Genomic DNA, 144,179 nt, shown 5'->3' with positions numbered 1-144,179 from the left:
AATGCCGGAGCAGTTTCCAAGCCAGACCGAGGCTCTACTGAGGCCTTTCCACGGAGCTAGCTCTGTGGTCAAGTGGGTCGGATGCTCATTAATTATACAGAATTTTAGGCTTTTAATACACTTAAACAGAAGAGTGAGAAAAAAATTCACCCCCCTCAGAGTTGTCATGAGTGTAAACTAGATAATTTAAACAAAAAACATGTTCTGGTACCAGGCTGTAAACATGTTTATTTCTGCTGTGAAATTGGTATTTTTAACATGGGAGTCAATGAGGATTTGCTCGCTTCTGACACCAGCCCCCAGCGGATGAGGGTGGAACTGCAATTTGTGGTACTTCCGGGTTTGACTCAATTTTAGAGCTCCGTTGAGGGGGCTTGGTGCGTACTTGCGCTTTTATATGTAAGGTTTCTCTATAGGAGTGTCCAATAGTGACAAGAATCACATTGTTTTCAACTGATCCCACAAGTACATTGGACAATCCCTGAACCAGTTTCTTCTGTCTGGTCTAACACTTGGAGCTTCTTTTTTGGGAATCTTGGTGAGATTCCGAGAGCATCCAATAGCTGTGAGTGGAGACATTAAGGGAACGTTTCATCAGGTCCTTCTCCTACCTAATGATCATCCCTTACTGAGATTCTTGTGGCGAGATCTGAAAGTAGATGAGCCTCCAAAGACCTCAAGTGGCAAGTCCTACCCTTTGGGACAACCTCTAGCCCAGTGGTCCTCAGTAGGCAGCCTTGCACTCGCCACAAATAGCAGCATTTATGACTCACATCAGCAGTTTTGCGTAGTTGCATTCACTCATTTGTGTTTGTGGTAAGGAGGAAAGTGACAAAACCATATGTCTATAGGAAGATAAATGTTACTACAAGTGTTTGAAAGGGTTATTCTCCTGATGTGCTGGACTAAGTGGAGCAAAATTACTGAAGCAGGAATTCCATATTTTGTAATTTACAGTAACAAATTTGTGTACCTGTAATGATGAATGTGTGAAGTGTGACAGTAATTTTGTTTTTGTGAGTAACAGTGAAAAAGGCACAAGTTATTTTTTTCATACAATTGGGGCAAAACTGCCACTGTACGATTTTTTTATGTCTGACTCAAATAAAATTTGTGTACTTGGAATAAAGACTTTGAATAGGTGAAGCTGTTGTTTTAAACCTGTGAAAGATTGATTTTTTTCTGGATTTTTCACTGTGAATTCAAGCTCCGTCGAGTCACGACACAAATGTTTTTGCACCAGATATTTTGGATCAACTGGGCAGAACTGTAAGATTTTTTTTATGTGTGACTCAAAGAATGCATTTTGTATACTCATAACCAAGATTTTGAATAGGTGTAGCTGTTGTTTTGTACATGTATAAAAATAGGATTTTTCTGAAATTTTCTCCATGATGACTTCAAGTTCCCAGGGTCAAAAATACAAATGTTATTGCACCAAATGTACCTCCATACCCCTTCATCTTTTCTGCTAACTTGAGGCATACAGACTCAACAGCATTAAACACGTCCTCCTGAGACCCCAAATGTGCTGGCTCGGTGTAACACCGATGCTCGACCCTATCACCAACACCTGCCCAGGGTCAGAACGCTGCTTTTACCGGAACCACATTACCTTCCTATAATAAATCTAGTTTTTTTTTGTTTTGTTTTTTTAATTTAGGATATTGGTTCGTTAACAATACATTCAATATACACAAATGACTCAGTATCCACTATGAATTACATGGAAACAGTATAAACATAACAAAAACATACCAACAGATTCAACGCCAGGGGTTACTGCATACAAATTATGAAACATATGAGAATGATGATCGAAACAGGAAACAATGCGAGACATGCAACAGAGTATGAATTATGGAAAGATTTGAAATTTCGAGCAGAGACTTAGTGTCTTAATGGCTTTGTTATTGTTCGAGGTAGAGATTGTTTTCAAATAAAGCTTAAGCTCTTTTTTCAAGACACAAAAGGAAGGTCTTATTTTTAACACTTTACATTTATGGATGTAAAACTTGGTCAGCAATATGATAAGATTAGATATGAACAGTTCATTTTCCAAATCCCTCTATAATAAATCTAGTTTTTAATGCATTGTCGTGCGCCCTGACGTCATCAGCTCGCGCCGCTGACAACACCGGAGCGAGCTCGGATTGGTAAATTAGCGGTTTTTTGTTTGTTTACCGGAAGAACGTTCAGGTTCTTCTATGATTTTAAATGAGCTGTCAGCAAACTTTACTCCAAACAAACTGGTCCGGTCCGACCGGTTCTACCGAAGGTCTAGTACTGGAGACAACGTGAACACTGAGGTCAGACAGAACGCCGCAGCCGGAGAAACATCCCGATCGGAACTTTACCTGCTCAGGTAGGAAACCTTTGTGGACCAACTGAAGCTGGGCTGTGTCTGAAAGTTCACCTGGTTGAACTAGAACCCTCCAGATATCATTCATTACGTCATCTTTAGTTTGGTTCTCTCCGTCCTCGCGCCAAAATTATGAGAGGGACAGAATGTGTCACCTGTTCCTTCTGAAGAGACCAGAACGGGTTTGACAGACCCGGAACCCCCTGGATTCTAGATCAGGTTTTTGTTGTACCTGGTTCCGGTTCTGAAGAAAACACAACTTTCTGTTTTGGTTCTCTCCGTCCTCGCGCCAAAGTTATGAGAGGGACAGAATGTGTCACCTGTTCCTTCTGAAGAGACCAGAACGGGTCTGACAGACCCGGAACCCCCTGGATTCTGGATCAGGTCTTTGTTGTACCTGGTTCTGGTTCTGAAGAAAACACAACTTTCTGTTTTGGTTCTGGAGAGTCAGACCTCTGGAACTTCTGGAGAACTTCCTACCAGGTCAGGCGTTCTGAACCAGGTCAGGCGTTCTGGACTGGGTCAGGAATTCTGGACCGGGTCAGGCATCCTGGACCGGGTCAGGCGTTCTGGACCTGATCACGTGTTCTTAACCAGGTCAGGCATCCTGGACCGGGTCAGGCGTTCTGGACCGGATCAGAAGTTCTGTTGTAGCTGATCTCTGAGGTCTTTCCTCCTGCAGCTCCACACAGAATGAGCAGTGATGAGGAGGTGCAGGCTGGCCGGACTCTTCCTCCTGGGGGGCTGCGTGATGGTCTACCTCGTGTTTGTGAAGCATCACTACTCCACCCACAGTCCCCACTCACACAGACCCCCTCCCCACCCTCAGCCCCGGGCACACAGAACCAAACCGGATGGGTCCAGCTCTGCTGACGGAGACAGCTTTCAGTACGGCGTCATGTTTGACGCGGGGAGCACCGGGACCCGCGTCCACGTCTTCAGGTTTCAGCTGGGTAACAAAGGTATGGAGGACATCTTCAGACACTTTCAAATGTAAACAACATCTGATGATGTCAGACTAAAACAAACATTCAGAAATAAACAGAAGTGAATGGATCCTGTCACTTTTATGTGTACGTCAGATTAGAAGCCTCAGATGTTGATGTGAAACGTTAATTACTGTGTGTGTGCGTGCGTGCGTGTGTGTGTGAGCAGCTTTCAGCCCATAAGTCCTACTGCTGGTGGTTTAGATGGACAGATTCATTAGAACCATTCAGAGCTTTTTGGTTTATTGGGCTTAGAGAAGTTTCCTGCCGAGCTCGGCCAAATGCCTTCATTATGGTATTTAGGCTCTAATCGGACTGCTGGGCTGAGTGCTGTTTTGGCGTCTTTGGCTAATGGGCTGATGGCAGCACCTGTTAGACCCACGAGGAGGAATAGGTCCAGGGTCACAGCACGGCAGAGTCCACTCGGGTTTTCCCACACCATGGTCTCTGGCTCATTAAAGGTGTGGAACACTGAAAACCCATTTCATATTTCTGATTCTAATGGGTCACTCTGAGTGTTTCATGCAGGCTGAACATGAAAATAGTCTCCTACACCTATCTTCTGCATTAGCTCATTAGAAGTCAAGTCACTTTATTTAATGCACTTTCACACACCCGACAGACACTGTTAGATCCCCTTCTGGAGTCTAGGAGGTTCTGAGAGGGATGTCCAATATTTAGACTTTTTCTGAAGATGTTAGATGACTAGGACCCTGCTAACTGTTGTGCTTACTGGTTTTACATGGCAAGCTGATGGTATAAGTAGTATTTATTGTGTCACCGGGATAACTATACCGCAACCAAATATTTACACAATGTCCATTCTGGACTTATCTTTCTTCTAAATAACTTAAACTAGATAAATTGCATTTCTTGCAGAAATGCTGTTTGAATGCTGGATAGCTTAAACTGTTAGCTGAATCAGCTTAAAAGCTGAACTGAAGCTGAAAGTATGCAAAACTGTCAAAAAGAGCTGAATGTGTTGAAAGATGTAGAAGCAAAAATCACTAACAAGCAAATAAAGCACAAAAAGTAAGTGAAGAATGGAGAAAAATAATCCTAAAAAGCAAAAAAATGAAATCTGTGAACATTGTAAAAAATCTGGACAGCTAAAGTTTCTAAACACCTGTTATTTCAGTTGGACAAGTGTAACAGTTTAATCTTTACATTTGGCTGAACTCTGAACTTAGCAGCTCATGCTAAATTTGTTAACTAATTGCTGAAGTTGTTGAATAGCTGAAGTGAAGCTGAAACTAAGCTAAACTGGCAAATGAGCTGAGTGAAAGCAAAAAGCACGAACAAGCAAATAAAGCACACAAAGTAAGTGAAGAATCAAGAATACTAATCCTAAACAGCATAAAACTGAAATCTGTGAACATTGTTTAAAAAGCTGGACAGCTAAATTCTCTAAACACCTGTTATTTCAGTAGAACTAGTTTAACAGTTTAATTTTTACGTTTAGCTGAACTGTGAAATTAGCAGCATATGCTGAATTCAGAAACTGATGATTCCTGAAGAGATGAAGTGAAGCTGAAACTAAGCTAAGCTGCCAAAATGAGCTTAATGTATTTAAAGATTTAGAATAAAAAATCACCAACAAGTGTAATAAAGCACAGAATATAGGTGAAGAATGGACAAAAAATGCTAAACAGCAGAAAACTTTAATCTTTGAACATTGATTAAAAGCTCGAAATTTGAAATGTTAAACAGCTGGCATTTGAATGAGAATAGTTTAATGGGTACATTTTTACAATGGCTGAACTGTGAATTTAGAAACATTTGCTGATATCTGAAACTGATAGACTAACATGTGTTCAGACTTAATTTGGGATGGATGAATGGCTTGATGAATGAAATGACGGATGGATTGTTGGATGGATGTTAGATGGTTTGATGATGAATGGATGGATGGATGGATGGATAGAAGATGTATGGATTTATATGTGGTTGGATGGATTCCTTTGGCTAAGCCGATCAATTTGATGTATCACATGTGTGGGTGTGTAAGTCCTTTTAGCCAGAAGATGATTGACCTCTCTCAACCAATCAGGAAGCTGGGAGGGAGCGGGGCACTTTCCCACCTTCTGACGGTCAATCAAATTTAACTTGTTTCTAGTTTTAAGTACAGATAGTTCAAAAAGATCAAAAACAGGTTATTGCCTTAATATTCAGCTTTTTATATTCATTCCTGTGAGACTTGGTTAAGAAGAAGAAGAAAATATCATTTCTATAGCACCTCTCACGATAAAAATCACGAGGCACTTTAGCGCTTAAAGTGATTTGTAGTTCCTTGTGTTGCCATGGTAACAGATGACAGAAGTCTGCTTTAATAAAGCCATGTACAATGTCACATGACTCTTTTAAACTTTGAATAACATTTCTATATTAAAGTATGTTGATACAGTTGTGTCTAAAATGTTGTTAAATGTTGTTGCTAAGCACATTGCCATGGTAACGCAGAACACAATATCAAGTTAATACAAGACTCCTGGGACCAAGCAGGTTGAATTGATGTATCATATGAGTGGGTGCATATTTCCTTTTAGGTAGAAGACAATTGAAAACTCTCAGCCAATGAGAGAGCAGCGAAGGAGAAGGGGGAGGTTCCTGCCTTCTGACTAATGTTAAAATGTCAGTTATGCTGCTAGTTTTAAGTGTATAGAGCTCAGAAAGATAAGAAACAGCAGTATGTTATAGGCTCAATATTAGGCTTTTCACATTCATTTCAGTGAGACTTGTTTGGGGATATTCTTATGCACTTGTGTTACCATGGTAACCGATAACGCAATTCAAATTGAATACAAGATTCCTGAGACCAAGCTGGTCGATTTGATGTATCATATGTGTGGGTGCTCTAGCCTGCTTGGACAGAAAATGGTTGAACACTCTCAACCAATCAGAGAGCAGCACTGTTTTCCCGCCTTTTCCCTAGGCTGTAGGAGGCCTGCAGCTGTACTCCAGTTAATGAGAGAAGCCTTTAAATCTGTCCTTCAGAAGTGAAATTGGACCTGTCAAACTTCTCATCACCATTCGAAAAGTACTGCACCGATTTGAAAAATTCAAAATGTGTGAGCAGCAGAAGGCTTTGATGGTCATCTTTGTGAAGTGTAGAGAAAGAACCGTAACACTTAAGGACAAAATGAAACCCATTCTGAAAAGCTGACAAAAATTCCTACTTTTTGAGGTATAATTTGTTTCCAGAAAATGTGAAGGTCAAAAGTTAGAGTGTGGAATTTTCAGTTTAGAGTGGTGAGAGACATTTTTTTAAATTTAAATATTCTCAAAGAAATGAACCGTACGACCACAATGTTTGGAGGACATTCATTATTTATAGCTCAAAACGAAGGTATCCGTTATCTGCAAGCCAGCATGCGTCTTATTTCAATGTGACTTACGGTTTTCTCAGGACATTGCCAGAAATGGAGCAAAGGAGGGTCATTGCTCCTATCTCTGCCCATTATAATTTTTGTGATTTTTTTCTGAAAATCTCAAGCCGTACCTCAACTTCTACCTGTGATTTTAGAAAAACTGTAATAGATATCAAAAAGATTTTTTTTAACCAGTAATAGCTGAAAGTCTTGTGAGTTTGGTGAAACTTGATTCCCATTCATTTCAATAGGACCAAAAATCGCTGAAAAAGCTGAATATCTCAAAAAGTATAAAATATTTTAATACCAAAAGTCATTGCCGGCATAAGCTGAACGAGCTGAACGTTTTGATACCAAAATTGTGTAAATAGTTGAAGAATTGTGGAAGTAGTTGAATGCCAAAAACGTACGGAAGCAGAATAATAAACCGACTATAATAAAGATAAACAGGATCACTATAGTTTGAATGTTTTACAGCAGAGCCCAGGGACCCAGACCCCACCAGGCAGCCACCGGGATTGGTCAGGCAGACGCCAAAAATCTTAAACTCTCTGACCCGGGAGCCACGACCCAGGCAGACCAAAGCACCGCACTCCACACCAGGTGTGGCAGGGAGAGGGGAGACGAAGATCTATATCATCAAAAGAAGTCCCAGGAGAAGGGAGGAGTCAAAGGCCCCACCTGACATGTACAGTCATACACAAACACAGTCACACACTCCCTCCCTCATGCTCACACATACACATAAAACCAAAGACTTACAAAAATGCACGCCGAACACCCACTCATGCTCCCCATACACGCCCTATTAAGTCTGATCCCAGTACTGCTGCACATGGCAGCCGCAGCGCCACTACCCGCATATAAACCGTGTCGCGGACACCCCCATGTTGAAATGACGCTATGCGTTACGGGGCTCCCAGGGGCAGATAAGAGTTGGTCTGTCTCCGAGAATAATTATGAATTTAACAATGATTACTGCCTGATGACATTTTCCCATATCTGCAAAGCTCACTGGAAGGACACAAACCGAGGACAATATTTTCCTGATATAGGGTTTATTACTCAAGTAAGGGTAGTCTAATGAGCTTTGAAAGAAAAGCGTCTGGACTTCTTTGAGTTGCTTCAAGCAACTCAAAGAAGTCCAGACGCTTTTCTTTCAAAGCTCATTAGACTACAATGACCTGGATGACTGAGAACCTTCACAGACATCAAGTAAGGGTAAAAAAAAGTATCTGATTAGAAGGCTACTTGAGTACTGAGTTTCATCTGATCTAATATTGTTAAAATGATGACATCAAACAGACAAAACATAAGGAGTTATGGCAAATATTGGTATTTTAAAGACTAAACGGGAAAAATGTAAACAAATAAAGTCTGTGAAGGTTCTCAGTAAACAAATAAACAACATAATTACAAAATAACACATTTTAGGCAAATTTTAGACACAGAGGACTAGGGACGAGCCGCATACTCGTCTTATACTGCATGCTCTGCACTGGAACTGCTCACCCTTTAGCTTTCTTTATAATCAAAATATAATCTGTGTATTTTAATTGTGCTGTCACGTTTCCTTTAATGTCCTCGCTATTCTTATATATACAATACTTTATTTGAGAGGCCGGTTTTCTAATGCACATATGAACTAGGATAAAGCCTCCCAGCTTATTTCAATATGATCGACCTGGATCAATTCAGATGTTGGTCAGTCTACATGCAACCTCAGAGTGTTTCTTAATTCATGGACTCATCCATCTTGACTCAAGATAGGGAAGGCTGTTGTTGGTTTAGCGTCCAGCAAACAGCAGAGAATGTCTAAGCTAGTAGAAGCTAACTGTTAGCATTAGCAACTCCACCACACAGCAGAACTCCTCCAGGCTTGTGTTATTTGTGGAGATAAATCATCAACCTTGCAGAGCAAACAGTGGTAGAGTCATGTTGCTGTTAGCCAACCAGAGGAGAGATGTCCAGATATCAGGAAGATACTTTCTCCTCCAGCGGAATTCTCCATGCTGAAACTGAAGCTTCTGCCCCCCACCCATGACTTACAAGACATTTAATTTTTTTCTAGACACCACTGTAAACAAAGTGATTAAATTAGTGTTCCACACCTTTTGTGATGATATTGATCACCTTTATCATACTGAGACTTTTTTCCCACAGAACCTCCTAAACTGGACCACGAGACATTCAGAGCCATCAAACCTGGACTGTCGGCATATGCTGACGACCCACAAAAGGTAATGAGTGGCGTGCAACAACTACTATTTTTATTGTTATAAAAAGGAGCTTTTAAACTGAAATTTGGAGAGACACCCTTTGAAGAGGCTGTCAAGAAACAGGGCATCTTATGATGTCCTGGATGTAATCTGATATACAATTTTCATCCTGACGCCGGGGACACACCGGCCGCGGAAGCGCCGCGAAGCGCCGCGAAAATGGGGCCGCCTTCATTCGGCGCCCTTGTTGAGCTATTCTATAGACCACATGGGCCGCCGAAGCGCCGCGAATCGCCTCGCGCCGGCGCCCCAGCCCGCGCCGTGCAGCGATCATTTCGGCGTCGGCTCTATTTTTTTCGCGAGCCGCGGGTGAATTGCGTCAATTCTGGCAGGAAGTCAAACCTAGACATAAGAGGCAGGCCGGTAAAGTTAACAAAATAAAGCATTTCAAAATAAAATTCCGCAATAGTCAAATGTGTTCGTAATCAGACACTGCAGAAAAACCACACGAACACACACACACACATCGAACTTGTGTGCGTGTGTGACCACGTGAAGGGGGGTGTGGTTTTGGGTGTCTTTTCACGGAGCAAACATGACAGAGAGGCAGAAAGTCTGAGGCAAGCAGTTAAGATGGATGACTTTAAATTAATTATGGAAGTTGAGAAACACAAGGAGCTGTACGACCCTCGAAAAACATGTTTATTTACGTACCCATTTCGGAAGAAACTGCTAGGATACAGCTGCAGAATTGGAGCGGGTTCCAAGAGATTCAACTGGCAGAAACAACTCATACCATAGGTTCACACACACACACAGACACACACACACACACACGCGCGCGCGCACACACGTAGAGGAAAATAGCTGAGAAAAGGCAGAGAGGAAATTGAGGACACCAAGTGTTTTAAAAGAAAAACTACAGCTGAGCCGAGGCGCGCCTCGACTGGGGCGCGTCTGATCTGAACTGAGGAGCGGCGAGCAGCGGCCGAATTTCGTGAGCGATTCGCTTCTCGGCGCTTCGCGGCGCTTCCGCGGCCGGTGTGTCCCCGGCCTGATGCTTTTGTTGGCATTTCTGGGCCTTCAGAACCAACATTTACGGGAAGAAACTGAAAAAAATCACAGCAATAGTTTCAAAGGTCCACAGAAACAGAGACATGTTGTCTCTACATGTTTGTTTGTCTCCAGTGTTCTGCAGGACTCGTGGAGCTCCTGGATATGGCTAAGTCAAGTGTTCCACCCTCCATGTGGATAAAAACTCCTGTCATTCTGAAAGCCACGGCTGGCCTGAGGCTGCTGCCTGGACAGAAGGCCGACCAGCTGCTGGACAGAGTGAGACACACACACCTGTCCACCTGCAGCTTTCCTTTTTGTTCTAATAAATACAGCTTTAACAGTGATCGGAAAGCACCCCTCCACCCCCACTACAGCTCTAACAGCGATTGGAGGACACCCTCCACCCCAAACCACTGTAACAGCGATCAGAGGACGCCCATCCCTCACACCGCTCTAATAGCGATCGGAGGACCCCAACTCCCAATAGCGCTCCAACAGCGATTGGAGTACACCCCCCACCCCCAATACCACTCTTAACAGTGGTCGAAGGACCCTCGGAGGACCCCCACCCCCAATACCGCTCTAACAGCGATTGGAGTACATCCCCCACCTCCAATATCGCTCTAACAGCGATCGGAAGACCCCCACCCCCAATACCGCTCTAACAGCGATTGGAGTACATCCCCCACCCCCAAAACCACTCTTAACAGCGATCGGAGGACCCCCACCCCCAATACCGCTCTTAACAGTGACTGGAGAACCACACACACACACACACACACACACACACCGCTCTAACAGCGATCAGAGGACCATCGGTCCTAAAATTGTACCTGGTTGTTTTTGTTGTTGTTTGCATTTTTATTTTTTATTTTAATTTTTATTTTTTTGTTTGTGTTGAATTTGATGTGGATGTTGTCCAGGTGAGGACGCTGTTCCACAAGTCTCCATTCTTGTCCAGAGATGACAGCGTCTCCATCATGGACGGAACAGATGAAGGTATTGTCCAGTGATTCATTCAGTATCACTGATGGAGCGTGTTAGCCTAGAAATCTAGACAGATAGGAGCCAAAGCAAAATGATTTAGTTCTGCAGGTTGGTCTAGCCCAGGTGTGCCCAACCAGTCGATCGCGATCGACCATTCGATCTCAGGATGGTTTTAGGTAGATCACAGATGCAGCTTCAGGAATAGGCTGCCAGGAGGCTGAGATGGGCCGTTCCACTTGTTTGACCAGCAGATAAAAATATCAACTAAGATCCAAATTATTAATAACTTTATTTATGACTAAGAAAAACGAACTCAACAAAACATGTGAAATTTTTGACCCAAAGATAAACACATATAATAATCACAAGCATTAATGCGTCTCCATATGCAGCCGCGGCGCTTTGCGTGTTTTTGGTTGGTCAACAAAAAACTCTTATACACCCACACACCCTGTCTGACAAATCATCAGGATATATATATAACTGATCTACCACGGCTTGTTCACGCACATTTCATCAAATATTTCATTCGTAAAATAAACATCAATAGGGGATTTTAATAAGTAACAGATTAAATGTTGCGTGTAGAGTTTTTCAGTTTTGGTCATGTTAATTGTGTTGATGTCCCTGATGAACTTCAATATAACCTCTCCTCTGTCGGATTGTGGAGCTATCGGTCAGTCGGTTGCTCCCACAACGTGTGTGTGTGTGTGTGTGTGGGGGGGGGGTAGAGCCGAGTGAGTTAGTGTTGATTGGCGTTATTTTACCTTTGTCGTGTCGTGCGGTTTCTCCTGACAGTTTATGAAGAACAAAAATGGGACGAATAGTATTTTTTTCATGAGCCAAACGTCACGATATTCACAACTAAGGTCAAAATGGACAACATATAATGATAGATCCTACAGTGGTAATAATGTTTTAATATAAAAATATAACCAATATAATCCAATATAAAAAAACAACTTTACATGATGCCCTTGAACTCATCAGCTAGTCTATCACATTTTTGTTGTCCATCACGGTCCGTGCACTGGGGCGTGTCTAATTTAAGTGTCGTAGGTGATTTATTAGGAGTGAGTGAAGAGAGCGGTAACATGGTGGCAGCGAAAAAACGAAAACATATCATTTTCATTCGGAGTGAGAGAATGTTTTTTTTTTGTTTATTCAAATGAAAAGCCAGTATGTTTGATCTGCATACCAAAGAAAGGTAATTAGGAGTGACACTTCAAGACTCTGCACAAACGGTACGAGTTACGAGCATCTAACCAGCAGTGAGTTCTGAAAGGTTCTCATATCCTGGCCAGAACCACCATTACAGACAAACTGGGTTCTAATGTTATGGCCCCTATAATCTATACAGGGTCTCAAACTGCTATCTCTATTCCATAAAGAAAAAACCTGCTTCAGCAGGAGAGATGGTCTTGCAAATTACACCTGCTTGGAGAGGTGGTCTTGCCAAATGGGCAAGCTAACTTGATTTTTTTAATGCACCTATTACTAAGTGCACATTTATGAGTGACTGCAGGTCATGTGTTAAAAGTATTAAAAGCTTAGCTAAAAAAGAAAATTGGATTTCCGCGTCTGGATTTGTAAGGAAATCTGGCAAAAAGTATGAAAGTTTTGTCTGAGCTTCATACTGGGAAGTCCCGTCCAAAAGCTACTGTAAGCAATCCATAGCTCTGGGTTTTCTGCGTTAGCATTACGGAAGACAATAATGCTTCTGAAACCTCTGCTGGCCTGGTCAGATTTTTTTTTCTCTGGATTACAAAGAGGAGAACAAATATATATCCCCCCCCACCCCCCTCTACCGTCCACTCCTTTGTTCCCTCCTCTCCATGGTTGATGTCAAGTTGTTGATATTGTAGCCTCAAGGGCAACATGCCGATTATCACTTGTAAGTCGCTTTGGACAAAGCGTCTGCTAAATAATAATAATAATAATAATAATAATACATTTTATTTCAAAGCGCCTTTCAGGACACCCAAGGTCACTTTACACAAAACACGTAATAAAATACAATAAAACAATAATAAAACCCAAAGAAGAAAAAACAGAGAGAAACATTTCAATAAAATCAGAGGTTGTAGGCAGATTTAAACATATGTGTTTTGAGTTTTGATTGGAAAAGGGTAAAACTGTCGATGTTCCTGATGTCTGGGGGAAGTGAGTTCCAGAGTCGAGGAGCAGAGCGGCTGAAAGCTCTGCTCCCCATGGTAGCGAGACGGGCAGAAGGAACCGCAAGATGGATGGAAGAAGAAGATCTGAGTGAACGGGACGGGGTGTGAATACTTATAAGGTCTGAGATATATGGAGGAGAGAGGTTGTGGATTGCTTTGAAGGTATGGAGGAGAATTTTGAAGATGGGCCTGAATTTAACTGGGAGCCAGTGGAGCTGCTGGAGAACCGGCGTGATGTGGTGAAAGGAAGGGGTTCTGGTGATAATACGGGCTGCTGAATTCTGGACCAGTTGCAGTTTATGAAGGAGTTTGTTGGGGAGACCATAAAGAAGTGAATTGCAATAGTCGAGACGGGAGGTGACGAGGCTGTGGACGAGAATGGCGGCAGTGTGAGGGGTCAGTGAGGGACGAAGACGGTTTATGGAACGTAGATGGAAGTATGCTGACCGAATTAAGTTATTAATGTGAGCCTGAAAAGAAAGGGAGCTGTCGAGAATGACACCCAGACTCTTGACATGAGGTGAGGGGGAGACTGTGGCACTGTCAATAGTTAAAGAAAAGCTGTCAGATGTTGAGAGGGTGGAGTTAGTGCCAACTAGAAGAAGTTCAGTTTTATTGCCGTTGAGTTTGAGGAAATTAGAGGTGAACCATGATTTGATTTCAGAGAGGCAGAGTGTAAGGGAGGATGGTGGGAGAGTTGAGTTGGGCTTACTGGAAATGTAGAGCTGGGTGTCATCTGCAAAGCAGTGAAACTGGATATTGAATTTGCGGAAGATTTTGCCGATAGGGAGGAGATATACTATGAAGAGGAGGGGCCCCAGGACAGAGCCCTGGGGCACACCTGACTTGACTGGGGAGGGTTCTGAGGTAAAGGATTTTAACTGGATGAACTGAGTGCGGCCAGTAAGGTAAGATTGAAACCAGCGGAGGGGGGTGTGAGTGATGCCTAAGGAATAGAGTCTATTAAGGAGGATGGGATGAGAAATGGTGTCAAAGGCCGCACTCAGATCGAGGAGAATAAGAATAGAGATTAAACCAGAATCAGCAGCAATGAGTAGGTCGTTAGTGATCTTGATGAGAGCTGTTTCTGTGCTGTGGTGGGGACGGAAGCCAGACTGAAACTGTTCATAAAGGTTATTGCGGGTGAGATGTGAATGGAGCTGAGATGCAACAGTTTTCTCAAGGACTTTGGAAATGAAGGGAAGATGGGAAATGGGACGGAGGTTATTGAAATCATTGGGATCTAAACCAGGTTTTTTTAGAATAGGGCTGACTGAAGCGGATTTGAATAGGGATGGGACCGTACCAGAGGATAGTGAGGAATGAATAATGGCTGTTATAAAAGGGAGCAGAGAAGAAAGGCAGGATTTAACTAAAACAGTTGGAATAGGGTCCAGTTGACAGGTGGAAGGTTTGGATTTGGTGATGTAATCTAATATTTCTGAGGGATGGGGAAGTTCAAAGGAGGAGAACGGAATGGTGGGTTCAAATAAATCAGGAGAGGGAGGGGAGGAATGAGGTAAAGAGAGATGGATTCTATTGACCTTCTCATTAAAAAACTGAAGGAGAGAGTTACAGGTTTCTGAAGAGTAAAGATGGATGGGTAAGGAGTCGGGAGGCTGAAAAATGCTGTTCATGATGGAAAATAATGTTTTAGTGTTGCTGGAGTTGGACGAGATGAGACCGGAGTAATACTGAGATTTGGCATGGGAGATGGAGTCCTTGTAGAGAGAAATCTGAGCAGAATATGTCTTTATGGATGGTGAGACCGGTTTTCTTGTAGAGTCTTTCAAGCCTCCGGTTGGTAGCTTTCAAGGAGCGAAGGGCAGGGGTGAACCATGGAGCAGACCGAGTAAAATATACAGAGCGGGATTTGATGGGAGCAAATGAATTAAGGATAGAAACCAGACCGTTATTGTACTGAATGACAAGATCATCGGGAGTAGAGGACAAATTAGGGGTCAAGGTGGCAAAACTGGAGGACAGGGAGGCTAGATCAATGTCCTTAATATTACGAAAAGAAATGATACGTGGTGACTTGATGATGGAGAGACGGAGGGGAACAGAAAAGGAGATGAGGAAGTGGTCCGTGAAAGGGAGCGGGTCAGCTGTACAGTTGGAGGGGGTCAGGCCGGAGCAGCAGATTAAATCCAGGGTGTGACCTTTAATGTGAGTGGGAAAATTGGCATATTGATGAAAACTGAGGCTGTCCAAAGATGAGGAGAAGTCTTTGCTGAGGGGGAGGGCCATATTGTCCATATGAATATTAAAATCACCAAGTAAAATTACATTTGGGGAAAGGGCGGACAGATGGGATAAAAGAGCAGAGAGTTCATTTAAAAACTCAGGGCTGAACTTGGGGGGACGATAAACAGTGACAATTATTGTGGGGGTCGGGCCGGAGAGTTGACAGGCGAGGCATTCCAGAGTGGTGAGAGGAGGAAGGTTTACGGGAAGGACCTTCCAAGTCTCGCGATACAGTATCGCGAGACCACCGCCGCGGCCCGACCCACGGGGTTTGGAGAGGTAAACAAATCCGGGAGGAGTACAGTCATTGAGTTGTGAGAAATCGCTGGGTTGTTGCCATGTTTCGTTCAGACAAAGAAAGTCTAGCTTATGGTCACTGATGGTATCTTGGAGGAGATGTCCTTTACCAGAGAGGGAGCGAATGTTGAGAAGACCAAAATTAGCAGTGCGGAAGTCCCTGGCGACAGGAGCATTAGTCCGACTAGCCAGCCGGGCTAACACGCTGGAGTCGGCAGCTCGGCAGGTATTCCTGGGTAGCCGCCGGCTAGTCGTGGACCAGAAGGAGGATATTCCTTTGGAGCCGTCGAGATGGAGGTTCCGCCGGGACCCCCGATGGATATACCGACGGCGAGGCTGGAAGGTGATGTCGGGGAAGAGGCACAGAGCTGGTGGTGGAGATCCGGAGTAGCGAAAGCGGAGGTTGAAGAGCTCCGCCGCCGAGTACTGGAGAAGGCCATCCACGGACAGAAGAATGAGCGACAGGATCATCCAGGCCAGTGCGAGGCACACAGAAATCCTGCTGGACCACATTATGGAGTGGAGCAGGGAGGTGGTGATGTGCAACCAGAACGCAAGCTGAGCAGGTAGGTGAAAATGAGTTTTCACCGACACAGGGATGTGACCAGGGTGAAAAAGAAGAAAAAAAAATACAAAAAGTTTGTTTGCCAGCGAGCAGCGGCAGCGAGACGCGCCAGCGTTCACTCAACCGGAACCGGAAGTAAATACATAAACATATATATATATATATATATATATATATATATATATATATATATATATATATGTAGACTAAAAATAAATATATATAGACTAAAAGGGAGGAAAATAAAAACTGTTATGTGTTAAAGTTATTAATTATTATGATTAAAATGGCCCAAATTGCTTTGATATGTACAATCAATTCCAAAACTATCAATAAAGTGACATTAAGACAGATATGGTGTGGTGATACAAACAGTTCTGTTGTAGGATATAACTCAGACCTGCTCTCCTCATTCTCACAGACATTTTCCTAAAAAGCTGTGTGTGTGTGTGTGTGTGGGGGGGGGGGGGGGGGGGTTACACGTCATAGTTTCTCAATTTCTCTGTTGTGTATTCTCTCCATCGTGATAATAACGATGCACCGAGCAAAAGGGAGCGGGTGCTCATGGTATAACCATCCCTGTGTCACTGAAGGAAATTCACATGAGCCACAGAGCTGCGTGTGTAAACGGGACGGTAGTTGAAACTCCCGTTGACTGTATTTGCCAAATGCAGGAAAAGCCAAAGTGTCTGACGGCTGCAGAACCAGAGATGGCAGGTTGACGCCTGCACCATCTCTAGTAGAAGCGTGAGCCTGCAGCAGCAGCAGATGTAAATCGGCGGTCTCCAGCTCTGCAACTGTACCTTTGCCTTCGGCGAATCGGCCCGGCCCATAATGGTTTATGATTTGTCAGTCCTCGTGCACATGTGCAGATTATCGTTCTCTTTTCTTACTCCCGGAAGAACGGTTCAGAGTGCAAATGGTTTCTTTGTTGCTAACCTGTAGGGAATATCTTCAAGAAAGTTCTACAGAAAGTAGCAACAGGTCCTGAGAAATGTCGCTAGGTGCATTTTGGAAGAAAAGTCGTTGAGGGGGGTCAAAAAACCGTTAGGAACAGTGACAAAGTCGCTGAGTTGGCAACACTGCTGCTCAGTACCTCTCAGTGGGAGCAACTCCATAGTGGGAGAAAGTACAACCCCTTTCAAGGAAACTGGTTCCAGAGCCAGAGCCATGCGTTGAGGTGAGTCCAACTATATCTAGCCGGAACCTCTCAAACACCAGCTCTGGCTCTTTCCCCATCAGAGAAGTGACATTCCATTTACCAAGAGCTAGTTTTATAGCTGAGGATCAGACCGCCAAGGTCCCTGCCTTCGACTACCACCCAACAAACAAAACTCCTGACCCCTTTGGCCCCTCCCACGAGTGGTCAGCTCATGGTAAGGGGGACCCACGCCTCCTCTTCGGGCTATGCCCGACTAGGCTCCGCCAGGCCAATTCTAGGCCTGGTTCCAGAGGAGGGCCCCGGTGACCCGCGTCCAGGTGAGGGAACACTGTTTCCATTTATCTTGTTCTTCATAGGGGTCTTTGGGCTGCTCTTTGTCTGATCCCTCACCTTGGACCTATTTGCCGTGGGTGACCCTACCAGAGACAAAAAGCCTCAGACAACTTATAGGCCTTTTCCCAAACTGACATGGAATGGGAAGGATCAGGTCGCTAATTTTTCTGTTCCGATTGTAAAACCGGTCCAGACAACCTACCCATACCCCGCCAATCACAGACCCTAGGAGGTGCTCAAGGGCTTGATTTTTCCACTCTGGCACCGCATCAGAAGGCGGTGGTCACTAACTTAGGGGTAAAACTGGACGCAGAGCTCAGATTTGATGCTCAAGTGAACAGAATCGTGAGATCTTGCTTTTTTCATCTACGCCGCATAGCGAAAATTAAGCCTTTTCTGTCACATAGTCATTTGGAAACTAATCCATGCCTTTGTTACCTGCAGGCTGGATTATTGCAACTCGCTATATGTGGGGCTTAGGCGAGCTCCAATAGCACGCCTCCAGGTGGTTCAGAACTCGGCTGCTCGGTTGTTAACATCTACCAGGCGGTCTGAACATATTACACCAGTCCTACGTGCCTTGCATTGGCTCCCTGTCTTTTATCACATTAGGTTTAAGGTCATCCTGTTTGTTAAACTCAGGGGCACCTAAATATCTTGCTGAAATCATCCACCAACATGTCCCGGTGCGTTCCCTTAGGTCAGCTGACCAGAGACTACTAACTGGGCCTAGGTACAGCCTGAAGTCTCGTGGGAGTCGTGCCTTTTCAGTACTTGGACCAAGTCACTGGAATGAGCTGCCAGCTGATGTAAAGCAGGCCAAATAATTGGAAACCTTTAAAAGCAGACTAAAAACACATCTGTTCTCGCTGGCGTTTGGACATTGAAGTTGGGGGAAGTAGGCCGGATATGGATTGCGAACTTGCACTCAGGATTTTGTATTGTATTTTAAATGGGTTTCTTATTGTATTTTAAACGGATTTCTTATAGTATTTTACATGGATTTCTTATTGTATTTCTAATGGATTGCTCATTGTATTTTAAATGGTTATATGTATGTCCTATTGTGGTGCTTTTTATTGGTGTACAGGGCTTTGTTTGTCCATTTTGGCCATGTGAAAGCGCATTATAAATAAAGTTGATTTGATTTGATTTGAATCACAGGACTTTTTTGGCTCCCTTCTGTTGTAGATCCAGAAATTTCTGGAACGGTATGGTTAGGGTGGAGCGTCTCTGCTTGCAACAAGCAAAACAAACAGAGTTCCATTGTTGTTTGTATTTTCGTTAGCTGTACATAAATGTATAAAAATGCCAACAAGTTTTGGTCACCTTCAGGGTTCCATACATTTCTCATTGTCAACGTGAGAGTCCATAGAAGGAGCTAGACAGATCGGTAGTTTTTTTTTCTCATGGATGGCAGCTGAAGGATCAGAGGGATCAAAGCAGACGTTGGCGCAGTATCGGGCCAAACTGAAGGAATTAAAGCCCAATATAGTTAATAGTTAAGGACAGAAACAGCCGGAGCAAATCATGTTTTTGGTTGGGAGAAATACATGGAGTTGTTACAACCCGCAGGATGCTATTTACAGGTGCTGGCCAGTAAATTAGAATATCATCAAAAGGTTGAAAATATTTCAGTAATTCCATTCAAAACGTGAAACTTGTACATTATATTCATGCAATGCACACAGACCAATGTATTTCCAATGTTCATTACATTTAAATTTGATATTCATAAGTGACAACTAATGAAAACTCCAAATTTGGTATCTCAAAAAATTAGAATATTCTGAAAAGGCTGAATATAGAAGACACCTGCTGCCACTCTAATCAGCTGATTTACTCAAAACACCTGCAAAGGCCTTTAAAAGGTCCCTCAGTCTTGTTTTGAAGGCACCACAATCATGGGGAAGACTTCTGACTTAACAGCTGTCCAAAAGACAATCATTGACACCTTGCACAAGGAGGGCAAGACACAAAAGGTGATTGCTAAAGAAGCTGGCTGTTCGCAGAGCTCTGTGTCCAAGCACATTAACAGACAGGCGAAGGGACGGAAAAAATGTGGTAGAAAAAAGTGTACAAGCTCTAGGGATAACCGCACCCTGCAGAGAATTGTGACGACAAACCCATTCAAAAATGTGGGGGAGATCCACAAAGAGTGGACTGCAGCTGGAGTCAGCGCTTCAAGAACCACCACGAGGAGACTCATGAAAGACATGGGATTCAGGTGTCGCATTCCGTGTGTCAAGCCACTCTTGAACAAGAAACAGCGCAAGAAGCGTCTCGCCTGGGCCAAGGACAAAAAGGACTGGACTGATGCTGAGTGGTCCAAAGTTATGTTTTCTGATGAAAGCAAGTTCTGCATTTCCTTTGGAAATCAAGGACCCAGAGTCTGGAGGAAGAGCGGAGAAGCACAGAATCCACGTTGCATGAGGTCCAGTGTAAAGTTTCCACCGTCAGTGATGGTGTGGGGTGCCATGTCATCTGCCGGTGTTGGCCCACTCTGTTTCCTGAGGTCCAGGGTCAATGCAGCCGTCTACCAGGAAGTTTTAGAGCACTTCATGCTTCCTGCTGCTGACCAACTTTATGGGGATGCAGACTTCACCTTTCAACAGGACTTGGCACCTGCACACAGTGCCAAAACCACCAGCACCTGGTTCAAGGACCATGGTATCCCTGTCCTTGATTGGCCAGCAAACTCGCCTGACCTTAACCCCATAGAAAATCTATGGGGTATTGTGAAGCGGAGGATGCAATACGCTAGACCCAACAATGCAGAGGAGCTGAAGACGACTATCAGAGCAACCTGGGCTCCCATAACACCTGAGCAGTGCCACAGACTGATCGAGTCCATGCCACGCCGCATTACTGCAGTTATTGAGGCAAAAGGAGCCCCGACTAAGTATTGAGTGCTATACATGCACATTCTTTTCATGTTCATTCTTTTCAGTTGGCCAACATTAGAGAAACAAACATTTTTTCATTGGCCTTTAGAATATTCTAATTTTCTGAGATACCAGATTTGATGTTTTCATTGGTTGTCACCTATAAATATCAAAATTAAACGTAATAAACATCGGAAATACATTGGTCTGTGTGCATTGCATGAATATAATGTACAAGTTTCACGTTTTGAATGGAATTACTGAAATATTTTCAACCTTTTGATGATATTCTAATTTACTGGCCAGCACCTGTATAGCCAAGGCAGTAGGTCAGGCCTCTGGACTTAGCGACTACACTCTGGATTCACATGTGGAAACTGTGGTATGCCTTTTGTTTTAGTCTTTAGCTCTTTAGACTCTTTATTGCTGCACTGAAATACTGAATAGCTGCGCAACTTAAAAAATCATCCATGACAGTTCGTTTAACCCTGCCTGTCGACGTGATGGTCCAAACTATGATCGAAACGCTCACCTGAAATTTCCAGGAGGTGATGTCTTCGCTGTAAGCTTTAGTTAGGAGATTCATAAACACATTCGACGCCATTTGTCAGTCTACGTACCCTTACGGTAGTCCCCGTCTAGCTCAGGAGGTGTAAAGGTCCAGCTTGACCTAATGGAGCCGAAGCTTGTAGAAACAGCCGCGGCAGCCGATCAGCAGTCTTGAGGTACTCCCGGGTCACAACAGTTTTGTTGGCATCTAGCGAGACCCAAACCTGGATCGTGATGGTTCAGCTTTTATTCTGAAAGGAACCGTTGCAGCAGTTGGAACAGCAACAGATTTTATCCAGCTTGTCATTGGTTCTTTTGGCTGAAGAGGAAAGTTACGGATTGGCCACTCCGACAACTTCTCTAGAACGCTTTGAACTGGCGTTAAAGATGACGTGGGCATAGTTTTATACTTCGGATGTTTTGGTTTATGGTCGAATGAAAAGATGACAGATTTACCAAGCACCACCAAAACCACGCCTCCGTCAGGTCTGGCAGATTCTGATTGGATCAGTAAAGCAATGTGTCATGTCTTTTAACGCTACGTGTGATCAGTCCTAGTGGGAACATTTAAAGTCATATTACTTATTATACTCTATAGAATTATAATAACGTCATTAATATTTTGATTTCACAGATTGGTCACATCTTGTTATTGACTAACACTTAGTTTGATTAGCTTTATTAAAAAAGAGTTCTTTGATTTATTAAAAGGAGAGTCCTTTCTTCAATCTTCTCTTGAGCTGGAAAGAAAGCAGTTTATAGCAAATGCATGACCTTGAGGCAATATCTCATGCAGACTAGTTCTGTGTCAGAGGAGAGGGGGAAAATGACTTTTGGTGGAAAACAGTCATTTCATTCTGTTACATGATTCATGGCAAAATTGCTTAAAAAACTGAAATTGCTTTATCTTTTCATAGATGGATAAGTGTAGCTACACTGAATTTCTACAGTATTCACGCAGAGCCTGGCCAGTGTCGTTGGTGTTGGAGGGAGGGGCGGATGTGTGCGGGAGGCCGAGCAAGTTGGGAGCAGCTTTGTGACTCCAGCAGGTGGAATCTCCCCATCAGCCTGGAGCTTATTCGTGTTAAAAAGGCGGGGGGGGGGGGGCAGGCAACACGTTCCCACTGGTGTTACGTGCAGAGGATCTGTCTGAAAGAATAAGAAATTCTGCATGTGCCATCCACTGTTCTGGCTTTACTTCTTTGGACAACTCTGGAGCTTTTTGGCAGCCGGTGTCTAGTTACAAATGCCAGCGTTAGCTCACCAGAGACACGTCAACCACGCAGGCTCACAGACTGTTCACGGTGACTACATCTCTGACTGGAGAAAAACTAACAAGATTGAGACATTAAACAGTTTTTGAACTTTTGGCCATAGAACTCTCCCCTTAGATCTGGAGCATGTCTGCGATTCCTGCGCTCCATAGTTAGCATCAAGGATGACCACGAATGGCCCCACGGCCTACCGCTGCAGCAGCGCAGTGACACTCGAAGGCAAAAAAAAAAAACATTTTTTCCGTGCCTACGTCATGCCCCAGACCCTGGATTTCTGTCTTGGTTGTCATGGTTACCTGTGACATACAGCTGATAAGCAGGGTTATTTATGTGCACAATATTCATAACGTGGTTTGCGTTGTCCATTTGTGGTGGTGGGTGTGTCGGAGATGGGACATTTCTAGGACAGGTGTGATTTTTAACTGTATGTGAGTAGAGTTTTACAAAGGAGGCCCCTGGCCTGGTGGTTGTGATGGTTGTTCAGGTGAGCTCCAGCGAAACAGACCCAGTAGCTCTGCTCTCTGAGAACATTCAGGCCTTCAGACATTCTTCAGGTTACAGGTTCAGTCTGTAACACTTACTGCCATCTAGTGGTCAGGATGGAGACACACACTCATGAGGTCACCTCACATGAGATGATACTTGAAGATGGAGGATATCACAGCTTGTTTATGGTTGTGTCCCTTTGATGAAGAATGTTTGTTTTTAAAGAATTAAGAGATTCTTCTTCCTGAAGGAAGGAAGCAGCTGTTTGCAGCTGCATGAGACAAACGCAGGATTTCCTTTTTCAGGTCACCTCAAAGACGACATTAGTGTCTGCTTTCAGCTGCATGCATTAGAGCCTTTTAGCTGTGACCTTTGACCCCGTAGGCACGCAGAAGTGGATGATTAAGAGCTTGAGAGAAACTGTATCATAGAAGCCTCTAAGAAGACAAAACCTGTGAGTGCAGATCCTCTGGCTTTTAGAGCTGGAGGTAAACAGACACAATAAGTCTCTCCATCCAGGCGGGCAGAGGGTAATGGGAGCCAGGGATAAGCACAGAGGCGAAGACTGACCAGGAATGGTTGGGGCCATTAATGGCCCCAGCAGAGATCATTAGAGGCATTTCTAATGAGCCGATTCGACCCACAGAGGAGGAAACGGGTCGGATAATCAGGACCCCCCCCCCCCCCCCCCCCAAAAGATTAAAAGGAACATTATCCCACTGGGACGTAATTGCTTGTATGAACTACTTTAAAAGGATTGGATTAAATTCAGACGGGCTTCGTGTTTGTATTGGTCAAACAGAACCGACAGAACCCAAGCGGGTCAAACTGAACTTACAGCAGATTACTAAACAGAACCACAGACGGACTGCTCAGGTTCTGGTTCTGAAAAGGTTCCTCTCTTTCCCCCCAGGTATTTCTGCTTGGATCACCATCAACTTCCTCACAGGTAAGAACCAGAACCCCAGATCAGACAGCTGGAAATTGGTCAGAACCATGGTTCTGGTTCCACACCAGGTGGTCCTGGATCAGAACCAGTCACTTACTGCAGCGCTTCATGTTCCCTCTCATTCCAGGCGGTCTCCATAGCCACGGCTCCACCACGGTGGGCATGCTGGATTTGGGAGGGGGGTCGACACAGATCACCTTCAGTCCACGAGATGAGGTAAGGAGGAGCTGTCTGCATGCATGGATCAGAAATGGGTGGCGACTGAGTCCAAAAACACCAAAGGGGCGTGGCCTAAACCCAGGCAAGCTGGTAGAGAGAAGAGGGACTGAGGAGGGCAGACCTGGTACCAGAACCAGAACCCCCCTCATGCCATCACCTTATGTTCTCCTGCTTGTTCTGGAACAGAAAACCATCCAGGACTCACCTGTGGACTCCATCCGGTCCTTCCAGATGTTCAGTAACACACACACCGTCTACACTCACAGGTATACACACACACACAGTCCTGTTGTGACTGAGAAGCATTCAGACTAATTGGTGTGTGTTCTGTGCTGATCACCATGGGCATCAATGACCCACCGACCCTCCTGCAGCTACCTGGGTCTCGGTCTCATGTCTGCTCGACTCGCCATCCTAGGAGGTCCCAGCTCTCCGGCTGTCCCCGGTACGTACCTGACCCAACTTGTGGTTCTGGCTCCTCAGCTGGACTTTCATCCCTCCGGGATTCAGATAAATAAGTCATTATCTAATCTTTTAATAACTCAGAAGATTAATGCGGCTGCTGCCAGCTGTTGCTGAGATTTAACTGCTGGAGGGCTCTTCCTGAGTGTTTCTGTGTGTGTGTGTGTGTGTGTGCGTGCGTGTGTGTGTGTGTGTGTGTGTGTGTGTGTGGTATGTGTATGTGGGTGCGTGTGTGTGTGTTTTCAGTAGGCAGCAGCACAGAGCTGCTCAGCACATGTCTCCCAGCAGAGTTTTCCGGAACTTGGGAGCACGCTGACATCATCTACACGGTGAAAGGACAGGAGGCAGGTACAGGGACCTGATTGGCTGGATGGCCCACAGATTACCCATCATGCAGCTGGAGCCTGAGGAACCTTGTGTTTGTGTGTCAGGTGGACCGGCCTACGAAGCGTGCCGGTCCATAGTGGAGAAGGTTTTGTTCAGGAAGGTGATGAAGGCGTCTGAGGCAGCTGACGTGGACTTTTATGCTTTCTCCTACTACTACGACCGCGCTGTCGACCTCGGGGTCATCGGTAAGGTCACAGTGGTGCTGCTGCACACAGCTGGCTCTCAGAACGCTAGTGGGGTTGCTCTGAGGCGATGTTCTGAAGGAACCAACTCATCTGTTTCTGTGTCCAGATGAGAAGAGAGGAGGAACCATCAGAGTGTCCGACTATGTTCAGGCTGCTCAAACAGGTGAGTCAGAACCTGTTCCACGTCAGACCTGCACCTGTGCACCTGATCATGGAGGCCCATGTTTGCTGGTTCTTGTTTTCTGCAGTGTGCAGCCGTGTGATCCGGGGCCCCCTGCAGAGCCCCTTCCTCTGCCTGGACCTAGTCTACATCTCAGTTCTGCTCCAGGAGCTTGGCCTCCCCCCACACAAACAGCTCAAGGTGAGTCTGGACCAGGTTCTGATCCATCACTGGCTTGATGACTCTGTTCTGATCCTGATCTGTCTGTCACAGCTGGCGAGGACCATCAACCAGGTGGAGACCAGCTGGGCTCTAGGAGCCACGTTTCATTACATGGAGACCCTGAAGAGACCCTGAGTCACGGCTTCTGCAGATTATTCTTAAGTTCTGCACAAGATCTTGGTGTGTCCAGATCAGAAGACAGGGTCTGGATAAGGTCTGGAGGAATTGGTTTTGTGCTCTGTGACCAATATCATATGAACTCCACCGTATGACCTTTGACCCCATCTATAAATATGTATTTGTTAGGTGTCAGGGTCCAGCTTCCGGTTCTGTTTGGGGAACAGGACCTTTAGTCCCACCGATGTTCTTCAAGAACGTCTGTCAACATGTTTGATATGAATGTTTGTTTCTGCTCTTGTGAGATGTGATCAGATAAAATCATCAGGTGTGTGTGTGTGCGTGCGTGTGTGTGTGCGTGCGTGCGTGTGTTCAGTGAAGACTACAGGAACATAGAACCCCACCATGAGACACAGAAACATCAAAGTAAAACAGAACTTTTCTTGTGGAGAAAATGTTTTTTTTAACTTCTGGGAAAGTAGATAATTTTTACCCTAAAATCAAAATGACGTAGATCTTTAGTCAAACGGATTCGTCTTCACCACCATTGTAGTAAAACATGTTTGATACGATTGTGTCTGAGCGGACCCACAGCGCCCTCTAGTGGTGGATCTCTACGCATCAGCGCCGTTTAAACCAGCCTGAAACAAACGTACAAAGCTGATGTTCTATAATAAAGACAAGAAAAGAACCTGGTTTTTGTTTTTTCTACTTCAGAACAAACCTCTTATGCAGTCTTACTTGGAAAACAATGTTACATCAATTAAACATGAGAGCTTATACTAAATAATCTAGTGTTGATTTTTACTGAATATGATAAATATTCAGGAGCTGGATGAGGTTAATGCTGATCATGCTTCTATTCTAAATCCAGTTTCCAGCTGGAACAGCACAGTAAGGTCACCTGTAGGTTTCTGACAGTTGAACTGGAGCCCAGTGGGAGTTCTGATCAGACACACCTGGGTAAAGGGGCGGGGCTGTGAGGATGTGTGCAGCCATGACACTAATGTGATGAAACGAACTCTTCACTAGACATGTCCACTTTTCACTCTGTTGGGCTCTTCCATCCATCTGATGTGACTCTCTGTGCTTGTAAATGAATGAGGCGAGTGCCCATTTGCAGCAGCCCCACCCCCACCCCCCGTGCCTGTACGCCTCTCACCCAAACCCAAGTCCACCCACCCACCACACATTGGAAAAAACAACTCCACAGTTATTCCTTAGTTATTAATTTTTTAAAGTAAAAAAAATATTTAAAGTCAACAGCCTGAAGAATTACCCCGGGTTTCCACGGGAGCCGTCAGCAGCACGTTACTGCAGCAGCACGTCTTGCTCGCGTAAGCTGCTGCTTGGCCCTTCCCACGAGACGCGAAGCAGCAGGAGAGCAGCTGTCACCGACAGAGCACGAATTCACACGAGTGACTTCGTCAGTAAACACAACAACAAGCAGGAGAAAACTACAACTTGGTTTGTGTTTTATGTTCTGTCCGTTTTATAATCGCCAATACGGACCTGAAAAACAAAGGAGACCGCTAGCTAGGTGATAACTTCTCACGGGGACGCACAGTTAGTAACCTTTTTTAAAAGTAAAGCAACCGGAAGGCAGTACGTTCTTTATTCCGAAAATCTCGGTAGCTTCGCTCTGTTTCCGCGTCCAATTTCCTGTCTTTCCTTCCCCAAAAATGTCGAACTTGACCCGTTTCAGAGGCGTCACGCGTAGAAAATAGAACCGGCGCGTAAAGGCCGCGACATGCTGCTCCTGAGACGCGGCCGACTCGCGCTGCCGACGGCTCCAGTGGAAAAGGTTCTGTTGACCACAGCGGTTCCTATCAGCAGCTATGACGTGCTGCTGCAGTAACGTGCTGCTGATGTCAGCAGCACGTTACTGCAGAGACAGTTGGATAACAGTGAATACTATGAACACATTCAAATGAATCCAACAGAGCAAATAAAGACCGAACTTAAGGAGATGCTTTTACACGCTAAAAATGAACAATGGATCTCACAAAAAGAACATGACTTTCTACTGAATGAGCACCCAAGAATTCCTTCCTTCTACATGCTCCCTAAAATCCATAAGAACTTGGAGAATCCACCAGGCAGACCAATAATTAGTGGCAATGAATCAATCACAGAACCAGCCTCACAGTTTGTAGATTTTTCCATTAAACCATGGGTTTCAGAACTGCCTTCTTTTGTTCAAGACACTACTCAAGTACTGAACAAACTGAATGATATAAGGAACATAGGACCTGGACTTCTTGTTACTATGGATGTGGAGGCACTATACACTAACATTGACCACACAGAAGAACTAGAAGCACTAACCTATTATCTGGACCAAAGACATTCAGAAGATATGCCTCCTTCTTCTTTCATCCTTCAGCTGGCGAAGTGGACTTTATGTAACAATGTGTTTCTGTTTCCAAACCAATTTTTTGGACAGAAAAAAGGTACAGTAATGGGAGCATGCTTTGCACCCAATTACTCGAATCTTTTTATGGGACTTTGGGAAGAAACATATGTATACACTGATGGTAATGTCTATGCTGATAAGATGATGTGGTGGGGAAGATACATTGACGACATTATTCTGCTGTGGTCTGGTTCAGAATCAGAACTACTTCAATTCCATTCATATCTTAACAAAACTAACAAAAGTTTGAAACTCAGCCTAGACTTCTCCTCATCAGAAATTAATTTCCTAGACATAAAAATCTCAAAATCTGATAATGGAGATTTACACACTTCTATTTTTAGAAAACCTACTGACCGTAATACAGTCCTCAGAGCAGACAGTTTCCATCCATCATGGTTAATAAACAACATTCCTACTGGTCAGTTTCAAAGACGTATTTGTGACACAGAAGAAGAATTTGAAAGAAATGCTACAGTTATGGGCCAGAGCTTTACAACAAGAGGATACCAGCAAAGAACTATACTCAAAGCGTATAATAAGACTAAAAGCCTGCCAAGAGAACAGCTATTGGTACCTAAAGAGAAGAACCTACAAAGATCAGATGGTGTTTATTTTGTGACCCAATTCAGTGATCAAGCCAACAAGATCAAAAAAATAATTACAAAAAACTGGGACATACTGAAAAGTGACAGTGTTCTTAGGGAAGCTCTCCCAGATACTCCTACTATCAGCTTCAGACGAGCCCCAACGTTAAATGATCAACTTGTTCAAAGTCACCTTCCCCCACAGCAACAAAAAACCTGGTTATCAACTCGAAAAGGCAACTATAAATGTGGAAATTGTGTTCACTGTGACAACATGACTAACACTAACTGTTTTGCTGATGTTTTCACAGGACGTACTTTTTACACTATTACATTTATCAATTGCAATACTTCATTTGTGGTCTACAGACTAGAATGCCCTTGTGGTTGCTTCTATATTGGAAGAACTAAACGTAAGTTAAAAGCAAGACTTGCAGAGCACAAACAAGCAATCAGATCTGGTAATCCTCTATACCCTATGGCAGTGCATTATAAAGACACAAATCATGGAAGCTGTAACTCTCTTAAAATCACAGGGTTTGAACATATAAAAAATTCAATTAGAGGAGGAGATAGGCTTAAAAAACTCTTGCAAAGAGAATCATTTTGGATTTACACACTAAAAGCAACTAATTTCCCAGGTCTTGATGGAGAATTTGATTTAGCTCCTTATTTATAATCTCATGTTTTCTTACAATTTGTGTACCATATTTATAATTTTTTCTCAAATTCTATAAGTGAAATTTCATATTTGTAAGTATTCATCCTTACAATAGGATTGTTTAGATGTAAAAAGTTTTTGTGTTGTACTGGTCATCCAATCAGAATGCAGTCTACCTGCCCAGCTTCGGCAGGTGTCATTGATTGGCCTTTTTAACATGGGGGTGAGTGAGCATACAAACATTTTGAGCCCTGACGAAGGCCCTGTGGGCTGAAACGCGTTGGCATTGATGTTTTTAACAATTTAAGCCATGTACTAATAAAGGCTTTTTATTTTTGCATCTCCTGAGTGCCTCAGATCTCCTTTTGCCAACATTTATGTGGATCCCTTGGCTGAAGAGCACCAGTGAGAGCACCAGATAAGATTTCTCACACCACTGCAGCACTTCCAGCATTTTTTCTATTTTGCACATTGGGACCCATTTTTTGTAAGAACTAAATTAATATCAGATTCTGCCAATAAAAGGGCTCTAAAACAATTCATATGTAAATATTTTGCATATTTACTGCAAAATCTCATTTTTCTGCTTTAGTGCTGCAACAAGGTTTTACTAATAATAAATTATTATACTTTTTGTTTTACTACAGCATTGGTACGCTTCCTGTGCACAGATTATTAAGGATGCTTGTTTCAGCTGTCAGATTAGATGTTAGGATCAATGAAAACATAAGTTGTCACACACTCCATGGAAACTTTCAGATAATCCACAAATAGTTGCTTTCAAATGGTTTTGTTACTTTTAGCAAGTTTAGAAAAGCAGCAGATGAGACAGCATGTCTGATAATTTAGTTTTTCATCTGATAATATTAGAACATGTCAGTAATGTCTGAGGGGCTTTTACAAACACTGTATAACTAACACTACTGGAGAGGGTATGAATTACACAGAGGCTTCTGGGGAGCCCAGTTATGGGGGTGGGGGGTGGGGGGGGCATTTTGCCTTGGCCCCCAAAATGTCTTGAAACAGCCCTGGGTGTGTGACTGAGTGTTGAAGGTGATTTGAATTGTATCAGATGTATAATTATTACATGTGTGTAACTTATTGCTTTGTAAAAACGTGTAGTGGAGATGAATCTACCTACATTTTACTTTTTGTTTTGTTTTCTTGTTTTTATTGAACTATTTTCCTGTCCTGTCTGTCTCTCATCTTCCTGCATCTCCTCTAAACTCTCCATAAAATCTGCTGCCTGGATTCTTACTTTTTTACCTCATCAGTTGCTTCTGAGCAGATCAAAGGCATCTCCTGACCGCAAAGCGGAGTGCGCCTTTCGTTGCTGCGTCAGTGAGGTGAAATCACCGCAACACAGGTGATGAGCTCCGCAGTAGCAGAGCGCTTCAGGCCCAAATAAGACAGAAAATAGAGAACATGTACGGACATGAACGATCGTGTGCTAATTATAGTTTTTTGGTTGCGCCACTTTGAGAATGGACTGTGCGCTGGACGCAGCAGCCTGGAGCGCTGCGCAACAACTCACTGTGCCGCTCTCTGTGCTCTCTGCTCAAACGAGTCCATAAATGATGTAATATAGGTAGAAAACTTTTTTCCGGCTTCCCTGGATGTGTAGGATATACAGCTCCCCCATAATTCGATCTCTGCTCCTGGATGAAAAGCCTACATTTTCATCAATACAAGAACCCCCAGTCCGGACGCCCCGGACAGAGAGTGAAAAGTGGACATGTCCGGGGAAAACTGGACGTACGGTCACCATAGTCCTCATAAAGCGGGAAATTACAGATACAGTATTTTGCTCGTGCCCTTGCTGCCCTGGGCCCTTTAGAGTTCGTGGACCCTGGGCAATTGCCCAGTTGCCCATATGGTTAATCCGGCCTTGGTGGCCACCTCCCATTTTTCTTCAAAAACGTGTTATTGGAGGCTATGGAAACCCATTGTCCAATATTTATATGTCTATGATTAAATGCCTAAAATTCTGAATAATTAATGAGCATCAGACTGCAGGGAAAGGCCTCAATCTTAGCCTGACAACTGTTCCATCATTTTCAGTCTCTCAGTTAAGACCAGTAGTTGTAGTGTTTGTGCATTCATTTTGGATATTATTTGTGCAATGGTTGGACAAAATTACTTGCTGTGGTATTAATTGCACTAATTGTGCATCCAAGGAGTCTCCACTTCATTTTTTTGGTAAGTAAAATTATTTTCATGTATTTTAGGTCACTGCCGCTCTTGCACTACCTGAGCTTAGATTTTAATATGCACTGTTTAACCATGAAATTTAAATGTAATAGGGTAAAACCCAGTGCATTTAACATGACGCTGCATTTTTGAAAACGGGTTGAAACATGACATGTTGGTGGAGCTGGGTTCCGACCATCAACATATTTACGGTTCCGACTATCTGTATGGTCCCCTCCCCTCAGCTGCAGCTCGGCGCATCTCTGATTGCGGCGCCTGTCTGCTGCACAGCTGCCGGCTTGTGGAGCTGTCAGATGGAAAGCAATGTTTTCCACCCGGTTCTCCCCAGCGACAGTGCGGCGCATCTCTGATTGCAGCGGCGCCTGTCTGCTACGCGGCTGCCGGCTTGTGGAGCTCTCGGGAGACATCTGTGTTCCACCTGGTTTTACCCAGCTGTCAGACCAGCGTATCTCTGACTCAGAAGCTCCAGTGTTGTGCACAGTTAACTCTGGTTGTAGCTAGGTAGCTACCTCCGTTAGCTTAGCCCCCACCTCCACGTTAGCTTTGGGTTAGCTTGTAGCTACATCACATCAGTTCGACGGGTGTAGTCATTTGATCCCAGCTCCACCTCTTTTCCCTTTTTTGGAATTGTCTAGGTTTGACGGAACCTGTGACACGGTCAAAATGGCAGTGGTGGCCACCTCCCATTTTGGCTCAAAAACTTATAATTGGAGTCTATGGAAACACATTGTCCAGTATATATGTTGATGGTTTTAGCTGAAAACAGCTGGACGTTTCTGGATATGTTGGAGACATTTAGCCTCTCATCTCTTCCATACTTTGGGTGTGGTCAGAAACAAAGACACTGGTTGTGCTGCAAGTCTTTTTCAGGAATTTGTCTAAATAAAGTAGAGAACATCTGAATAAATATACTTTTCATAAGGACAAAAATATAGTTTGCTTATTGACTTACACTACTAAAAATACTGCAAAGTAAAGTACTTATGATTTTTAAACTTTTTTTAATTCAAGTTTGAAACTTTTTTGGGCCCCCTGACAGCCGTGGGCCTTTAGAATCGTGCTAACCTTTCCACCCTTTACGGCGCCCCTGCCTGCAGGATTTCTGAGATATGCTTACATCATGGACTGTTATGATACTGAAATCCGTCTGCTCCGACACAATGTGTTTTATTGTGAAAAAACCGGAAATTCCTTCTGTGTGTGGTACGCGAGCTGCAGGTCCGCTTGTCTTGGAGTTTTGTTCGCACCGCGACGTCTACTGCTCCGTTAGTTCGGTTCCATATCGGAGGTTCGCTAGCGGACGTCCCGCAGCTGCAGGAACTCGTTCATGGAGGGACCGTGAGCTTTTATCGGACAGGCGCGGACCGGAAGGACAGGAGTTTCACTTTTCTCCCGGTAAGAGTTTAACTTCAGGAACGGTGTTACCGCTAACGGCCGCTGGTCACCGAATAAACACTTCGGTGGTGACCGCGATTTAGCGGTTGAGGATAAACTTAACAGTTTCTTAAAAAAACAACTTTCTGTGTAGTTTGTGGTCTTTTATCGCCGTAAGTCTTTTATTCTTGCGGCTCGTGCCTCCGTTCCCATGGTGAAGCTTCTCTGGCCCGCGAGACACTCCGAAGAGAGCCGAGAGCTCCTCCAGAATCACCGGAGCTAGCCGAATGCTGGACTCGTTCTTCGTACCGTGCGCGCGCGCGCGCGCACACACACACACACACACACACACACACACACACACAGAAGTGACATTTCCCTCATTGTTTCTAGTGGTATAGTAATAAAGCAATAGTTAATAATAAAAATAACACAACTAATAATTAGTGGCCTTGGTGGTCTGATTGTTTTTAACGCATCAAATTATCACCCACTTCTTTGTTTCACCTTTCTTATCAACTCGCACCAATTCCACATTTATTTATTTTTAGGACTTATAGTCAGACCCGGATTAAATAAATGGGCTACACCTAGCAGGCTGCATTTGTGCCGCCGCCCCCCCCCCCCCCCCAATCCTTATTTGCTCTGTTTACATTTAATCAACACCTTTAATTAAAAGATTTTCTGCAAAATACAATAGGTTACAACATTTATAAACGTTGACAAATTAATTACATGATGGAGGAAAGACATTCAAGAAGAAATAGAGGGATTTGAATGGACTGAAGCATGTTTAACAGCGCAAAAACAAGCTATAAACACACAGCTTAAATTATTACAGTATAAATTTAATACAATCTATAATCTTAAAAGAAAGTATTTTAATAAAATGAAATGTTATCTTAACTTTTGATCTTGCTTTATGCTCATTCAGGCTGTTTTTGCCTCAGCTGAATCAGAAATTCTGTGTGAATTTTCTGAGTGTGAACTTATTGTTTGTTATGCTATTTGAACATTAATAAAAATAATTGGAAAAAATGAACAAGGAAACCATTTAGCATGCTCCACTCCGGGATAATCTTCAGCCTTCCAGCATCACAGGCCTCAATAACAGCAGAAACACGACTTGACGGCATCATCCCAATCTTGTGCTGAAATAATAAAATGTATACATAAGACAGCTGTTTCAGATGTGAATATACTTGGTTTGTTTCTCATATTTCATTTCATTATAGTAGAAAGTACTGTATAGCCCTATATTATACATTTAATGTATACTGTATGCATCTTGCATTTGATTTTCAAATTCACTTTACTTATTCATAAAAACTTACATTTACAGATGCTTTCTCCTGAGTTTTGATGAGGTGAAGTCCTCGATGATGTGTTGAAAATCCAGTGCAGTTGTGAATCCATTTTCAATTTCCAACAGGGCAAAGGCATTCAGTTTTTTTCCTGTTACTGTTGCTCTCCGATGTGTTTTTACTCGTTTCAACACAGAAAATGATCTTTCTCCTGAATAGTTTGCAATCGGTAATATCAGATACATGCGAAGGCAAATGTCCACATTAGGGAAAGCATCCCTCAAGCCTAGCTCTAGGAATTTCTTGTACATGGCCATGACTGATTCTTCATCTTTTACCATTGAGATGAACCGACAAAACTAAATCTCCCACCAATGAGTTGAAGCTGAGAAGAAGTTGTAGAGATTTTGAATGAAGCCAAAAAATGAAACTGCTTAATTGCAACATTCTGCTGCACATGCACCAACTACATTAAGAGAATGTGCAGAACATGGTATTAAGTCAGCATTAGGATTTTTATTTTTTATTCTTCCGTGTTGGAGGATCAGCACCTCCAAATCTGAGACCATGGTTCTTGATCGGAAAAGGGTGGCTTGCCAACTCCGGGTCGGGGGAGAGGTCCTAGCTCAAGTGGAGGAGTTTAAGTATCTCGGGATCTTGTTCACGAGTGAGGGCAGGAGGGATCGGGAGATCAACAGGCGGATTGGTTCAGCATCTGCAGTGATGCGGGCGCTGAGCCGATCTGTCGTGGTGAAGAGGGAGCTGAGCCAGAAAGCCAGGCTCTCAATTTACCGGTTGATCTACGTCCCAATCCTCACCTATGGTCATGAGCTTTGGGTAATGATCGAAAGAACGAGATTGCGTATACAAGCGGCCGAAATGAGTTTCCTCCGTAGGGTGGCCGGGCTCAGCCTTAGAGATAGGGTGAGGAGCTCGGACATTCAGGAGGGGCTCGGAGTAGAACCGCTGCTCCTCCGGATCGAAAGGAGTCAGCTGAGGTGGTTTGGGCATCTGGTCAGGATGCCTCCTGGATGCCTCCCTGGGCAGGTGTTTCGGGCATGTCCTGCCGGCAGGAGGCCCCCGGGTCGACCCAGGACACATTGGAGAGGTTACATCTCCAATCTGGTCCGGGAACGCCTTGGGGTCCTGCCGGAGGAGCTGGTGGAGAAGGCCGGGGAGAGGACAGTCTGGAGCTCCCTAGATGGGATGCTGCCCCCGCGACCCAGACCCGGATAAGCGGAGGAAGACGACGACAACGATTTTTTATTTTTGCTTGGAGACCAGAATATTTCCCTGCCATGTTACTAGCATTGTTGTAGCTCTGCCCACGACAGTCCATCAAATCAATGTCCAGTTCTTTTAACTCAGATTTGAGTGGTTCCTCCATGTGTTCTGCAGTATGACCATGTAGTGGAATGAACTCCAAAAATCTCTCAACAGGCTCACCGCTTTTCTTCAGGACATATCGAATTATCAAAGTAAGCTGATCAACATGTGTGACGTCAGGTGTTGAGTCCACAATGATGGAGAAATACTTGCCATCTTTACCTTCTTTTACAATGGCACGCAGAACTTTCTTAGCCATCAGTTGAATAAACTCATCATAAACTGTAGAGGACAGGTAACTGGTATTTCCCCGGCCCTTGTTTCCATATCTGGCTAGATGCTCTGACAGAAGTGGATCAAAGCGACTAATTAACTCCAAGCAGCCCATAAAGTTTCCATTGTGGGGTGATCCTAGTAACTCATCATCTCCATGGAAGGGCAGACGATGTAGCACCGGTGATATATATGTATGTATGTGATACGATGTAGCACCCCCACCCCAGAGCTTGCTACCGCACCTTTGGCCCCAGAGGCAAAATGGACCTAGACGGGCCAGGAAAGGCGGAGCAGAGATGGAAAGAGAAGAAAGCTCTGGCCACAGATGCTTGCGAAGTCTAGCCTGTATGTGAACATGTTGGGAGAACTGGTTACGGTGGACCAGTTTCATTGGTGCGCAGCACATTATGCTGGGTAGGGTGGGGGACAGCGACTGTCAGGAGCTGATCGTGATGATCAGGTGCTGCTGATGAACTCATCCTTTAGGGACAGAGCAGTGCTTTGGGCTTGTACCAGTTGCGCCACCACCTCTATTTATAACCATTCAGCATACTGACACTTTTCTCTAGGGTACAGGGGGTACCGGTACATTTTCTGGGTTTTCATTAGTCGAACTCCCAGAGATCTGACAAAATACCAGTTTGTCCTCAAACACCAGTCATCCACATTCTGGCTTCATGAAGGTTTGTTTCCGGTTGGTTCGCTGGAGTATTTGACAATTAAAACTTGCGCCCACATTTTCTAAGTTAACATCTTTACTGCTCCCCTGCTTCAGCCCACTCCCCCCTCCCCCTGCGCAGTGGCCACAAACTCACCGATGCTCCTGCAGTGTCTCAGAGCTCCTGCTGATCTAAACATTGAAAGAATCATTTAATTTTCTGTTCCTCACTTCTGATTACCTTCAATGGTGTCTGTTTGTAGCAACCACCAGGTACAAAAACTAACTTGTTTTTATTTGTGTCAGGAACCGAGTTCAGAAGACCCGTGAAGACGCCAACACAGTAAAAATATATAAAAAGTCTTTATTGAAGGCAGAGGTACCTGGAGGGCAAGGCTGAAGCAGGGTCAGAGACAGGCAAGGTCCAAATGGCAGGCAGCGAGCAAGGCAGGGGTCAGGCAAAAAACAAGGTCCAGAGGGAGAGATCAGGCAGGGTGGATGGCTGGAGAACTACTGGCAGAGCTGTAATAATCTGGCCTCTGTTGACTGGATGGCTGGTTCTTTTATAGCAGGGGAAGCAGGTGAATGGGATGAGGCTGATTACAGGAGCAGGTGGAATGAATGGAGCTGATTGAAGCTGACAGAGGTTGCTGGGGAAAACAGGGCTTGGCTGGAGCTTGGTGAGAGGACAAGGTGAAATGAATGAAGGTATAATGAGGAAGTGGAGGAGGGTGAAGGACGGGAGTCATGACAGAACCCCCCCCCCCTCAAGGGCGGATACCAGACGCCCACAGGAAACCAGAGCAGGGCGGGAGGAGGGGGACCAGGAAGGAGGGCCAGAGCAGGGCGGGAGGAGGGGGGACCAGGAAGGAGGGCCAGAAGAGTCAGGGGGACTGGCAACGGGGAACCAGGAGCCGGGACTGTTGGAGCCTGGCGGGCCGGCGACGGGGAACCAGGAGCCGGGACTGTGAGAGCCTGGGGGGCCGGCGACGGGGAACCAGGAGCCGGGACTGTGAGAGCCTGGGGGGCCGGCGACGGGGAACCAGGAGCCGGGACTGTGAGAGCCTGGGGGGTCGGCGACGGGGAACCAGGAGACGGGACTGTAGGAGTGTGGTGATAGAGGACACTGGTGGACGAGGACTAAGAGGGGAAACTGGACTACGACTAAGAGGGGACACAGGAACTTCAGACTGGGGAACTTCAGACTGGGGAACTTCAGACTGGGGAACTTCAGACTGGGGAACTTCAGACTGGGGAACTTGAGGGCAGGAGGGGTCCTCTTCAGAGCAGGGGCAGGAGAGGTCCTCTTCAGAGCCTGGAGGCGTCGACCCTTGGACTGGAGCCCCTTGGACAGGCTGGACCGGAGCCCCTTGGACAGGCTGGGCCGGGACCGGGGCCTCTTGGACCTCATCCGTCGAAGCCGGATGCGATGCGTCCTCCGAGACCACCGCCGGAGCAGGGTGCGATGCGTCCTCCCGGACCACCGCCGGAGCAGGGTGCGATGCGTCCTCCCGGACCACCGCCGGAGCAGGGTGCGATGCGTCCTCCCGGACCACCGCCGGAGCAGGGTGCGATGGGTCCTCCCGGACCACCGCCGGAGCAGGGTGCGATGCGTCCTCCCGGACCACCGCCGGAGCAGGATGCGATGCGTCCTCCCGGACCACCGCCAGAGCAGGGTGCGATGCGTCCTCAGAGACCACCGCCAGAGCAGGGTGCGATGCGTCCTCAGAGACCACCGCCAGAGCAGGGTGCGATGCGTCCTCAGAGACCACCGCCAGAGCAGGGTGCGATGCGTCCTCAGAGACCACCGCCGGAGCAGGGTGCGATGCAACTACCGGGAGCACCGCCGGAGCAGGGTGCGATGCAACTACCGGGACCACCGCCGGAGCAGGGTGCGATGCGTCCACCGGGACCACCGCCGGAGCAGGGTGCGATGCGTCCACCGGGACCACCGCCGGAGCAGGATGCGATGCGTCCACCGGGACCACCGCCGGAGCAGGATGCGATGCGTCCACCGGGACCACCGCCGGAGCAGGATGCGATGCGTCCACCGGGACCACCGCCGGAGCAGGATGCGATGCGTCCACCGGGACCACCGCCGGAGCAGGATGCGACACGTTGGAGGGTTCTGGGGAAGGTGACCACCTCTCACAGCAGGTCAGACCCTCCATGGCGACATCCTTCAGTGCAGACCCATATACCCTCCGGACATAAAGGTAGTAATTACCAAGTGCTGGGACCGCTATCAACTCTGGATGGGTGGAGAAGATGACATTTAACCTATCAGCCGCCCGCAGACGTAAGTGGGGGCAGGTTGGCTTGGCAAAGACCTCCCACACAGCCTCCTCGACCATCTGCATCATTCCCTGAACAATCTCCTCCGTCGGGACCGGTCCAGAAGCAGAACATGAGGTGCCGTCCGTGGAACCCGCCGACACCAGCACGGGAGAAGGATTAACCCTCTTATCAGCTCCAGAAAACCTCCGGGACCGCCGCCGTCGTGACCTGACAGGAGGGGTTTGAGGCTGGAGCGGCGTGGTCATGAACCCGCTGCACAAGACGTTTGCAGCAGGCCTGGACAGAGGAGTGGAGCCTCTGCGTGGCTCTGGCCTGATGGCCAGCCGCGTTCCCCAGAACGGTGACTCCTGCTCCTTCTCTAGCTCCATAAACTCCAGGAGCGTGAGATCCTCCATGACAGGTACGATGAAAAAAAAGAAGGAAAAAAAATACTCCAAGTGCTGTGTCAGCATTGGGTCAGATTTTTGGCCAGATTATTCTGTCAGGAACCGAGTTCAGAAGACCCGTGAAGACGCCAACACAGTAAAAATATATAAAAAGTCTTTATTGAAGGCAGAGGTACCTGGAGGGCAAGGCTGAAGCAGGGTCAGAGACAGGCAAGGTCCAAATGGCAGGCAGCGAGCAAGGCAGGGGTCAGGCAAAAAACAAGGTCCAGAGGGAGAGATCAGGCAGGGTGGATGGCTGGAGAACTACTGGCAGAGCTGTAATAATCTGGCCTCTGTTGACTGGATGGCTGGTTCTTTTATAGCAGGGGAAGCAGGTGAATGGGATGAGGCTGATTACAGGAGCAGGTGGAATGAATGGAGCTGATTGAAGCTGACAGAGGTTGCTGGGGAAAACAGGGCTTGGCTGGAGCTTGGTGAGAGGACAAGGTGAAATGAATGAAGGTATAATGAGGAAGTGGAGGAGGGTGAAGGACGGGAGTCATGACAATTTGACTATTTTTCTGTCCAGTCCCTGTTTATTATCTTCCTGCATCTCCTCTCAATCCTAAAGAAAAACTGCTACCTAGCTTAACATTTTTCACCTCATGAGTTACCTTTGAACTGCAGTTCAAAAAGATCTACGGACCGCAAATATAGCGGAGTACGCGCAGACCACACCGATACGGTGAAGTCCCCGGAGGACAAAACGGGTGATGCGCTCCGCTTCGCAGCAGCAAAACGCATCAGGCACAAATAAAAGACAGAAACATGTTATAACATATCATTATATTTATAACATATTATAATCATACCATTAGTCAGAGATGTGTGCATCTGCAAAAGGCTCCTGCCATTGGTGAGGTTGTTCCTTTAATGTGTAAACCTAAATTACCCTAATGATACAGTCATTTAGAATCAATTTTGATCAAAGTGGACCAAATATAATACAAATAATATCTTTTCGTTGTTATTTAAGGAACAAACTAGACTTTATTTTAATATCAGGTCGTTTAACTGTAGCTAGAAACAAGTAGCGCTTGTTGCCATGGTTCAACGGAGCACAGTTCTGTTCCAAATGCCGTCCCTGTCCTCCCATACTCGGTAGAACAGACTTTCTGGTGTTTTTGCCAAGAACATACTTGTCTAGCACACAAGAACGTACAAGCATCCTTGAGTATTGAAAAATGGCCTCTGATTGGAAGGCTGGTCTGGATGGCCAGTAATGCGCATGAGCCTCTAAGAGAAAGCGGCGACTGACCCGGATGGTGACTACTGCGCATGAGCCTCAAGCAGAAGGTGAGACGGAAAAAATGCTCATAGAATAAACGTCGTGTCAATTACTAAATTTATTGTCGACTATTTTGTTTGTCGACGTCATTGTGATGCGTCGACTAATCGTGGCAACACTAAACTGAACAGCTGACTGTACATCTCATCTGGTTCTGTCATAAACCTCACCGATAGACTCAGAACCTGTGTTTAGGATGCCGGTTCTGTTGTTGCGCTCAGAGCTACTTTTTCTATTTCAGTGACCATCTGTGTGCTGTTTGTGGGATTTGTGTGTTTGGGTACAGTCAGTTTGGTCTCCAAAGGAAGAACCCTGCTCCCATTTGGGTTTTCTTCCAGAGTTCTGATCAGAGATCTGGTAGAAAACACAAGAGACTAAGAACTCCTCCCTGAGGGATGCCACAACGTCGCTAACATAGAACCTTTTACTTTGAACCTGTAGTGACTCTTGGCTGACAGCTTCTCTGTACTTCCTGTCAAATGAAGTCTACCTGTGTCCTGTCAGGTGATAGGCCGGCAGCGTGATGTGTCCTGATGGAAGAGGAGGAGGAGCACAGTCGTTATGTTGCACAACTAAAAGCTGAGTTTGACAGCTGTGACACGACGGCCACCGGATTTCTGGACCGGGACGAGCTGACGGTGCTCTGCAGAAAACTGCAGCTGGATGCACATCTGGCTCTGCTGCTTGACACACTTCTGGGACCACAGACATATGGCAGGGTAAAACATAGGCACTAGCAGGTTCATGCAGATGTCTTTATAAAGAATTTATGACTGAAACCATTTTTGTTTCTGATATTAACAATGTTCACTACAATGCTGCAGGTGTGTGTGTGTGTGTGTGTGTGTGTGTGTGTCATTCAGGTGAACTTTGAGGAGTTTAAGGAAGGCTTCATCTCCGTTCTGTCTCGCTCTCTGGATTTCAGCACCTCAGAGGACAACAGCAGCTACCTGGAGCCAGGTGAGACTAGATGGGTCATGTGATCTGTTGCGTCTGGTTCTGATACTCAGGATTCCTGTGTAACAGTCCAACTGCTGTCTTGGTGTCTAGTTCTGAGGTTCTGCTGTGATTCAGTATCCAGCTGACGTAACAGAAGTCTCCTCCTCCTCTCTACAGCTATTCCAGAGGAGGTGAAACCAAAGTTTATAAAGGGGACGAAGTGTTATGGTCGCCGCTCTCATCCTGACGGTAAACCTGACGGAGTTCTGACCCGTGACCAGGATGATTCTCCTCTGTCCAGAACAGAAACTGCTGACCCCTCACCGCCCAGCGTCCGTCGGGCCAAGCTGAGGCGGGCCACATCTCTGGAGAGTGTGGAGGTGAGATGGAGGCTGGCTCTGTTTGTTTGAGATGCTTTATGAAGATAACTGGTTTTAGATGTAAGTGGACTGGGACCAGTCAGGGTCTTTCCCCACCAAAGGTGTTAAATCTGACCTCTGACCTCCTCACCATAAGTGGAGGTGGGTGGAGCTTGGATCAAATATCCAGACGAGCTTCAGTTGGCATAAATGCTGGGGGTGGTGGTTTTCAGGGCGGTTGAGCTTTTTCAGGAAGTGGGATTGTGAGGAATGTGGCTGCTGGCGGACTGGGAGCTGATTTGGCTGCCCCTGTCTGGTAGTTTCCCTTGCTTTCCAGATGTTTGGTTTTCAGGCAGCAAACTGCTGGATTTACCTTGTTTCATGTCTGCTCCTCCTCCTGGCTTCCACAATCCACCAGCTGCAGGCTGGGTTCAGCTCTAATCAGAAGTTTATGTTGCTGTTGCCTGGTAACCACACACTAGACAGTGCTGGATGCTGTCACCATGGTTACTGTTGTTTACATGTTGGAACCTCATGTGCTAGATCTGAGCTGGATTCTGTTCAGCTAAAAGGACCTGATCCTGGACCAGCTTTTGTGTTTTCATATAAGAGCAGATTAAAACTTAGTCTCTCTCTCTCTCTTGTCCAGTTGCTGAAGCCTAGTAAACACTCACAGTTTTTAGATGGTTACATAAAGGGCTCAGAGATGCCTGGACTGGGCTTCAGAAACTTGCTTCAGTTCTGCTGGTTCTGATTAAATGTTGCATGCAAGAACAGACTTCCTATTGCAGAAGTGAGTCAACAGAACCTTTCTGCTGAAATGGACGAGGCACCTTGTCCTACATGTAACCATGAATATATAAATATATATAAAACCACTTAAACATTCTCCCTCTCCTGATAATAACATTTGACTCTCTTTGACATTGAATATGCTAATACTAGTTTACCCTTTAATTATAGATTCACTAGGATAAATACAATAAAGTGTATCTCTCACTAAATAGAATATTTACTAAGAAATCACAATGTAACCATAGAAACACTTAATGGTATGTTATGTGTGTGTGCAGGGTTTTTCCTGCGTTCAAATTTGCGTGGCAGCCGCCTCCAGCTAATTTTGTGCCGCCCCAGCCTGATTTCACTCTGCCCCCAGCTAAATGGATGTTATTTTAACTGCAGTTGCAGCGTTGCACCACTACAGGGGCGCTGTATCAGCAGCGGTGCACCAAAAAGCGCTAAAACCGCTGCAGAAAAAGATCAAAAATTGCTTTTCTCGCTAGTTACATATCTATGGGTTGTGCTACTGACATCCTGATTTTCCCCCAGGCTCTTCCATATATATCAGAGCAGGGCTGTACAGTGCGACAAACAAAACTGTCTGTGTGTGTCTGTTTATTTTTAAACGTATCACTGGTGCTACATCTTTGAATTACTATTTACCCCAGAACTTTATTGAACAAAAGTAAGTTACGTGTAAGAAAAATGCTTTTTACTGGCACACAGTGTGGTCATCTGGCAGCAGTGGAGGAAAATAAAAGAAACGGCAAAGGCACAAAGGCACAACCGGCCCAAAGTTTGGGATCCAAAGTGCAGCTACACGCAGATTGGCTAATGCTAAAACTAGCGTGTAGCAGTCTCACGACCAAGTGGCGCACAAAAAATATATGATGATGGTAAAACTAAGAAAGAGTAAACTCTACAAGCGGATGAAAAGTCCCCACCATCCTGTTAATTCTGCATCCTGCTGCGCTATGGATCAGAACCGCTACAGATACATTACTGATGGCGCAGGATGTCACAAACTCCTCCAGCTGACTTCATTCCAATCATTCCTGGCACCAACGTGGCGGCTGACATCATCACGCCGACTCTACTTAAGGAAGTGCCGGCGTTTCATTCATTGCTCAGTCATCGTTCTCACCAGACTTTGTTCCGAGTCTCCAGGCTTACCAGCCCTCTAAACCTTCAAACTAAACCTTCAGGAGATAACCATGCTGGTTATTTCCATCACTCCGCGTCTGGGCAACAGATCCTCTCAGTCACGCTTCAGATCTGCCAACGAACCTGACACAGGAAGTATGGCGAGCCGTTGTAGTATGTAATTCAAAACGCTTCTATCTTTGAACATCATTTAAACTGGATTATTGCCAACCCGTACTTAATATACATGCCACCTTTACATTGTTAGCAGCAGAAATTAAATGTTATTACCATTTTCAATACAAATGCATGTTAATGAAATGCATTATATTTTACTGGATATCTTTGTGTTATTTTGTCTAAGATGAGTGTTATTAATACAAACCTAAAATGTTACTGAAATGTAGGTCAAAATTTTACAATTATTTTTAACTATAACTATCAGATGGGAAAAGGAAACTAAACACCAATTTAATACATATTATTGAGCCTTTTATACTATTTTGCCTTTAAAAAAGTGAGACAGTTGAATGCACAGAGTAAGTATGTGCTGGCGCATGGTCAGGATGCTACCACCTCTGCCTCAATTTGAGCCAGGAAAAACCCTGGTGTGTGTGTGTGTGTGTGTGTGTGTGTGTGTGTGTGTGTGTGTGTGTGTGTGTGTGTGTGTGTGTGTGTGTTTATGCATGTGTCTTCTCTGCCTTCTGCATCCCCAGTGAGTCAAGGTGGATGGCTGCTTATACTGAGCCAGGATCCTCTGAATGTTTCTTCCAGTTTTTTTTTATTTGAATTTTTTTAACCCTTATTAACCAGATGAATGGACTGAGAACTCATTCTCATTTATGACGTTCTGGCCAAGAGGCAGCAGCAACAGACACATAGTTAGCTTTACATCAAAGAAAACTGGTAAGATAAAAACATACAAGATCAAAATAAGATAAAACTGTTAAAAGTTTTAGAAGCAGTCCTATAAATGATGTCACCATAATCTAAGATGGAAGGATTGTCATTTTGACCAAGGTTTGCTTTGCAGAATGAGTAAAGGATGACCTGTTGCTATAGAAACCCAATTCTTGACTTGTCACGAGCGAGCAGGTGAGGTGAGCGGAGGTGAGGATCCAAATGCAGAGGAAGCAGACAGGCAGGCAAAAAGACAGGAACATTTAAAGGGTTTTAATGAAAACACCCAGGACATCGAAACAATGATCTAACAAGACAAACAGGACTGAGAGGGTTTAAATACAGGAGGAGCTGGGATCTTGAGTGATTGGGAGACGAGAGGCAGGTGGGAGCAAAGCGAAGCCGCTGCAGGCCGGGCTGCTGACTGGACTGAAAACACCTCTGGGAGAACCAGGGAGGATAGAGTGTCCAGCTGGAACTCCTGGAGGCTGAGGAGTTGACGGAGCCAGACCAGCTCCACTTGGAGATGAGACGAGAGGCAGGTGGGAGCAATTAACATGGATACAGGACTGAACAAAATGGGGAGACAGGACAGGTTGTGACAACTTGACTTTTGAAAGTAATGAATTCATGTGAATGCCAGATGAAAGTTGGCTGTCTAGCCAGATACCCAGATACTTATAGGAACTGACTAGTAAGTTACTAGTTACTAAGTAAGTTACGGTTGAAGATAATGAACTTTGGTTTACTTGTGTTCAAATGAAGATAAAGGTTGGAGAAGGCATGTTGAAGACAATTAAAGTTGTGCTGCAGGGAGGACAAAGCTGTGTTCAAGGAAGAACTGCATGCATATAAATGTATATGAGAACTGTCAACAGCATGAACAATGTTCTTAATATAGATTCTGAATAAGGCTGGGCCCAGTATCCACCCTTGAGGAACGCCCATAGATAGAGGTAGAGGAGCAGATTGGTAACCCTCTGTTCTCACTGGCGTACGACCTACGATATAACTTCTGAACCATGCCATGGATGTCTGAGATAGTCTTAAATGTTTGAGTCTACTGAGTAAGATGTTATGGTCTACAGAGCCAAAGGCTTTAGCCAAGTCAACAAACACAGCTACACAATATTCCTTAATGTCAATGGCACATATGATGTCATTAAGCACTAAAGGTGTTGCAGACACATCCATGGCCAGTGCTGAAGCCAGAATGCATGGGGGTAATAATACTGCCGGATTCCAGATAGTGAGTTAGCTGTTTGTTGGTTAACTTTTCAATGACTTTAGAGAGACAAGGCAGGATAGAGATAGGCCTATAACAGCTTAGGTCTGAATGGTCTCCCCCTTTAAAAAGCGGAGTAACTGAAGCAAGTTTCCAGTCCTGCAGAAATGCACCAGTTTGTATGGACAGATTAAATAGATGGGTAATAGGTGCAGCAATAACACATGCTACTGTTTTCAGAAAGAAAGGGTCAAGAGTATCCAGTCTGGCAGATTTTATGAGGATCTACCTGAGTAACTCGCCGTCAATTACCTTATTTACCTGAAACAACTGAATGGAGAAACAGGAACTGGTGTGGAGAGGGAATCATTGCATATAGCTGAGTCGAGATCAGAGACCAAGTCGTGTGAAGCTGGAGCTAAGGCATGACCAGACTTGATAAAGTGATTATTGAAGGAATTTACTAGTTTACTTTTATCAGAGACAACGATGCCCTCAGATCTGATTGAATTTGGCAGATGTGAGGACTTGTTAGTACTTTCCATAGTCTTGACAGTCTGCCAGAACTGTTTGGGTCAGAACTACTCCTCAGAAACTGGTTCTTATAATATTCAGATTTTGCTTTTCAGGTTGACCGGGTACATTTGTTCCTTATAGAGCTGAAGGATTGCCAGTCCCTGATAATATTGGATGCTTTTGATCTTTGCCAAGATTGATGTTTTAGACCATTCAGTTCTGAAAGTTCAGTGTTGATCCAGGGACTGAAACAATTTTAACTCTGTTTTAAAGGAGCGTGTCCATCTAAAATTGAGATAAAGGAGTTTTTGAAATGTGTCCAAGCATCCTTGACAGTAGGAATGAGGCTAATTCTATGCCTTTGTTCTTTGGCTAAGTCACGTAAAAAGACCTGCTCATTGAAGTTCTTTAGCATTCGTTTACTGAAAATTAGGGGAGGTTGTTTAATGCTTGTACCATTGCGGACACAAGCAGTAATACAATGGTTACTAAGGCTGATAGGTAATTTAATTTTCCCATATTACCTTAAAGGACGACTCACCCAGAGAGAGAGAGTAAATTGATTATTTGTAATGTCCATGTCTGTGGCTCAACCAGCCCCCACTCTGCTCCAGCCCCAAAGCCTTCACCTCACCAGCTCTGCATACCTGCATTCTCCAATTATCTGTTAGATAATATTTAACCTCCATAACTGGAACCTGAAATAAACACACATGACATCAAGGAAGACAGTTTACCCTGAGTCCCCAAAACATGGAGAGTTAACACCGAGAAACCTCCTCCGAGGCTTCCCCACGTCACTCCCGTGTGCTCCCAGCTCGTCAGGGGCTTTATTCACCAAGGATGGGGGAGAAGGCGGGCCTTCTCAGGTTACAGAGGTACAGTTTTCTTACAATCAACATCCTTGCTCAACCTTTCATGAACAGCAACAGTTGGCCATCTTTTAGGCCTCAAAAAGGTACAATTATAAAAATACCCAACAAAGGCTTTGGCTGAAAACTGAAGATGAGTATTTTGTTGGTCTGTTGGTGAGAATTATATCGATAAATGTTCCATTATCGAAGGACTTACTGGTAAATCTAGTCAGAGACAACACTGACACTGGCTTTTATATTTTTATAATTTGTATTGCACAGTTTTTAATTGCTTTTATTTGTCTGTTTTTGTTTTTACTGATTTTTATTCAATATGTTGTTTTTATTATTACTCGGTTTTTTATGTCCTGTTCAGCACCTTGGGCCTCCGCTAAGGTGGTAGAAGGTGCTTTATAAATGAATTTGTTGTGCAATATCGATTCAGTTTCAATCTGGGAGAGGTTTAATTTAGCATCATCTGAAGTTGCAGGAAGTAAACAGCTTGAGCACGTCCCAGTTCAGATCACCTAATAACAGAATTGAGAGGAGGTGTAAGGGGCAGTGAGGATTTCCTTTTTCCACCTTCGGAATATTGCTAAGATTAGAAGCATCCTTTCCAAGAGTGATGCTGAAAAACTAGTTCATGCATTTATTACATCAAGACTGGATTACTGTAATTCATTACTCTCAGGAAGTCCACAGAATGTAGTTAAAAGTCTTCAGTTTGTCCTAAATGCTGCAGCTAGAGTTCTGATGATAATTAAAAACAGAGATCATATCTCTCCTGTCTTAGCTTCCCTACATTGGCTGCCTGTTAAATTCAGAATAGATTTTAAGATCCTCCATCTCACAAATAAAGCTCTTAATAATCAAGCTCCATCATACATCAGTGATCTGATTGTTCCATACGTTCCTAACCGAGCACTTCGCTCTCAGACTGCAGGTTTACTGGTGGTTCCCAGAATATCTAAAATTAGGATGGGAGGCAGATCATTTAGTTATCAGGCTCCTCTCCTGTGGAACCAGCTCCCAGCTTTAATCCATGAGGCAGACACCTTGTCTACTTTTAAGACGAGGCTTAAAACATTTTTATTTGATAGGGCCTATGGTTAAAATCTGATGTTAGCCTAGATCTGGACAAGTGGGGGAGTAGAGGAAGGTGGAGTGTACAGTCGGTAAAGACGGCTCTCCCTTGCCCTGCCCCCAACATGCCTCCATCTAAAAGGCTAGGTTATCCAGAGTTATCTCTGTAGTTACCGTAAATCCTCTAATACAGGCCCGGGCCTGTATTTGACTCAAGCTCATCAAGCTCCAGGCCTTTATTGGAAGGAGGACCAGAATTAGAGGCAGGCCTCAATTTCTATTTGAGCAAGATGAACTAATGGTTTGCTGGAGTTTTTGACAATTAAAATTGCGCCCACATTTTCAAAGTTAAACACATTTCTTTTAACAACGGTAGTTTCTGCTTCAGCCCTCTCCCCCCTCCCCCTGCGCAGCGGCCGCAAACTCACTGATGCGCCTGCAGCCTCTCAGAGTTCCTCCTGCTCTAAACATTAAAATAATTATTTCATTTTCTGTTCCTCACTTCTGATTACCTTCAGTGGTGTCTGTTTGTTGCAACCACCAGGTACAAAAACTAACTTGTTTTTATTTGACTGTTTTTCTGTCCTGTCTCTGTTTAGTATCTTCCTGCATCTCCTCTCAATCCTAAAGAAAAACTGCTACCTGGGTTCATATATATTCACCTTATGAGTTACATTTGAACTGCAGTTCTAAAAGATCTACCGACCGCAAAAACAGTGGAGTGCTCGCCGGCCACATCAGTTAGGTGCGTCACCGAGGACAAAACCGGTGATGCGCCCCGATCCGCAGCAGCGAAACGCATCAGGCACAAATAAAAGACAGAAAACATAAAAGGAAATGAGCTGACATGAACGATCGCGTGTTAAATTAGTTTCTGAGGTGGCGACACCTGATTTGATAATGTTACTGTGGCCGTGCTCAGGACGCAGATGTCTGGAGCGCATCAACAATCAGAGCTTTGCATGCGCAAGCTGGTTAAGGTTAGGATGGGGTGAGGGGAAGGTTAAATTGCAAGAGGGTAAACGTCACAATTTGGTTAAATGTCCGTTTTATGGCGGGTGTCAGTGCTGACGCTCTGGCACAGTGCGTTGCCTCCCGACGCGCAGGAGCTTGTCACCTGCTGACAGCAGGCTGCTGTCTTTTACGTGGACTGCATCTTGCCGGTCATTATCACGTGACAGCAACTAGTCGATGACAGGCATAACAAGTCACTGTAGAGCGGTGAAGTCGACTAGTGACTAGTTCATACAACCCCTGCTACTGCTCCCCAGTGTTCTGCAGCATAATCAGCACGTTCTCTTTGAACTTGATATCAAATTTTTGTCTCCTCTTCGTCTCCGCACGGTTAAAGTTACCCTCGCGGTCTATCACTGGCAAATCAAAAGTGAGACGGATGACACAACCGCCCCCTGTACTTGCCTGTTACCACATTCCACCCGGCCACAATAAAAAAACGGACATTATTCACCTCCGCCGACTCAGACACCGGCCAAAATATGATACCCGGCAGTTAATTAAATACAGGCTAATATTAGAGGATTTACGATATGCTGCTATAGGCTTAGACTGCTGGAGGATACACTGACCACTTTCCACACTCTACTACTTTCTTCTACAATCTGCTCTTTAACTGTATTATTTCCTGCAATTTCAGCTGTTAACTATTTTTTCTCTAAGTGTTTTTCTCCCCAGAAGAAGCTACAATGTGTTCTGCTGAGCTGTGGTGGCCTCATGGAGGGGGCCATCGTCTAGCACACTACTGCTAACCACTTAAACATTCTCCCTCTCCTGATAATAACATTTTGCTTTCCTTGACGTTGGATGTGCTACTGCTAGTTTACCCGTTTAATTATAGATCCACTAGGATAAATACAATAAAGTTTATCTCTCGCCAAATAGAATATTTACTAAGAAATCACAATGTAACCATAGACACATTGCTTGGTGTGTGTGTGTGTGTGTGTGTGTGTGTGTGTGTGTGTGTAGGTTTCTTCCTGTTATAAGGGAGTTTTCCTCTCCACAGTCGCTAAATGCTTGCATAGTATGAGGATTGCTGTAAAGTCACTGACACTAGTCAGTGACTTGATGCAATTTGCTGGGTTCCTTATATAGGAAACATTTTTTCTGATTGGCTTAATGAACTGACCTGAATTGGAATGTTTATTATGTGAAGTGCCTTGAGATGACTCTTGTTGTGATTTGGCGCTATATAAATAAAATTGAATTGAAATGAATTGAATTTAGATCAGACAGGGCACAGGCAGAGGCAGATGGGGGCCTGTAACAGCCAGCAACAACCAAAGAGTAGTTTTAAGAGCTTGGTTTTCAGTAACAGCAGCTCAAACTGTTTAGGCAAGGATGTAGATACCATGATTGAACATTGTAAATGCTCCTTACTGTAAATAGCGCCCCCCCCCCCCCCCCCCCCCCCCCCCCAGCAGCTCAGGTGGTAGAGCGGGTTGCCTCATGATCGGAGGGTCATGGGTTCGATTCCAGCTCCTGCCAGGGGTATTCTGCTGTTGTGTCCTTGGGCAAGACACTTCACCCAACTTGCCTGTGTTAGTGGTGGTCAGAGGGGCCGACGGCGCCAAATGGCAGCCTCGCCTCTGTCAGACCTCCCCAGGGCGGCTGTAGCTACAAGTAGCTTACCATCACTAGCAGTGTGTGAATGTGAGAGTGTGTGAAAGCGTCTTTGGGCGTCTAGAAAAGCGCTATATAAGTTCAATGCATTATTATTATTATCCTGACTAATCAAATCATAACCATTATTATATGCTGATAAGGGTTGGGCATCGTTTGGTTTTGAACGATTCTGATTCCAATTCCTTGTTTCACAGACAGCTGGTGTGATCAGCTCTGAAAAGTGTTGATCACAATTTGGAGATCACGTATATTTTTCATGGAGATCGGCCGCGGATTTCTCTTCCGGTTGGCATTCTAGGAATCAAAACTAGGAATCAAATAGGGCTGCACAATATATCGAAAATGATCGTCATCGCGATAACAGGACATGCGATAGGCCCATCGCAAAGCACGTCAAAAACAGCGATAAATGTTTGGTTCAAACATTTCCATCCGTGTCATACATCAGCTTTTTGTAAACCAGCTCTGTTTTTTACGCAGAAGTATTATTTGACCAATCAAATGTAGCCCTTCTGATATGCGGCCAATCAGTTGGGTCCGTTCACGTAGTACGCCCGCCCCCTACGTAGACCCTTACCCCAAAATTCCACTATCTCCGCTCCGCCACCGCTTTCTGCTGACGCTCGCTTCCCTTCTTCGTCATGCTGGCTCAGATTAACGAACGCACTTTGTGCTGAGGTTTCTGGAATCGGTGCTGCTTTCAAACATGAACGTGAGTCCGCTCGTCAGCTGATAATAACCGGGCTGACTCCGACACGTGCCGGTGAACCAACCCACCGTTAGCCCCAGGCTCCAGTTAGCTTCCAGCTAAAAGGCTACAGCACTCTCCTCCCAGTCCCACCCTGCTAAAGAGGGCCTGGAAAAGTTCCCCTACACATCAAAGTGATTTTTCATTTATGAGCTTTTATAACCTTGTTAATCAGGATAGTTGATTTGCTGCTGCACATAAACTGTCAGTCAGAAGCTCTGCTAGCCAGTTATCTTAAGAGGAGCTAGTTCAATTTGTTAGCTTGTTATCAGAATCATAGTTGCAGTTTCATCATCTGAGCTGCTTTTTAAGATCCAGGTAAACTTGTTCAATTTGGGGTTAAAAACAAACATTTTCACATATTTTCCATGTAGTTTTTTTTTTTTTGCCAGTTCCTCTTCTGACAGGTAGACAATTGTTTTTCTCTTTCCCTCAGAAAATCTTAATATTCTCCTAGTTTGGCCCAGCACAGTTCACTTCCCAATTACAGCAACAGCCTTATATCATAACCACATAAGTGGAGAAAATGTTCAGTAGCAATGAGAGCATTTGCTGTTGCATTTAAGTGATGTTAACTATTATTTAACATTTAAACTTATTTTCAGATATTTGTATTTATTCAAAAACCCTGGTAAGGGATGTTTTTCTGTATTTGGAGCATCAGAAAAAGTTTTATGGTGGAGGTGATGTTTTAAAGTCACTGAGAAACTGCATGCATGCAGTTTGTTGTTTTGCTGCTAATACAGTAGCAGGTGCAGCTGCATAGTTTTGCAATAAAAATGTTATGTTGTAATGGAATTCATGCATTAGTTTTTGTTTGTTTTGAACCTAGAGCAGCCGTCACGCGCCAGACGACATCAACCCTGCATACTTTAGTATTTGTTCATTTATCGTGAGTAATATCGATATCGCAATATTAAAGGTGTAGCAATCGATGTTTCTGAAGAACCGCCCACTATAAAACGCTTGCTGCTTGCAGGAAGGCATTTTTGAAAAACATTTATGTTTACCTATGTAACATTCATATGAAACTGTTCTAATACAACAAAGTACTTTCCATTAATAAATTATGAAATAACAATAATACAAATACCTAACGCAAATGCCATATTCCAGGTCTTCTGCTTCTTCTTCAGCTGGGATTTCGTCCTCTGAAAAAGCTAATTCATCGTTCTCATCTGACGATGACAGTGAATGTATCTCTGTATCAGGAGTCCAAGTAGCATCTAATGTGTCATCCCAGTCAATTCTAATGAAAGACATAGACCAAACAACAGAACTGATTTTTTACTATTGTATACTATCAAGACAAACATATTTTTCCCATCAACAACATGCCACAGGACATTGCTCCAGACAAAAATAACATGTGCACATAACCATAAGCCTCCATAGCATTAAAACCTACACAGAATTTTATAGATTGTTGTAGGTATCCTCATCTATGTCGACTGTATGTACAATAGCTGAGGCCCTAGGAAATATATTATTTTGGTCATAATTTAATCATAAAATAGGTAGTGATCTACAAAGTTACTACCCCGTACTATATGCACTGATTTTACCTTTCTTTCTCTTGAGGAATAGTTTCTTCATCACAACTGGCCATTTGTTGAACCCCCTCGACAGAGAAATCAGCTTCTCTGTAATTCACACACACGCACACACATACAAATAAATACACAGCTAACACATGATAATTGGTAAGCCCTTTTCTGTTCAACATTCCTACGCACATGCACCACTCAGTTTGTTTGCTGGGAACTTACTGATCCGACAGTGAATCCTGACTTGTCGATACATCTGGAGGCTTTGGTCTTGGCCACTGAGTGTGAGTCAGCGGTGTGGAGGTGATATTATCATAGCTGTAACAAATATAGAATTTTAAACATATTAGTTCTTTGTTTATATAAAATCCAAATATAACAGATATTTACGGCAGCGTAGAGCTGCCACCCTACGCAAAATAAAATTGGAGCGATATCACGTTATAACATATTAACTTTATTGTTCTAACAATATAACTTTCACGTTTGTACAATATAATTATCACGTTTGTACAATATAAATATCACGTTTGTACAATATAACTTTCACGTTTGTACAATATAAATATCATGTTCATACAATATAATTATGACATTCGTACAATATAATTATGACATTCGTACAATATAATTATCACGTTTGTACAATATAATTATCACGTTTGTACAATATAATTATCACGTTTGTACAATATAATTATCACGTTTGTACAAAATAAATATCACGTTCATACAATATAATTATCGTTTCACACGAAACGACACACGACAGAGAGCTGGCAGATCATCTCCCGGAAACATGGCCTCAAACACAGACACCCCACTTCTGAGATTTTTACGGAACCGTGGTGTACCTGAAGACTGTCTCTTACGAATGCTACAAGATGGTGTAAGTGCTCTCTTTCAAGGAACATTTGTAAACTTTTAAGCAGGTGTGCTTGAAACGTGTGCCGTGCTATTTTAGTAAGTAACTTACTAGAGCCAAGCCAAAGGGATCACAATTCGCCCACTTTGGAGCACGTTTGGTTATTTAACGGTGTCTAAATCACCATCTTTAAACTTAAAACGCCGAAAAAAGACTGCGGTCAAGTGAGCCGTCGTTCGTCTGGCCTTGGTCAAGTGAGCCGCAGCTAGAATTGAAGTGCGCGTTTATACGGTAGTTTATGGTAACACCGTCTGCAGGAGAAGAGCTGAGTTGAGCGACAGAATGGGCTGAAATCAGGATGACAGAACTGCTAAATGTGCCTTATTGATACACACATACTAAGTACCTCAAGTACTACCAATTACTACTAGGCTTTTCTTAACTGTCCGTTTACGAATCTTTGTAAAAACACGAACCAAGTTGGCTTTTACTTTGAACTCTCCTTAGCTAAAAAAAGGAAAACCCGTTTCTTTACGAGTTCTCATGAGGGCTGATTTGACCAGGAAAGATATGTAAAACATTGATTTAGCTTTTTCCAAATGAACTGAGCGTTTAATTTTCTGTAGAATAAATGATGTGGAGCATCTAATAACACTGCTGGCACAGATTGAGGATAAAAATAATAGAATTTCATAGAATGGCATGACAAATCATTGTCATAGCACAAGTAAAAATTACATTCAGCTTCATTAATTAAATGTATTGTGACTGGCAGTAGGTATCTCTTTGTAAAGTAATAAATGTCTCTGTTATTTCAGATTGATGCCACAGTGATTGATTTCATGGATGATAAGACCCTGTCTGGTTACATCCCAACATATGGTGATAGGATAGCTGCAAGACGGTTCTGTTTGGATAATAATGATGCAAGGACAAAGGAATCAAGAAAAAACTCATTTCTTGAACAATTGAAGAAAAAGATGGGCATCGATGAAAATGGGAAGAACCCCGATCATGATGATAAGTTATCTTGTAAGAGAAAAAGAACATATGCACAAAACAACAAATGGGCTCAGAAAAAGACTAGAAAAATTGAGCTGGGCTGGATCCATGAAGGTAAGTGTAACCGGATTACAGGATACAATAAGATAATTAAAAGAAAAAATAAACAAATGGGCCAATAATTAGGTTCGGGGAGAATTGGAGGTTGTTTAAGAATGACTGGAGTCACGGGTATAGCATGAAACGGTTTATATACTAAATTTTAATAATAATGGGAAATATAACACATAAAGATAACACACAAAAACAGATGAAAACAATCGACAATAGTAAAATGCTCGGTATGAGATTTGATCATATGAGTCACAAATCAGCCGGCGTCAAGTCAAATCCCCACGCTTGGGGTGAAAGTCAGAGTCCGGTGGTGCGATTTTTTCCTACCGCACCGTTGAGATTGTTCACAGAAGAGAGCAGTCTGCTCTTCAGTTACTTGAGATGTCCTGGTTCGTTCAGTGGTTAAGGCTCGCCATCTCCCTCGTCAGGAAGAAATCCAGTTCTCGTTCCAAGTGAGTGATCATAGGAGTCGGGATCAAACCCAAGGAAAAAAAAACCCAGCCTGTAAACAACAGGACTGTTAGCGAGTTGGCATCGACCCTTCTCGTCACATCACAGCATAAAGTCTTACAGACTTAAACAAATGCTTCACTCTATTGGCATAGCCAATCATGTTTGGGTTCACAGTTCAACTAACATAACATCAATTTGATTGTCTATTAAAATAATTCTCAGTAGCTCTGGAAATATAATTACATATGACAACAATTGTTCAGCTCAATAGGCTCAGTTAGATTCTATTACTCTACACTATTCAACAAGAAATACATTCATGACAACAAGGATACATTTAGTTGTGTTTCTATACAGCATTGTGACACCTTGTATATCTGTAACACAATAAATAAATAAATAAATAAATAAATAAATAAATAAATAAAATGTTCTATAACAAAATTCAACAAAATATAAATTCTGGTCCTTTGGTCCACCTTTGTAAAATAATTCCTCCCTAATCAGTTAGCTTTTATTTATTTTTATTTATCTATTTTTTTTATTATTAAATGTTTGGTTAAGGGACGCATTGCTAATTCTATGGCGTTAGCTATAACGCCCCTGAGGACCTTGTACATCTAGGCCGTACCACCGTTAACTGGCGGTTTGAGCCGTTAACTCCTGGGAATCCCATATGCCCTACCGCCGTTAACTGGCGGTTTGAGCCGTTAACTCCTATATGCCCTACCACCGTTAACTGGTAGTTTGAGATGTTAACTCCTGGGATCTAACGTCTAGCAGCCCACTGCTGTCACCTCGGTTGCTGTAATTAGCTTTTTGAATTTAATAATTTACTGAATTTAATCTCATTCACTCACCAACGCGCTCCAACGGTTCCCTCCTACAGAGGATTGGTTCACTCTGTCGTCTCCACACAAATCTATAAGAATGGAATTAATTTGATAAGCTATTTAAGTTTCCTTTTTTTTTTTAAGTTGCATCGTTAGCTTTTTCTCTTCTTTTTTCTTTACTCACCGCGTTGGTTCCAAGTTCCTAGCTCTTATTAGAAGGAGTCAAGTCCGCCTCTCCCTCTATCTATGCGGCACCCAAATCAGGGTTCTTCACGGCCTCGACCGTTGTTTTTTCTCTCTCTCTCTCTCTCTAACCGCTCAGTCTTTGCTTTCTGTATCTGCGTGCTGCACAGCCGTTTGTCTCTCCTCTCGCTCAGCTGCGTCGCACGGTTTTATTTCGCGGAGGCGGGACTTATTCCTCTCAGCCAATGAAATTTCAGATTCCCACCTGGACCAATAGTATACAGCTTTCCTCTTCTGTTTCTGTTAGTGATGTTCAAGATTCTTGTTTTAACCGATGTTTAATATTAAACTCGTTATTTTAGTTATTCACCCTTCCAATAATTCATTATGAAATTATCTATTAGTTAATTAGATATCTATTAATTAGTATTGTTAATTTCCTTAATTTATATTTTATATTTTATCTAAATTGAGGATGGATCATATTAGTAAGCCAATTAGTTAATACCTCATTAAGGTTCTAGCTTCTGGGTTACATCAGCAAGTGAGAAAGCGCAGAGGAGGAGGAACAAGGACCTTTGATGTTCCCAAAGACTCCAAGAAAGCTGACTTATTACAGTATGCCAAGGATCTTTTCTTTCCAAATGGAAAAAGCAGATTTGGAAGATGGGATGTGTTCAGATGTGATGTATTAGACTATCAGGAAGAGGCTGTACTTGATGACGACATCTCAGTTGGGGAGCTCTACTCAATACTTAAAATGGGAATGTTGAGATTTTACTTGTGCACAAGAAGACTTTCTTATGAAGATGAAGGTGAAGAAGATGAAGTTAGTGATAGAGGGGAAACATGTGAAAATGTGACACAACTGACTGACTCACATCAAGAAGATGAGGAAGCTTCTCAGACTGTTGTGATCTTGTCATCAGATTTCAGGAATTCTGGTGAAGAAGCATCATCAGACACATCTGAGGTAATGATTGGTCCCTACCTTGGAGAACCTCTGGCTTGTCACCTTGATGACACATTAATAGGTGAAGCAAACCTGCAGTTAGAAGGAGATGATCTGGTCATCACATCCATTACATTTCCTCCAGCAAGCACTCCAGGCAGTTATACAGATACACCTATAAGCAATGAAGCAATGAGTTCTTCTGCATCATATGAAGTAGTCTGTGTCACCATCAAAATCCACAGGGTTAACATTCTGGAGGAGATGATCAACCAGTTAAAAGATACAGCACTCCTGAGACACCCATTAAAATACACCTACATTGATGAAAAAGGAGCAGATGCAGATGGTGTATCAAGAGATGTGTATGCTACATTTTGGGCAGAGTTTGTTGACAACACAGCTGAAGGAGAGGAGTTCAGAGTGCCATCACTGTCTCCTAAATGGCAGGAGGAAGAATGGAAGTCCATCTGTAGAATTTTACTGAAGGGATTTCAAGACCATGGATATTTCCCTTGTCGCCTTGCCCGTTTTCACAGTGGCACTTATCTTTGGTGAAAATCAAGTTACAGATGATATGTTGTTTGAAAATCTCCTCTTATACCTAAGCCAATCAGATCGGGATTTAATAACAAGAGCTCTAAAGGAAGGTCTTTCAGAAGAAGACAGGGATGAACGTCTGGATCTCATGGATCGCCTGGATGTATCAGTCATCCCAACGCAAAAAAACTTAAAAAGCATTCTTCGGAAAGTTGCTCACAAGCAGTTGATCCAAAAACCATCTTATGCCATGGAGAAAATTTCATTAGTTGCATGTCACTTTCTAAAAGAAGCTTTCCAAAGCCCACAACATGTCCTACAAATGTATGAAGATAAAAAGCCAACAACAAGAAAGCTTTTGAAGTTGCTCACTGCATCTCCCATCTCTGAAGCCGAGAAGCAGAGTTTCAGATTTCTGCAGCAGTACATCAGAGGACTTGATGATGCAGGCCTCAGAAAGATGTTCCGGTTTGTTACTGGGTCAGATGTCATCTGTGTTCAGAAAATTCAAGTGCTGTTCACACCTGTGGATGGACTGGCACGACGCCCTGTGGCACACACGTGTGGCCCCGTTCTGGAAGTACCATGGACATACACGTCCTACCCAGAACTACGAAATGAACTGGATAACATTTTGGCAGCCAAAAACTGTTATGAGTTTAGCATAGCTTAAGGTCTCTCATGTTTAAAACCCTAGAAACAAAGAGTTGAAGAAACAACATGGTGCTAATGTGTTTGTTAAGCCCCCCTCCGCAGTGAAGACATTATGAAAAATGAAAGCTAAAATTTCAGGAGATGTTTTATTAGTAACCAAAAAGGCTTTTGAATATATTTGAGTCTCTTGGAGGGTATGCCACATATTCTCCATCATCAAAATGTACATTTCAGTTTACAGTTTAATACATTAAAGCTTTACTGCTCGAAATGAAGCATGTTCAATCCATTCATACACTATGAAAGTTGGACAGTGTTTATAATGATAATGTTTTCATGATCTGACAAGGTTTCAACAGGTCTGTTTTATAAAGATGTCTGTTACAGCTCACGTTTTTTAGTAATGATTCAAGCATTACTATTGATTATTTTCAGGAGTTTTTTTTTTACTGTGTGCCAGTTATTTGATTTAGAACATATGTTCAGGAAGTTCTTAACAAATTTGCATGTCAGTCTGTGGATTGATGCAAAAGTTGACTGGAATAAGATTCACAGAAGATAGCCATTGGCAAAGTTAATTATGTAGCTTCTCAAGAGTGCATTTTTTCTTCTTGAATTCAAATAAAAGGAAGGTTAATATCTAACAACGTTTGTTTATTGTTCAATAATTCTGAATCGTAACATTAACTGTTCAAAAGTTGATAGCAGTTTTATATATGTTTATTGAATCTGAAACACAGAAGTCATGAATATCAACTGTCATGTTCAGAAATTAAAAAAATGGTTACTCATCAATCTGAAAATAGAAATCAGATATAGCAGAAATGAAGTCATTAAAATGTTTTGAGAAGACGAAAGGTTAAGGTTCTTCAGTGCCTTTTTCCATTGCCACTGATTGATTAATTAATTTATTTTTGACTATTCAATTACTTCAAAGTTGTAATTTGCATTAATAAACATAGGCGGCAAAGGCTTTTGATAAAAGGAAACAAAACCAAGGAAATTCCCATGACTGTTTCGGAAAATCATATAAAAATGAACTATATTGTTTATATAAAGCTGTGAAAAGACAGATTTGAAAAGATAACATCCCAAAATCAATCAGATTACCTTTAGTTTTAAAATCTAACTTCAGAAAATAACATTCTCTTGTTTTTTCAAAAAAGGAAACAGATAACATATCTTTCTCTAAATTTGAATTCTAGTTGTATCATTTACTATAGGACAAAAAGTATCAAAGAAACTAAACACAGGTGGTGATCACATGGACATTTGATCACCAATGATATCAATATGGTATAAATATATGCAAATATGTTGCAATACTTCCATACATTCCAAATGTTTTTTGAAGTTTATAAGTCCTTCAGTATGTAGGCTCTCAGGAAGAGATACAGTTCAATGGCTTCATCTGCTGTGCTTGGTGGAAGTTAGAAGTTCTCTGACATTAAAAGGCAACACAGGCTGAATACTGTTTCATCGCAGGTATATGGTCCTCTCATTTGGCATTCTTCTTTACATGCATCCACTGCCTCCTGAGAAACCTCTCTCAGATGATCATGTCCTCCAAAAAGATGTGGAATGGTGTACATAAGAATTGGACGTCCACTTGGAGCAATTGCATGTCTGCTTCTGCGGATAATATGGGTGTTCCACAAATGCACAACTTGCTGCAGCTCCTCCTGTAAAATATTAGCAATTTAAAAGATCCACTATCAGTAAAATATCAAGATTTTTGGTTTAGCATTTTAACCCACAAGCATCACATGCAGCCAGTCAGGGAAACAATCAGATTTTATGAAAAAAATGTACTCATAATTACGAATAACAGTGGCGCGAGCAAAATGGAGTTGTCAACAATGGAAGCTTTTTTAAGTATGACCAGAACATTACCACAATAAGCCTGGTCTTGTACACACACACACACACACACACACACATGCTTAGCGGGTAAATACAGGCGTGGTGGCCTACCTCAATGATGTTCAGGCAGGTAAACAATATGAGCTGCTTGTCCAAGAAGCATCCAGAGAAACAGTCTTTGTCCTTTAGTTCCTGGAGACGATTCATCCAGTGCTGAGCGTGGTGCCGTCTCAGAAACGCCCACCAGCCTTCAATTCGCTGATTGTGATTGCTGGACCCAGTGATAAAACTGTTTCTGACATTTTGATCCTGAGTCCATCGCAGGAATCTCTGCATCTCAGCCATTATGACATTTTCTGTTCCTAAATCAGAGCGAATCCTTGCAGCTGTGCCCATCCTCTTCTCAACTTCTGTGATGAAATAACCTGCGATGACTTTGGGGTCGTTGTTTGTTGAATAGGCATGAAGCCAAATCATTACTCTTGAAAAGCCATCAATCCCTCCATTTATGCAGATTCCAAATGGTTTTAGTTTGTCATAGGAGTCAACATGCCACATGAAATTCGGTCCAGGATTAACATACGTGCGGCGCGTTAGGCGATTTCTGCGTCTTTGCGCAACCCCATGAGGGTCAATATATTTCAGTAAATGTCTCACAGTGCTCTGCGTGACAACATAACCCGCCTGAATGCAGTTCAGGTGGTGTAGTTTGTATCCATGAAGCCTCCCGTACCCCTGCAGTTGATCTATGAGAAATGCAGCAACCTCCAGCGGGTCGGAGTCATTCTTCCTCCTGTACAGCCCCATGCGTTTTAAGTTCCTTCTCAGCGTCCGCATGCTTATTTCAATACCGTCCAAGCTGCTCATCAAGAGCAACATCTCTCCGTGCCTCAATCCAAGCATGAAATAGAATTTAATGAGTTCCAATAGACGAGACATTTTCTCACTCACTCAAAACGTGTTATTTATATATATTGTACAAACGTGATAATTATATTGTACGACCATGATAATTATATTGTACGAATGTGATAATTATATTGTACGAATGTCATAATTATATTGTATGAACATGATATTTATATTGTACAAACGTGAAAGTTATATTGTACAAACGTGATAATTATATTGTACAAATGTGAAAGTTATATTGTTAGAACAATAAGTTATATTGTTAGAACAATAAAGTTAATATGTTATAACGTGATATCGCTCCAATTTTATTTTGCGTAGGGTGGCAGCTCTACGCTGCCGTAGATATTTCATATGGATGTCCACAAATATTTTTTTAAGTATATTTTTCTGAAGGTCTTCCAGCTCTACATTTGAAACTACCTCTAATAAATGTATGCTATACTAAATATGACATTTCCTTACGTGTTTTACTTTATTGTTTGATTCATGCATCAGGACATTGTTTTTAATGTCTCCGCTCAAAGATGTGTTCAGATTCAGATGCAGCAGCCCCCTGTCCGCATGTAAGAAAAAAACATAAACTAAACGGTGCTTTGCGGATCGATGAGCCGACTGTTTCCACTACACTCTCGAAGGATTCAGGATACAGACGGCGGAACGGTCGGAAGGATTCTGTGTCAGCAAAGTGCATCTCTTTGGGTAGATAGGCATAAAATCCTAGACTGCTCCGTCTTTGCAGCCACCCTAGACATACTTTCTGAAACTTGAAATGACGTTCGCGGCGACGCATCAACAATAAAACAACTAGAAGCATTTCCCCTATTTACAGCTCTCTCGCCGTTTGTTTATTTTTTCACATGCAGACAGGGTGCTGCCATGTTGGAATCATGTGAGCAGAGAACGCGTGTGTTTGGCCAGTAGAATATTTCAGAAACTGATGTGCGCAAACAAATAAAAAACAGGTTTTATTTTCATACAGTTCTTCTAGCAGTAATCTCAAATGCATTCCTCCAAATAGCATGCCACGCATGCCGAACTTTAGCTTACCTGTCGAGCAGAAAACAGGCAACCGCAGCTTCTGTGGACAGCCCAACCGTCTTTCAGCGAACGCCAACGTTGAAAAGAGTCTCCTAAAAACACTCTGGTCTTATTTCTCACTTCAGAGGCCTTTCTCTTCTTTTCGTAGACTTCGAAGACACCTTTTCTCTTGCGACTCTCAGCCATTTTCAAAAGAACCCGTTGAGATAAAAGTGTGCAACACGTTGAGAAAGAGTGCTAATGCGCAAGGAGAAAACTGACCCAGGGGAGAGCACGTACGACGGACTCACGCTCGCCAGAATGATTGACAGTTATGCAGACCAATGGTTGACGTGATCCACCCGGAAATAAAAGATCAGTTGCTATACCTTTAAGCACTGTTATCGAATATCGCAGGTTTTCCTAATATCGTGCAGCCCTATCTCAGACACAAATTTATCATCCAGCATGTTGTTCAGAAATGTTTCAGCCTTTCTCTGCGTGCATTCACGAAGGAAAGTAATGATTTCTTTCCTCAGTTCACAGACTCTCATGAGTGCATTTCCCTGGCTTAACCGCCTCACATTGTTTTGCAAAAGTAGGTCAGCATGCTCAGCTGACATATCAACAAGAAGTTTGCGAAACAGTCTGTGAGTGCGTTTACATGCAGCCAGTAACCCTTTTAAAACCCGAATATTCACAATAACCCGGTTCCGCAGGTCCTTGTAAACACCACCAAAACCCCGGATATGCTCATAACCGGGTTTTTAAGAACCCGGTTACTACACCTGGGGTAACCCTTTTCTAACCCGAATGTTTGGTCGTGTAAACGCATATCGGGATATCCCCATCAAAGCGTTCTGCGCATGCTCTGTTCGCAAGGAATCTTGGTCTTTTGAGTAGCGAGATGTCTTGTATGCGTCAGAACACCGGAAGTAAACAACAAGTTGGGAGCAACATGGCGAGTCGCGGCACAGCACCACACTTTGAGTGACGAGGAAACTAAAGCACAAACAAGCGCGGCCGCTATCTCTTCCGAACTGGGAAACATGTTGTTGTTTTCATGGATACTGGAACAAGAAGAACAGGAAATGACGCATATTGCGTCTGGACATAGTCCATACGTCCTGACGCTACCCCAACATCTGCATTTACATCGGGTTATGCAAGTTAGAGGTAACTCTTTCTATTTATGCTTGTAAACGGGTTATTCTGATCAACTCAGAAACCCGAATACCGACCTTAACCTGATCATAACCCGGATATTGGCTGCATGTAAACGTAGTCTGTGTTAGAGACCAGATGTTGATCTGATAAAGTTAATTGTAGCCATGACAGAATCCATTGTTTTTCAACTCACCACTTAATTGTACTCAAATGACACTCAGGTGGAGGAGACAGTGCAGCGACTTCATTTTTGGCGCAAGTGCAGACAGCCATGCAGACAATCCTTTGATCTTCCCTGCCATCGAAGGTGCACCATCTGTAACAAGCAGGTTAATACACTCCAAGTCCAGTCCATTCTCTCAAAAAAAAATCCACAATCTTCTGGAAGAATATTTCTCCTGTTGTATGCCCTTCAAGTGGTATTAATCCCAATATGTCCTCTTTGAAACAGTGACCATCACAAAAACGCTCAAACATACAAAGTTAAGCAACATCCGAGTTGTCCGTTGATTCATCCACAGCGAGGGATATGAAATCAGCCTTCCTCAGTTGATCAAGAAGAGTGTCAAAAACATCCGTGGCTAAAGCATCCACTCTTCTCGCAGTGGTTGTATTGGACAGTGGAATTGATTTAATTGAAGTTATAACTTGCTCTTTCACTTTTTCATCCGTCACCACTTCATCAACAGCAGTTTGTATGCATTCTTTCACTGTTTCAGCATCTGTAAATGGTCTTTTATTTTTAGTCAATAGCCATGCGATTCGCAGAGATGCTGTTGTAGCTTTCTGCTGCAACGTGCAGGTTCGGGTGAAATGCACACAACTTCGCTGATAGTTTTGGCTCAGTGTCTTTATTTTTATCTGTCGAGCCTCTGAGCCTGGTGGATATTCATTGTCAAAGTTAGCGTGACTCATCTTGAAGTGCTTTTGCACGTTGTATTCTTTATTTACCGAGCAAATGACGAGACAGACAAGGCACATGGGTTTCCCTTCAGCATTTTGAATGTGTGCATACTTATCAGTCCACTTGTTGTTAAATCTTCTATTTTCAGTGTCAATTTTACGTCTCTTCTCTATTGAATGTGACATGTTTTTTCCAAGAAACTGCTGTTAGAAATCGTCATATACTTTCTATCAGGAGCTGCGCAACTTGTTTTCAAACCTGCCGTTTACAGGCACTGAAGAGCATAACAGTGTCACGCCCCAAAACGTGCCATAAAATGTCGCAAAATGGTGTAAACTGCCGCGATTAAGGTTTAGCCATCGGCTGCAAATAACTGCGACACTGCTACTTAAAAAACTATTTATCAAGAATTATGAAGACAATGGGCCGGTCCAAAATGCTTGATGGGCCGGTGCTGGCCCTTGGGCCACCTATTGACAGTGTTGGGCAAGTTACTTCAAAACTGTAATGCATTATTTATTACTTGTTACCCTCATTTTAAAGTGATTCATTACATTACAATATTACTGATTTTAAAATGTAAGGCATTACACTACTTTTGCATTACTTTAAGTTACTTTCAACAAAACAACTTCAGTATGAGTTTGGTAATCTGATGCCTGGTGAACTCATGACACATCCGGTGGAAGGTGATGTGGTGTCTGAGCTAGGATTGCTGTTAAAAACAGTTCTTTAGAAGGATTGTTTATGTAATAAATGCAACAACAATCTGTACTCTCAGCACGCTGCCATCTTAGATTAACTGAGCGGCGAGTGAGGTGGTGGGGGCTCCAAGTCTATTTAGCCTTGGTCCCCAAATGCCTTGATATGGCCCTGGATGTGGGACTGACTTCTGGTGTGATCTGATTCTATCACATGTATAAATATTAAATGCTTATTTATTATTGCTTTTCACTGGTGAAAATGTGTATTGGAGATAAAACCACCTTATTTCTTTTCAAGCACTTTGTTTTGTTTTCTTGATTTTATTTGAATAATTTCCTGCCCTTTCTCTCTCTAACCGTCCTGCTGCATGTTCTCTCCGTCTTCCAGAAAACCCGTTTCCTAGATTTCCTACTTTCTAACTAATCAGCCAAAGGGATCTCCACGTGTGCGGCGCTCCAGCAGCAATGAGTTGAAATCACCGAAGCCCAGATTAAATCAGCTGAGGCAAAGCACGTCAGAAAAGAACACAGGATTTTAAGGTTGCTGTAATCAAACCTTCACTTAAGAACATGCGCTGATATGAACGATCGCAGGTGAATTATTTTGTTTTAGTGGAGCGATTTTGTGAATGTTACAGCGGCCGCGCGCAGGATGCAGCTGGAGTAGTTGAGCCGGTACCGCTATGTCCTCTCTGCCCGCAAAGCTGAGTCCATAAATGACGTAATATATGCAGATACTGGAACTTTTTTCGGGTTTCCCGCAATTTGAATTTTTAAGGAACGCAGCTTGATTCTGGGTTTAAAAATGCATTGTAATTACCGCGTTACTGACAATTGTACCGAGTAAATATTACCATTTTCTTTCCCTGTAATGCCTTACATTACCACATTACAGCAAAAAGCAATGCATTACAGTAATTAATTACTTTTGTACTGCGTTCCTCCCAACACTCCCTATTGAATACAGATGGCTTAGAGACTAAAGCAAGCTAGTTGCTAGCTTATGTGGCTTGACTAGTTATATCAATACAAAGTCATCTTGTTTCTCGTTTTAAATTATATTAATAATTTTAAAATATCTATTTATTGCCCAGTCCTAGTTGTAGCCTATACTACACTGCTTACATTATTTCAGAATTCAGAATTTAATTTCACTATGTAAAAAAAAATAAATACAGTCAATTGTAGAAAGCCTCTTTCTAAGATGAATAATAAAGCATCATTGGAATAATTTAATTTCTAACCAATGAGTAGACCAATAGAGATGTCAAATATTTACATTTCTACACTTAACTTACCTTGACATTTCTTGATGAACTGTAGACCGAGGGATAGTCTGTTGAGGTGTTGTCGCTGGTGTTGTGCGCTGTGGCACAGTTGGTGTTTGTTGCGGGCCCTCTGCTTGTAGATGAGCATTCAGTAAATCCATAAGGTTTCTCGCAACTTCTCAGATGGAACCAGTCTAAAGAAATAAAACAAAAAACACAGAAAAAGTTGTATTTGGGTATACAGCAAATAAGAAATACCTACAAATTGAAAAAAAAATGTAAATGGCTTGCACATTTATTGAAATTTATCAAGTCCAAGACCTACAAAGCACTTTACACAACAGTCACACCCTTTTCAGATGCTTATGGTGGTGATAAGCCAGATAGTAGCTACAGCTGCCTGCTGAACACTGGCACCACCGGTCCCTACGACCAACAACAGCAGGCAAAGTTGGTTAAGTGTCTTGCCCAAGAACACAACAGCAGCACTCTCTGGTTGGAGCCGGGATGGAACCTGCTCATCAGCTCATCTCACACACCTGCTTCCCCTACTATATATTCACCAGTAAACCACCAGTTCCCTGCCAGATTATTTACAGCCCTGCCAGTAAATTCTCCAGCGATTCACCCTGCCTGATTTCTGCCTCCGGACCTTTTTTTCTCCTTGCACGCTGCCTGCCATTTCGACCTTCACCTGTCCCCGACTCTGTCTCCAGCCTCGCCCTCCTGGTAACTCTGCTGCAAATAAAGACTTTTTTAAATCTATTTTCACTGTGTTTGGCGTCTTCACGGGTCTTCCTAGTTCAGCTCATGACAATAACCATTAAAAACGAAGGTGGGAATACTAAACAAAAAACATCTACACTAGGTCCAGAGCTAGCATTGGGGACGAGTGATATGTTAGAGTAAAGCTCAAATCTGGTGAGGCCATTTTATAAAAGTTGTAGCTATCGTGAATAACCTAATCCACCTAGCTATGTGCCCCTGTTGTAATATTTAAATGCGAGGAGTCGTAAAAAGTAGCATAACAAAACAATTTAATGGAATAAACTGCAGCTAGTAGCATTGAAAAATAACTTACTTGAGCGTCTTCTTGGTTCTGGTCCATTTTGCTGGTGCAGGTGAAACTCCCGCTCCAGATCAGGGCAGGTTGTAGCCAGGCTGTTAGTGCGCAGATGCGGCAGCCACACAGGAAAATCCACAGAGCGTCAAAACAAGCGCACCCCAAAGAGGTTTGTTCCCACCCAGTCCCACAAGTTGTTCTGTTGGCTGAGCAGTTGCTATGAGATTGTACTTCCAAGTTTTGAGCAAGAGCAGACAAAATCCGTGAGAGCAGGGGACAGACTTGTGGGAGGAGTTTTGATCCGTGCAGAGAAAAAGCTGTCACCTGAGAAGACATTACCAGTGTAAGAAGGTTAAATCTGAGCACAGAAACAAAGATTTGAAGGACAACAGAGTGAATTTGAAAGAGAGCAGACATTTTGAGTGCAAGCATTACAAGTTTTGAGAGCAATAATATAAAATCTTATTCTCAAATGAAAAAGTTGGTCTCTTGATATGAAATTCTGCTCTCAAAATGAAAGTTTGTGCTCAATTTCTGGCATTTTAATTCTTCCACACCTCCAGAGTGCCAAAACTCCCAACAGCCGAGCGAGCAGAATCAGGAACCGAGCGCGCAGAAAGGCTGCCACGCGCATGTTTTCCTCTGCCGTGTGCTCGCTGGCCAATGCGCGCACGCAGGTTTGTCACTTGTGCACATCCTTGTGCGCTCACAGACACAGTTTGCTCCCTTACACTATGCCTCTCAGAAATCAAATCATGGTTCACCTCTAATTTCCTCAAACTCAACGGCAATAAAACTGAACTTCTTCTAGTTGGAACTAAATCCACCATCTCAAAATCTGACAGCTTTTCTTTAACTATTGACAGCGCCATAGTCTCCCCCTCACCTCACGTCAAGAGTCTGGGTGTCATCCTCGACAGCTCACTTTCTTTTCAAGCACACATTAATAACATAATTCGGTCAGCATACTTCCATCTACGCTCCATAAACCGTCTTCGCCCCTCCCTTACCCCTCACACTGCCGCCATTCTCGTCCACAGCCTCGTCACCTCCCGTCTCGACTATTGCAATTCACTTCTTTATGGTCTCCCCAACAAACTCCTTCATAAACTGCAACTGGTCCAGAATTCAGCAGCCCGTATTATCACCAGAACCCCTTCCTTTCACCACATCACCCCGGTTCTCCAACAGCTTCACTGGCTCCCAGTTAAATTCAGGTCCATCTTCAAAATTCTCCTCCATACCTTCAAAGCAATCCACAACCTCTCTCCTCCATATATCTCAGACCTTATAAGTATTCACACCCCATCCCGTTCTCTCAGATCTTCTTCTTCCATCCATCTTGCGGTTCCTTCTGCCCGTCTCGCTACCATGGGAAGCAGAGCTTTCAGCCGCTCTGCTCCTCGTCTCTGGAACTCACTTCCCCCTGACATCAGGAACATCGACAGTTTTACCCTTTTCAAAACAAAACTCAAAACACATTTGTTTAAATCTGCCTACAACCTCTGATTTTATTGAACTGTTTCTCTCTGTTTTTTTCTTCTTGTTTGGGTTTTATTATTGTTTTATTGTATTTTATTACGTGTTTTCTGTCAAGTGACCTTGGGTGTTCTGAAAGGTGCTTTTAAATAAAATGTATTATTATTATTATTATTATTATTATTATTATTATTATTATTATAAATAATTAGATGCCAGTTGCGACATTTAAAAAGTATATTATTGACTATCTGCTGGGAGCAGACGTAGGTATAAGATCTGAAATGGTAAAAAAAAAAAAAATTTTTAAATCCTCATCAGCAGGCTTTTTTGAAAGTGGGGGAACACAGCTGCCAATCATAAATTTTGCCGGGGACATGTCCCCGGCGTCCCTGGATAAAATGACGCCTATGGTTGTGACACCTCTGTCCACACGGGTTTTTCAGGGTTAAGTTCTTTAAACACGGGAAAGGTTTTTTCACCTTGCTGACACTTTCCATCACTTCTGCGATCTCCATCTCCTTATCCGGAGAATAAACAGAGAAGAAAATGACACCGCCATTAGCAATTCTAAGAGATCAAAACTGTCAGCAAGGTAAAAAAAAAAATAAATCTTCCATGTGTAAAACAAAAAAAGGACTTAAAAATGCATTCAGACGAAAAACACAGAAGATTCCATTATATGTTTAGTAGCCACATATCAATTCCATTACACACACACACACACACACACACTCACTCACTCACACACACATACACACACACACACACACACACACACACACACACACACACACACACACACACACACACACAATGCATTGATTCTAGATGAAGTAATGTCAGCTCAGGAATTCCTTGTGATAACAGTTCAGTCTGCTAGTGTAACAGCGCACACCCGCACAGTCACAGGTTCTGGTTTAGTTTTCGCTCATCGTGCTGCAAATGGTCACTAATCTCCATGTTTTTTCACCAGAGCCTGAAGTTTGATGAAGAGGCAGGAAGTCACCGAAAGCCCTTTCAGAATAAAGGTCTGTTTACTCCCACACACAGAAACATGCATGCACACACACACACACACACATGCGCACACATGAACACACACACATACACATGCACGCATACACACAAACACATGCACACACACGCGCACACATGCACGCACACACACACATGCACGCACACACACACTTCATCTGGGATGTCTACCTTCACGAGTACCTCACGTTATTGTGGTTGTGACGTCAGGTGGCCTCTGCTTGACCACCATGTCGTCACAAAAAGGGGGGAATGTAACATGAGGAAATATGGGTTTTCTGTCACAATGGTGGTGCTGGACGCAGCTGGGTCATAGCTGGGTCGCTGAGAACTTTCACCCACAGATTAAGACCTGAACGCCAGCGAGTCTGGGAGGAAACCATAACATCTGCCACCTGCAGTCTACCAGAAGATGTGTTTACATGAGTTGTACCCAGACCAAGTCAAAACATAAAGTTTAAACTTCTTTTTCTTGATTTTAATGTTAAAGTAACCATTATCATTTTGCTCATTATAAATGTGTTTAATCAAATGAATGACTAGTATGCTTTGGGGTAATTATAATGGTTTAATGAATCCATTCTTAAATAATGTTGAGAATGTTTGTTACTGACCTTCACACACACTCAAGCACAAACATTCACACACATCCACACACACCTGCTCACAGTAAACTCCAGACACATTTGATGACGCACGTTTGCTTTGAGAAGAGAAAGGTTTTTGGTAAGTTTCAGTCTTTTGATTTCAGTTCGTGTTGGGCAACGAGAGAGGAAGGACTTGTGAACAACCGCTAACGGGGAACGGAGCCCATGGGCTCAAACCCCCCCCCCCCCCCCCCCCTCTCACGCTGTTTCTGCCACGCCAAGCAGAATAGCTGAATCGCAACTTCTAACGCAGACTCATTACCGAGTCTTTTGATTTCTGAGTGAATTAACTTAAGAAAGCGCGTCGACAAAACGCTTTACCATCAACGTGTACCGAGGGCAACTCTGGACCGGTTCCGTTCGACACCTCGTCTCCTGTCAGCCGCCGGTGTCATCTGGATGAACCAACATCCTCCACGGCCCGGATCCGAAAGAGGGTCCACAAGAATTCGGTGAGACAGAACACGGTGTTTAGCGTTTTGATGCATCTTTTCCAACTAAAACCTAAGTTTATTCAAACCATCACTTTTCACTCAGACACCTGTTTCTTCCTGAAGCAAAATCAGATGCACACAAGCATCCATCGCACCTCATATCAATCTCACAAATCACAACATTCTCAATCTTATAAGTTCACCAGAAGGTCTATTTGAGCAAGAACAGCATATAAACTGTTAAAAGATTGTCCCACAAAGTTGCCAATGTGATTGTTATTTCCTGTTTGTCAATTTTCAAAATCATTAGTTTAATTTGAAGAATTAAAACTTTTAATCCTTCAAACTTGTTTCCTCATTGAACTGAAACACAGACACTCAGATATTATCGGCAGTTTATGGATGAAAACAACCTTTGAGTCTTCTGAACAATATAAAATTTGGTTATTGATTTATTAAAATTAATATTCCGAATTAATACGTAGCATGGTTCCTCTTTCATAAAAGAGCATAAATCCATAACGCTACAGTGAAATCAACATATGTGGCAGTTGGCAGTATTATGCCCCCCAAGAAGGTGAAGCAACAATCCAAAGAAAACAAAAACGACGACGAACTTCAGTACGTGGGACAAGGAGACATGGCAGGTGCGCATGGTGACAGAAAAGAAATATCGGAGTTGATACGCTCTGTCATAAAGGAAGAGATCAGCGTTGTGGTTAATAAACTGAACGCGATTATGGATGATATTTCTACTTGTGTGAGAAGACTGGGTGATGTGGAGGAGACTTTACCTAAACTGGACAGTCGGATGTCAAAGTTGGAGTCGGACAATGCAAGGCTGAACAAATCCAACGCCGAGCTGAGAGAGAGGACGGAGCGGCTTGAAATGCAGAGCCGCAAATACAACCTTCGTGTGTTCGGATTGTCTGGTGACATTGGAAAAACTAGCCTGACTACTTATATGGACACGCTGTTTAAAGAATTGTTCAGAGGAAAACTTATGCGGGAGCCAGAAGTGGAGATGGCGCACTGGATTGGACCTAGGAGAGACGCAGTAGGAAGAGCGATGATGGTGCGGCTGCGGAGGCTTACAACAAAGGAGGAGATTATAAAGATGGCCAGAGAAGAACCTGTTTTCCAACTGCGTGGTATGAAGCTGAAGATTTTTCCAGATCTGACCAGTGAAATGGCGAAAAAACGAGCTGGCTTCTGGGAAATAAGGAGTAAGCTGAAGAAGGCTCAGCTGAGACATGGCCTGATTCATCCCGCTACCCTGATTCTGACTTTTAAAGATGAGACAAAAAGGTTCAATAAACCAAGTAAGGCTGAAGCCTACTACAAGACTGTGATTGAACCAGGGAAGAAGGATGGAGAATAATATGGACCAATTAAGAACAGTTTAATGAGTGTGAAGATGGACTGTGAGAATACTGTTTAGGTTATGTGAGGATTATGTTTAATTTTTATATAAGTATTAAATAACATCGCAAGATGGAAATGATAGCCCGCATAATAAGAGTTATAATTTGGTTATTTTTGTTTCTAGAGTTGGCGTGTAAAATGTTTTATTTCATTACAGTGTTTGAGTTTGAGATGAATGACAGTATGAATGTGTTTGGTAAAATTATAAAAATGTTACAGGAAGCTCAGTATGATTTTTGCAGGCAGGAATTTATTCTAGATTTTGGATGACAGATCATGTTTGGTTGCGGGAAAAGGGGTTTAAAATAGCTCATTTGAATGTGTGCAGTTTGAGAAATAAGGTGGCGGTTATTCAAGAAATTTTGCAAAGTTATAATTTACATGTGTTAGCAATATCAGAAACACATTTAGATGACACAATTAATAATGAAGTAGTAGAGGTTAGAGGCTATAATATTTATAGACTATATAGGAATTTGTATGGTGGAGATGTGGACTGTTATGTTCAAAATCACATACCAGTTAGAGTAAGAACAGATTTCATGGTAACTTAAGTTGAGACACTATGGTTAGAACTGCAGATTCCTCATTTAAAAGCTGTCATTATTGGATGCTGTTACAGACCACCAAATGCTCCTATATACCACTTGGATCAGATAGGAGGTATGTTGGATAAGGCATGCGATCTGAGAGAAGAAATTTTTTTCCTAGGTGACTTTAATATAGACTGGAAATCAGGAAATTGTCCATTGAGGAATAAATTGTTTTCATTTACCAACATTTGTAATTTATCACAACTCGTGCAGGCTGATACTAGAACTCAGATGAAAAGTAATGGCAAATTTCCCGCAACTTTGATTGACTTAATTTTTACCAATATGGCAAATTTATGTTCTAAAGCAGTTTCGATTCCAGTGGGCTGTAGCGACCATAATTTAATTGCGGTAACAAGGAAAACAAAGATGCCTAAAAAAGGCCAATTATTTGTGTGCAGACGGATGTTTAAATATTTCAATGAAGATGACTTCATAGAAGATGTGAGGAAAATAAGTTGGACACAGGTTTTAAGTGAAGATGATCAATGCCAAGCAGTAGCAGTTTTCAATGAATAGTTCACAAAGGTGTTAGACAGACATGTTCCTGTGAGAAGGGTATCTGCTCCATGGTTGGATGAAGAATTAAAAGAATATATGAGGCAGAGGGATAAACTTAAAAATGAAGCAGTAAAAACTAATAGTCCAGATAAATGGAAAGAGTATCGTAGATTACGAAACTCTGAAACTAAATTAAATAATCATAAAAAACGGTTGTATTATCAAAAAAAGACTAACTGATGCAAAATCGGATAGTGCAAGATTATGGGGTACATTGAATGAAATGATTGGTAGGCATAATAGGTCAGCTCCAACTTTTTTGGATGTAGGGGGAACTTATCTCACTAAACCAACAGAAATTGCTAATTATTTAAACCAGTTTTTAACTAATAAAATTAAGTTTTTGCGAGATTCTATGGAAAATAGTCGAACCAAAAATATTTCCTATCAACTAATTAAACAAAAAATAATGTTAAATAAAAACTGCCAATTTCAATTTGATAAAGTGACTGAAGACAAGGTTAAGGAGATAATATTAAAAAGTAAAAATAAACCATCTGGCATAGATAATATTGATATAAAATGGTTAAAGTTAGTAGTAGATTTTATTTCATGTCCTATTGTTCATATTATGAATGGATGTTTTAAACAAGGTATTTTCCCATCTCAATGGAAAACAGCAATAATAATACCTTTAATTAAGAACAATAGAGAACCACTGTCTGGTCAAAACAGTCAACCAATAAGTTTGCTACCAGCGTTAAGTAAAATCATGGAAAAAATTGCATATGACCAAATTCAAGATTATTTTGAGGTAAATGAATTGAACACAAAATATCAACATGCTTACAAAACAAATCACTCAACCACTACTGCACTTATTCAAATAACTGATTATTGCTTAGAAAATATCGATAATAATAAGCTAATTGGTTCTATATTTCTTGATTTAAGTGCGGCTTTTGATGTTTTAGATCATGATATTTTATTACAAAAACTTAAACACTATTGATTTCATACATCTGCTCTTAACTGGACTAAAAGTTATCTTACTGACAGAGAGTATCAATTTTATTTCAATGGCAGTTTTTCTGAAAAGGGTCTGATGGAATGTGGTGTTCCACAGGGGAGTTGTTTGGGATCTCTTTTGTTTTCTATTTTTTTGAATGATTTTCCGTGGGTGCTGCAACTACAGCAGTATATGCAGATGACATTACTGTTTTAGCTTCAGCACATACGGAGAGTGCATTGAATGAAATATTAAATAAAGAGTTAAGAACAGTTGAGCAGTGGATAACTGCTAACAAATTAGTGATTAATGCAGGAAAAACTAAATGCATGGTAGTTGGCTCCAAACATACTTTACAGACGATGCCAAAGTTACATTTAACCCTGAGTAACAACTTAATGGAACAACTAGAAGAAGTAAAATTACTGGGACTAATAGTTGATTGTAAATTATCATGGACAAGCCAGATTAATTATGTTTTACGCAAAATGGGGAGAGGTATGGGCATAATTAAATTTTGCTGCAAATTTATACCACAATATTTACTTAAATGCCTTGTTCAATCATTAGTGCTTTCTTGTGTAGATCAAGCATCTATTATTTGGTCCAGTACAAGTGAAAATAATTTGCATAAGCTACAAGTAGCACAAAATAAAGCTGCTCGTATTGTTTTAGGCTGCCCTTACAGAACGAATGTGGGAACCATGCATGAAAAACTTGCTTGGCTTGATTTGAAGAGTAGATTGAAGTATTTCTTGGTAACAACTGTGAGGAAAATAATAATTACAAAAACACCAACAATTATACATAGCAAATTATTGTTTTTTTCAGATAATCATACTTATAATACATGACAGATAAATTAGATGAAATGTGTTTTACCACGCAGTAGAACAAATCAAATTCAACTATCTTTTTACTATAAAGCTATGCTTGCATGGAATGCATTACCTAGATTTTTAATATTTGAGAGTAATAACATTTCTTTTCAGAAGAAACTGAAAATTTTTTTGTTTACACACTTAATTGTAGAGTGACTATGAACTCTGCAACGACGGATTGAGAATCTGGGTTTGAGGTCGAATACTGGATATTGATGAACGATACGAATCAATGGACATGATGTCACCATTCTGTTATATTTTATTTTCAATCTTCATTGGTGTGATTAACTCCTTTCCCGATATTAGTTTATATATGTAATTTTGTTCTAGATATGTGATTTCATCTTGAGCTGCTGGTATTATGTGAATTAGGGATGTGTGTGTGTGTGTGTGTGTGTGTGTGTGTGTGTGTGTGTGTGTGTGTGTGTGTGTGTGTGTGTGTGTGTGTGTGTGTGTTTGTGTGTGTGTGTGTGTGTGTGTGTGTATAGGGTGTTATCTTATGTAAACAATTGTATGAAAATGTATGAGACCCCAGGAAGACTAGCATCTGCACTTAGGCAGAAGCTAATGAGGATCTCAATAAAACGAAACGAAACTCCTGATGTCGGATCAGCATCTTGATGTGGCACACCTGTGAGGTGGGATGGATTATCTCAGCAAAGCACAGGTGCACACTATCACACTTTTAGACCTATTTGTGAACAATGTTTGAGAGAAATGCTAATATTGTTTATCAGGAATGAATTTTAGATCTTTAAGTCCATCAAATGAAAAATTGGAGCAGAAACAAAGGTGTTGCGTTTATATTTTTGTTGAGTATATTTATGTGTATAATTTCTCAAGACAGCTTGAAGTGAGTTAACTTGTAAATACTTTACAGGAGGAAAAATATCTAGATATATATCGTATATCGGAATTCAGCTAAAAGATAAGTCTTTTTTCTTCCAACTGCACTGTTTAGTTAATCTAAAACCGGTCTTGAAGTGACAGCACTTGGTATCTGTCACGGATTTTATCAATATGTTTATCAATAAGCCATTACCTATAGTGAAGAGAGAAGGAGACAATGAGCAGACAAGTCAAACAGTTATAACTGTGGCAAGATGCCGAAGCAAATGCCTCGGACATTTGTTCACAGGCTTTATTTATAGAGAGCGAGAGTCAGAAAGATAAGTGTTGGGGGTGGCAAGAATGTGTATGTGGATGAGTGGTACAAGAATGTGTGTGTGTGGATGAGTAAGTGAGCATGCAGAGAGGCGTATAGCAGTGCATATTACATTCAGTTGTTTGAGTCCATGATCAAGAATTAATAAACATAAATTTTTCCATAACAGTATCTGTCTCTCACACTTTTATTACCTCCCACTTGGATTACGCCAACTCTATCCTTTTTGTTGTCCCTGCTTCGGCTTTTAATCGGCTACAGGTAGTCCAAAATGCTGCTGCCAGATTCTTGACTAATACTAGCAGGTGTAATCACAGCACTCCTGGTTTTTCACATCTGCACTGGCTACCAGTAAATTTCCCTGTCAAGTTCAAGATCCTAACTTCAGTTTTTAAGATTCTGAATGGCTTGCCCACTGTTATCTTTCTGACTTGATTAACCCCTACGTGTCAAACTGGGCTCTGTTGCTTTCTATTCCCCCTGTTAAATATAAATTGCAGGGTGAGCAGGCTTTCATGTCTGCCACCCCAACTCTCTAGAATTCACTACCCCTCTGTCAGGCAGGCTCACTCCCTCCCTCATTTTAAATATGTTTTAAAGACATAATTTTGTGACATGGCATTTTCCCATTGTTGATGTTTTCTATGTAGTGTTTTTATTGTGGCTTATGTTGTTTTCTCACTTACTAGGTTTTATCTTTGTACCTGTACAGCACTTTGGTCAGCTGCCATGCTATGTTTTCAAATGTGCTTTTGAATACACAGTACAGGCCAAAAGTTTGGACACACCTGTCTCATTCAATGTGTTGTCTTTATTTTCATGACCATTTACGCTGGTAGAGTTGCACTGAAGGCATCAATACTATGAATGAACACATGTGGACTTATGTACTTATTAACCAGCATAAAAAAGATAAAATAACTGAAAACATGTGCTCCAACATCCGCTGCCCCTCCATATCGAGAGGAGTCAGTTGAGGTGGCTCGGGCATGTGATTAGGATGCCTCCTGAACGCCTTCCCGGTGAGGTTTTCCGGGCACGTCTAACTGGGAGGAGACCTAAAGGAAAACCGAGGACACGCTAGGGGTTGTATGAACTAGTCGACTTCACGGTTCTGTTGTGACTTTTTATGCCTGTCATCGACTAGTCGCTGTCACGTGATAATGACTGACAAGATGCAGTCCTCCAGCAGGTGATGAGCCCCTGCGTCGGGAGGTGGAGGCGACGCGCTGTGCCAGAGCATCGGTACTGACACCGGCGGTAAAACGGACATTTAACCAAACTGTGACCTTTTCCCTCTTGCAATTTTACCTTCCCCTCACCCCCATCCTAATCTTAACCAGCTTGTGCATGCAAAGCTCTGATCGTTGATGCGCTCCAGACATCTGCGTCCTGAGCATCGCCAAATCAGGTGTCACCACCTCAAAAACAAATTAAACACGCGATCGTTCATGTCGGCTCATTTCCTTTCATGTTTTCTGTCTGTTATTTGTGCCTGATGCGTTTCGCTGCTGCAGAGCGAGGCTCTTCACCTGTTTTGTTCTCCGGTGACGCACCCCCAAGATTCCACTATCTCCAATCTGCTCCGGCACGAACTCCGCAGCAAAAAAGGTTTTCACATTCAAACTTCTGTTCAGGCAGCGGAGTGTTGCAAAGCAATTCCCCAGTAGGACAGCAGAGGGCGAATTGGACCATAGGATTTTATATCTATATCTTCGCAATGTAATCAGTCTCACGAGTTAACACCACAAATTAATCTAAAGGATGAATTCTTGACAGAATGCGCTGATTATTCTCGAGAATTGCTAGACATTGATCAGGCGTTATTTACGTTTTGTGAGTTTATTACAACATCAGTTAAAGCATGGACAAAAGGACCAAACACAGCTTATCTTTTCATGCATGAAAATAAGACAATTGTTAACCCAAAGCGTTATGGCAGTGATATGGAATAACTGATTTGTAATAAAGTGGAAATTTGGTGACACATAGGATTATAGTAACTATTAGGAATAATTTCTGAAAGGGGAACAAAGTGAGCGAGTGTGTGTGTGTGTGTGTGTGTGTGTGTGTGTGTGTGTGTGTGTGTGTGTGTGTGTGTGTGTGTGTGTGTGCGTGCGTGTGTGTGTGTGTGTGTGTGTGTGTGTGTGTGTGTGGCTCGTTATGGCAGAAGAAGAAAGGGGATCTTGAGGGCTAAATGTGAATTTGGGATCGAAATAAAACACGCCGTAAAAGAAATTGACTAATCTGAATTCACTAATCGGGCTTAGCACAAAAGTCAACCGGATGAGATGCTTCACAGACCTTTTTCCATCGCCAAAGAGGTGGCTTGTGGGCTGGTTCAGCCGGGTTCAGAAGCTTGAATGCGGCCTTCAGGGGCCGTATGACCTTTTGGCACCTCAGCTTAGGTCAACGGCGTCTGTGGTATGTAGAAGGAGGTGCTCTCCCATAGTGGCTTGACTCAAGTTTCCTTCACTTCAGCGGCCTCGAAACGTGGAATTCAGATCACAGGCCCAAATTATCCCAAACGGAGACGAATCATCAAACTGTTCCAAATTGCTTTTACTCAATGTGAGAACTTGACCGAACACTCCGACTTCCGGTTTCACGTAGGAAGTCAAAACAAAACAAACGGAGTTGCTTTTAAGTTTTACCGTAACTTTTGAGAGCTAATTACTTGACAACTGTACAGCACCGGGTTCTGCTAGGCCAGATGGAAACAGCCCGCAGGGATTTGTGCTTAGGGCATCCTTTTCTCTTTTTTCCTGCCACCACGAAGTCTGAACTCTGGTTTTATAAACTTCTTGGTCACACCCTCATGTATTTCACTCATTAGCCACTTGGTGGCACTGTGGCTCATTCAAATAACCCAGTCTTACAAACATGAGAGATTCATGCTCACAATTTTAACTAAGTTATTCCAAATAAGGTCTCAAAAAGTATTACTTTAAACAGAAAAGAACTAACTTCAGGTCTTAAGCTTGACTGTATCCCTTTTAGCATGGTTTTGAACTGGTGAAACACAATGGCAGAAGTTTAACATGAAAGAAAAAACACAGCACAAGCAGTTTAGGTTTGTAACTGATAAAAGTTTAAACATTTACTTGGAACACCTTGAATTTTAATGGTGAACAACCTAAAACACCTTTTGACTGTGGATAAACAGAGAAATACCAGGGGTTTGATAAAGACTAAATTCTGGAATCTTCCAGAATGACCCTTGAGACGTTTTACGAGCTCCCAGCCTTGGGCAGAGTCAGTTCTTGGCAGGTTGCGGTAAGACAGACCAAGTCCTGATAAAGTCCGGCTTCTCGATTGCTTAAGGAGGGAAAACAAGTCACTTGGTAAAATTTACGTTCCTGGGAGGAAATGTAGGAGTTAACCAGATGTTCGAAAATGGTATCTTGGAATTTATACGATTGTAGGCCAGTTTCAAATTCTCCCTTTTTTCTGCTAAGTGTGAAAGAAAACTTTGTGTGAAAATGTTATTGTTAGTTATTCTCCGTGTAAATCCAAACAAAGCCTGAGGATATAAAATGTGGATTTCCGCTACAATATAGAATCATCACATCTTTTTGATTATAAGTACAGAGTACAGAGAGCTGGGGGAGCGCTTTGTGGCATGGTGTGGAAACAATCATCTGACCTTGAATGTGAACAAAACAAAGGAGATGATTTTAGACTTCAGAAGAAACATGGGAGAAGAAGTGGAGGTGGTTGAGGAATACAAATACCTTGGAGTTCACCTGGACAACAGACTGGACTGGAGAAAGAACAGCAAAGCCGTTTACAAGAAGGGACACAGCAGACTGCACTTCTTGAGGATGCTTAGGTCCTTCAATGTCTGTAGCAAGATGCTGCAGATCTTCTACAAGTCTGTTGTAAAGAGTGTAATCTCTTCAGCTATCGTCTGTTGGGGTAGCAGCATCAGAAGCAGGGACCTGAAAAGGCTCAACAGCCTAATAAAAAAGGCTGGTTCTGTTCTGGGGACGACTGTGGAACCACTGGAGGAGATAATGCAAAGAAGGATTCTCCAGAGAATCAAGAAAATTATGGACAACCCTGAGCATTCTCTTCACAAGACTGTCCGACAACAGAAGAGTGTCTTCAGTCAGAGGCTTCTTCAGTTTCGCTGCAACCCTTACTGCTAAAGGAGATCCTTCCTGCCAACAGCCATTGTAATATACAACAACTCTTTGATGACTTGATTATTATTATTATTCTGAGCTACTACAGCAATCAATTTCCCTCTGGGATTAATAAAGTATTTTTGAATTGAATTGAATTTGAATAATTATATATATATATATATATATATATATATATATATATATATATATATATATATATATATATATATATATATATATATATAAAATTTATGTTTTGTATCTTTTTTTGTTATTAGGTCTATAAATATGTTCTTTTACACAGTAACGGACATGATTTAAAATGTAACAAAGAACAGCACTTTTAAAATCAAACTCAAGGAAAGGTAAAGGAAGTACACACTTAAAAAACTACAAATACACAAAAAAACCACTCAATTACAGTAACGTGAGTACATGTAATTCGTTATTTCCACCTCTGCTACCATCTGAACGAATGTCTCCTAACTTCTTACTGAAACCAGGAGGAGTAACTGATGTTTGTTCTGCAGGATGTCCACAGGAGCAGGAGGAGGAGGTAGGAGGAGGTGGTCCTGTCCTGACAGCATTGTGTGATCACCTGGGTCTGCAGGTGAAGCTGTGTTTGGATTCCACTCAGGGTTAAATAAACCATGGCTTCTCATATCAGACATTCTGTTTTATCTCCAGGATGTGGATGTTCTGCTCAGGACGGTGGCCCCAGACCTGGACCAGGCAGGTGTCCTCAGTGAGGTCCAAAAGGTTCTCTGTAGCTACGCCCCCAAATCAAACTCCACCCCCATACGATCAGCTAACCTGCAGAGGACGCCACTTAGGGTAAGACTGTTAAACTGTTTCAATCATCAGGTAAACACTCACTCTTCTCTTTAAATAAACACAGCCCATTGGTCAGAGAGATCCCACCTCCTAATGCATCACACACTGGCCCAATCCCAATACTCGCACCGTACCTTATGGTCTTCAGTGAAGTGCCTTCAGAAGAAGTGTGCAGTAAATCTTCTAAATATAGTACATACGTGTGCAAATAATTGCTGAATTGGAATTGTGGGGCTTGCGTCATTGACTACAATGCACACCCGTCTCTGTTTGTGCTACTTCATAAAAAATCTTTAACAACTTTCAAACGAACATACAATTTCTTCACAAAATTTCCATTCATTGCTGTTCGCAATAAATCTTAATCTAAAACATCCAGAGCATGAATAAATATCATTAATCTTCTTAAAATGAAAATACTTGAGCCATTGTTCCGCCTTCTTTTCTAAATCCCCACGCAGCAATGGATTGTGTCTAGGAATGCACCAAGATGAAATTTTTGGGCAGGTACCGATATCCGATTTCGATATTGCTGTTATGGCCGATAACCAATATTTGAAGATACCAATATAAATATACATGCTGACAGAAATCAGTAGATTTGGTATAGATTGAATACACTTGGTGGAGTGTAGTAAAATACATTTTTAATCATGACCAATAAGATGTGATGATTCCATATAAATATGAAATATCAATCTAATTGATCTTTTAATGTTTAATCCGAAGATTCTAGGGTTCTTTACTTATTCAGGGGCCATAAACGCACTTCATATTAATTCAGACAGAGTCAGTTCATAGTTTATAAAATGAATTTAATTATTTTTCCTAAACTAATGATACATGACAAGATATGAATAATGAGATGTGGTGTGGTGGATGTGAGGTGTTGTGAGGGATGCTAGATGTTGTAGCAACCGTTCTTTGTATCTGAGAGAAATTCTGAAATCTGGGTGTTAAAGAATTTGTTGTTTGTTATAAACTAGAGAGTTAGTTATTGATAAAAACCTCATCAGACTCCAGTATGCAGGCTTACGATACCCTTGTATGAGTTGCTCCCGGCGGTCCGGAGGTTTGCGGTCAGAGTGGTGAGGTCACTGGACGTCGAAACCACAATACTCAGAGATTAGTAGCTTCCTCTGAGTTCAGCTTCCCCGGCCATGAGATGCAACCCGGGGTCTGCAGATTAGGTGTCCAAGGTGGATGTCTGAGAGTTGAAGTAGCTCTGAAAAGAGTTGTTGTGTCTGTAATCACTTGCAGTGTCGCAGAAAGGTTTTCACTTAAGGTCAAAGGAGTTTGTTTCAAAAGAGGCTTCTTTCCCGATTTGGCCGAATCAGGGTCAGCTGGAAACTGAATTAATCGGGAAGTAAATCCTGTTTTAATAAACTCATTGTTTATAATTCCTGGCATATTCTGAAAAATCAGAATGTGCCATGTCTGGAAGGCTTTACCAAAACATTCCTCAGAAAGCCACGCCTTCTTGCAGATACGAAGATGTTTTTAACACTGTGAATGAGAAACTCCTATGTGAGGTGCATATTAACCCCAATATGTATCCCACCATAATGTGTATGAGTGTAGATAATGATTAACTTGTTAAATCAACATAGTGATTTGTGATATAAATGGATCATTGTAAGAACAATAGAGCTCCGGACCCCACGTGACTCTCAGTTAGTAGACGCCATATTGGCAGGAAAAAAAGCTAAACAAACACGGATCGTAAACATGAACATGAACGGGATCGGCTTGGATTTTACTTCGTCTGAGTTTACTTCACAATTTAAAACCGAAGAAATCGTTTTATATATAACAGATTTATATGTAAGTTGTTTAAATAGAGTGCTGTGCTGTTTGAATGTATAAACTGAACGCCAAGAGAAATCACTAGTCTGATTTTTTTCCGTGAACAAAATAAATATGTCAGGCAGGAGCGTCTCAGGATCTGTCTGAGATCTGTCTCGGTGAGACAGATAATAGCAATCCAAAGTGCTTTTTATGTGTGATCTGACAATTGATCAACCATTGCTTAAAAATTAAATACAGCTTAGCCGGTTAATTGCTGTGATCATAAGACACGTAAACAGCAGCACGCAGAACTCACGAGGCAACGTTTTACGTGATGTTTACTTGTTGCTATGAGTAATAAGACAGAAAAAGCCACGCCAAAATAAGTTTAGGAAGCCCACTAAGAATCGTAATGAAAGCTTAGATGGCTCATTCCTTATGTCGTCCGCGTCTGTTCTGCATCCTGGGGCACAACAGGAATCTACCATATTTCCCGTTTGATTGAGTTTTCTGACAATAACAAATAGTCCAGCTGCGGGCTTCTGCATGCCAATATGGCGCCGTTTCGATTTGAACTGTTGCATGCCGGGAGAAGTGACGTCAACTCCCGGAGCTCTATATTCATTTTAAATTCATTGATTTAAGCACCGATTAAACCTTGATTATTAATCACATATGATTATTTAACTTATAACTGTAAAATCATGGAGTCTTCACTTATCCAGAGTGAAGAATCTTGTCTGGCTTCTAAGCAGAGTGTGTAGGACCTTGGGACAGAATGTTTGTTTGAATGCTTTGTCTTCATGGAATGTCAACGCGTGCTGAGCAGAACCTTCTGGGTTTAGAAGGCCACATAGAAAGTAGATTTATTTCTGTAGATGAAAGGTTATTATGTTGATCAACATATAGGTGAAAATTTACCCTTTTGGCATGTTACAACTCCCCCCTTTCCAAGGTCACAGGGTCACGGCAAAGACCCCGGGTCGTTGGACAATCTTAGAGGCCCTGAGGACTCAGCAGAGGCAGACAGAGTTAGTTCTCAGGCACAGAAGCATCAGGAGTGAGGAAAAGCAAACCCCCACACAGAAGAATAGTCGATAGATATCCCAATCAGGAAATAGTAATCCGCAGGCAGGGACAGTGATGAGAAGGAAACCAGATCCATGAGCAGAAACAGACCAGATCCCAGTGATCCGGAGCGATCCGTAGTGATCCAGGAAACCATAACAGGAAAACCATTGGATGTCCAGAACAAGGCCGGATTATAATATGGACAAACTGGGCACAGGCCCAGGGGCCCACAGCCACAAGAGGGCCCACGCGAGCTGCAGTCTTTTTTTATTTTACTTTTTTTTTTTTGAGCAGCAGTCTTAACGTTGGAGAAAAAAGTTAACAAGTAGTTAAACTTGCGCCCGCATTTTCTAAGTTAACACACATTTCTTTTAACAACGGTAGTTTTTGCATCATTATTGCCGGCTTCAGCTCTCTCCCCCCTCCCCCTGTGCTGCCGCCGCAAACTCAATGATGCGCCTGCAGGCTCTCAGAGTTCCTGCTGATCTAAACATTAAAAGAATCATTTCATTTTCACGATAATCCGGCCCTGGTCCAGAACTTCAGAAAAACCGGAACCCAGAGCAGCAGAATCAGGCGTTGAAGCGGTGATGTTATCCCAGGAAGCGAGGACATCTGGCGAATCTCAGCAAAGTATCAAAACTGACTGTATGGTGGCGCAGTTGTTAGCACTGTAGCCTCGCAGCACGAAGGTTGCAGGTTCGAAACTCAGCTGCAGCCTTTCTGCGTGGAGTTGCGTGTTCTCCCCATGCATGCGTGGGTTTCCTCCGGGTACAGTAATCCCTCGCTACTTCGCGGTTCGTTCATCGCGGATTCGCTGCTTCTCGGATTTTTTCTTTGGAGCATTTTTCAGGGGGAATTCGCAGATTCGCGGTATTTTTCACTGATTCGCGGTATTTTTCTATGCGAAATATCAAGAAATTCTTGGTTTTTTTTTCATCAATTTCATCATAAAATGCACTTTTTGTAATAAAACTAAACAAACTAAGTAAAAAAAATTTTCTTGAGTTTTACCCCCAAAAAGAGAATGTGATCATACGATAATTCAATAGGGAGCGTGGTTTCACAGACGCGGAAGTGATAGCGTCGGTGAAACGCCGGCTGATTTAGGAAACCCCCGAGCGTTCGAGCGTCAACGAAGTGACACGGAAATGCCGGGCTTTCCAGAAGTAAGTAAGATAACTTACTATGAGCTGATAGTTCGTTGGATTGATCGGTAGGTTGGAAACTCTGATCATGAATCTGAAGAAACGATGACTGAGTGGTGAGCTGGAATGGCGACTTCCGTTTATAGCCGCGGTTTGTGACGTAGGTGCGACGTGAAGGGAATCCCCGCGAGGGGCATGCTGGGCGTCCCTACTTCGCGGATTTTCACCTATCGCGGCCAGGTCTGGAACGCATCTACCGCGATAAACGAGGGATTACTGTACTCCAGTTTTCACCACAGATCAACATGCCCTATAGGTTATAAATTGTAAGTCGCTTTGGACAAAAGCGTCTGCAAAATAAATAAACATGAACATAATAAACATAAAACACACACACACACACACACAGGGAATTTGACCGTAGACACACATAGATGGCGTCTGATGGAAAAGAACTAATACAAAAAATGCTAGGACTATATGTACCTGTATGTGATATGTGTGTGAAAATTATGTGAAAAGAGGTCAGCTTAAAGGATTGGATGCAGTAAACTACGTGTACTGGAAAAGTGTTGAAAAAGAACAAAATAAACAAAACCCTATATTATATGTAAGGGAAAATCAAAGCTTTGGAGGAAAAAATGTTCTCAAAAATGGAAGAGCAAAATAATCAGTAGCTCATAACTGGCAAAAATTAAAATTGAAGGAAATCATAATATTTATGTAATAAAGTAAGCAGTGGTAATCAAAATAATGCAAATATGTATATATTGGAATGTATCTTTAGAAGTATAATATGAAAATGAAGAAGAAACACAAGAAGTTAATTAGTGTTGTTAGTAATCAAACCTATAAGTGAATGTACCACAGAAGGAATTAGAGATTAGTATTGTAAAATTGAAGTATAAAATGAACTTAAATCAGTCATAAAATCTGTAAAAATTGTAAAAACTCTAAAATCTCTAGGAAATGCAAAATAAATGAAAATGGAATTTGGATTCACATAACAGTTAGTGGATTTACTTACTTTTAACTGTTGTGAACTTAGTCATAGAGCTATGGAAACTCACAGTATGACTACAGCAAAGTCAACCAAGTCTGTATGTTATGTTTAGACATGAATTATAGCCACGTATACACACACACACACACACACACTCAACAGGACTTGTGTACCTTGAAACAGAGAACCGAGGGAGAGCGGACAGAAAGTTCCCCCCCCCCCCCCCCCCCCCCCCCCGTTGGTGCGATTCGAGGTGGGTTGTCAGATTTATGGGTGGTGTTATAATCAAAGTTTGTGGAACACTTGTGAGGTTTGATTTGGTTCCTGTTGTCACAATGTGAGCCAGGAGGAGGTTAGGACCCAAGATGCAGTAACCAGGATGACACGAGGCAGGAGTTGTAGAAAAAAGTAAAGTCCTTTATTTGGGATAAACGTCCAAAGTAAAACTCCAAAAAGGGCAGGAAGCCAAAAACATAAATCCAAAATCCTAATGCGTAAAATCCTAGAGACCAAGTGTTCCTTTAAAGAGTAGACCTGGAGGTATCCAAAAACCAAGAGACCTAAAGATTTCCAAATAGTACCTAGAGACCAAGAGAGGGAATGAGAACAGCGCTGACACAAACAATGGAATGACAAACACAAAAAGACAGGACAGGGTTTTATAGAGCTCCAGACGTCACGTAACTCTCAGAGAGTAGACGCCATGTTGGCAGGCAACAAATGTAAACAAATTGAACGGGATCGGCTTGGATTTTACTTCGTCGGAGTTTACTTCACACTTTAAAACCGAAGAAATCATTTTATATAGTCAGAAATTAAATAGACTAAACATCTCCGACACTTACCGTGCCCCTGAGATACTTTTTAAAAATGCCAGAAGCTGTCGGAGAGGACTCCTTACCGGACCTGGCCGGTGAACCCCTTGGGATTCCCCCGGAGCAGCTGGCCCAAGTGGCTGGGGAGAGGGAAGTCTGGGCCTCTCAACGCTACTGCCCCCGCAACCTGACTCCGGATAAGCGGATGAAAATGGATAGATGGTCAAATAACAGATTTACATGTAAGTAGTTTAAATAGAGTGCTGTGCTGTTTGAATGTTTAAACTGAACGCCAAGAGAAATCACTAGTTTGATTTTTTTCCGTGAATAAAATAAAAATGTCAGGCAGGAGCGTCTCAGGATCTGTCTGAGATCTGTCTCGGTGAGACAGATAATAGCAATCCAAAGTGCTTTTTATCTGACAATTGATCAACCATTGCTTCAAAATTAAATACAGCTTAGCCGGTTAATTGCTGGGATCATAAAACACGTAAACGGCAACACGCAGAACTCACGAGGCAATGTTTCACGTGATGTTTACTTGCTGCTATGAGTAATAAGACAGAAAAAGCCACGCCAAAATAAGTTTAGGAAGCCCACTAAGAATCGTAATAAAAGCATTTAAAATAAACACCATACACAGTTGAGGAAACATTGGTTTAAGTACCTGATATGAAGTGGTCGCTGCATAAGTGAAAACCTTTACTCTCGGGATCCCACAGTTTCATTTTAGCCCGGTCACTAGCGCGTTTTATTACAATGATCCAACATTTGCGGCGCTACAGATTTTGGGGAATCCTGTAGATGGCTCATTCCTTATGTCGTCCGCGTCTGTTCTGCATCCTGGGGCACAACAGGAATCTACCATATTTCCCGTTTGATTGAGTTTTCTGACAATAACAAATAGTCCAGCTGCGGGCTTCTGCCTGCCAATATGGCGCTGTTTCGATTTGAACTGTTGCATGCCGGGAGAAGTGACGTCAACTCCCGGAGCTCTATACTCAGGAGCTGGGTGATTAGGAGGATTGGGCACAGGTGATATTAGTGGGCGACGGTGGCACAGGAGTTAAGTGCTCGCCGCGTAATCGGAAGGTTGCAGGTTCGAGCCCCGCTCAGTCTGTCGCTGTCTTTGTGTCCTTGGGCAAGACACTTAACCCACCTTGCCTGCTGGTGGTGGTCGGAGGGACCGGTGGCGCCTGTGCTCGGCAGCCTCTCCTCTGTCAGCGCGCCCCAGGGCAGCTGTGGCTACATCGTAGTATGTATGAATGTGTGTGTGAATGGGTGAATGACTGATATTGTTGTAAAGCACCTAGGAGGGTTTCAGGACTCTAGAAGGCGCTATATCAAATACAGGCCATTTATATTAATAACCAAGAGGAGCAGCAGAACAGGGCAGGTGAGGAAAGCCCCAACTAAAACCAGTTAAACCAAGCTACTGAACTAAATAACTTAACACTGTTGAAATAAGACACTGCAGAAATAAAGATAAGAAAACTAATGACCTAGGGGTAATAGAACCAAAAACACTGGAAGACAGGGTAGGAACGAACTAGACAATGTACAATAACAGAAAACTAATGATAAGAACAGGGAAACATGAGGGGATCCTGGAGGGTGGCTGGGGAACCACAGGGAGGCACGTGAGGGGGGATGCAGACAAGGAGACACATAAGGGGAACCTAGAGAGGGATGGAGAACACAAGGAGACACATGAGGGTGATGCAGAACGCAGACCATGACACCTGTGGACCCCCTTATAGATGGGATCTTTGTTACTTTTGGTGATCTTGATCTGATACGTGACCAGAGAGTTTTTCATTGATCAGGTATGGACCTGACCACTTGGGCAAAGTTTACCAGAGGTGACCTTTGTCTGACCGGACTTAGGAGCAAAGTTGTGGAACCAAGCCTTATCACCTACATTGAGTTTAGAATGTGAGGCCTTTTGATCATAATAAGCCTTCTTGCCCTCAGCTGATTTCTCCAGATTTGTCTGAGCAAAAGAAAAAGCTGCAGGCAGATGGTTCTTCGGGTCCTGCAAATACTGCTCGCTAGTGTAAGCCGGAGTGGCACTGGACTGAACTGACTAATACAGCCGGTGAAGCAGCAGGGTCATCTGTCTACCCGTCATCATTTCTTTTTATTTTGTTTTCTCCATGTCCTGTCTGGCTGTGAAGCAAACAGGATTAATGTCTGAATGCTGGTGACAAGCCTTACAGATTTACTCTCAGGTGGAGCATCAAAGCTTCTGCTTTTAATGTCACACATGATACTTCAAACTTTATTGTTATTGTTTTTTGGATGCTTTGCAACTGCGACCGGACACGGAGACAGAGGGGAAAGAGAAAGGAAGAGACAAAAGGTGTGTGTGTGTGTGGGGGGGGGGGGGGGGGGTCCACAAAAATAAACAATCAATGATGAACAAGAGTCTGCTTCTAAACCTGCAGAAAAGGGACACACAGCAATACATCAGGAGCAAGCTATCACTGCATCAACTTGATGAAGACATTTAAAATCAACATTGTTTTACTGAACAGTCACACGAAAATAAATCACAGTGCATTTAGTGCCAACCACAGCCTTAAGACATGTGTTGAATGTACCCAAGTCCATACTTATGAGAGCACCATGTGAGCACCTGTGTGTGTACACGTGCTTGTATATGTAAGGTTTCTCTATAGGAGTGTCCAATAGAGAGTGTGAGGGGCCACAGATCTGCCCCCCAAAGATGTGTTGGAGATGGAGGGAGCTCTAAGTCCCAGTGATCCAGGAGCTGCCCCAGAGCACAGGGACCCCAGGGAGACTGTGACCAGAAAAGCCCCTGCCCCCCTCGAGAGGCACAGAGGATTACCCCAGAAGGCACAACCAGCAGCAGGCAGATATCAGCAGCAAGCCCACAGGCCCATCCGCAGCCTCCCACACCCCAGTCGGCCGAGCCCGGAACCCAGCGACCCGGGACCCGGGGCAACCACCCCCGCCGGGGCAATGATGGACCCAGAATGATCCAGAATTCTTTGTAGAACTCTGCCGGAAACCCATCTGGACCTGGAGCCTTCCTATTAGACATGGATTTAAGTGCTTCCTGGAGCTTAGATGATTTTAGTGGTGAGTCCAGGACTGCAGCTTGGCTATCCTATAATTTAGGAAGTGTTATACTGTCAAGGAACTCATTGATCTTGTTATCTGATGGGTTTATCTGTGGTGAGTACAAAGTTTGGTAAAAGTCTCTGAAAGTGTTTTATTATTTCAGGAGCATAAACTATATTCCCGGTTGAGTCTCAGCAGATATGGTAGTTTTCTCTTTATTTATTTTTAACTGGTTAGCTAAAAATTTACCTGATTTATGTTCAAAGTTTTCTATTTGTTGTTTTTGTGCTAAAAATTGTGTCTTTTTGTCAATAATTCCATGAAATTCTAATTTAGCTTTACATAATTTGCTCAGTAACTCTGCTTCTGTGGATGCCTCTAAAGATTTAATGATTCCTTTTAACTCCCGAATACGTTTGTTTTCTGTTTTTTTTATGTGATGAGAAAGAGATTATTTTACCAATAATCAATGTTTTAGACTCATTTGGACTACAGCAATTGGTAAATGTTCCCACACATGCTGACTCTCACACCCTGGATTTGGTTTTATCTTGTGGACTGGATGTGCATGATTTTTCTGTGGATCCTGTGGCGTTTTCCGACCATGCTGTGATCACGTTCAGCATCTTACGTCTACTTCCTCCAGCCTGGCGACGGTCTGCTCGTTACTCCAGGCGCTTATCTCCAAGTACGACTTCCAACTTTCTGTCGGTTTTGGACACTGATGCCCTCGCTCCGCCCTTGTCAGTTTCCAGCATGGATGTAGATGGCCTTCTGCATCGGTTCAGTGTGACCTGCTCTGCTGCTCTGGATGCTGTTGCCCCTCTGAGACCGAGGCGGAAACAGACAACATCCGACCCTTGGCTGAATGATTACACCTGTAGCCTCAGGCAACAGTGTAGGGTACTGGAACGGAGGTGGAAGAGAGACAGACTGTCATGCTCTCGGCTGCTCCTGGTTGATGCACTTTCACGCTACCAGAGAGCAGTTAGATCTGCTCGTAATAACTATTTTTCTGCTATCATTTCACAGCATCAAGGAGACCAGTCTAGGCTGTACAGCACAATCAACTCCTTGCTGCTGTTAAATGAGTCTGATGGTCTAAATCCCACTGTTGCTTTGTGCACAGAGCTACAGAGCTTTTTCCTAAACAAGATCCTTGGTATTAAGCTTAGCCTCCAGCCTCAAATACACACTATCATTGTGGAACCGCCTGACCCACCTGCCTTCTTGGACTTTGCTCCAGTTCAGCTTGCTGACTTGATGAAACTGATTAGCTCCATGAAGACAGCTGGCTCTTTGGTAGACTGTCTCCCGGCTAAATTGGTGCATGACTCAGTGTCTGCACTGAGCCCGACACTTATGAACATTTTTGACATTAGCCTCAGCACTGGAGTGTTCCCTAAGGTTTTTAAAGATGTGGTTGTTCAGCCGATATTGAAAAAACCTGGTCTGGATCTCTCCACTTATGAGAACTTCCGCCCTATATCGAAAGTCCCGTTTCTCTTGAAGGTCCTTGAGAAAATTGTTCATGGTCAGATCTCTTCTCATATGAACAGCAACTCATTGTTGGAATTGTTTCAGCCCGCCTTCAGACCACACCATAGTGGTGAGTGTGCTTTGATTAGGGTGCTATATGACATTCTGGTGGCATCTGACTCCGGGTCTAGGGTACTGCTTCTCCAGCTGGACCTTTCAGCGGCTTTTGATACAGTTGATCACCATATTTTACTGGATCGGCTTGGGTCTTGGGTGGGGGGACGGGGGTGGCACATAAATGGTTCCGCTCCTACCTATCAAACCAATCCATCTCTGTACAGATTGGTGACTGTGCATCCTCCTGTCTTCCACTGCCTTGGGGGGGGGGGGGGGGGGGGGGTGCCACAAGGTTCCGTTCTTGGGCCATTGCTGTTTTCTATCTACCGTCTGCCTCTGGGCAATATCCTGAATCACCTTGGCCTGAGCTATCACATTTACGCTGATGACTGTCAACTATATGTAAAAATGGATGAGAGGAATGCAGGCTCACGATTGGCTGCATGTTTAGATGACGTGAAGGGCTGGCTGGCATCCAACTTTTTAAAGTTAAATGAAAAGAAGTCTGAGTATATTGTTTTTGACCCCCGCAACCACTATGGCTCTCACCCTGTTTGTGACCTTTTAACCCTCAACCCCAAACAGTGTCTGACAAGTCTCAGGGTAAAGCTGGATGCTGAACTCACAATGGCCCCACAGATAAACTCTGTAGTGAGGTCCTGTTTTTATCAGCTTCGCCGCCTGACCCGCCTCAGACAAATCCTGAAATGGAGGCATTTGGAGTCAGTTATCAATGCCTTCATTACCTCTCGCCTGGACTATGCAAACGCCCTCCTTGTCGGTGTTCCGGTCTCTGCCCTGAATAGGCTGCAGGTCATCCAGATGGCTGCTGCTACGAATACACACCGACATAGCCATATTACCCCTGTCCTTGCATGTATTCACTGGCTCCCTGTCATTTTCAGAGTACAGTTTAAGTTATTGACTTTTGTATTTAAATCACTCAACGACCTGGCACCTACCTATCTCTCTGACCTGCTCACTCCATATGTACCCACGTGCACGTTGAGGCCAGCTGACCTTTTGCTGCTGTGTACGCCCCGAATGTGATACAAATCGTGGGGTGAACGAGCATATGTGCATGCTTCTCCAAAGCTGTGAAACTCGTTGCCCATTGGAGTTCGGCAGGCTCCATCACTGGCGGTTTTTAAATCTCGTTTAAAGACCCACTTTTATGATTTGGCTTTTAGACAGTGACTCGTTTTAGCGTTTATTGTGTCATTGTTTTAATGTGTTCTTAGTATTCATCATGTTTTATCTGCTTTTGACTGGTATTTTTATCTTCTGTTTTAGTTCCATAGAATGGTCGCGTTTTGTTTTAGCCTGTGCAGCACTTTGGGCAGCTCCCGTGCTGCGTTTTAAACATGCTATATAAATAAACTATGGTATGGTATGGTATGGTACCTCTCATCACTGTTTTTCCTGCCTCCCAGAGAACAGATGCTGATGTTCCAGGCAGGTCATTTTGTTCTAAATATGAAACCCACTCCTTTAAAAAAAAATCTGTAAAACCTTCGTCTTTAAGCAGTAATGTATTAAACCTCCAGTTTTTTCTTGGTGGGATTATCTTCTTATTTACCAAAGTTAAAGAAACCGGAGCATGGTCGCTGACAACCATAGGGTGTACAGTATCAGTGTCTGAAATGTCAGCCAACAATGAGCTGCTGACTAGAAAATAATCCAAACGTGAATGAGAGTGGTGGACATGTGAGAAAAAAGTATACTCTCTACAGTTAGGATGAAGAGATCGCCGTGTATCACAAAGCCCATAATCACTTATGTACCGTTTAACTATGTTAGTGGATTGCCAATTGCGCTGAGTCCCAGCTGTACTGAGCCTGTCTGTTAAAGTGTCCATCCAAAAGTTAAAATCGCCTCCAAGTATAAGTGGATAGTCCAAGTGTTCGGAGAGTACAGAGAAAAAAATATGAAAGAATGAAGGGTCATCAATATTTGGACAGTATATACTGACGATACATAAGCTTTGGTTCAGTATAGATATTTTTAACATTACAAATCCACCCTCTGGATCTGAAACTGTGTCCAGTACTGTGAAATTGATGTTTTTGTGTATTAAAATAGCTACACCTCTTTGCCTAGAGTTATAGCAGGCAGAGAACATGCTGGGAAACTCAGGTGTTTTAAGTTCATCTGCGGATGTGGCAGATCTATGAGTCTCTTGAAATAATATTACATCTGCTTGCACCCGGTGATAGGTGATCTTTTGTACCGTTTCTTCGGGTGTCTTCATTTGGGTCTGGAGAAAGTTCTTGATTGTTTGCTCGCAGTTCTCTGCCCCTCCCGTCTGCTCCAGCATGCCTGCGAACACCAAATTATCCCTCATGCTACGGGCTTGAAGGTCCAAAACCATCTCCTTGAGAATCTTGTTGTCCTGGGTGATCCACTTCACTCCCTCTTCCAGGGAAGAAACAAGAGTCCCGCAGACGCGTTCTCAGCAGCGAGCCGCTGCACCTGCTCCTGGCTGAATTCCAGAGACTGTCGGAGGTTCTGGAACTCCTGATGTAGAACCTCAAGCAGGTGGAGTCGCCCCTCAAATCCCAGAAGCCGTTTATCTATAGAATTTTATAATTCTAATATGTCCTTACTGGGAGATGAGGCCTCCGGTGAGTCCTGAGGATGGCTCCTCTTGGTCCCTGAAACAGAGTGGATGGAGGCTGTAGGAGAGGCAGGAGAAACAATGCTGCTGATGGTGTTAGACAGCAGCTTGGGGTTCCCTTTGCTCTGGGACACCAGACCAGGTTGGAAAAATAGACAACCCTCGTGTCTCTGACTGCAGAGTTAACGGATGTCAGAAGATCCTTTAGATGCAGCAGATAGACGTGGAGACGGGTTTTCTTCCACAAGTGCTCATTTGTCCTACATTGGTGCTTCAGGCTGTGGATGTTGTCATTAAACCAGGGATAGGGTTCACTGCAGGAACTGATCTGGTTCTTACAGGACAGATGTTGTCCAGGATAGAGAGGCAGTGCTCGTTAAACTGAGAAGTTAAGGAATCTGGGTCGTTATCAGAACAGGGTGGATCAAAAGCAGCAGAAAAATTGCTATCTGTGCTCTCATTAAGAAAACGAGAACTAACCAGATGTCGAGCAGGAGGTGGTGACGTAGAAACTGACAAGTTAAAGAAAATGCAATGGTGATCTGAAATATAAATGTCCTCAGGACAAACACTGTCAACATTTAGACTCCGGGTAAAAACAAGGTCTAGAGTGTGCCCCCTGGTGTGTGTGGGGCCAGAAACATGCTGGGTAAAGCTGAAGGAGTCCATTAGGCTGGAGAAATTCATGGCAAAGTGATCAGATGGATCATCAACGTGGATAATAAAGTCACCAACAATCACCAGTCTGGACAGCTTCACAGTGGAGCATAGAAAGTCACTAAACTCCTGAAGGAAAGAACCGTTTGGACCAGGTGGACGATGAACCACAGCACAGTGAAATGGGTCCTTACGCCCGACTTTAATCAGCTGCAATACAAAGGAAGCAAAGTTACCAGAGGTTGTGGAACTACAAGGAAGATGGTCTCTGAAAACAACAGCTAGGCCTCCACCACAACCAGAACCCCGGGGCTGGCTAAGAAAAGAATAACCACTCGGGCAGAGTTCAATCAGACCAGAATAATCAGATGTTTGCTGCCAAACTTCAGTCAGAAACAGAAAATCCAGGTTTTTAGAGAGAATTAGATATTGAGCAGGAAGGTCTTATTCTTAACAGAGCGGGTGTTCAATAAGGCCATGCTGAGTGAGGTGGAGGAATCAGAAACTACAGAACCAGCTGGAGTTAGTGAACGTAAGTTCGCAGGATTAGATCCATGGTGTTCATAAAAACCACTCATGGAGGGAACAGGATTGAGGATAAACAGACCTTAGAACACTTGAATGGAGAAACTGTGTCACATCACAGCCTGGGGGGAATGTGGAAGTGGTGCTCTGGTCGCCAAACAAAGGAAAATAAGCTAAAAGATCACACTGATGTTTACTAGATAAACCATGCTTTAAGAGAAGTCTTATTCTCTCCTGGGTTCCTGCTCGTGTAACCCCTTTTCCTCCTATGTTTTCTCGCGACCGGATAAACATCGCTGGAGGTGTTTGGGTAGGAATCAGTGTTTGGCTCTGGGCCAGCGCGCTGCTCACATAAACAAACAGGGAGGTAAATCCTCGGTGCATCTTGGGTGATCGCAGATGAACGGAAGGACAAAAGAGTCTGGAAATCATAAGAGATGGTAGCCAGTACACTACCAAGGAGGACCACAGATAGAAGCAAGGCGGAAAGGAGGAGGTTAGTAAATAAAAGTTTGAAAAAGTGTGCTTTTCTGCATCGGAGGACTCCAAAGTGCCTCATCCTAGTGCAGGGGTCGGCAACCTTTTCCCATCAAAGAGGCATTATTACCCGTTTCCAACAGTAAAGAAAACACTGGGAGCCACAGCGGCTGTGGCGTTGTGGGTGGGGCCTACCAGGCCTGAGCAGCTGCCCATTATTTAACGCGGCATACATGTCTCCTTTTAAAACATCTGTAAACTGTTCAGAATATTATACATATGCAAAAATTGCATTTACACTTTCTACAGAATGAAACTTGTCATTAAACATGGTTGAAAAGGTAAGAAAAAGATCCGATCCGTTGATTTGTTTGGCTGTGTCAGGTTGGAGGGAATTAAGGTTATTTAAGCGGTTCAGTTAATAAAGCGGTAGATATGATGTTTCACAAGGTGCTGCTAGAGTTATGTGAAATCTTACTTCTGATTTTACTATTTAAAACATAATAATAATCAACTTCTCCTCCATGTTTGCTCGGAGATGTACGGAGCATCCTGTCCGCTCATTGGTCAGTGAATGAAACCTCCGTTGATTGGTCCTCGTCTGAGCGACAGCGATGAAAAGTTGAAAATACCGTAAATCCTCTAATACAGGCCCGGGCCTGTATTTGACTCAAGCCCATCAAGCTCTAGGCCTTTATTGGAAGGAGGGCCAGAATAAGAGGCAGGCCTCTATTTCTATTTGAGCAAAATGAACTAATGGTTCGCTGGAGTTTTTGACAATTAAAATTGCGCCCACATTTTCAAAGTTAAACACATTTCTTTTAACAACCGTAGTTTCTGCTTCAACCATCTCTCCCCTCCCCCTGCGCAGCGGCCGCAAACTCACTGATGCGCCTGCAGCCTCTCGGAGTTCCTGCTGCTCTAAACCAGGGGCGGATTAAGGACTGAAGAACATCCAGGGCTTAACACACGCGCACGCGCGCACACACACGCGTGACACGCACTTATCAACTTCATATATGTCTTGTACCACATAATTTGTAATCTGAAGCTACATATTAAGCATTTTCAGGGCAGAGTATTGTTCCTGTTAGTGTTTAGTGTGAGATGATAGTAAATATTCCCTTTCTTTCCCCAACAACTTAACCTGATAGTTAGCTAACTTTAGGCAAACCAGCAGCACAACAAATATTTTCAAATAAGACTCACAAACCTGAGTCAACACCAGTCTCATCAAAGCTGGGGTTCTGTTGTACTTTTGGTCTAAAAAACGTCCTTATGTCCATCTTCACATGCGTTTCAGGCAGAGACTGCAGAAGAAGCCGGCTGCTGAAGGGCTTCTTCAGTGGTGGAGGCTCAGGCAGGCTGTATACAAACTACTGCCAGCTGCTCCCTCTCTGTTGGACTTTGGTACTGCATGTTACTTCCGCAATTTAGATCCGGGGCTTTCCATGAACCATCCGGGGCTTCAGCCCATGTAGCCGGGCCTAACACCGCCCCTCCTCTAAACATTAAAATAATTATTTCATTTTCTGTTCCTCACTTCTGATTACCTTCAATGGTGTCTGTTTGTTGCAACCAGCAGGTACAAAAACTAACTTGTTTTTATTTGACTATTTTTCTGTCCTGTCTGTTTATTATCTTCCTTCATCTCCTCTCAATCCTAAAGAGAAACTGCTACCTGGGTTCATATATATTCACCTTATGAGTTACCTTTGAACTGCAGTTCTAAAAGATCTACCAACTGCAAAAACAGCGGAGTGCTCGCTGCTTGGTGGCCGCATCAGTGATCGGTGCGTCACCGGATGACAAGGTGATGCGCCCCGCTCCACAGCAGCGAAACACATCAGGCGCAAATAAAAGACAGAAAACATTAAAGGAAATGAACCGACATGAACGATCGGGTGTCAGTACCGACGCTCTGGCACAGCGCATTGCGCCCCCGAGCGCAGGAGCTTGTCACCTGCTGACAGCAGGCTGCTGTCTTTTCCGAGGGCTGCATCTTGCCGGTCATTATCACGTGACAGCGACTAGTCGATGACAGGCATAAAAAGTCACTATAGTGAAGTCGACTAGTTCATACAACCCCTATTGCTCCCCAGTGTTCTGCAGCGCACGTTCTCTTTGAACTTGATATCAAATTTTCACCTCCTCTTCGTCTCCGCACGGTTAAAGTTACCCTTGCGGTCTATCACTGGCAAATCAAAAGTGAGACGATGACACAACCGCCCCCGTACTTGCTTGTTACCACATTCCACCCGGCCACAATAAGAGACCGGCCATTATTCACCTCCGCCGACTCCGACACCGGCAAAAATTGGAGACCCGGCCGTTAATTGAATACAGGCCTGTATTAGAGGATTTACGGTATTTCAAATTCTGGGATCGCGTCGCTGGGTCGCCTGTGCACGACACGTGCACGAGCGCAAAATTTGACACGCACGTTTTTCGCGTTTCGCTTGGTAGGAGGGAGACCCGCGATTATTGTTTTGTTGCGCATGTCTCATTGAAAATGAATGGAGGAGAGGCGATGTCGCCTCCCGTGTGTCGAGCCCGTTATAATTCCGACCAGATACGGAGACAGAGGTGAAAGAGAAAGGAAGAAACGGGGGAGACTCTTGTTCATCAATCATTGGTATGTTTTTATTTACAAGGCAGTGTTTGGATTGTTACCTCCTTATATTTGCACATTAATCACACGAAAAAATGTTGATTCCTATTCTTTAAGGTCTAACGATCAGTTGCTACTTTCTGTTCCTTTTGCTCGCACACAGTTAGGAAAGAAAGCCTTCGCCTGCTCTGCTCCTTCTGCTTGGAACCAGCTGCAGAAAACCTGGAAAATGACTGAGCAGGTTTCACTACATGCCTTTAAAACCAAACTGAAAGCTTCAGAGACTGCATTAGTAACTTGTAACTGCTTTTAATGATTGAGTGTTTTTATCATTGTCCTTAAGTTTTAACAGTTTTTATTTTTTGCTGCCTCTTGGCCAGGACACCCTTGTAAAAGAGGTTCTTAACCTCAATGGGTCTCTATCCTGGTTAAATAAAAAAAATGAACAAGAGTCTGCTTCTAGACCTGCAGAAAGAGAAAAACAACACAACAATACACCAGGAGCAAGCTATCACTGCATCAACTTGATGAGGAAATATAAAATCAACATTGATTTACTGAACAATCACACGATAATAAATCACAGTGCATTTACTGTCAACCACGGCCTTAAGACATGTGTTGAACGTGCCCAAGTCCATACTTATGAGAGTACCTGTGTGTGTACATGCGCTTGTATATGTAAGGTTTCTCTATAGGAGCGTCCAATAGAGAGTGTGAGGGGCCACAGATCTGCCCCCCCCCCCCCCCCCCCCCCCAAAGATGTGTAGGAGATGGAGGGAGCTCCAAGTCCCAGAGATCCAGGAGCAGTTAATATGAACTTCTTTCATTTTGGGTAAAAGAAGAAACGATAAGATTTGGTTCTGATATTGAAGATCAAATTTTCCATAAACATTCCAAATGTTTGTTTTTTGCCTGACTGGAAGGGGACAAAACCTCCTTTTCACTTTTAATCTCAACATTTTATTGTTGATTCTGCGGTCTGTAAAATGGTTCTGAATGATATTAAAACAAGTGATAAAATTACTTGCATGTTCTGTCCAAATATCAGCACACATCAGCACCGTCAACAGTTAACAATATTTACCAACAGACGTTATTAACTGTGAACTAAAAGCTGCTAAAACCAAAACAGTTTTCATTTGTGAAAGTACAATATGAAGGCTCTCCCCAGGAGGAAAGCCAGTGATTATAAATGTGAAGCAGCTGCTGCTGCTGGAGTCAGAAGGTCCTCTGCTGGTTGGCTCTGGTGTTTGTGGCTCTGAGTCAGTGTGGGATAATCCAGATTAAACATCACAATTCTGTAAATTCTGCTCATTCCTGAGGTTTTACTTCAACAAACCACTCTGACTCCTGTTTCTAGTCCTCCATGCAGGCCCAGGAGGTTCTGGAGGAGCCATTGGCCCGCTCTGCTTCCCCCTCCCTGCTGATGGCCACCGTGGGTCAGAGAGTTCTCAGCCGGCTGGACGACGGGTCAGGGTGCACCAGCCCAGAGCAGGTTGTGGCGCTGTGGACCGAGGAGGGCATCCATAACAGCCGAGAGATCTTGCAGGTGAGTTTGGACCACAAGTTCTGGTCCTGCATGTCTGAGACTGAATGGTTGGGGGGGTAGTCTAACCTAATGTGGGACAACATGAAATTCTAATGCAGCAAAGTGAAGTAAAGCATTAGTAGAAAGAAGGTGTGATGTCTGAATTCAGGCCGGTTTCTCTCCCATTACCACAGCGTACCTCAGGTTCTGAGTAACCCTAGCTAAAAGGATTTTAGATGTCCCCCCCGACTACCACTTACAAGGCATTCCTACGAGAGACCACCACAAATACATGGAATAAACAAATGATCCACACCTTTAATTTAGAAACAAAATGGTATGTATCCTAAAAGGACAACGAACCCTAACCCTAGCCCACACCTAACCAAAACCTCTGACTGAAGTCTCTGAAAACGTCAGATCTAATCTTAGAACACAACCCAGCTCCTCCTCTGTGGGTTTTAGCATGAACCTGTCTAATTACTGGAAGACCTGCTTTTGACCAATGTTCAGACTTTCTGCAGACTCGCCGTGACTCGACTGTGAGTCTGGCTTTGACCCACAAGTCTTTTCTCTGACAGCATTTTTCTAATGGAGCTCATCTCTCTGTCAGCAGTCCTCACATTTTTTTGTCTTGCTGGTTCAGGAGCGCTCCATGCACTCCGGACCTGCCAAGTCCGGACGGAGGAGCACCCAGGATCGCCAGAGTCTAAGCTGTTGGTTGGCCTAATCTTGCTGTTGCCTTAGCAACCCCTAGCTGTGCCGCCTGTGTTGAAGGAGTTCTCTGTGTGACCGGAGGAGATCCAGCTGAAGAAGGGCTGGGTGATGTGGTATTGGTATATTAATGAAAACTGCCCGTACATGCGATAGCGGCAGTTGTCCACTAGATGGGGCTTTGGCAGCATAGTTGCTCCACAGCAAATTTTATTGATAGTATTATTTACCCATATGTGTTGATTGCAAATGACCTGTATTTGTGTAGCACCTTCTTAGGGTTTTACAGCCCCCCAAGGTCCTTTACAACACAATCATTCACCCATTCACACCCTGGTGGTGACGAGCTACGATGTAGCCATGGCTGTCCTGGGGCTCGCTGACTGAGGTGAGGCTGCTGAGCACAGGCACCACTGGTCCCTCCGACCACCACCAGCAGGTAAAGTGGGTTAAGTGTGTTGCCCAAGGACACAACAGCAGCATTCTCTTGTCTAAGCTGGGATTGAACCCGCAACCTTCCGATGGGTTCGTTGAACTGCTATCTCAATAGTTTTTTTTTCTACTTTCTTCTTCCGGCTCTTGGAAAGTACAGACGCTTTTTTTCCTCCTCTCCTCCCTATCTTATCCCAAGGCTCTTTGTCTGTCTCTGGGTGTACGACTCTTCTGCATTTTTTCTGGAAAACTGGAAACTGGAAATTACTAAAATGGACCTGGTCAGTTGGTCACTCACGAGATTGACAAAATTTTTTCAACGATGAAAACGGGAGAGGGGGCTCCCGGGCGCCCCTCTGGGACAGAGCCAGTTGGGCATATCTTGGACTCCTGGAAACAGTGGAACTTGGTCTGCCTGTCTCAGCTGTCTGTAGAGGATTCTGAAGATGTCGGGATATTCATGGTGTTGGTGTCAGGTTTCCTGCTCTTTGGCCTGGGAGGTTACCTGGCTTACTGGAAAATTAACGCGCTGTCGAGGAATATTGGCTCGCTCCCGGAGCTCAGAGATGGATTACACCGCGCTGTAAACCGACAGACTGATATAATTGTCAAGATGAGTCGTAAGCTTGAAACTTTGGCTGAGATTCAGACTCTGGCACAGAAGGTTGATGCCATCAAGGATAGATTTGACGGGTCAGCGCGGATTGGGATAGATTAATTACGCCATTATTGGACTCAGAGGGATTGAGGACCAACGAAACTCTAAGACAGAGAAGAAATTATCTCTGTCTGGCCCCAAAACAATTTCTTATCTGAATCTGGTGCCCTTGAGCCTGTGAGGCTGAAGCAAATACTCCCCCCTCAGAAGAAATGTGGAAAAAGGTAATGCTGTTGTCATGGCAACTGTGTCCCTATCCCAGCCTAGGCGGGACTGCGACCGGAGAAGGCCGATGAATCGTTCCAGGGGTCACTGTGCTCTCTAAATCCTACAACCTCCCCTCCCTGTCCAAACGGAGGTGACGAGCGCCGCTTATCGTGGCTGCATGCACTGACGTGTGGTCCTACCTCCCCACCTAGTGGACACTTATGTTGTGTAATGTCTGAAGTCTGTTGCATTTCTGTCTGAGGTGTTTTTTTGCATGGCAAAGCTGCCCTCCCTGTGGAGGGTAACTCTGAAGTGCCTTTTTTCCTCCACCTGACTCAGTCCTCATGTAAACCCTCTGATCTCTATTAAGGTAGTACGACTCGGGTTGCGAATGACCACCGTCACCAATTCTTGTCATGTGTCTGTGGCCATGTATGTCTGATCTCAGAATTGTGTGTACTGAAACTCTTAATTTCCCCCTGGGATTAATAAAGTATCTTTGAATTAAACTGCAAACAAAATAAGAAGTACTTGAAGTTGTTATGGTTTGCTGAGAAACTGAATAAATACTACAGTAAAACCCTGACCCTGAGAACAGTTGGGATGTGTTGATCTGAAGACCTGCAGGTTAGGGCCTCTGTCATCTGCAGGCTTGTCTTCACAAACCCTAACCCTAAATTCTACTGCCCAGCCCTAAGCGGAAGCTCTGGGGATGGACTCTGACAAACTTTCTGGCTGAAGTAGAACCTGCTCCAGTGGACCATTCATGGAGCTAGAGAGTTTTTCTGGTCGGACCCGTTTATGAACATGAGAGGTTCTGACTCGCAGCAGGAAGGAACATTAGTTTATCTGGCTGTTGGAGTTCTGCCCGGCTGTTCAGGAACATCACACCAGGTCACTCTCAGAACAACCAGATTGTTTTATTCTGTCTCAGCCAAACCACCTTCTTGGGTTCTGCTGGGAAGTCCAAAATGGTTTCAAACCACCAGAACATCAGATTTAAAGACGTTGGGGTATTTCTCGTAGCCAGCTAATCCCAAAACCAGGCTTTCCTGTGAGTTTCCCGTTTTAACTTTCCCTAAATCAGTTCTACTACCGTGGCTAGCCTGAAGCCCCTCCCAGTCACCATGGTAACACATGCTGGAGAACAAACCTGCTCCGTGGCAGGCAAGCAGCTAGGCTAGCTGAAGCTTTGTGAACATGATTGGACGAGAGACAAGTGACATCACCTTTTTCTTGTGGGTGGCTGGCAGCTACGAGGTGGTGAATTAGCGCCACCGCTGGCCCACAGCGGTAGCTGCAGCTTTGTTCCTGATGGCTGAATTATTAACTGTGGAGTTAAAACAGGAGCTCCAACTGGATTTGCATCCTTGTTGTGTTTAATCTTAATTTGCAGCCAGGAGCGTTTGGTTCCACTGATGCCAACATTATTAATAATTATGTATCAGCTTTATTCTGGGATGGACCCGTATCATTAACATGTTAAACTAGCTTACCGCTGCTAACATAATACATGTAACAGGAAATACTTAATTAACCCTAACCAGTGGCTAACATGCTAATACCTGACAGATTGGGTTCTAGTTTTGCCGCGAGCCACTTCTGAGACACGTCAATTTCTGCAGTTGACATCGAGCTAGACAGGAAATCACACACTTTTTTAGTGTAAAATCCTCTGTGATTTTCTAAATAAAAGTACTGCAGCGATGCATTTTCATACATATAAAGCTCACGTGTGACCCAACTGTTTATTGACTCCCGGCATTGTTCCAGAAGTGCAGCTGTGTGTTTTCATAGTTTTAATCCTGGAAGTGGAGAGGAGCAACATCATATATGACATCAAACGGCAATATCATTGTGATTTTCTTCTTTTTGGTTTAATGGCGATTGCATAAACAAACTGTGACCTGAAGTCTGGAGGGGTGGTGTGATCTGGTGAGTCCAGCGAGGACGCCGAGCCGCTGCCAAGACTCTCCTGGTGTGAGAAGAACTGCTTTGAAGTTTGCGAGTAAAGCCTAATTTATCCATCTGCGTCAGGACGGACACGCACAAGGCTTTATCCGTCCTTTTGACGGCTCTTCGACGGGCTTGCTTGGACAGACGGAGTTGAGCTCTCTTTTCTAAATATCCATCCGTTGAGAAGGAGAACACAAGCTTGTGATTGGTCAGGATGCTGCTGTCGTCTATAGAGTTGCCATTGCGCCTCAAAAAATAAAGAGAGCCGAGGATGACTAGCAGCAGACACAGAGAAGCTTGTAGAACGCTTCATGGAAAAACTCATAAAAATATGAATGTTTTATTTCCCTGTGACTGGAGGAGTGAAGTGGAGGAGGATGAGGGACAAATGTATCCGTGTTAAAAGTCTCTTAAATACAAAAACACAACATAAACACACTATATTGTACTAGCTACATGGCAGGATACCACCGAACAACGCTACGCCCTCTGGTGTCCTGGAGGGGTAGCTTTGCTACACTCCCCAGGAGACAGCGAAGTCTACATGCGTGTCTCTCCCCCCTGGAGCTTATGAAGACGTAGTAAGAATCAGGCTTTAGCCGTTCCGTAGCCATTTTGCACCGCTGATGCTTCCAGTGTGAACCCGGGATAACTCCACCCCTCTTCATGTTTGAAAACAACAGCAAAAGGGGCGTGGCCTGGCAGGCTGAGAAGGTGGTGCTTGGGCAGTGACTGACAGCTGATTTCTTTACTTTATTACTGAGAGGCACAAACTGTCGTGTTCATTTAGGTCTTTCCAATAATTACTGTTACAGAAACAACATAAATGTAGTTTAATGTCCAAAGTGTGAATGTGACGCTTTACAGTGTTTCTTAACCTGTGTGTGTGTGTGTGTGTGTGTGTGTGTGTGTGTGTGTGTGTGTGTGTGTGTGTGTGTGTGTGTGTGTGTGTGTGTGTGTGTGTGTGTGTGTGTCCTACAGACTCTAGACTTCACCCTGGAGGAGCGTCTCAGTCTGTCAGATCTCACGTTGGCGCTGGACAATGAGCTGCTGGTCAGTGGTAACGGGATCCACCAGGTGGCGCTGATCTCCTACAAGAACGAGATCCAGCACCTGCTGTAGGTTCTGCCCTGATGTGACGTGATGTTCTGCCTGTTGGACTGAAACGGAGGTGATGTTCTTGTCCGGTCTGTCTGCAGGGAGATGTCTGAGCGAGCCTGCCGGGAGCGGGACAAGCTGAAGACAGACCTGGACCTGGCAGACCAGAGGAACCTGCAGCTGATCCGAGAGGTGGACGACCACCACACCAACATGGAGACGATGAACGAGAGCAGGATCAGGTTAGACCACTTCATCACAACTCTCCTATTCCAACTATCTTTTCTGGAGCACTAGAGCTTGGTGCTTCTTCTTCAGAGCTGCAGCAGCTGAGTCATTTGTGGTTTGGAATGTGTACAAAGAATTCTGGGAGCCTGAGTTCTCAGTTGGTGTTTCCTAAATTCAAGGTACCTGGCCTAGCAAGGTGATGTCTTGCTAGGCCAGGTGCCTTTCTTATGAGGACACTGTCCTTCCTTGGTCAAAGAAAATGGTTAAATGGAACAGACTTGCATCATGTGACGTGTGAGCCAACGTTAGATTTCATACGTATAAGTTTCAGAATAAAAGTATGAGCCTTTCACTTTAAAGTTACCTTTAGAGTTTAGAATCCTTACTAGAACTTTCAGGGCTCTACATGGTCAAGCTCCTCCCTATATTACTGAACTGTTAAAGCCTTATGCTCCAACCCAAGCCCTCAGGTCCACACACCAGAACCTTCTAGGAGTTCCAAAGACCAAATATAAAAGTCGAGGTGATCACTCCTTCCAGACTTTGGAATGATCTTCCTTCATCCTTACGCAGCATTGACAGTCTAGACACTTTTAATAAACAGCTGAAGACCCTTTTATTTAAAGCTGCTTTTACCAAACTCTTTTGTTTTCTTATTTTAACTCAGATTTGTAATCATCTTTCATCAGTTTTATGGTATTTTATAATTTTATGACTGTTTTCTGATTTTAATCTTTATCTGTTTTAAGATGATTTATCTAGTTTGGATCCATGTGAAGCGCTCTATTAGCCTGGCAAGCCAGACTAAATAAATGTATTATTTAGACTGGCAATGCTCCATTGACGGCTCTCGGTTGTGGGGCGGGATCTACCGTTGTCTTTCAAATGATCTCCGCATGCTACTGGACAATGAATGTGACATACTCACCGCAACAGCTATCAGTAAATGAGGCGGTCCGCAGTTGAAGAAGGAGAAAACACGTAATTTTTTCTAAAAAAAATAATAAAAAAAGCACTTAAATACATCTATCTGCTCCAGATTCTAATGACGCCCAAGTTCTAATAGTCCAAAATTGATGTAAAAGACGCTTCAAGCGAGCTGTCACCATCTTGCTTCACTCTGTTGCATCATCCCACCCACCAGGCATATAGAGTGCTCTGATTGGCCCACAAAGCGGATAAAGCTCTGTGATTTGTTCACTAAGCAGATAGAGCACTATAATTGGCCCACCATTATGGACCAATCACAGCTCTTTATGTGTTTGAAACCCCTCTAGAGAGCTGTGATTGGCCAGCCAGAATGCTGTTGGGGGCTGCAGAGGATCCAGTGGAGCGTTTCAAGACCAGACTTTGCAAAGCAAGAATTTGGTCTAGTTCACTAGGCTAGCGCCCTGTGGTTCTGGCTGTGATGAGTGCTGTATAAATACCAAACTAAATCTGCTACCTGCTAGCCACTGAAGCTGTAGCTACTGTTGGTTAGTAGTTACAGCTTCAGTGGCTAGCAGGTAGCAGCTCGCCACAGTTAACTGCTTTGGATCTCAAAGGCATGTCGGATATCAGTGCCATCGCTACATTTACTTCACGTACATTTAAACTGGATATTTGCCTCCCACTGGCTCCTGATCCACCATCCTTTAGAACATGCAGCGCTGTATTCTGGGAAATGTTTGACCAAGGCCAGGCTACAGGGCAGCTCTCGTGCAGTTACTGATGACGTATCTCCTGGGCAACCGGGGCGAGACCAAGGCGAGGTTTGGTATGTTCTGGTAGCGCAGCAAGGGTTAAATTTAAATGGGTCACGGTGGTTCTGGCTGCAGGGACATGGAGCAGGACTTCCGTGAGCGTCTGATGTCTCTGCGCTGTCAGTCTGTGGAGGAGAGTGAGGTCCTGCTGCGACAGGTGGAGCTGGAACGCCACATATTGATGGAGGAGCTACAGCTGCTCAGGGTGAAGGACACGGAGCTACAGGAGGAGCTGAGCAACATCACACAGGTTTGTTCTCCAGCATGTGTTACCATGGTGACGGGGAGGGGCTTCAGGCTAGCCACGGTGGTGTCTGGATTTTGGGATTAGCTCACTAGGCTGGAACAGCCGTCCGACACCCCGACTGGAGAGTAAACCATACATCAGCACCTAGAACCCCCCAAGGTGCTTTACAACCCATCACACAGTAATGGGTGGTGGTGATCTACATCACACGGCAGCCTGGGGGGAGGGTCGTTTCTCAGGATGACTGGATCATGTGGTCTTCTCAGGAGAAGGTCCGTCTGGAGGAGGAGCTGGATGCTGTGAATGTGAAGCTGAGGGATGCTGAGAGTTCAGTCATCCGTCTGCAGGGAGACCTGAAGCAGCTGCTGCAGGACAAGGTGACCCCATCAGTGTCAGACAGCGCTCCTTCTTTAGTGATTATGGACCAGGTTCACCTGGGTCCAGTTGTGAGTTCTGCTGCTGTGTTACTAACGATACCTGAGCCCGGCCCGGCCCGGGTGGTGTCGGGTTTCTGCTCTAGGTGTAGGTGCTGAATGTTTAATGAAGGTGATGATGATTGGCCGGCTTCAGAACCACTAACAGCTTTCTGTTGGTCACAGTTTGGCAGTTTGGACCCGACCGGCACCTACCTGAGCCACGAGCAGAAGTTCTCTACGATCATCAAAGAGTACGAGCTGCAATGCAGGGTGAGAGAGGGCGCCTCCTCAGATGCATGTGATTGGTCTGTTTGCTAGTGATGTCACACCTCTGAATGTGATGCCTTCAGGAGCTCCAGGACAGAAATGATGAGCTGAGCTCTGAGCTGGATCTGCTGAAGATCCAGAGGAGCAGCAGGAGGTCTGAAAGGTCTGCAGGAAATGATGTCAGCGCCTCAGAACTGAGCTGGAGTCTGCAGCACATCGAGTCAGAATCAGGTGAGATTAGAACCAGCCAGTATCATAAGTGAAGGATTGCCTTCGACTGGCTGAGGAACCCACTTGATGGGGGTGGAAAACAAACCGCTGAAGGGACAGGAGTAATGGGTGTAGCACTACCCAACAGTCCAGGACGTGCCAAACCAGCGGTCATTTTCTGTTTTACCCCTTCTGCTTCACTCCACCACAGCCTTACCTTCTGTTTACTAGACTAGCCAGAGGAATGCTAACACCAAAGGGTGCTGTAGGGGAGGGGAACACGCTTCAGTTATTACTGGTTTCTAAAGGACGTGGTAACTAGCAGGTTGCCTAACCCTAACCCTGCAGCCTAATTCTGGGATGTTGTTGATGGATTTTCTCTAAAAGCTGTAAGAATTTCCCATTGTAAAACCGGTTCAGTCACCTTAGTTCATTGTGGGTAATGCCGGTCTTGCTTCGTTGCTCGGATTCCCTTTTTGATGTGAAGAGAACAATCGCTGCTTCAGGCTAAATCTTTCATGTGCAGTTACACGTTCCTGGCTGAAGGTGGCGCCACCTTCTGCTCCCATATGACCCAAAGCTACAGTCAGTACTGAGCTGAAGGTTTCAGCCTTTAACATGTCAAACTTCAAACCCAACCAACTGGTTTAACGGCACCGCTCTGTACAGGTATATTAGGCCACGCCTACAAAGGGCAGGTGTGTGTCTGAGTTTGTGAAAATCAGCTGAGTCTCACTTTGTTTTGCTGGTTCAATCAGACGATTCAGATATGAAGCAAAGTTCGTCTCCAGCGGTGAGGAAAAGACTGCAGCCTGTCGATAAAATCGGTGAGACACACACACACACACACACACACACACACACACACACACACACACACACACACACACACACACACACCAGCACTAGTGGCTAGTCGAAATCAGTGCTTCTCAAACAGTGGGGCACGCCCCTTAGCATGCTAACCATGGCATGACCACACTCGTGTCAAGATGCAGCTGTCAGTCCAACGCCACTAACATCTGGACTGGGGACCTCCAGACTGAACCATACCCTTGTCCATGTGTCCTAAGCTCTGTCCTCATTGGACGATATCTCCGTTCCCGCGGTCAGCATCCAGACTGAGCTGGCTGTGGAGCAGCTGAAGGAGAAACACCAGCAGGAGGTGCAGCAGCTCAACATCCAGCTGGAGACTCAGGTAACACATGGACTCACCTACAGACACCTTAGGTCTGCAGAAGAGCTTCATCTGATGCTCCTCTTCCTCAGATCAATTATTATGAAAGGCAGCTGGACATGATGAAGCAAAGCATGGAGGTGGAGAGGAAGGACATCTCTCAGGCCTTCAAGGTGAGGAGATGAAACACCCAAACTCCAGTTTCTTTCCTGCAAATGAAGTTTTTTCTCATGATTTTGTTGCAGCTGGAGATCAGCGAGCTGGAGGAGCAGAAGAGTCGTGCAGAGCAGCAGGTGAAGCAGCTGAAGGGGACCGTGGACAAACTGCAGACTCAGATTCAACAGGGAGCTGGAGGAGGGGCGAGGAGCATGGAGCAGGAGCGCAAGTGAGAAGAAGGGATTTGGCTTGTTGGGATGCTGCCCTGAGTTGTGCCTGTCAGGCTGAGCTCTGCTGTTTTCTCCCAGGATGCACCGGGAGCGGGCCGAGCTGGAGCAGAACTTTGCCAGAGAGATCAGCAATCTGGTTCAGAGGCTGAGTGATGAGAAGGAGCAGCTGGAGGCCGAGCTGAAGCTGAAGATGGACCAAGAAGTGATGCGTGTCAGGTGGGTGGCGACATCACCGCTCCAGGAGCAGGATTCTGGAGGCGTGTCCGGGTTGTTTTAAGTCATTTGTAGCTGTTTAACCCCTGACCTGGAGCTGTCACTCAGGGAGGAGTCACGCCTGCTCCACGCTCAGGTGCAGCAGCAGCAGCACACCCATGCTCAACACCTCCTCCATCAGCTCCAGGAGCAGCTCAGGCTGAGCAGAGAGGAGAAGAAGAGGGTGGAGGAGGAGCTACGCCAGCTGAAGGAGCAGGTCTGTGGTTTACAGGAGCTCTTACGTAGATGTAGTCAGTCAGAGGCCACTTTGGAGGAGGACCTGAAGGCTTCTCAGAGGAGGAGCTTGGAACTGGAGGAGAACAACACCTACCTGGAGTCTCCGGAGGTTCTGAACAAACGTCTGTTCTCTGAGAGGATCAGCATGGAAGAGGAGCTGCAGGATGGCATGAGGCGGGAGGAGGAGCTTCAGGCTCAAGTGGACCAGCTGAAGATGGAGCCAGGTGACCTCAGCGCCTCCCTCAGGTCAGAGCTGGAGAAGCTGCAGGAGGTGCTGAAGAGACTCACAGCTGAAGTGAAGTCTTTAAAGGCTGATCGAGCCCGACTGATCCAGGACCTGAAGGACCAAGCCATGGCTGTGGACGGCCTGCAGCTGCAGCTGACCTCAGTCTCCAAGGAGGTGGACAGGAGGAGGAGCAGTGAAGCCACTTTGCAGGAGGATCTGAAGCAGAAGCAGAACCGGATCTCACAACTCTGGTCCAGTCTGACAGAGGAGAGGGAGGTGGTGACCCGTCTGAGTCAGGAGAACAGCACCTACACATGCCTGCTGGACCAGCTTTCCACCCAGATCATGGAGATGGAGGAGGAGATCTCCTCTCTCCATGAGCAGCTCAAAGGCCTGAGCTCGCAGCTCAATGACACCGCCGACCTGGTTCTGGACCTCCGCAGGCAGCTGAACTCCAAAACGTCTGAACTGGACTGGTTAAGGGCCGACATTGCAGGCAGAGTCTCCTCTGAGACGCAGAACACAGAGCTGGACCGGGTCAGGGAGCAGGTCCTCCTCCTGCAGCAGGCTCTGCAGGACTCTCAGAACCAGCTGAGGACCACCGAGGAGATCTTTGACAGGGAGAAGAGGAAGATGGCTCAGCAGCTGATGGAGCTGGAGAGGCTGGTTCTGGATCTGGAAGACGTGATGGAGCCTGATGCTCCTCATAGGTTTGTGAGATAGAACCAGAGCCCGGTCCAATGGTGACTAACCTCCGCCTGTTAGAACCAGATGAAACTAACTGCATCTTGGTCCGATCCGCAGCATGAGCCAGAATGAATCTCCCACAATGCACCACTGCACCTCTAACTGACTGATCTGAGAGCATGAGTCACATGATCAATAACAACCAATCCTCCGTTAGTCCCACATTCTGTCCTCAGCCTGTCTCTAGTCCATCAAATCCTTCTGATTCTGTATGCAGGAGGAGCAGGTTCTGAGGCCTCGGGTGGACATCAGGTTCTGGGCTGGGCTTTAGACCCTCTGAGTCTCGGTTCTGCCTGCTGGTCTTCTTCCAGCTGTTCTGATCCGTGATGTCACTGGTCCACAGAGGCTGTGATTCTGGATCCTCAGGTCCAATCCGTGTTTCTGACTCATGTTGGTTTGTTGGGCTGCAGGACTCAGCTGGAAGAGGTCCGATTAGAGAACGGAGCTTTGCAGGAGAGGCTGAGGGTTCTGCAGCAGGAAGTCCAGAACTTGGATGATGAAGTTGCCAAGAAAAGGTGAGTGAGCACCGCTGGGAGTTCTGCAGAACCCGGGTCTGGTGGGTCAGGACTAACAGAACAATCCTCAGGTTTTGCGGACCTCGCGGACGCGTCAAGCATGAACCAACCTTTATGAAGAAGAAACCACAGCTTTAAAAAACAACAAATTTAACTTTCATCTGTAAACATGTATGATGGAGGAGTTGAGACCAGATGTTTGTCTCCTGACAGAAGGAGACTGGAGGAGATGGAGAGAGAGCATGAGAGGAGCAGGAAGGAGGAGGAGAGGCTTCAAAAGGAGGTGAGACACTAAAGAGTTCTGATCCTAGACTGACTCAAGATGGAGAAACCCTATAGGACGGGGTCATCTACCTGTAGCTTCAGTCCTGGTCCTGGAGGGCGGGTATGTTTTAGTGGTTTCTCTGCTCCAACACACCAGATTCAGTGGATGAATCACCTGCAGCAGCTCATCAGGCTCTGCAAATGCCTGTTAATCACCTGCTGACTGAGATCAGGGGCCTCAATTATCAAATGTACTTACTCACAGATCTGTGAGTATTTCGTGCGTAGGAACAATTCTACACATAGTTTGGTATTTATCATTTTGTACTTGTGCGTAGAAACGTTCCTGAGCATCTCTGACCGTGCGTACGCACAGCATCTAGTGGCAGAATGGGGAAGCGTAACACCAAAATGTCTCAGTCATCCAGATGTGTTTCTCATCCACTAATGTTATTTATCCAGTATGTAATTATGTCGGTGGAGTAATTGGTGCTAAAACCAATAAAAGACACGTGTGACCGATGGGAATCTGACATTATATCATGACTGATCTGTGTTATTGGAGGATTTACCAGAGCGTGCTCGCTGGAGGGAACGTGTTCTCCCTGAATGCTCTGATCTAACAGGAAATCCTTCTGCTGGGACTGGGACCCTTTGTGGAGCAACAGACAAACCTCACAAATCTGATCCCAGTTCAAATTTTATTTTACAACTAGAGAACCACCCAGAACCACCTCTGCTCCCTGGTCATACACGCAACCAGAGAGGATGACGGCTCAGAAGAGGCTGAGGCTGCTCTTAGACAATATTTCCAACAGAACAACTCCTGAAATGTAAACTAGAACCTGTTCCTCTATGATTTGTCATAATTTTTATTTTTATCTGACAGGAACCTCTCCTCTGTCCCAACCACCTTTATGACCTCTGTTACAACCCGGCTCAGCCAGGGAAAAGAGAAGTAACATTTAATAAAATAACCAGATGTAAAAGGTAAAGGTAATAGATTTATTCAGTGCAGCGCGTTTTCTTCTAAGTTTCACAGAATCCACGGTCCATATACCAAAACAACAGTCTAACACTAACAGAAAATGGGCTTAAAAGAACATGAGTGTAAATTAAGACCGAGCAACCCAGTTTGGGACTCCCTACTAACAAACCCAGAAGCAAACACCATAAACAAGAAGAGAAAAATAAATATCCACACTTCAATGCCTCAGCGGGAGCTAGAGGCAACGGATTGTATTTAACTACAATGCCAAAACTGAACACAAGGGAATAAACACTAAACACTTGATTAAAGCTTGGTTCCTTCTAGAGAAGCCTTCACTACTGATAACAAACACCAGGGCAAGCTGTTTACACACAACCACACAGCTGCCAATGTCCATTGATGAGCTGGGTTCTTAGAAAAGCTGGATCTCTTTTGATTGGATGGGTCATTATCCCTCGGTTCAATGATGATTGGCTGGAGTGTTATTGTAGAGGAGCCCAAGGAATGGTGGATTTGGCAGAGCCAGCTGGAGAAATGCTGTAACTGTAACACAACCTGAAAAAGAAGGAACATAAACCCAACCAAGATAAAATACTCAAGGCCATTGGCCGTAACAACCTCTGTAACATGATTGGTCCTTTTGTTCTTCGGCAGCCAGTGTCTCGATCTCATTGTCAATAAACTTTTCTTTTGGGGGGGGGGGGGGGGGTAACAAGGAATCCCCTCACATGCTGAGGACGTAGAGTGAGCAAATATTGTTAATTTAGGATGTTGCTGTATGTAAATGACGGCGAATGGATACGAGCACCTGGGTACGAGCACCTGGGTACGAGCACCTGGGTACGCACAGGTGGGATTTTTCTTCAGACGAAACGCATGTTTAATAAACTAGTCTTTTGACTGTTCATACGAATATTGTACATGTTGGTCGTAGCAGGGAATATAGGACAGTTTCTATGAGCATTTGATAAATGAGGCCCCAGGTGTGTTAAAGCAGGGCTAAAACCAAAATGTGCTGGATACCGGCCCTCAGGGACCAGGAGTGAGTAGTCCTGCCCTATAGGGTACCTTCAGGCCTGTTACAAGGATAGTGCAAAAATTATCTACTGCTATGTTTTAAATCACACTTTATGATGCCAAAAAAGTGTACTACAGATACTGCCTTGGCTCTAAGGATGCTGACGGAGGAGAACAGAGAAGGTCAGAAGGATGTGTCTGTGTAGATTCAAAGAAAGTGTATGAAGGTGCTCTGAGAGGAGCTGTAGGGAATCAGGTAGTCTGAAGTGCCAGAGAAGTATGTTAGTGGTGCAGAAATGTAAAAGAGCTGTAAGACAGTTGGGGGGGGGGGGGGGGGGAGACAGAAAGAAAACAATCGTTTAATAAGCACCTCTCCAGATAAAAATCACCCAAAAAATTAAAGTATAAAGATTTCTAAAATATGTTTAAAGTGAGAAAAATGTGATAAAAACATAAGTTAAAGAAAGGGAAGGAAAATGAACCGGAGACAGGGAAATCTGTGGATCCTGGAAGGTGGAATCAGAGCAGAACCAAGAGAGGGTGGTGATGAAGGTCTCACCAAAGCCTGAACAGGTGAGTTTAAAGGAAACCACTGAGTCCACTGGTCTCAGGCTCAGGGGGAGAGAGTTCCAGAGTATGGGGCCACAGCAGCAGATGATCTGTCACCTTTGACCTTTAGCCTGGTGCTGCACGACCAGTAGGCTTTCGTCACTGAACCTCAGGGACCTGCTGGGGGTGTAGGGACTGAGAAGATCACCAATGTAAGATGGTGCTTGTCCATGTAAGGCCCTATAGACCAGAACCAGGATCTTGAAATGAACCCTGAAGTTGACTGGCAGCCAGTGAAGCTGGAGGATAAGCGGGGTGATGTGGGTGTGTTTGGAGGACTTGGTCAGAAGACAAGAGGGATGCTGAAGTTGGAGCCACCAGCCAGGAGGCTGAGAAGATGTGGTGAAGGAGGACATGAGGTCAGTTGGTGTGAGGGTAGAGGATGTAGAAGACAGGACTACATGGAGACAGATGATTGGCTGTGGAGACTCAGAGAGACACGCCCTCAGAGAAAGGAGATTTTCTGATGTAGATATGTTCATCTTACATGAAGTTTGGTTAAGCTCAAACCTATTCCAGGTCAATGGTCAGTACTGTGCACATGAACCTGGTAGCCCTTCATACGGCGCAATGATGGTGAAGTAGCTCTCAGCTTCACAAAGGTTGGTGACCCCTGGTGTAAAAGTTCTGGTGGTGGTCCAGAAACCACCTCCAGGCTCCTGAACCCCCTCCTCAGCCTGTTTGTCCTGGTTCCATTTCTTCCTGTAGAACTTTAAATATCGTGAGGAGGTTCTGGATCTCAGCAGCAGGAACCTGCAGCTCAGCAGTGATAACGGTGATCTGAGCGCACATCTCTGCGAAGAGCAAGAATCGGTCCAGATGCTGCAGAAGCACCTGGCTACGGTTTCCAAGGAGCAGCCGGAGGAGGGAGCTACTGTGAGCAGAGCTGTTGGTTTTTAGGAGTTTTAGGAGGTGAAATTTCTTGAGCTGACAGCTGTGGGTGTAGTTTCAGGTGCAGCGGTTGATGGAGGAGAAACTGCAGCAGCAATCAGTGTGGCTACAGCAGCAGGAGGCGAGGCTAAAGGAGCAGCAGCTGCTGGAGAAAGAGCTGATCTCCTGCAAGGAGAAGGTGAAGATCCTTTAGGTGATCTAAAGCAGGATGTCTGCAGGTGTTTGACTCGTTGTTTGTCTTAGCTGAGTTGTCAATCACAGCTGGAGGCAGAGCTTCGCAGTGTAATGGGGAAGCTGCTGAAGGTGGAGGAAGAGAAGGACCTTCTACAAAGAGATGCCAAGGAGCAAAACCACAAGGTCAGACTTGGGCTGGACAACTGGGTTTAATCAGAATTAACAAGGGTTAATATGGATCCTCCAGTGGGCTTGAATTTCCCCAAACTCAGTTCCATGGACGAGGCTAACCTGAAGCCCCTCCCATTCACCATGGTAACACATGCTGGAGAACACACCTGCTCCGTGTTTGGTGAATATGATTGGATGAGGCATGTGATGATCTCCCCTTTTGCAATAGCACCACCACTGGCCCACAGCGGTAGCAGCAGCTGCAGCTTTGTTCTTTTTTTTTTTCATTGTAATTTTATTTAATGTTTAAGATCACAGGGCTAACATCAACATTGTCTTCTTAAAGAGCAAGTCACCCCCTACCAGAGTCTTATGCCCCTCCCACGCCCTGTTTGAAAAATGCAACAAATGCTGTTTCCTGGCAGACCAAGGGGGCGGAGCCTCTAACAGACACACACACACACACACACAGGTTCACAAAGGCATTGTGACATCTTAATGCACCAGCTAAGAAGAAAAGATCTTTTCTACAGCGCCTCTCAAGATAAAAATCACGAGGCGCTTCATGAAAACTAAAAATGTAAAATATAAAAAATTTAGAAAATGATCAAAAATATATTTAAAATGAGCAAAAAATAGACAATTGTGATTTAAAAAATGTAAAGAAAGAGAAAGGATGAATAAGAAAGAGGGAAATCTGTGGATCCTGAGGAAGGTGGAATAGGTGGGGAGAACAGAACAAGGAGAGGGTGATGAAGGTCACACCAAAAGCCAGCTTGAACAGGTGAGTTTTCAGCTGCTTTTTAAAGGAGACCACAGAGTCCACTGATCTCAGGCTCAGGGGGAGAGAGGTCCAGAGTCTGGGGGCCACAGCAGTAAAATGATCTGTCACCTTTGGTCTTTAGCCTGGTGCTGCACAACCAGTAGGCTTTGGTCACTGGACCTCAGGGACCTGCTGGGGGTGTAGGGACTAAGAAGATCACCAATGTAAGATGGTGCTTGTCCATGTAAGGCCCTATAGACCAGAACCAGGATCTTGAAATGAACCCTGAAGTTGACTGGCAGCCAGTGAAGCTGGAGGAGAAGCGGGGTGATGTGGGTGTGTTTGGAGGACTTGGTCAGAAGCCGAGCACAGGCATTCTGAACCACCTGTAGACGGTTCAGGGAGGTTCTGCTCAGACACGTGAAAAGAGAGTTACAGTAGTCTAAGCGTGAGGAGATGAAGGTGTGGAGAACTGTCTCAAGTTCAGAGCGAGACAGAGTGGGACTCAGCTTAGCAATGTTCCTGAGATGGAAGAAGGAAGAGCAAACAAGAGAACTGACATGAGAATCCAGGGTGAGAGCTGGGTCAAAGGTCACGCCAAGATTCCTGACAGAAAGTTTGGTGTGAGAAGCAAGCTGACCAAGAGAGTCTCTGACTTTGGGAACCAGCTTGTCTGGGGCACAGACGAGGATCTCAGTCTTATCTTCATTCAGCTGAAGAAAGCTCCCAGCCATCCAGGCTTTGATAGAGTCTAAGCAGGTGTTTAACAGCTGCAGCTTAGACATCTCATGGGGCTTAAAGGAGATGTACAGTTGGATGTCATCTGCATAAAGATGGTAGGAGATTCCTTTGAAGGAGCTCAGGATGTGCTGAAGAGGAAGCAGATAGAGGAGGAAGAGCAGAGGCCCCAGCACAGAACCTTATGGGACACCATGGGTAAGAGAGGTGGTGGAGGACCTAAACTTGGAGACGGCCACAGAAAAGGAGCGCTCAGACAGATAAGAGAACCACTCCAGAGCAGTTCCTGATAGGCCTACCCAGTCTCTCAGCCTCTCCAGTAGCAGGTGATGGTCAACAGTGTCAAAGGCTGCAGTCAGGTCCAGCAGGACCACAACAGAACATTCTTCTGCATCACTGTTGGTCAGGAGGTCATTAGAGACCCCGTGACACCAAGCTTTCCCAACTGGGGACAATAAAGAGATTTTCTATTCAGGATTAGAAAGATTGTTACCACCCAACCACGCAGCACTCCTGGGACTTGTGCACCCTGAAGCCTGATTCATGCTTCTCCTTTTGCGTCAGTGCAGAGACACGCAACGTCCTTGTGGAGATGCCGGACAGACTAGTACACCCAAAAGACAAAATATCAGCTGGACTTAAATGTGGAGTCATTTACGAAATCCCATGCAAACTCTGCAATAAAACATACATAGGAGAAACCGGACGCCAACTCAACACACGAACAATAGAACATAGAAAGGAGTGTGAGAAAGAGGCAAATCGAAAACACACCAGAGCAGCAAAACAAGAAGCAGAAAGTACAATAAAGAAGTCAGCCGTAACAGATCACTGCATAAGAGAAAATCATATAATGGACTGGGACAACACACGGATCATAAACACCGAACAACAAAAATACAAAAGATGGATTAAAGAAGCAATCGAGATCAGGAGACGTGGATGTGGGACCATGAACAGGGACGATGGAGTTTACACGTTGGACCGTGCATGGGACTGCATCATTGGAGAGGGGAAAGCGGGCGGCAGAGGGCGACAACGTCCTCTGCAGCCTGCAGATAAACGGAGAAGGAAGTGACGCACTACCATCAGCGTCAGCCTGAGGAAGTCTGCAGCCGCAGGCGAAACGTAGTGAAAAACAGGTAACGAAACAGTTTCTGTGTTTTAAAAAGAACAATAGCATGGAATGAGTTACAAGATTATAAAAGTAACTAATTACCAAGAAAAATAACTACTTAGTTACTTTTTTTTCATTAAACAGGGTATCCGCGGGTCCTTAAAGTCTTAAATTTGCTTTTCCAAATTTAAGGCCTTAAAAATCCTTAAAAATGACAAATAATCCTTAAATACAGTTTCCAAATGTCTTAAATGACAAAAGACCCAATAAACAAGATTCTTTTATTTCTATAAAAATTTTGTGAATTTCTAGTAAAGCCTGGTTTATGCTTCTCCGTCAGCTCCGCAAGGGACAGACACGCATGGATTGACGGAAGCGTTTTGCTCTTTTACTTCTCCGTCTCCTGGAGAGTGTTGCAAAGCAATTCCCCGGCAGGACAACAGAGGGCGTAGCGCTGTTCTGTGGTATCCTGTCATGTATCGGTCCAAGATCGTGTGTTTATATTATGTTTTTGTGTATATAAGAGACTTTTAACATGGACATGTTTGTCTCTCATTCTCCCACCTCTTCATGCGCTCCCCACCTCTAAACCCACGTTTCCTGTCATTTCCGTCCACAAATAAAATGCTTGCTGTGCATCTTTTCACTCCTCCAGTCACGGGAGGATGAAACGTTCATATTTTTAGAGTTTTTTCACGAGGTATTCTTCAAGCTTCTCCGTGTCTGCCGCTAGTTATCCTCGGCTCTCTTTGCAATGGTGGCAAATAGCTTAATTAAAATAGCTTGAATTTGGTCAAAGTGGCCTTAAAAAAGGTCTTAAAAAGTCTTAAATTTGGCTCCCCTAAACCTGCAGATACCCTGATTAAAGCGTGCAAGAATTACTACAATAGTGAAATATAAATGACTAATGACTGGAACATAATAAAATGTATGTCCAAATGTTTTTATAAACCTGAATAATTTAAATAAATAAGCACGTAACAGGAGGAACTACTAACAGGAACATTACACTTATCTAGACTATTAAAAGGTTACTGTGTGATATTTAACAAGACCCCAATCAGCTAAAATTTAAAATTGCAAATCGAAACACCTGTAAAGGTTCCCGAGCCTTTAAATGGTCTCTCAGTCTAGTTAAATTACAGAAATAAATGTAATTTAGCACAGTATTCTAATTTTTCCAGCTTCACATAATTGTCTGTTATTAGTAGCATTTCTGTTGCTGGTAATCTAGTAACGGTTACATAAATAAATAAAATCCTTTAAAGTGACACTAGAACAGGCACAAGCCTGATGGAGGACTTACATTTACTAACTTGGGTCAGACCCAACCACAGAAGAGCTGAAGCTGGGTGGTAAACACACACAGGTAGTTCTGATAACACCTGAGCTCCATGACGTCTGAGACTGATGCATCAGCGTTACAGCGGGACTAAAGACATGATCAGGAACAGGTTACAGCTGGATGATCTAGGAAGGTAGAAGATCAGGACGTCTGAGCGGTGAACAGGTGAGCGGACCTTCGGGACTTCCCGCTGTCACTCTAGGGCACGGTTGCAGACCCGCAGATTCCCACCTGCAGCAACAAATCTGCGGGGGGTCTGCAGCCGTAGATATTCAGCACGTCTTCCTCGTTCTTCACGGGTCGTGATGCTCTTGGATGAAAACATCTACCTCTTTAGCTCCTGATCAGCTGATGACAGCTTCAACACACCGCGCTGCTTAACGCACGCATTTCCTTATCAGTAACAGAAACGATTGTTTTGTTAAAAGAAGACGGTAATTAATTAGTTTGCTCGTTACTGAAAGAAATATTTTTTTATTAACGTGGTTATTTTAAACAGCGTTATTCCCATCACTGCTCTGTTGGGTCTACAGCAGGCGGTGACAGTGAGAACACTGAGGGTCTCCGCCCACCCGGCCAATCATCATCGTGTTTGTAAGTGCGTTACCGACACCTCTCTCTCCCTGGCTGCAGCTGAAGTGTGGCGGTCAGAAAGCCGCACACTGTTGCTCAATGTTCGACAAGCACATAGTAACGCACAACCTTCCGTCCCCAGTAACGGTAACGGCGTTGCAACAGTTGGAAAAGTAATTACCGTAAATCCTCTAATACAGGCCCGGGCCTGTATTTGACTCAAGCTCATCAAGCTCCAGGCCTTTATTGGAAGGAGGGCCAGTATTAGAGGCAGGCCTCTATTTCTATTTGAGCAAAATGAACTAATGGTTCGCTGGAGTTTTTGACAATTAAAATTGCGCCCACATTTTCAAAGTTAAACACATTTCTTTTAACAACGGTAGTTTCTGCTTCAGCCCTCTCCCCCCTCCCCCTGCGCAGCGGCTGCAAACTGACTGATGTGCCTGCAGCCTCTCGGAGTTCCTGCTGCTCTAAACATTAAAATAACTATTTCATTTTCTGTTCCTCACTTCTGATTACCTTCAATGGTGTCTGTTTGTTGCAACCACCAGGTACAAAAACTAACTTGTTTTTATTTGACTATTTTTCTGTCCTGCCTGTTTATTATCTTCCTGCATCTCCTCTCAGTCCTAAAGAAAAACTGCTACCAGGGTTCATATATATTCACCTTATGAGTTACCTTTGAACTGCAGTTCTAAAAGAGCTACCGACCGCAAAAACAGTGGAGCGCTCCCTGCTTGGCGGCCGTATCATACAGTCCGAGCAATAAATGCGGAAGTTAGATCCAAACACCCGTTGTGTGGGAGAAGCATCGAAATGAACTGTTTAATCTGCCCATCATTTGTGTTGAGAGATCAGCAGTGTTTGGATCAACAAAGGGCGACTACTTTGACAGTAGAAACTGTATTTATGGCTTATTTTTGTGCATTTAAAGTTCAGCCGCCATTGATAGTTGTTAAAAGTTGTTAAACCTGTGCATATGAAACAAAAAACGCCTTTTGTTTATCGATTTATTGTGAAAAAAGGAAGTTGTGCTTGCTCCTTTTCCTGTTGGGCCGTTGTGATTTCTGTCCATTGACTGCGGAGGTGCTCCGGCGAAAATAGGATCGATTCTATTTTTGCCAGACGCCGGAACAGAGGACGGCGCCGCACTGCCGGAGCATGGCCGCAGTAGTGGAATTGCTCTGATTGACTACAACGGGACCGATTTTGCTCCGGCGTTTGTGTCGGAGCGGAGCGGAGCGGAGGTAGTGGAATTTGCGTCGGAGGACAAGGGGATGCGCGCAGCGCCCCGCTCCACAGCATGCAGCAAAACGCATCAGGCGCAAATAAAAGACAGAAAACATTAAAGGAAATGAACTAACATGAACGATCATGTGTTAAATTAGTTTTTGAGGTGGCGACACCTGATTGTGGCCGTGCTCAGGAGGCAGATCTACCGACCGCGAAAACAGCGGAGCGCTCCCTGCTTGGCGGCCGCATCAGTGATCTGTGAGTCGGAGGACAAGGTGATGTGCCCCGCTCCACAGCGGCGAAACACATCAGGCGCAAATAAAAGACAGAAAACATTAAAGGAAATGAACCGACATGAACGATCGCGTGTCGGTACCTACGCTCTGACACAGCGCGTTGCCCCCCTGAGCGCAGGAGCTTGTCACCTGCTGACAGCAGGCTGCTGTCTTTTCCGAGGGCTGCATCTTGCCGGTCATTATCACGTGACAGCGACTAGTCGACGACAGGCATAAAAAGTCACTATAGTGAAGTCGACTAGTTCATACAACCCCTGCTACTGCTCCCCAGAGTGTTCTGCAGCATAATCAGCACGTTCTCTTTGAACTTGATAGTGTAATGACCTGGCTGGGGTTGTAAGCCAGGTGCATTCTGGGTATTGTGTTATATGTGTTTCCTATCGTTCTGCTGGTTCCTATGTGCTGATTTGCGTTTTGTGTGAGTGTTATGTAAGCCACAGGGAAGGTGATGTGTGTTCTGTGGAGTGGGTTGAATTAGCATGGTTAACTGACACCGTGACTCTGTGTGGTAGGAGCATGATAGAGGATCGTGTCTGTAGCGTTACAAAGCGTTGAAGCAAAAGAAAAAGCCTAATAAAGGTCTGTGAATGATCCCTGATGATGAAACTTTGGCTGAATAGCGCTTGTTCCCGTCTCCAATGTGGCGACACATCCAGGAGCCGTCTGAGGAGTATCCCAGAATCTCACATCGTCTTCAGCTAATAAAGCTTATATGATTACGCACAAGCGTGACGCGTCAACCCGGTCTCACAGTAAGACCGGGTTGGACCTGTTCAGGTTTACGCAGACAATCTTTACATTTAGAATTGGCATACAGATGTAAAATTAATGCAGTAAAATATAAAGCATTTTATTTAAATATCCATTCATTATTTTACAAACACAGAGCCGCATCAGATGGATGGAAGAGCTGCATGCGGCTCCAGAGCCGCCGACCCCTGTGCTAGCCTACTTTATTGTCCCCAGCAATTTTTAAACCCCACTCAAGTGTATGGTTATTGTCCCCAGCAATTCTGGAAACAAACTGACGCCCTTGTTAAACTGCATTACTCCAGTCCCAACACTGATTAATTCATGCACTTAAACATTAATGTTCTGATTTTATTGAAAAACTTGTTCTGTAATAGTTACTATTGTGATCAAAAATATTTAATCTCAATTCTGAGGCAGCTCTGTAAATAGTTTTCAAGTAAACAATAGTTTATAAATAAACAACTTCTGATCAATCCATATCAATTTCAGATTCAAAATAATGTATTGATGTAAACCACACCCACTAATTTCCCAATAATAAATAAGGTGCATTCATCTGTGTATCTCCTTTGATCTGCATTAGTGATGTTTTCAGCACCAGAACAATGAAGCAAAGAAACAGATTCCTGAGTTTATGTTAGTAATTTTATTTATTAGGTGCATCTGATCTGTTCTATTTTTCTCTGAAATGAGATCAAATCAGTGCTTCTATTAGTTGTCTCCTCTCTGCACTAGAAAAATGTACTTTACTATAATATTACAACAATTTTTACACAAATTTTGAACATGTTTGTGGTCTGGAGGCTTTCAGTTTGACAAGCTCCACATTGTACACTGCCTGGCCAAAAAGGTCACCACCTGGATTGAACTGAGCAAAAGGCCTTATTCAAATATCCGTCTGTTAAAGCAGGCGCAGGTCATTGGCATCAAGCAGAGAGCAGGTAAAAGTGGCTTGCCCAAGGATGCAGAATAACTGAGTACGGTCTGGGATGGAGGAAACAAGTCCTGATTACTGGATGACCCCTCTTCTTCCCTCCAGAGCACCCATGCACCCATCATGCCTAGTGCCAGCTGTACACGCCTGTCGGGGCAGACGATGGCGTGGTGTTGATGCAGTGGGTCAGGTGTAAGTTCAGCAACAATATGAGCCCAAAGAATGAATCAGAATCAGAATCATTATAATAAAGTACATGTATGTTATTATAATTTATCCTCATGTAATTCCCTTTTCATCTAATTGAAATGAGCGCCGTTATGGCTGCTCTCGTGGTCTGCCTGTATCTGTTTTGTCTACATGTGTGTGTGTGTAACTTTGGCCAGGCTGTGCTGCGGAGTCAAGTTCCTATGCTTTGGGACACTGGAGCACTGACAATAAAGCTGATTCTGATTCACTGTAATGCATCTTGATGTTCTTAACAAATAAATTAAATCAAAGATATTGGTCAATAATGCCAAATATGTAAATTTGTGTTTCAGTCATTTTTACACTGGCTTAAAAATACTTCATTAAGTCTACTAAGCAGGGGTGTAGAACGTTTTTAACAGGGCCAGCCCAGTTATGATCTTGGACCAAAATAAAGGGGGCAGAAAGTCAAATAAAGGGGGCAAAAGGAGATGTTTTTCCAGACGCCAAGAAAAATTAAATGCCAAACCCTCCCAAGTGTGTCACTGAGAGTTTAAAACAAAAAATATTCTTGTGCAAATATTGGTGTATTCACCTTTAATACTAGTTATTAAAATGTAGTAGTTGCTGGATTGGTGCAGTTCAAAGTGGAGTGCATCAAATAAAACAATATTAACATAAAGGTGAGACGTGTCATAATTCTCCCCACCACCACCACCACCACCACAGCTGGAAGAATTCCTAGGGGAAACACTGCATAAGAATGCCCATCGGTATGACTGGTACAAGGGCAGCCTAGGTTACAGGTTAGTTGTATCTTCTGACCTGAGACCGTATGTTTTGGACACTCGAGTAAAGAGAGGAGCGAAGCTGTTAACTGAGCACCACCTGGTGGTGATCTGGATCAGATGGCAGGGAAAGATTTTGCGCAGACTTGGTAGACCCAAACGTATTGTGAGGGTCTGCTGGGAACGCCTGACAGATGAACCTGTCCAGATGGTCTTCAACTCCAACCTGCGGCAGAGCTTTGACCACGTCCGGGCAGCAGTGAAGGACATTGAGTCTGAATGGGCCTTGTTCTGCTCTGCAATTATCGAGGCGGCTGTTGCTAGCTGTGGTCGCAAGGTGGTCAGTGCCAGTCGTAGCAGTAACCCTCGTACCCGCTGGTGGACACCAGAGGTTAAGGGAGCTGTAAAGCTGAAGGAGGTGGTCTACAGGGCGTGGCTGGTCTGTGGGTCTCCGGAGGCAGCAGACAGGTACTGGAGGACCAAGCGAAGTGCAGCAGTGGCAGTTGCCGAGGCAAAATCCCTGTCGTGGGAGGATTTTGGCAAGACCGTGGAGAAAGACTATCAATCGGCTCCAAAGAGGTTCTGGCAAACCATCTGGTGCCTCAGGGGAGGAAGGCAGCTACTTTCTCACACTGTTTACAGTGGGAATGGGAAGCTGTTCATGTCAACTGGGGCTATAGTCGGGCGGTGGAAGGAATACTTTAAGGAGCTCTTCAACCCCACCGACACACATTCCGAGGAGGAACTAGAGCTGGGAGACCTGGGCATGGACTGTCCAATCTCTGGGGCAGAAGTTGCTGAAGTAATCCTACAACTATGCAGCGGTGGAGCCCCTGGGGTGGATGAGATCCGACCTGGGTATCTCAAGGCTTTGGATGTTGTAGGACTTTCTTCGTTGACACATCTCTGCGACACTGTGTGGTCATCAGGGGCAGTTCCTGTGGAGTGGCAGACTGGGGTGGTGGTCCCAAATTTTTAAAAGAGGGACCAGAGGGTGTGTTCCAACTATAGGGGGATCACACTCCTCAGCTTCTCGGGAAATGTCTACTCCAGGGTACTGGAGAGGAGGGTCCAGTCGATAGTTGAACCTCAGAGGAGGAGCAATGTGGTTTTTGTCCTGGCTGTGGAACTGTGGACCAACTCTTTACCCTTGCTAGGGTGATGGGGTCATGGGAGTTTGTCCAACAAATCCACATGTGTTTTGTGGATTTAGTGAAGGCTTATGACCGTGTCCCCAGAGTCGCCCTGTGGGGAACACTCCAGGAGTATGGGCCATTCAGTCCTTGTACCAGAGGGGTGTGAGTTTGGTCCACATAGCCGGCAGTGAGTCGAATCTGTTCCTAGTGAGGGTTGGACTCGGCCAGGGCTGCCTTTTGTCACCGGTCCTGTTTATAACGTTTATGGACAGGATTTCTAGGCACAGCCGTGGTGTGGAGGGTGTGGAGTTTGGTGGCAGGAGAATCTAATCTCTGCTTTATGCAGAAGTCTGGGCCTCCCTTCTTAGGCCCTGTCCACACGTAGCCGGGGATCTGCCAAAACGTAGATATTTTTCTACGTTTTGGCCTGTCATCCACACGAAAACGGAGTTTTTTCACACAAAAACGGATCTTTTTAAAAACCCCGGCCAAAGTGAAGATCTGCGTTTTCTCCGTTTTGGGTGTCTGCGTGTGGACAGACAAAACCGGAGTTTTAAGGTCCGCAACATCACTTTCCGCGACAAAAAACTGCTGACATCACGTGTGCGACCTGTGTTTACACTAGCCGACAGCATGGATGCCCTCTGAGCTGCGCTCGCTTTATCAATTGTCCAAGCGCTTTTTGCTTCCTTGTTTTTGTAAGCGGAATTACTTCTCCTTGCGGAAGACCACAGACGAAGGACGAGGTTAAGAACGGGGGAAGTACTGCCGCCTACAGGTCTGGTATGTCCTTAACAACGTATTTATCCGGGTACGTGTGGACAGAGTTTTTTTTAAACGAGGTGGTGTGGATGCAAGTTTTTGGAGGGGCGGATATTCGTTTAAAAAAAACGGCTACGTGTGGACTAGGCCTTAGGCTGCTGCCCTGCGAACCGACCCTGGATAAGCGGAAGAAAATGGGTGGATGTAAATGTAACCATGTTATGTTTTTCACACACCTGTTCACAGAAAACATACAGGTGAAATAAAAATCTTCTGTTTACACATGTGCCCTTGTCAGGTGAACTCCCTGCAGGAGGAGGTGGAGCGTCTTCAGTCTGAGCTCCTCGTCATCACTCAGGAGAAAGTAAGCCATGCCCAAGAGGTGTTAGAGCTGTACAGCAAGCTCAGTGAGGCTGAAAATCAGGTGAGGTCACCTGGAGCTTTTTGAGTCAGTTTGACAGTTTTGGTCTGATGGGTTTATGTTCTGCAGGTGGTGCAGCTGGAGGCAAATTTCCAGAAGCTGCTGAAGAAGGAGGAGCTCCACCAGGAGCTGCAGGAGACCCAGGAGCAGGCCTCCATCACTCTGCAGGAGCAGATCCACAGGATGAAAGTCCAGAACCAGGAGCTCCAACAGCAGGTATTACCCAGTTCATCAGGGTGGAGGAGGTTAGGGTTAGTGAGGAAGGCCTGCTGATTGGTTGATGTTTGTGTCAGGTGTCTAAACTGCAGGTCCAGGAGGTTCAAGTCCAGAAACTGACCCAGGAGCTGCATACCCTGAAGTCTAGACTGATGGATGTTGAGGCAGCCCTAACCCAGGCCCAAGACCAGGTCAGGATCCGGGTCAGAACCACGATTGAAAGGAGATGGATTAATTAGACACAACAAACTAATTCAAATGGAGTTCTAATGCAATGGCTAGAAGAGTTAGACCTGTTCTTTATGAACGTAGGGCGAGTTTTTACATGACAGAAAAAACCAATCAGAACAGAACTTCTTCAGCGCTCAGAGCCAGACCACAGCTTTCTGTGTCTGTGTTACAAAAGCAGCAGCCAGGGGCGTGGCTATGGGTGGGCCCAGGATCACCCACTTCCAACCAGGGCCCACCCACTCAAATGGCATCCCTAAAAAATGCCATGTACATTTATTTTATTTTGGAGAGGTGTCTTTTCAGTCCTTCACACAATGAAATGAAACAGAATTAAATTTTAATTAATACTATTTCTGATATTCTTTCTATCAATATATATTTCTAGATAGATAGATCCATCTATATCTATATAGATACAGATATATCTATATAGATAAAGATCGATCTATCTATATATAGATATAGATGGTTTTACGGCCCCCAGCTCGACTAAGAGATGACGTGGTTCGGGGGCATAAAGAAATGTTTGTGAACAGGAACAAACCAAGATTCACTCTCTTAAAGGAGTTTATTTAACTAAGAAGTCACTGCTTTATGCAGATAAAGGGATAAAATCTTACAAAAACAAGAGACGTCCAAAACTGGAGATTAACAACCATAATAAACACAAAGCGCAGGGGATTAAAACCGGGTAAAGAATGAGCTAGATTGACCAAAAACTCCACCAAAAGGGTGAGCTAGATCTCTTTAACGAGGATGCTGAAGAAACACAAAACAAGCTCTAGATGACTAGGAAGTGATTGTCAATACCACTCAGGTAAGCATAGAGAGACTTTAACATCTGGACGAGGAGGGAAAAGAGGAGAGCTAACACCTGTCTGTTCTCTTCTCAACTTTCCCCCTTCCTGTATCACCTGAAGCTCCCTTTTAACAGGAAGCCTCACTGATTGAAATCAGTTACACCTGGCTCAGCTAGAGCCAGGAAAGCAGGTAGTGACACTGAGGCCACCTAGTGGCCACAAAACAGACGGCGTCCGTTACACCTCCTCCCTCAAAACAACAACCACAAGGTCATCTTGTGGTTGTTGCTTTCGAAGTCATGAGCGCTCCCGCTAACTGAATCTAAAAGGTAACTAACTGACCCTGGTCTTCATGGAGACGGAGAGGTGGGCTGATTAAACACAAATAATCAGTGCGCCGACCCCGCAGCGCCACTGAGTGTTCCAGAGATGGAGAGGCTCCTCTCCAACACTAACCTCTATGGTCCCCAACACTATTAAAACAACCAAAGGAACAACACCCAAAGGGGTGAAGTTCATGAACCTGCCAGGGAGCCTCAATCTACATGACTTCTCGAAAAGGCGTCAGCCATCACGTTATCCGTTCCTTTCTTGTGGCGGACTTCTGGGTTGAACTCTTGGAGGAGGAGGGCCCATCTCATCAGACGCTGGTTGGAGTTGAACATGCATCCCAAGAAGGTCAGCGGGTTGTGGTCTGTAAAGACAACTGTGGTGAAATGACTGTTGACATAAACATGGAAATGTTGTAGGGACCAAATTAATGCCAAAGTTTCCTTTTCAATGGTGGAGTACGCGCGTTGTGACTGACTGAATTTCCTAGAGAAGTAACAGACAGGGTGATCAAGCCCATCGGCATCTTCTTGAAGGAGAACAGCTCCTGCTTCGGCGTCAGAGGCATCAACCTCAAGTTTAAATGGCCGGGACAGGTCAGGAGCAGCCAGGATCGGAGCACAACAAAGCAGGTTTCTAAGAGAAAGGAAAGCCTGGTGACAGTCTTGGGTCCAAGAGAAAGGAATGTTAGTACTCAACATATCTGTTAAAAGTTTCGCAACAGTCGAAAAGTTCCTACAAAAACATCGGTAATAACCACCCACGCCTAGGAACCGTCTTGGCTCCCTCCGTGTGGTAGGAGGAGGAAAAGAGATGATGGCCTGGATTTTGTCAGTTAGGGCCCTTACTTGACCTTGACCTACTTCTTTTCCTAGATACCGGACAGTTGCTTTAACAAACTCGCATTTTGCGAGGTTCAAAGTTAGATTAGCGGACTTGAGTCTATCAAACACATTTTGTAAGGTCTGACGGTGAAAATCCCAGCGCGCCGCCAATCACCAAGATGAAGAACGGCTTCCATGTTGTGGGATTTTAATGGCTCCAATACAAACGTCCACAGTTGCTGCAGGCTGTGCGGGACTTTCCCGCATTATAAAACTAGATTTACGAGAAGCGACTATATAACGCGCAATACCCGCAATCCTGCAGTGAATTTCAGGCCCTGTAGATAGATAGATAGATAGATAGATAGATAGATAGATAGATAGATAGATAGATAGATAGATAGATAGATAGATAGATAGATAGATAGATAGATAGATAGATAGATAGATAGATAGATAGATAGATAGATAGATAGAGCGTGGTTAATCTACATACTAGGATTTGGTCTATATTTTAATCCAAAGATTAATGTTTAATTTAAGATATTTAAATTTAATAGCAAAAGTTTATTTATTGAATCAGAAGCTTAAAGGAATCTTTGCTTATTCAATAACCAAAATCTACACCATTCTGTGTTTCATTTCAATGAAGGTTTTAAAAAGTTAAGAATTTATTACTAACACTTTTAAAAATGACAATTTGAAAAAATGACAATTTGAAACAGCTTGATGTTAAACTTGTTATCAAAACAAACCTGTGACTGGATGGAAAACTAAAGTGGAATGCGAGGTTTGGATGCGTGAATGAATCTCAGAAGGTTTCTTTCAGAGAGAGAAGTGCATTCTGGGTGGAAAGTTGTTTTGCAGCTAACTGATGTTTCTTAGAGAAAACAGCATCGGACACAATCTGTGTTCTACATCACCCAGTTAGACGACCCTCTGTGTAGATCCGGAGGTCAAAGGAGGATGTTGTCAGCCTCAAGGTACTCGGTCCGGTAGAGAAGACCCGAGTGGAACCGATTCTCTGGTCCAGAGTTGTCGCAGGGTACACAGTGTTGAGCTTGCGTCTGGCTTAACTCTGAAGGAGTTTTTGCGTCATCTGGTTACAGGTGCGTTTATTCGGAGCAATTATATCGGCGTGACAGAATGCTTAGTGAGGCTGGGGCGGCCGACCCTCATCCTCTGGTGGGTTCAAGAACTGATGTTCAGCTGCAGAGATTTGGTTTTAACAAAACCTCAGAACACGTCCTCTCAGCATCAGAAAGCTTGATGTTATGGAGTAAAGACATGTGAGGTGGTTAACCTTTACCCTGGATTCACCCTCTGCATGAGGTGGTTAACGTGCAAATGACCTTCTGGTTTACTGAACACACATTTCTGATTATCATAAATAATAATTATTATTATTACCCAAATCATAATAAGTCATTCCAGTAATTAAATACATTTATACTGAACCAAGATGATTATTTATAATGATTATTATATGATTGTAATAAACAGTAATAAAGTCAAAGAGTTTATTAAAATTATTATTTAAAAATTATTATTTTAAAATCTTGAAGTGTCCTTCATCTTGGGACGGAACAGCAGCAGATAAAGATGGTGTTCAGCAGACATCACGGCTCCTGGCGGGTAATCTGTGGGGCAAAGTTACAGCTCGACTCAGCTTGACCCAGCTGGGAAAATGTGACCTTTGGTTCACAAATAAGAGGCCATTCATGACGCTACAGATAGATAGATGGATAGATCGATCGATCGATCGAAATATACTTGTTTTCAATTACATTTATTGGGCCCGCCCACAAATGAGTTTCTGGCTACGCCACTGCCGTGATGTTAAAGCCACGTCTGAGCAGCTCTGCAGATGCCCCTCAAGGCTTTTCACCCTGACACTATTCTACTTCCTGCTTGACTTCCTGTTTTGCCTGTGTGAGCAGGCTGTGCGAGCGGACACTGCCCTCAGTGTTGCGAAGGCCCAGCACCTGCGACAGGTGCAGCAGCTGCAGCAGCAGGCAGGCTGCGGGGAGCAGGTCGAGGTTCTTCAGGCCCAACTGGAGGCAGAGATGAAGAGGAGTCAGCAGCTGGAGGAGGTGGCAAAGCTGCAGGTCCAGCAGAGCGGCTCTCAAATCATCATGAAGCAGGTGTGTCAGAGGCAAAAGCACCTGTGTGATGCCTGTTGGTCTGAACTGATGTCCTGCCTCTGTTCAGAAGCAGTTTGACAAGGCCACGGTAGCGCTGCAGCAGCGGGTTGAGGAGCTGGAGGCCCAGCTGAAGGCACTCCGCCTGGTTCTGCAGGAGAAGATCAACCAGCTCAAAGAGCAGGTGAGCTTTATTTCTGATTCCAGGTTAGGCTCCTGCAGTTCTGTGGGTTAATCATTGCTCTCGTCAGCAGCTGGTGAAGAACAACAGGACGAGTGAGATGATGAAGGATCTGTATGTGGAGAACTCCCAGTTGATGAAGGCCCTGCAGGTCACTGAGCTGCGCCAGAAAGAGGCAGAGAAGAAGAACCTACTGTTTGAGGAGAAGGTTCGAGTGCTCAACCAGCTTCTACGTGAGGCCGTTGCCACAGTGCTCGCTACCTGACCTCTCCGCACCTGGTCTGGGCCAGTCCGCAGTGAGAAGCTGTAGAGATCCCATCACTGATCCCTCTGATTTCCTGTCGGAATCCAGTTTCCATCCTTTAACCGTGATGATGTCACAAACCTCCTTAATAAACGAGCTGAATCATCAGACCAGCAGCTTTCTGACTCTGCCTCCACTAACCAAGTCACCTGGCGGTATCTTGTTGTGATGCCAAACTGATGGAGAAAGTATTTGAGTTACAGCTTGTGGCTGTGGCCTCCTCACCTGTACAGGTGTTTGTCTCAGAAGGATTCCAGTATTATGTCACTGGATTGCAGTGTAGGAGAGTAACATACGTATTTATTTGGGTACTTTTAAAGCTTGATATACTACCCTACACTTTTACCAATATGATGTGAATTTCCATATGAATATGGAAATCCAGTCTGATTGGTGTTTTAATGTTCAACCAGAAGATTTAGAATTCTTTGTTTATTCAGGGATTGTCAGACACTTCGTTTTAATTCAAGAAGAGAGTCAAGTTTATAAAGAGTAAGAAATTTATTTTCTAAAGAATTAAAAACCTGACACTAGGACACTTAATGTGATGAATGTGAGGTGTGAATGTGATGTTATCAGAACCTTCGTATCTGGAGAAACTTTTGAGTTCTGAGTGGGAGTGAATTTGGTCTGCTATAAACTATAGTGATGGTTTCTAAAACCACATCAGACGCAATCTGAGACTACGTACCCTTCGTCAGAGACCCCGTGGTAGATCCAGGCTGTCAGGTAGTCGGATGGACCCCAAAGGTACCGAAGTCCGTAGGAGAAACCGCAGTACGACCTGACCGGTCTCGAGATGTCTCCAGGTCACCACAGTTTGCATCTTAGGAATAACTCTTAAGGAGCTGAAGTTGGTTCAGCTTTATTCTGAAGGAACCATTTGCGGTCAGCTGTAGCATGCAATAGGTTTTGACAGCTTGTCAAAGATGCGATGGGAGCAGAGTTTCCCTTCGATGGCCAGTCAGAGTTAGGCTCAACTGAGTCACTCAGGGAGTGATGCTGTTTTAAATAATGGCCATATCTTGGTTTATTGATAAATCAGAACTTGCCTGTAAAGGGATGTTGCCAACAAACTCAGACACACACCTCCCTCAGATATGAAGATGCTGATTTTGTGGATAAAATATCTATGTGCAGTGACGTTGATTATAACTTGCATCATTGAGATATGGAGTGTCTTGTTCAGTGTGCTGATTAATGAAACATTACTAATCATGACATCAAAATGTGTCATATTAAAATGACAAATGTGTCATTGAATTAGGCACCGATTATTCAAACATCAACATTATTATACATATAACATTTGTTCATTCAACCATATTATTTTTTAACTTACGAGTTGTAAAAGTTATTTCATGAGAGTGAGCAATCCTGTGGTCTTATCAAAAGAAGGCTTTGTTTGGGAACATAGGCTGGCATCTTGTTCCCCCTGAATGTCAACAAGGGCTTCAGAATCTTCTGGGCTTTAGAAGGCAGGATAGAAACTCCACTCAGATAGTGGAATTAGGTCTGTAGGTGACCGGACATTGTGTCGGTCAATATGTAGGTGAAAACTGACCATTTCTGGACGTTACAGCAGGCAGCATCAGTGTGTTTGCTGCTCTATTTCTCACCTGTTCAGGTGCAACACACCAAAGCTCACCTGTGGACCAAAGTGTGACTCATTATGTTTTTATCAGCTGCTTGTCATCTTTCTATGGCACCTGACACGTGAGTTTCTTCACTTCCAGGACCACAGAGACACAACAGAGGCCACAGAATGGGTACAACACTTTTATTTGTTGTGACCACACACACACACACACACACACACACACACACACACACACACACACACAATCTTCTCTCGTCACGACACCACGTGCTCCAAGACGCCCTGGCGAATCAGCTGCTCACATTTCCACCGAGGCAGGAAGTGCTGAGAACACAAACACAACTTCCTGTGAGCTGCTGCGTTCTAAGGCTTCACGTCACATGCACACACGCACACACACACACGGGCCACAGGATTCATCTCCTGGGAATAATGTGAGTGTGGGTCCATCCCAGATCCACAGCTGCTTCCTCTACATGTCAACACACACCTGTATGCTCCAGAGAGCTCCTGCTGCTGGTGATCAGGTAATCAATACACCTGATCCTGAGCTTCCTGTTGAGGCTGTGAGGACGGTCTGGTTCTGATGTCATGCTGTCGGCCCAATCGTGTGTGTGTGTGTGTGTGTGAGTGAGTGTTCATCCAAACTGCATCCTATTCTGACCTGGCTGTTCTTCTTCAGCAAGATCACCGTTCCATCCTCGATCTCAAACTCTCCATGGTCCTTAAGACACCTCACCTGGAAACAAACATGACATCAGCATGATGAGGACAGACCGTAGGTCAGAGGTCAGGCAGGTGTGACTCACCTGGATGTAGAGACTCTTTGGAGGCTTGATGTCCTGTGTGATGTCAAGCCCCTCCCCCTCACCAAGGGAACGCATGAAGGAAGCAAGAGACTTTTTATACTGACCAAACCACTGCACCTGAAAGCAACACACACACACACACTGAGCTGTTCTAATACAACACTGACACTTTCAAAATAAAAGTTTCAAGGAATTGAAAAGTTTGCTTTCTATGTGAAGCAGCAACAGGAAGTCTAAAACAGGAGGTGATGTCACACCGACCTCCTCTGCAGACATGTGGAAGCGAACGTTGGCGGGTAGAACGCTGCCGTACTCCCATCTCAGCGCTCTGATCCTCAGCAGGCGGTCGTACCTGTAAACAACAAACGGTAAAAAAAACCGTAGTGACTGCAGGTGAGGCTGGTCACATGACTGTGGGCGGAGTTACAGGTAGGCAGTGATGCAGCGCTGGTTCCTCAGCAGGCAGCAGTGACGCAGTTTGATGGAGGGGATGAGGTCTGAGCGCCCGAAGGACTTGGCCTCGTTCCTGAAACAGAAGATCAGCTGACTTACTGTAAGGTCACATACGGGTCATCTGGACTCAGGCCAGTCCAGAACCAGTATCTGACCTCTGGACCCCTCATCCTTCATGCATGAAAAGGCTCTTGAACCAGTTTGACCTTTTCTCTACAGGTGATGTGGGGTCAGAGGTCAGGTCAAACAGGAGAGGCCTCAGTATATGAGGAGGGTTTCTGTAGATAAACAAAACCAGAACCCGAACTCTGTGGTTGAAGCCGCATCTTTTTGATCTTTTACAGTTTAGTAGCGTTCAGATGTCGGTCCACCGAACCCTAGAACCAGAAGCAGCCTGAACTCACACGTCAGCTTGGTTCTGTTCGTACAGAGCCTCCATCTCCTGTAGAACCTGGCGCAGCCCGTCCTCCTGAAACAGAGCCAGCATGTGGGTTCTGGTTTAAGGAACAGTAGAACAGCATGCTACCGGGTTAAATCAGAGCCGAACTGTAGCCGGTGTTCCGTTTAAGCTATCCTTTGGTCTACTGGTTCTTAAGACTTCTGCTTCTGTTGGCAACATCTGAACAACCTTAAACCAGCTTGGCTGTACACGGAGTCAGCTGCTGCGACCGTTACCCGCGTTCCTCACGTTGAAAGCGGGCAGCTGTCCGTCGCTCATCCGGTGCAGCTCCCGGATCATCTCCATGGCCTTCTCGCAGAACATCCCGAACTCTCGATCAGAAAACTTATCCGTTTCTCCTCCGTGAAGACCGAACGGTGTTGGCGGGAAAAGCTTTGTTGATCACGTGACCCGGTGACGTAGATCCGTTGTCGGTACCAGATCGGCTCCGGCATAGATATGTATGTATAAACACTAGATGCCTCGTCCCCACTGTTCGTCAATGGGATGCGACGTAGGAACGTGGCGGCCATCTTACCTCAGACCGCTGCCCCCCTTTCTCAAGCAACTCTAACTTGCTCAATTTTCAACCGATTTTCAAAAGGCTTAATTTGTTATAAACGCCAAAGATGTGTCTATGAAATAAGATGGGTTTGGCCGAGAAATTCCTGTTATTTCACTCCACAAAGCATTTAATCTTTCATTAACACATTTAATTGTAAGCTACAGTAATTAGTTAGATTTTCTCCTCCTTGAACCGTCACCTTATCGTGGTGGAGGAGTTTGAGTGCCCTAATGATCCTAGGAGCTATGTTGTCTGGGGCACTTAGTGCCCCTGGTAGGGTCTCCCATGACAAATTGGTCTTAGGTGAAGGGTGAGACAAAGAACGGTTCGAAGGATCTTTCATGGCGGTTAAAACGAAGAGTCGGAGTACCCGGCCCGGAGGGTTACCGGGGTCCCACCCTGGAGCCAGGCCTGGGGTTGGGGCCCGTGAGCGAGCGCCTGGTGGCCGGGCTTTCGCCCATGGGGCCCGGCCGGGCCCAGCCCGAACCGGATACATGGGCTCGTCCAACTGTGGACCCACCACCCGCAGGAGGAACATGAAGGGTCCGGTGCAATGCGAATCGGGTGGCAGACCAAGGCGGGAGCCTTGGCGGTCCAATCCCCGGACAAGAAAACTAGTTTTTGGGACATGGAACGTCACCTCGCTGGCGGGGAAGGAGCCGGAGCTTGTGGCAGAGGTTGAGTGGTACCGGCTAGATATAGTCGAACTCACCTCGACACATTGCATTGGCTCTGGGACCCGAGACCTGGAGAGGGGTTGGACACTCTACTTTGCTGGAGTTGCTCCGGGTGAGAGGCGGAGGGCTGGGGTTGGCTTTTTGTTAGCCCAGAGACTCTCTGCCTGTGTGTTGGGGTTTACCCCGGGGGACAAGAGGGTAGCTTCCTTGCGCCTTCGGGTCGGAGAACGGGTCCTGACTGTTGTTTGTGCTTATGGGCCAAATATCAGTTCAGAGTACCCACCCTTTTTGGAGTCCCTGGGACGAGTGCTAGATAGTGCTCCATCAGGGGACTCCATTGTCCTGCTGGGGGACTTCAATGCTCACGTGGGCAATGACAGCTTGACCTGGAGGGGTGTGATTGGGAGGAACGGCCCACCTAATCTGAACTCGAGCGGTGTTTTGTTATTGGACTTCTGTGCAAGCCGCAGTTTGGCCATAACGAACACCATGTTCGAACATAAGGATGCCCACCGGTACACTTGGTACCAGGGCAGCCTAGGTCACAGGTCGATGATAGATTTTGTAGTCGTATCATCTGACCTGCGGCCGTATGTTTTGGACACCCGAGTGAAGAGAGGGGCGGAGCTGTCAACTGATCACCACCTGGTGGTGAGTTGGATCAGATGGCAAGGGAACATGCCGCGTAGACCTGGCAGACCCAAACGCATAGTGAGGGTCTGCTGGGAACGCCTGGCAGAAGAACCTGTCAAGACGGTCTTCAACTCCCACCTCCGGCAGAGCTTTGACCACGTCCCGAGAGCAGTGGGGGACATTGAGTCCGAGTGGGCCTTGTTCCACTCTGCGATTGTCGAGGCGGCTGTTGCTAGCTGTGGCCGTAAGGTGGCCGGTGCCAGTCGTGGTGGCAACCCCCGTACCCGCTGGTGGACACCAGAGGTTCGGGGAGCCGTCAGGCTGAAGAAGGAGGCCTACAGGGCGTGGCTGGTCTGTGGGTCTCCGGAGGCAGCAGACAGGTACCGGATAGCCAAGCGGGGTGCAGCAGTGGCAGTTGCCGAGGCAAAATCTCGGGCGTGGGAGGAGTTTGGTGAGGCCATGGAGAAAGACTATCGATCGGCTCCAAAGAGGTTCTGGCAAACTGTCCGGCGCCTCAGGAGAGGAAGGCAGCAACTCGCTCACACTGTTTACAGTGGGGATGGGGAGCTGCTGACGTCAACTGAGGCTATAGTCGGACGGTGGAAGGAATACTTTGAGGAGCTCCTCAATCCCACCAATGCGCATTCCGAGGAGGAACCAGAGCTGGGAGGCCTGGGGATGGACTGTCCGATCTCGGGGGCAGAAGTTGCTGAGGTAGTCAAACAACTACACAGCGGCGGAGCCCCGGGGGCGGATGAGGTACGTCCTGGGTATCTCAAGGCTATGGATGTTGTAGGGCTGTCATGGTTGACACGTCTCTACAACATTGCATGGTCATCGGGGGCAGTTCCTAGGGAGTGGCAGACCGGGGTGGTGGTCCCCATCTTTAAGAAGGGTGACCTGAGGGTGTGTTCCAACTATAGGGGGATCACACTCCTCAGCCTCCCTGGAAAGGTCTACTCCAAGGTACTGGAGAGGAGGGTCCGATCGATAGTTGAATCTCAGATAGAGGAGGAGCAATGTGGTTTTCGTCCTGGCCGTGGAACTGTGGACCAGCTCTATACCCTTGCAAGGGTGATGGATGGGGCATGGGAGTTTGCCCAACCAATCCACATGTGCTTTGTGGATTTGGAGAAGGCTTATGACCGTGTCCCCAGGGGCACCCTGTGGGGGACGCTCCAGGAGTATGGGGTGGGTGGCTTTCTGTTAAGGGCCATTCAGTCCCTTTACCAGAGGAGCGTGAGTTTGGTCCGCATAGCCGGTAGTAAGTCGGACCTGTTCCCAGTGAGGGTTGGACTCCGCCAGGGCTGCCCTTTGTCACCGGTTCTGTTCATCACTTTTATGGACAGAATTTCTAGACGCAGCCGTGGTGTGGAGTGTGTCGAGTTTGGTGGCAGGAGAATCTCGTCTCTGCTTTTTGCGGATGATGTGGTCCTCCTAGCTTCATCCAGCTCTGACCTTCAGCTCTTGCTGGGTAGGTTCGCGGCCGAATGTGAAGCGGCTGGGATGAGGATCAGCACCTCCAAATCCGAGACCATGGTTCTCGACCGGAAAAGGGTGGCTTGCCACCTCCGGGTCGGGGGAGGGGTCCTACCTCAAGTGGAGGAGTTTAAGTATCTCGGGGTCTTGTTCACGAGTGAGGGTAGGAGGGATCGGGAGATCGACAGGCGGATTGGTTCGGCGTCTGCAGTGATGCGGACGCTGAGCCGATCTGTCGTGGGGAAGAGGGAGCTGAGCCAGAAAGCCAGGCTCTCGATTTACCGGTCGATCTACGTCCCAATCCTCACCTATGGTCATGAGCTTTGGGTAATGACCGAAAGAACGAGATTGCGGATACAAGCGGCCGAAATGAGTTTCCTCCGTAGGGTGGCCGGGCTCAGCCTTAGAGATAGGGTGAGGAGCTCGGAAATTCGGGAGGGACTCGGTGTAGAACCGCTGCTCCTCCGGATCGAAAGGAGCCAGTTGAGGTGGTTTGGGCATCTGGTCAGGATGCCTCCTGGACGCCTCCCCGGGGAGGTGTTTCGGGCATGTCCTGCCGGCAGAAGGCCCCCGGGTCGACCCAGGACACGTTGGAGAGGTTACATCTCCAATCTGGTCCGGGAACGCCTTGGGGTCCTGCCGGAGGAGCTGGTGGAGGTGGCTGGGGAGAGGACGGTCTGGAGCTCCCTAGTTGGGATGCTGCCCCCGCGACCCTGACCCGGATAAGCGGAGGAAGACGACGACGACGACGGCTACAGTAATTTAAAGTATACATAGCCATATATATATATAAACGTCAGTTGGTGTGACATCAGTTCCTGTTTTAGACTTCCTGCTGCTGTTTCACATAAAAAGCAAACAAAACCGTCAGCAAGGTAAAGAAAAACCTTATCTGTGTTTAAAAAAATGGAATTAATTAACAAACACAGCAAGAAGGTACAAAAGATGGTTAAATTAAATGTTTTGATTAATCTGTGCCTAAGTTAAAAAGGTTTAAATGAATTTTAATGCTACAATGAAACATTTTGATGTTATGATCAGTAATGTTTGGTTTAACAAGTGAATCATTATCTACACTCATACACAATGTTCATAAGATAAGCTTAAAGTAATTTATGCACATACATATTTTCTTACCCACAAATCAGAGCATCTTGTATCTGAAAGAAGGCGTGATGTTCTGAGTTTTGTTTGTTAACACCTCTTAACATGGCACGTTCCGATTGGCCAAGTAAATCATAATATGAGAATATTAAAACAGAATCAATTACGGAGTCATTCGAGCATTCTGTGAGATTCAGCATTCTGTTAGTTTGAGCGGAACTCTGGACTGGCCACCGGAGGACACTCTATAACCACCGCATTGACAAGCTAAAAGCTGCCTACAGCTGACACAGCAAAACGGTTCCTTCAGCTATTCAGAAACAGCTGCTCTAGACACAAACTAGTTCCAACCTGTGTGCCTGGCGACATCTCTGGACTGGAGTGTCTGTGTTGCGGTTAATCTACTGAACCTCGGTGCCCAGAGGTCATCTGACCTCCGGATCTGCGAAGAGGGTCTCCAAAGAAAGGGTGAGGTAGACACAGCATGATTGTGTCTGATGCCGTTTTGATAAGAACCAACTTCATAGTTTAATGGTAATGCAAACCAAATTATTTTCACACCCAGAACTTAGTTCTTCTAGATACAAGGTTGTGATAAACACACCATTCAATCACCATACATCACATACATCACATCCCATCTACTTAGATTCATCCATCACAGTAGTCTTAGTTAGCTTGTCATGTTTTTAATTGTTTAGAAAAAAGGCTTACGTCTCGGCCCGGTCGCTCCGGTCATCACAGGATCGTCGGCTAGCAGTGCCTACACCACGCTCAGGACAATCCAGACTCTTCTCATGCATCGTTCCACAAATGTGGAATCACCTTCCAAGCACTACCAGAACAGCGGCTTCCTTTTCAATTTTCAAGAAACTCCTGAAGGCTCTGCTCTTCTGAGAGCATCTTCTTAGCTAGCACCTTCCCTGCACCCGTCCCCCCTCTCTACTGTTCACTCCTTTGTTCCCTCCTCTCCATGATTGATGTCAAGTTGTTGTTGTTAGCCTCAAGGGCAACATGCCGATTATCACTTGTAAGTCGCTTTGGACAAAAGCGTCTGCTAAATATATAAACAAACATAAACATGTGCACATATAGACATGACTGTAATAATAAGATATATATTGTACACATGTGCATATATAGACAAGACTGTAATAATAATATATATATTGTAGACATGTGCATATATAGACAAGACTGTAATAATAAGATATATATTGTAGACATGTGCATATATAGATATAGCTATAATAATAAGATTGTCATGGTCTGCGTCCTGCATCTCTCTCATGTGTCTCCTTGTGTTCCCCAGGCCACTCCAGGTTTTTCCCCCTTAGATGTTTCCCCCAGGTTTCAGTCCCCAACCCCCTCCAGCCCTTTTCAGACAGACATTCTGGAACATTTGCGGACAATTCAATCCGGTTTTTAACCGGAACTGTGTTTTCAGACACACCACTTTTGTACCGGAACTTGTCCTTTCGGCTGCGTTCACACAGCAGGGAAAAGTTCCAGATGTCTGACGGCGGCGGCAGGTGGGGGGGGTGGGGGGGGGGGGGGGGGGGGGATCGGACTTATGTTAAGAAGAAGAAGAAAATATCATTTCTATAGCGCCTCTCAAGATAAAAATCACGAGGCGCTTAAGCATAATTCTGCGCACACGAAGACGCATAAGAGACCTGGATGATGAAGCTCAATGGTTAAAGGAATCACTGAAGTGGTGTGAAGCGCTCCGTCGCGCGTCTAGACGGTACCGTAGGAGGCGAGCTGCCGTGGTTCGCCGCATGCTACAGCAGCGGGCTATATAGGTGCTCACAGCGTCCCCCGGTCCCCTCCTCCTCCCCCTCCCTCTTGTCCGGAACTTTACCTCACCAGTCTGAAGCAGCCACCCTGTCCGTAACAAGTCCGGACCTGTTACTAGGGGCTTCGTCCGGATAAATTCCGGAACACGTTATCCGGATGTTTGTATTCAGACAGAAAGGTCTTACGGACAGATTCCGGAACATTTCCGTTTTTCATGGCCTGTCTGAAGGGGGCTTTAAGTTTCCCTTACATTTTTCCTTAGACACCTTTTATCATTAGTCTTCTGTTAAGTGTTTTATCTAGTGTAACGTAATGAAATGACTGTTTTCCACCTAAACGTCATTTTCCCCCTCTCCTCTGACACAGAACTAATCTGCATGAGATATTGCCTCAAGGTCTCAAGCATTTGCTCTAAATTGTTCCTTTCCAGCTCAAGAGAAGAATGAAAAAAAGGACTCTCTCTTTTAAAAAAATCAAAGAATCTATTTTTGATAAGCTAATCAAAGTGTTAGTCAATAATAAGATGTGACCAATCTGTGAAATGAAAATGTTACTTTATTATAATCCTATAGAGTATAATAAGTAATATGACTTTAAATGAGACTGAGACTGATCTCACGTAGCGTTAAGACATGACACACTGCTTTTACTGATCCAGTCAGAATCTGCCAGATCTGACAGAGGCACTTGGTGGTGCTTGGTAAATCTGTCATCTTTTCATTTGTCCATAAACCAAAATATCCGAAGTATAAAACTATGCCCACGTCATCTTTAACGCCAGTTCAAAGCGTTAGAGAGAATTTGATGGAGTGGCCAATCCGTAACTCGCCTCTTCAGCCAAAAGAACCAACGACAAGCTGGAAAACCTGTTGCCGTTCCACCTGCTGCAACGGTTCCTTTCAGAATAAAAGCTGAACCATCACGACCCCGTTTTGGGTCTTGTTAGATGCCGATAAACTGTCGTGACCCGGAAGTATCTCAAGACCAGACTGGTCAGCTGCCGCGGCTGTTCTGCAGGCTTCGGCTCCACAAAGGTCAAGCTGGACCTCTACACCTCCTGATCTAGACGGGGACTTCCGCCAAGGGTACGTAGACCGACAGAATGGCGTTGAATGTGTTTATGAATCTCCTAACCAAAGCTTAGCACGAAGACATCACCTTCACTCCGAGCAGAACTAATTGTTTCTTCGGATTTGCTGGTTCTGAACAACATTCCATACTACACCATTCTCCATCTCATTTCACCTTCGTTACACCATACATTTAGCGTTAAAGTTAGTCTAGTTTTAATTTGTTTAGTAATAAATCTTTAAACTTTTAAAACTTGACTCTCTCTTCTGTTGTCTTTGAGTTAATATGAAGTGGTTGCATAATCCCTGCAATAAAAAGTTCCAATCTTCTGGTTAAAAAGTACCCACAGATCCATAAGGTTGATTCCATATTTCCTACGGAATCTCATGTCTCATGGTTCATTAAATCACATGTAAATTAACCCATTACACAAGTTTGTTTTCTCTCTCTAGTTAATTTTGCTCCCTTCCCCATTTTTAGGTCTGGTTTCCTCCCCTGCTCTGTTGTGCTCCTCCTCTGTTTATTGGTCTCACCTGTGCACAATTCCCTAATCACCCAGCCCTTATGTATATAACCCTGTCTGCGTCTGAATGTGGTTGTTGGTTCATTGTTTGTGTCAGCGTTGTCTTGCCCCTCTCTAGGTATTTGGAATTTCTCTAGGTCTCTTGTGTTTTTGGATATTCGCAGGGTTTTGATTCTTGGATTTTTGGTTTTTGGCTTCCAGCCCTTTGGATTTACCCTTAAATAAAGGATTTTTACGTTTTCACTACTCCTGTCTTGTGTCATCCTGGGTCTGCATCTTGGGTCCTAACCTCCCCCAACTCACAGCGTGACAAAGATAAATATTGTAGACATGCATATATAA

General features: G+C 44.3%; 4 protein-coding genes across 14 annotated transcripts; 2 read left to right on the top strand and 2 right to left on the bottom strand.

The window, feature by feature from the left end:
• Positions 1-2,147: 2,147 nt before the first annotated feature.
• On the top strand, positions 2,148-25,852 carry entpd6 (ectonucleoside triphosphate diphosphohydrolase 6). 3 transcript variants are annotated; one of them, XM_054735126.2, is made up of 14 exons: positions 2,148-2,365; positions 3,045-3,324; positions 8,880-8,956; positions 10,124-10,267; positions 10,915-10,990; positions 23,867-23,902; positions 24,030-24,118; positions 24,308-24,387; positions 24,496-24,566; positions 24,833-24,931; positions 25,015-25,155; positions 25,262-25,318; positions 25,404-25,516; positions 25,589-25,852. In XM_054735126.2, exons 2-14 carry the CDS (start codon positions 3,066-3,068, stop codon positions 25,670-25,672), a joined length of 1,326 nt encoding a protein of 441 aa, XP_054591101.1. In that variant the 5' UTR covers positions 2,148-2,365; positions 3,045-3,065; the 3' UTR covers positions 25,673-25,852. The 3 variants fall into 3 exon arrangements, with proteins under 3 accessions (XP_054591101.1, XP_054591099.1, XP_054591100.1); XM_054735124.2 differs by having other exon boundaries at positions 24,830-24,931; XM_054735125.2 differs by lacking the exon at positions 2,148-2,365 and adding an exon at positions 2,827-2,959 and having other exon boundaries at positions 24,830-24,931.
• Positions 25,853-32,732: 6,880 nt separating this feature from the next.
• On the top strand, positions 32,733-132,794 carry ninl (ninein-like). 8 transcript variants are annotated; one of them, XM_054735116.2, is made up of 31 exons: positions 32,733-32,924; positions 40,983-41,197; positions 41,342-41,438; positions 41,595-41,797; positions 70,168-70,222; positions 81,548-81,627; positions 81,705-81,851; positions 100,610-100,798; positions 105,726-105,862; positions 105,944-106,084; positions 107,888-108,062; positions 108,326-108,436; positions 108,659-108,745; positions 108,826-108,973; positions 109,711-109,779; positions 110,026-110,150; positions 110,222-110,302; positions 110,375-110,514; positions 110,594-110,731; positions 110,837-111,940; positions 112,388-112,492; positions 112,706-112,775; positions 116,082-116,249; positions 116,320-116,442; positions 116,526-116,621; positions 127,535-127,660; positions 127,727-127,873; positions 127,951-128,064; positions 131,999-132,202; positions 132,270-132,383; positions 132,454-132,794. In XM_054735116.2, exons 2-31 carry the CDS (start codon positions 41,012-41,014, stop codon positions 132,643-132,645), a joined length of 4,872 nt encoding a protein of 1,623 aa, XP_054591091.2. In that variant the 5' UTR covers positions 32,733-32,924; positions 40,983-41,011; the 3' UTR covers positions 132,646-132,794. The 8 variants fall into 8 exon arrangements, with proteins under 8 accessions (XP_054591091.2, XP_054591092.2, XP_054591090.2 ...); XM_054735117.2 differs by having other exon boundaries at positions 116,508-116,621; positions 127,535-127,600; XM_054735115.2 differs by having other exon boundaries at positions 116,508-116,621; positions 132,273-132,383.
• Positions 60,242-61,511, bottom strand: LOC129163359 (uncharacterized). The gene is made up of 2 exons (XM_054740578.2): positions 60,786-61,511; positions 60,242-60,493 (listed from the first exon to the last, which is right to left on the bottom strand). The coding sequence occupies exons 1-2, from the start codon at positions 61,509-61,511 to the stop codon at positions 60,242-60,244; spliced, it is 978 nt and encodes a 325-aa protein (XP_054596553.2).
• Positions 132,795-134,449: 1,655 nt separating the features above from the next.
• gins1 (GINS complex subunit 1 (Psf1 homolog)) lies at positions 134,450-136,418 on the bottom strand. 2 transcript variants are annotated; one of them, XM_015941838.3, is made up of 7 exons: positions 136,235-136,418; positions 135,951-136,015; positions 135,521-135,619; positions 135,355-135,445; positions 135,094-135,210; positions 134,949-135,023; positions 134,450-134,608 (listed from the first exon to the last, which is right to left on the bottom strand). In XM_015941838.3, exons 1-7 carry the CDS (start codon positions 136,307-136,309, stop codon positions 134,540-134,542), a joined length of 591 nt encoding a protein of 196 aa, XP_015797324.1. In that variant the 5' UTR covers positions 136,310-136,418; the 3' UTR covers positions 134,450-134,539. The 2 variants fall into 2 exon arrangements, with proteins under 2 accessions (XP_015797324.1, XP_015797325.1); XM_015941839.3 differs by having other exon boundaries at positions 136,222-136,343.
• Positions 136,419-144,179: the final 7,761 nt, after the last annotated feature.

This window comes from Nothobranchius furzeri, chromosome 12, assembly GCF_043380555.1.
Source record: "Nothobranchius furzeri strain GRZ-AD chromosome 12, NfurGRZ-RIMD1, whole genome shotgun sequence".
Classification (NCBI taxonomy): Eukaryota; Metazoa; Chordata; class Actinopteri; order Cyprinodontiformes; family Nothobranchiidae; genus Nothobranchius; species Nothobranchius furzeri.
Note: the sequence above shows the minus strand (reverse complement) of the source record. Positions and strands in the feature narration are given on the sequence as shown.

Coding starts and splice junctions, on each gene's coding strand:
- entpd6 (XM_054735124.2), top strand. CDS start 3,066: ATGAGGAGGTGCAGGCTGGCCGGACTCTTCCTCCTGGGGGGCTGCGTG. Junction 10,268..10,914: donor CCGACCAGCTGCTGGACAGA/GTGAGACACACA, acceptor GATGTTGTCCAG/GTGAGGACGCTGTTCCACAA. Junction 25,156..25,261: donor TGTCGACCTCGGGGTCATCG/GTAAGGTCACAG, acceptor TTCTGTGTCCAG/ATGAGAAGAGAGGAGGAACC.
- ninl (XM_054735114.2), top strand. CDS start 41,012: ATGGAAGAGGAGGAGGAGCACAGTCGTTATGTTGCACAACTAAAAGCT. Junction 108,974..109,710: donor GCACATCGAGTCAGAATCAG/GTGAGATTAGAA, acceptor TGGTTCAATCAG/ACGATTCAGATATGAAGCAA. Junction 132,203..132,269: donor CTCAAATCATCATGAAGCAG/GTGTGTCAGAGG, acceptor GCCTCTGTTCAG/AAGCAGTTTGACAAGGCCAC.
- LOC129163359 (XM_054740578.2), bottom strand. CDS start 61,511: ATGCGGACGCTGAGAAGGAACTTAAAACGCATGGGGCTGTACAGGAGG. Junction 60,494..60,785: donor CCTGCCTGAACATCATTGAG/GTAGGCCACCAC, acceptor AATATTTTACAG/GAGGAGCTGCAGCAAGTTGT.
- gins1 (XM_015941838.3), bottom strand. CDS start 136,309: ATGTTCTGCGAGAAGGCCATGGAGATGATCCGGGAGCTGCACCGGATG. Junction 135,620..135,950: donor GAACAGAACCAAGCTGACGT/GTGAGTTCAGGC, acceptor CTTCTGTTTCAG/GAACGAGGCCAAGTCCTTCG. Junction 134,609..134,948: donor TGCTGAAGAAGAACAGCCAG/GTCAGAATAGGA, acceptor TTGTGTTCTCAG/CACTTCCTGCCTCGGTGGAA.